The sequence below is a fragment of the Macaca fascicularis genome, chromosome 3 (assembly GCF_037993035.2).
Source record: "Macaca fascicularis isolate 582-1 chromosome 3, T2T-MFA8v1.1".
In the NCBI taxonomy this organism is placed as follows: domain Eukaryota; kingdom Metazoa; phylum Chordata; class Mammalia; order Primates; family Cercopithecidae; genus Macaca; species Macaca fascicularis.
In genome coordinates, this window is record NC_088377.1 from 2,200,984 (window position 1) to 2,336,981 (window position 135,998).

General features: G+C 50.1%; 3 protein-coding genes and 2 long non-coding RNA genes across 8 annotated transcripts; 4 read left to right on the plus strand and 1 right to left on the minus strand.

Moving 5' to 3' along the window:
- The first annotated feature begins 12,440 nt into the window (after window positions 1-12,440).
- LOC135969987 (uncharacterized) lies at window positions 12,441-20,610 on the plus strand. The gene is made up of 2 exons (XR_010585309.2): window positions 12,441-12,705; window positions 20,449-20,610. It is a non-coding gene; the product is annotated as an uncharacterized lncRNA (long non-coding RNA).
- On the plus strand, window positions 18,213-19,707 carry LOC123570386 (endogenous retrovirus group K member 5 Env polyprotein-like). Its single transcript, XM_074033914.1, is given in 2 exon segments — window positions 18,213-19,529; window positions 19,531-19,707. Coding segments are annotated over 2 exon segments (1,065 nt in total). The 5' UTR covers window positions 18,213-18,497; the 3' UTR covers window positions 19,564-19,707.
- Window positions 20,611-41,658: 21,048 nt separating the features above from the next.
- On the plus strand, window positions 41,659-53,842 carry SUMO3 (small ubiquitin like modifier 3). 2 transcript variants are annotated; one of them, XR_012431912.1, is made up of 4 exons: window positions 41,659-41,762; window positions 45,753-45,877; window positions 50,341-50,412; window positions 52,422-53,842. XR_012431912.1 is itself a non-coding variant. In XM_045389406.3 (4 exons), the coding sequence occupies exons 1-4, from the start codon at window positions 41,742-41,744 to the stop codon at window positions 52,509-52,511; spliced, it is 312 nt and encodes a 103-aa protein (XP_045245341.1). In that variant the 5' UTR covers window positions 41,659-41,741; the 3' UTR covers window positions 52,512-53,842. The 2 variants fall into 2 exon arrangements, 1 of the variants encoding a protein (XP_045245341.1); XM_045389406.3 differs by having other exon boundaries at window positions 45,753-45,881.
- A 1,887-nt stretch (window positions 53,843-55,729) lies between these two features.
- LOC135969989 (uncharacterized) lies at window positions 55,730-57,626 on the minus strand. 2 transcript variants are annotated; one of them, XR_012431914.1, is made up of 3 exons: window positions 57,395-57,626; window positions 56,930-57,014; window positions 55,730-55,866 (listed from the first exon to the last, which is right to left on the minus strand). It is a non-coding gene; the product is annotated as an uncharacterized lncRNA (long non-coding RNA). The 2 variants fall into 2 exon arrangements; XR_012431913.1 differs by lacking the exon at window positions 55,730-55,866 and adding an exon at window positions 56,653-56,773.
- Window positions 57,627-57,704: 78 nt separating this feature from the next.
- Window positions 57,705-91,445, plus strand: UBE2G2 (ubiquitin conjugating enzyme E2 G2). Of its 2 annotated transcripts, XM_065541288.2 has the most exons (7): window positions 57,705-57,801; window positions 74,368-74,403; window positions 74,498-74,543; window positions 81,299-81,370; window positions 83,093-83,211; window positions 87,129-87,269; window positions 89,307-91,445. In XM_065541288.2, exons 5-7 carry the CDS (start codon window positions 83,178-83,180, stop codon window positions 89,417-89,419), a joined length of 288 nt encoding a protein of 95 aa, XP_065397360.1. In that variant the 5' UTR covers window positions 57,705-57,801; window positions 74,368-74,403; window positions 74,498-74,543; window positions 81,299-81,370; window positions 83,093-83,177; the 3' UTR covers window positions 89,420-91,445. The 2 variants fall into 2 exon arrangements, with proteins under 2 accessions (XP_065397360.1, XP_005548585.1); XM_005548528.5 differs by lacking the exon at window positions 81,299-81,370.
- The last annotated feature ends 44,553 nt before the right edge of the window (window positions 91,446-135,998 follow it).

Here is a 135,998-nt window from a genome sequence, read left to right on the forward strand (position 1 = left end):
TGCATCGCTGGTGAACAGCCCCCACAAAACGGCCTTTGAATCAGAGCCGCCACGTCTGGAAGGATGGAAGCAGCCCGTGAGCCACATGGACTTCGGCGGCACGTCTGTCACCCGCAGGTGCTCACACACATGGACTCCGACGCGCACAGTGGCTCACATCCCAGAGCCAGACTCCAGGCCCTCATCTGTGGCTCTGCCTCCCCAGGGCTCTTGGAGCCCATCCCTCCAGCAGATGGGGAGAAGCCCCCAGTTGGAAGTGACTGTCCCCTCAACCCATTCCACTGGCAACAGCTGGTCACCCCCTGGGGCCTGGGCAGTCGCCTCCCACACGGGTGGGGGCACCTCTGGGGCTGTCTCTGCATGGAGATGCCTCTGGTCTAACAGGATCTCCACTTCCTCCTCAAAGCCGGTTTAACGAAGACGCAGTGGAACCTCTCAGTACAGGCAGAGCCCGACGCGTGCGCAGAATAAAAGCCCGTGTCACAGAGGAACATCAGAGCTGCCAGCTCAGCCGCTACTTACTGGGTCTGATGGTTTTCCCCTCTCCAGCTACAGAATGTCACTGAACCCACCATCAGGCTGCAGATGTTTTGTTCTTTTAAACCTCCAATACCAAAAAACGATTTCTAACTAGAGATAATCATAAAAGACAGCCAATAGTAGTATTCTTCAGTACTCTCTTCCACAAATCCTATTTCTCTGAGCTTCCATGTAGTGGCACTTAGTAAACAATGAGAAGAATTTTTTTGAGAGTGGTCTTTGCTGAGGAGGCTGCCTGCATGAGGCAGGGCTGGCCTGGCCGGAGGCATCTGGTTCATGGAATTTTCTCCAAGAGGGCGCCATTGAGCCGCTGCCCTCTCTGCAGAACAGACTGGTGCTCAGGGTCCCTGCCCACAGCTCCAGGGCCCGCAGTTTCTCTCTGGTTGGTGGCTGGAATTTTTTAACGGGAATTCTCCGTGTATTACTTTCGCGCCGTCTTAACTGCCTTCATCACTACACCTCTCTCCAGAGGCTTTATCTCGCATTTCCAGCATGTTTGTGTGGATTTGTTCCTCTTGTTTTACTTTGTATATGAACCACAATTGGCCAGATTACGCAGATGAACCTCTGACACTGTGGGCACTGGGCGTGTCTGTTCCTCAGGGCCCCCACCTGTGCCTGCCTCAGGACAGCACTGCCAATCCCTCTGCTCCAGCACCACGGGCCATCTCCAGTAACCCAGACGGCCTCAGACGCACTGGAGTTGGAGGGCGGTGGGGAACGGCTGCCCCTGTGGCCTCGAGGTCTGGCCTGAGTCCTGCAGGAAGCACCACCAGCGAGAGAACCTGGTAGAATCGCTAAATCAGCATAGAGAGGGGTTGGCCAGGTGTAAAGGGCTAACTCGGTGACCGAATGGCAGAACCCAGAGGCAGAGGCTGCCCTGCTCAACACCCAGAGCCGGGAGGAGCTCGGACTCCCGGGGCCCGGGGCCCCAGGGCTGTGGAGGGAGGAGGGTGGCGTGCAGTGGCTGTCTGGGCCCGTCTGAGAAGTGCTGCAGGGCCCATCTGAGAAGTGGCAGGCTGGGTGCAGCCGCTGCCATCAGTCCCTTCTCTCCCCTGCATCCCTTCCAGAATTCTCCTTCCCCCCTGTGGGCACTGCCTGGCAGGGAGCAGCTGGTCAAGCACACCTGGCTTTGCAGGGCAGGGTAGATGGACAGGCTTGGAGCTGGGCATCGGGAGAGCCAGGCAGCACAGCTCCAGGTGCTTGGCCCTCCGGCAATGAGATGGGACCAGCGTGTGGGGGACCCCAAGGGGGACGCAGTGTCCAGGTTCTCCAGACGGGTCCTGTGTGCCTGTCCGCAGCTGCCAGTCCCAGCATGAGGGTGGCCCGGACTTTGCTACGGAAGCGGCGGCTGCTGGGCCATTGTTTTGCAGATGAAGCCTTGTAGGTTGCATCCCTCAGAGAGAATAGATGGCAAATGTCTCTTTTCAGACCTTAAAGATGTCAGGCTCTCAGTTAATCTCTCCTAGGCCCGGAAAGTCCTAGAAGGGGCAGTCCTGGCTGCACTCATGGAGATTCTCTACAGGTGCTAATTTCCCTGAGAAAGGACGGCTCTGGGGGGCCATTTCAAAATATGTCAAAGAAATACATTTTGAGGCAAAATATTCTAATTTCCTTCAGAGTCTGGCGATGCTATACCAGAGTCAGGCTGGAATTTGGTGTCTTATTGCCACACAGAGTGTGTTCCGTCCATCCTAGGATCCCGATTTTAATATCAGGGCCGGCCAGCTGTGCCTCAACTCTGAAAGGGAAGGTTGTGGCTGTAAACGGCAAAGGTCCGGCTGTTTGCCGCTTAAAAAGAAGCCACGATGACAAAGGTGGGGTGTGACAGTAAGAGAGTGAGCTGCTGGGCGCAGTGGCTCACGCCTGTAATCCCAGCACTTTGGGAGGCCAAGGCGGGCGGATCACGAAGTCAGGCGATTGAGACCATCCTGACTAACAGGGTGAAACCCCGTCTGTACTAAAAATACAAAAATCTTAGCTGGGCCTGGTGGTGGGCGCCTGTAGTCCCAGCTACTCGGGAGGCTGAGGCAGGAGAATGGCGTGAATCCGGGAGGCGGAGCGTGCAGTGAGCCAAGATCCCGCCACTGCACTCCAGCCAGGGCGACAGAGTGAGACTCTGCCTCAAAAAACAAAACAAGGCCGGGCACGGTGGCTCAAGCCTGTAATCCCAGCACTTTGGGAGGCCGAGATGGGCGGATCACGAGGTCAGGAGATCGAGACCATCCTGGCTAACACGGTGAAACCCCGTCTCTAATAAAAAATACAAAAAAAAACCTAGCCGGGCAAGGTGGCGGGTGCCTGTAGTCCCAGCTACTCGGGAGGCTGAGGCAGGAGAATGGCGTGAACCCGGGAGGCGGAGCTTGCAGTGAGCCGAGATCTGGCCATTGCACTCCAGCCTGGGTGACACAGCAAGACTCCGTCTCAAAAAAACAAACAAACAAAAAAAAAAAAAAACAAAAAAAAGAGAGTGAGTTTTATTCTCCGTGCTAGCAAGGGGGAGATTGACCAGAATCCCTTCCAAAAATGGCCACTCTTCAATTTGTAGAGGGACACGTAGAGGGAGTCTGGAATGCAGGAGAGGCAGGGGCTAGGAGGTGCCAGGTGACCTGCTCTGATGGCTTCTCTTGCGTTATTGTTCCATCTGTTACACGAGGCAGCTGGTCAGACGTGAGCAGGGCAGGAGAGGGCCCTCCCAACCAGGAATGTCAGGCAACCATCAGGGTTGGTCGGGTGGCTGTTAACTGTCTCTCTAAAATAATAATCGGTCACAGCCAACGCCAGGGAAAGACAGTCTCCCAACAGACAGAAAAATCCTGAAACTGGTGATCAGCAGCTTCCCCATAAGACCAGCACTGGGTGAGTGGGCTCAAGCATGTGTATTAAAAGGCAAAACTGTGGAGTGTAACTGGTCTATGGCCTCCTAGGGACATTGACAGGTAAGGGAACAACGCCTCAGGTGAGCAGGTGCACAGCTCCAGTAAACACACAGCACATGCTCCTCCCGAGTGCTGGCAGCCGCCGCACGTGTGGACAGCCCAGCCCAAGGGAAGAATCAGGGGAGAAGGCATGTGAGACCCTGGACACGTGCCAACGTATACACCCAAGTCGAAGATCAAACCACACACTTGTCCTTCAAGTCACCTGCTCGGCCCCCTTCCAAGTGTCCTTTCCTTCCTTCCATTCCTGCTCTGAAGCTTTTTAATAAATGTCACTCCGGCTCTAAAACTTGCTCAGTCTCTCCTTCTGCTTTCTGCTCCTTGGTCGAATTCTTTCTTCTGAGGAAGCGAGAACTGCGGTTGCCGCAGACCTGTACGGATTTGCCACCGATCACATACTTTGGTGCTGTGTCACTTGGATAACTTCCACCACAAACACATCTGGGAAAGGGGCTGCGCCATCGCAGGTCGCCCCCAGATTACAAATCAATCGCAGTCAATCTTGCAGTGAATCTTTAGCCAGGAGTGAGTTCCAGCCTCGAAGTAACCGGCCTGCTGGGGAGGGAATTCCGGAGGTGCCTGTTTGGGATGGTGCAGAACACCATCCCAAAATCAAGCAATGTGGATTCCAAGTTTTGCCTTAGGCCACACGGGATGGGGTTGCCCCCGGCTGGCAGACAGGACCTTTATCCCCATTGCCACAAGAGGATTCCCCTCTGGGGCCTCCCCACCGGCTGTGCCCTAAAATGGGTGCCATGTGCACAGCCCAGCAGTGGAGTCCAGGAGAGACTCCAGCAGGCAGGGGGCTGCTGCCCCAGGAGCACATTTCAGCATCTGGAAACTCCTCCCACTGCAGCTGCAGGGGAAGCGCCTGGAAGAGAAGGAAAAGGAGGAAGAAGAGGAGGGTCGTGCCCACGCTCATGGCAAGTGCCACCCTGGAGCTTTCTGTCTCAGTCCAAGCACATCTACCCGCCCTTCCTCACTGCATTCTCCCAGGGGCCCCTGGCCGCACACAGGCGCTACCTGCATTTGCATAAAGGGACTGGGCCCTTGGTGGAGGGCCTGGCCTGCCCCATCTTGGGTCCTGGCCCAGTGCTGTGGCTGCCAACCTGCCCTCAGAGCTTCACGGGAACCGAGGGCCCAGGCTCTGAGCGGAGTCCGGGTGGGCCGGGGCAGCCCCTGCCAGACAGGCTCCTTCCTGACGCGGCCCCGCAGGAGGAGAAAGTGTCAGTTCCTCTTTCAGGCCCTGTAGACAGGTGTCCAGGTAGACAGGAAGTTCCGGGGGTGATTTTAGCTCTAAGTCTGTTGCTTTTCTCCCAGCAGGCTGGCTTTACTGTGGTTGTCCCTGTGGCCGTTGGCTGACGTTGCTGAAATTCCAGGCCTCCGGAATGTCCACACATCCACGGCGGGGAAAGCCTGTTGCAGACCAGCCACCACGCCCCTGCGGCTCAGGACCGTGCTCCTGAAGCCGGAAGTCCTGCCCTGGGGGCAGTCCTCAGCCAGGACTCACTCCTGAGAAGAATGAGAGGGGAAGCGCCTCCAAGCCAGGATGCCAGCTAGCAGTGCCCTCCAGTAACGTCCTGGAGGAAGCATCTCATTCGTGCCAAACTCACTAATTCTAATTCGTCATCATGATTCTTCACAATGAAGAAAAACTCCAAGCTATTGCCTTCCTGGGGCATGGCAGGCCTCCCTCTGGCCTGAGCGGGCAGCTGTGCCCAGACCTGGGCTCTTCCAAAGGCGCTGGACGGTCCTGCACACAGCCGGGTTTTGCTTGAGGCTTCATTTATGGTGGAGGCGGAGGGGTTCCTGGGGTTCCCCCATCATCGATCATTTCATCATGGATACTCTCATCATTGATAATTTCACCATTGATACCTTTTTTTTTTTTTTTTTTGAGATGGAGTCTCGCTCTGTCGCCCAGGCTAGAGTGCAGTGGCTCCATCTCAGCTCACTGCAACCTCCGCCTCCCAGCTTCAAGCGATTATCCTGCCTCAGTCTCCCAAGTAGCTGGGACTACAGGCGCCCACCACCACGCCTGGCTAATTTTTGTAATTTTGGTAGAGACAAGGTTTCACCATGTTGGCCAGGCTGGTCTTGAACTTCTGACCTCAGGTGATCCACCCGACTCAGCCTCCCAAAGTGCTGGGATTACAGGCATGAGCCACTGCGCCCGGCCTGCCTTTGGAATTTTAACTTTACACCTGAGTCTTTCGCCCCTGGGGTTTTCATCGGTGCTGGTGAATTACAGCTGCCGCTGTGCTCTGCAGGCGGCTCCCGGGCTCAGCGCCAGGGGCGGTGGAATTCAGACCCGCCGCTCTTGGGAAGGGTCGTCCGCCTCTCAGACGTGGCGCGAGGCCCCCGCCAGGCCCCGCGCTTGGTGTCCCGGGCAGAGGGGAGTGGGGCGTGTGTGCTGATGCCGGGTGTGGACACAGCCATCCTCGGGAGCCTGCCACCGTCTGCACACAGGAGACACGGCCGCTCCCCCCACCCCAGGACGCCCTCCCCTCCACCACAAGCCCGCTCAGACCACCAGGCCCTGCCGGGGCCCAGGAGGAAACTCCCCGGCTCTACTAAAAATACAAAAATTAGCCGGGCGTGGCGGGCGCCTGGAGTCCCAGCTACTCCGGAGGCTGAGGCAGGAGAATCGCTTGAACCCGGGAGGTGGCGTTCCAGGCTTCCGCAGGCAAGTCAGGCCAACCCGGGAGGGGAGCGAGGGCCGGGGGAGGCCCCGGGAGGGACCCTGCGTGTTCCCAGCTGAGGGCGGTGCTGCTCTCCCTCTGGCCGCGCGGAGGGCGCAGACCAGCCCAGGGCCCTGAGCGCGGCCGGGGTCGGGGCCGCAGGAGGAGACAGGTGTGGGGTCCAGGCAGGCCCGACGCGCAGATGCATCTTCAGGTGCTTGTGGCCAAGTCCACGTGCAGGAGCCGTGGCAGGCGCCGGGTGGACGCTCCGGGCTCCAGGGCCAGGCCACGCCCGCCTGCCCTCCTGCCAGCTTATCCGCCACCGCCGCCGCCTGCAGGCTGCCAGGGCCAGAGCACGGGGCACGGCTGTGGAGAACCCTGCAGTGCTGCCGGACGCAGAGAATCCCGGGGGCCCAGCCACGGCGCACCGGCCCAGGACACGCCCTTCCTTCCTGGCCACAGGGACTTTTGGAAGCCCGGCCCCGCCCCCGCTCCGTTTGCTGGGTGTGGAAGAGCAGGCGGACCCCGCGGAGTCTCTGCGGGGAGGAGTCTTGGGGTCCGTGGTCCCGCCCTCACCCGGGGCCTGGGTGGCGCCTAGCGGTTGTTTCCACTTTGCTTGTTGGAGGCACCGCAGGGGACCTCAGATGGGAAGCCTCAGCCCTATGAGGACCAGATGGGACCCTGAGCCCAGAGAGGCGTGGGGGGCCCCCTCCCCCGTCCACTTCCAGCCTCTCTCCTGAGCAGGCGGGAACAGCCCTCCTGCTTCCACAGAAGCCAGACAGAATGGGGATGAAATGCAGACTCTGGGGGAAAGGGGTTGGAGAGGTTGCACATTTGTGAAAAAATCTTGGCAGAATTTCATCCATGCATTCGACACATCTGTCCGAGGCGTTCGAACCAGAGCGACTCCGTCTTGAGTAGGGTCTGGGACTTGATGGGCTGCATTCTCAGAAAGTCCGGCATTCCTGGCTTCTAGATGTTTACGGTTAAGGGAACAGATTGGTAATGTTTACTAAACAGACTCAGACTTGGGAGTGTCCAGATGGCCCGATATCTGGAGAACAAAGGCATTCCTAATTTTGCTTTAAAGACAATAATATCGATTCTTTCAAAATATAGTAATTAACAAAAAAGGTTGGGTGCAGTGGCTCACGCCTGTAATCCCAGCACTTTGGGAGCCTGAGGTGGGTGGATCACCTGAGGTCAGGAGTTTGAGACCAACTTGGCCAACATGGTGAAACCCCGTATCTACTAAAAATACAAAAATTAGCTGGGCGTGGTGGCGGGCGCCTGTATTCCCGGCTACTCGGGAGGCTGAGACATGAGAAGCGCTTGAACCCGGGAGGCAGAGAAGTTGCAGTCAGCTGAGATCACAGCACTGTATTCCAGCCTAGGCGACAGAGCGAGACTCTGTCTCAAAAAAAAAAAAAAAAAGAAAGAAAGAAAGAAAGAAGAGAAGGGAGGGGAAGGGGAAGGGGGAAAAGAAACCCTTGCAGCCAGGCACACCTCCCCATATATACCAGCATTGTATCTATGGTGGGCGTGTTCCCCCTCTTACTTTCAGAACGCCCTGCTCTTCTATGGAGTAGCTATTCTTTCACTACTTTACTTTTGCAATAAACTTGCTATTGCTTTGCGCTGTGGACTTGCCCTGAATTCTTTCTTGCACAAGAGCCAAGAGCCCTCTCTTGAGGTCTGGAGCCAAACCTCATTCCTATAACATATTTCTAGCGACCGCAGAAGGGACTGTAGTGCAGAAACCCTGACTGCCTTTGGGTGTTAGGGTCCTGTAACACATCTGCAAAGGAGAAACCGTTGTGTATCAGGCTGGGCACGGGGTGGGCACAGAACTGAGCCGCCCAGAGTCGGGGGCTGCACGTCCCCCGCCCCAGGAATGAGTGTGACCCTGCTGACGTTTCCAGACAGTAAGTGCTCAGAGGGACTCCCGGCGTTTGGAGCCCAGGCCAGAGTAGGGTTTGACCTAGGCAGGGTGAGGCAGGGCTTGGTTCAGGGGCTGAGATTTCAGCCGAGGGGAATGGGAAGCGGAGAGGAGGTCAGGGGCTGCAGGGGAGAGGATCCTGGGTCAGACTCTGGGCCTGATTCGATGGCGGTGGTGGGACCTGTGCCCTGTGGGTGGTGAGGGGTTTTCCTTGTCTTTTTTTTTTTTTTTTATTTGAGACGGACTCGCTCTGTCTCTGTCGTCCAGGCTGGAGTGCAGTGACCGGATCTCAGCTCACTGCAAGCTCCGCCCCCCGGGTTCATGCCATTCTCCTGCCTCAGCCTCCCAAGTAGCTGGGACTACAGGCGCCTGCCACCTCGCCCGGCTAGTTTTTTGTATTTTTTTAGTAGAGACGGGGTTTCATCGTGTTAGCCAGGATGGTCTCAATCTCCTGACCTCGTGATCCGCCCGCCATGGCGAGGGGTCCCCCACAAGGCTGGTGGGGCTCTGTGGGGGCTGGCCTCTGTCTGAGAGGTGAGGGCTCTCATCTTTCTTTCACTCCCCCATCAGGAATTGGGAAGGGACCTGTTCAGATTGATGATGGAGAGCAGGCTGACCTATGGCACGTTCCCAGGACCATGCCTGCTTCCAGGGCACATGTCCTAGGACGAAGCCATCAATAAAATGTCCGGGAAATTGGCCGGGCGCGGTGGCTCAAGCCTGTAATCCCAGCACTTTGGGAGGCCGAGACGGGCGGATCACGAGGTCAGGAGATCGAGACCATCCTGGCTAATATGGTGAAACCCCGTCTCTACTAAAAATACAAAAAACTAGCCGGGCGAGGTGGTGGGCGCCTGTAGTCCCAGCTACTCGGGAGGCTGAGGCAGGAGAATGGCGTAAACCCGGGAGGCGGAGCTTGCAGTGAGCTGAGATCTGGCCACTGCACTCCAGCCTGGGCGGCAAAGCTAGACTCCGTCTCAAAAAAAAAAAAAAAAAAAAAAAAAAGTCCGGGAAACCCCAGAGCAGACCCCGAGAGCAAAGCCCCCCTTTGTGGGTACAGATTGCCCATGGAGGGCAAGGCGAGCAGAAAGGTAGAAGCAGGTGGGCCCCTGCCTGCCCAGCCCTGTTCTGGGTTTGTACGGAGATAGTAGAGTGTTTGCCTTTCAAGATAATGCTGGCACAACGGTTCCTGCCTGTAATCCTAGTGCCTTGGGAGGCCAAGGTGGGAGGATCACTTGAACCCAGGACTTCAAGACCAGCCTGGACAACATAGTGAGAGCTCGTCTGTCAAAAAAAAAAAAAAAAAAAAAAAGCGTCCAGTGGGCTCTGCCCCTAAAGGAGAGCCTCAGGAGGGGAAAAGGCACCCACATTTCTCAGGCCACCTGTGTCCGTGACGCCGGCACCTGCAGCTTGCTCTGGGAATCGACGTTGGCATTTCACCGCAGGCGTGACGGGGGTGAGGGGCTGTTGCTGGGCTGGGCAAGTTTGGTCACACAGGAAACGAGGTCTGGGGTCTGTTACACGTGATGTGCGGGGGAGACGGAGCTGTGCTGCACCCTGGGAAGCTGTGGGTGGTAAATGTTCCATGTTTCCCAAGGGATCTGAAAAGCGCATTAAATCCCACTGAAATCCTCAATTTGGGCTTTAGATTAATCACGTGGAAAAATGAATCGGAAAATAGTCTGTAATGATCTAGAAAGGTAAACAGTCATGCACCACATAAGATTTTAATGGACTGACCGCATGCACAATGGTGGTTCCATAAGGTTCTAATACCGTAGGTTTACGGTACCTTCTCTGTGTCCGGATGCACAAATCCTGGCTACTGCGTTCCAGTTACCTGCAGTTCCCACACAGTAACATGCTGTAAAATTTGCAGCCCAGAGTGATCGCCTCCATCAGGCACCCTGAGCACACAGGCTTTCCCACCTAGGTGTGTGTGCGTGCACTCTGTAACGTGTGCACTCTGTGATGTGTGCACAGGGACCAAACCACCCAGTGCTGCACTCCTCGATCCCCGTGCCAAAGCGACTCGTGACTGTGTTTAATGATGTAGAGCCTCTGCAAACTAAACGTTCAATCTGGGAACAGGAGAAAATTTGGTGGAGATTCCACAGTCTCCCCTCTTGCCCCTCACCCCAGCCCTTTACTTTTAAGGCTGGAATGCCATGCACAACCAAAGTGGCAGCAATCCCTTACTGCCTGCCTGCTGACGTCAGGGCCTCGTAACCTTGTTTAATCCCCAGGTGCTCCCGCAGACCAGCAGTACGGGAGGAATGCCACGCCCATTACACACGTGGAATCGGAGCTTGGCCGATTCAGGCGACAGCACCAAGAACAAGAACATCACTGATGCTGCTGACGCCGCCCTTGTGAGGGTCGCTGGGCGGAGGCTGGAGACTCGAGACTTGGACCCAGGTCTGCTTCCTGGGGTACTTGCTCCCTGCCATTGTCTCTTGCTCCATAATCTCAATGCTGGGGACAGGTGGAGATGTTACCAGCAAGGGGACACTGTCCCAGAGACACCTGAGCCATCCCACAGAACCATGCAGCTCTCAGAAGCCCTGCACGTGGCCAGCTGGGGAGATGCTATGAGCTGCCGCTTCCCGTTTCTCTATAGGTAACCGGATTCAGGGAGGCATCCACCTGGGAGAAGAGAATCTCGTTAACTGTGGCTGGATCAGCAGCAGAGGCAGCCACGGCTGTGCCCAGGCAAGGCCCCACAGCCGGGCCTAACTGTCCAGGGCTCTCTGCCTTGGGGCTCAGTCCTCACAGGAGGGGCCGCCCCAGCCTCTGGGCCTGGTTCCTCGAGGGTCCCAGCGGCAATAAGCCCCAGCCCCACCTGCAGCCCACAGCTCTGTGCTCACCCTTCCTGACGCTTCCTCCCGGCCTGACTCACACTCCCCACCCCTACACTCCTACCTCGATAGACCACCCCCTAAAGAATACTTCCAAGGCCTTGTCCCAGGCTCTGCTTTATGGAGACCCCCAGAAGTCATCACATGAGGCCTGTGCAGTGGAGCCCCCAGTGATGGTTAATTTTATATGTCAGTTGACTGGGCCGCAGGATGCCCGCTAGCTGGTTAAATGTGTTTCTGGCTGCATCTGTGAGGGTACTGATGGGTCAGCACTAGATTTGGTGGACCCAGGAAAGCCAACGCTGTCCCCAGCACGGGTGGGATCATCCAACCTATCGAGGGCCCAGACAGAGCCGAAAGGTGGAGTGGGGGCGTCAGCCTTCCCTCGGCCGGTCTGCTGAGCTGCAGCAGTGAAGGCACCAGAATGAACAACTATTTTAATACATGGGTAATTTTTCGTTTAAAGTTTTGTAGAGATGGGTTTTGTTATGGGTTTGCCAAGTGGATCTTAAACTTCTGGCCTCGAGTGATCCTCCCGCCTCTGCCTTCCGAGTAGCTGAGACTACGGGTGCGCGCCAGTGCACCCAGCTACTTCAGTGAATTTGATTTGCACGTTTTATGTAAGGGTTTTGCGTCCTATGGTCATGAGGCTGGCATCTGTTTTGTCTTTTTTGTGCTGTCCTTCTAGGTTTGGACATCAGGGTCGTGCTCAAGTCGTAGTTGAAAGTTTCCATGGTTTTCTATGTTGTAGAAGATCTCTAAGGAATCTAGAGGCGCTGTCTTTTTTAGGGGAGTTGAGTATTTTAATACTGCCTCAGTTTGTTTCATGGTTATTGGTCTATTCAGGTTGTCTAACCTTTTTTTTTTTTTTTTTTTTTTTTTTTTTTGAGACAGAGTCTCGCTCTGTCACCCAGACTGGAGTGCAGTGGTGTGATCTTGGCTCACTACAAGTTCTGCCTCCTGGTTTCACGCCATTCTCCTGCCTCAGCCTCCCGAGTAGCTGGGACTTCAGGCACCTGCCACCATGCCCTGTGGGGAAAAGAAAGAGATCAGCCTGTTACTGTGTCTGTATAGAAAGAAGTAGACATAAGAGACTCCATTTTGTTCTGTATTTGAGATGCTGTTGGTCTGTGACCCTACCCCCAACCTTGTCCTTGCAAGAGACATGTGCTGTGGTAACTCAAGGTTTAATGGATTTTGGGCGTGCAGGGTGTGACTTTGTTCCTAGATAAGCTAGGTATTGTCTAAGGTTTCTCCCCATGTGATAGACAAACTATGCTGCCTAAAGGTTTATGGAGATGTTTGCATATGCATCTCAAGGCACAGCCTTGTCCTTTGAATTTATTCATGTCACAGAGGTTTTTGTTCATATGTCTTACTGCCGATTTCCTCTTTTTTCTTTGTTTATATTGTCCTGCCACTCCCCTGTCTTTAAGATGGTAAAGATAATTATCAATAAATACTAAGGGAACTCAGAGACCGGGGCCGGCGTGGGTCCTCTGTAAGCTGAGCGCCGGTCCCCTGGGCCCCCGCTTTTCTTTCTCTATACTTTGTCTCTGTGTCTTATTTCTTTTCTCAAGTCTCTCGTTCCACCTTACGAGAAACACCCACAGGTGTGGAGGGGCAGGCCACCCCTTCATCTGGTGCCCAACGTGGAGGCTTTTCTCTAAGGTGAAGGTACGCTGGAGCGTGGTCATTGAGGACAAGTCGACGAGAGACTCCCGAGTACGTCTACAGTCAGCCTTGCGGTAAGCTTGTGCGCTCGGAAGAACCTAGGGTAACAATGGGGCAAACTAAGAGTAAATATGCCTCTTATCGCAGCTTTATTAAAATTCTCTTAAAAAGAGGGGGAGTTAAAGTCTCTACCAAAAATCTAATTACGCTGTTTCAAACAATAGAGCAGTTTTGTCCATGGTTTCCGGAACAGGGAACTTTAGATCTAAAAGATTGGGAAAAAATTGGCAAAGAATTAAAACAAGCAAGCAGGGAAGGTAAAATCATTCCGCTCACAGTATGGAATGATTGGGTCATTATTAAAGTAGCTTTAGAACCATTTCAAACAGAAGAAGATAGCGTTCCAATTTCTGATGTCCCTAAAAGCTGTGCAGTAGATTGTGAAAAAGAGGCAGGGATAGAATCCCGGAAAGGAAAGGAAAGTTCACACTGTGAATGTGTATCAGAGCCGGCTATGGCTCGGTCAACGCAAAATGTTGACAATAATCAATTACAGGAGGTAGTATATCCTGAAACGTTAAAATTAGAAGAAAAAAATCCAGAATTAGCAGAGCCATCAGAGTCTAAACCACGATGGCCAACTGCTCTTCCAGCAGCTCAGATGCCTGTAAATTTACAACCTCAAACGCAGGTTAAACAAGTACAAACTCCAAAAGAAGATCAAATAGAAAAAGATAGAGTCTCTGTCATGGCAATGCCATTCCAAATACAGTGTCCACAATATCAGCTGGTAGAAGATAAGACCCAGCCGCCAGTAGCCTATCAATACTGGCCGCCAGCTGAACTACAGTATCAGCAGCCCCCAGAAAATCCGTGTGGACAGCCAGGAACATTTCTAGCGCCACAGGGCAGGGCGCCATATCCTCAACCGCCCACCATGAGACTTAATCCTACAGCACCGCCTAGTACACAGGGTAGTGCGTTACATAAAATTATTGATGAGGCAAGAAAACAAGGAGATATTGAGGCGTGGCAATTCCCAGTAATATTAGAAGCAAGACCACCTGGAGAAGGGGCCCAAGAGGGAGAGCTTCCCGTAGCTGAAGCCAGATATAAGTCTTTTTCTATAAAAATGCTAAAAGAAATGAAAGAGGGAGTAAAACAGTATGGACCCAACTCTCCTTACATGAGAACATTATTAGATTCCATTGCTCATGGACATAGACTCATTCCTTATGATTGGGAGATTCTGGCAAAATCCTCACTCTCACCCTCTCAATTTTTACAATTTAAGACTTGGTGGATTGATGGGGCACAAGTACAGGTCCGAAAAAATAGGACTGCCAATCCTCCAATTGACATAGATGCAGATCAACTATTAGGAATAGGTCAAAATTGGAGCACTGTTGACCAACAAGTAATAATGCCAAATGAGGCCATTGAGCAAATTAGGGCTATCTGCCTTAGGGCCTGGGAGAAAATCCAAGACCCAGGAACCGCCTGCCCCTCCTTTAATACAATAAGACAAGGCTCTAAAGAGCCCTACCCTGATTTTGTAGCAAGACTTCAAGATGCTGCTCAAAAGTCAATTACCGATGAGAATGCCCGTAAGGTCATAGTGGAGTTGATGGCATATGAAAACGCCAATCCTGATTGTCAATCAGCCATTAAGCCATTAAAAGGAAGGGTTCCCGCAGGATCAGATGTAATCTCAGAGTACGTTAAGGCCTGCGATGGAATTGGAGGAGCTATGCATAAAGCTATGCTTATGGCTCAAGCAATCACAGGAGTTGCTTTAGGAGGACAGGTTAGAACATTTGGGGGAAGATGTTATAATTGTGGTCAAATTGGTAATCTAAAAAAGAATTGCCTAGTCTCAAATAAACAAAATGTATCTACTCAAGCTACTACAACAACAGATAAAAGGCCACCTGGCCTATGTCCAAGATGTAAAAAGGGAAAACATTGGGGTGATCAATGTCGTTCTAAATTTGATAAAAATGGGCAACTACTGTCGGGAAACGAGAGGAGGGGCCAGCCTCAGGCCCCGCAACAAACTGGGGCATTCCAAATTCAGCCCTTTGTTCCTCAGGGTTTTCAGGAACAACAACCCCCACTGCCACAAGTGTCTCAGGGAATAAGCCAGTTATCACAATACAGCAATTATCCCCCGCCACAAACGGCAGTGCAGCAGTAGATTTATGCACCATACAAGCAGTCTCTCTGCTTCCAGGGGAGCCTCCTCAAAAAATCCCCACAGGAGTATATGGCCCATTGCCTGAGGGGACTGTAGGACTAATCTTAGGAAGATCAAGTTTAAATCTAAAAGGAGTTCAAATTCATACTGGTGTGGTTGATTCAGACTATAAAGGTGAAATTCAATTGGTTATTAGTTCCTCAGTTCCTTGGAGTGCCAGTCCAGGAGACAGGATTGCTCAACTATTACTCCTACCTTATATTAAAGTTGGAAACAGTGAGATAAAAAGAACAGGAGGGTTCGGAAGCACTGATCCGGCAGGAAAGGCTGCATATTGGGCAAATCTGGTCTCTGAGAGCAGACCTGTGTGTAAGGCCACTATTCAAGGAAAACAGTTTGAAGGGTTAGTAGACACTGGAGCAGATGTCTCTGTCATTGCTTTAAATCAGTGGCCAAAAAATTGGCCTAAACAAAAGGCTGTTACAAGACTTGTCGGCGTAGGCACAGCTTCAGAAGTGTACGAAAGTACAATGATTTTACATTGTTTAGGACCAGATAATCAAGAAAGTACTGTTCAGCCAATGATTACTTCAATTCCTGTTAATCTATGGGGTCGAGATTTATTACAGCAATGGGGTGCGGAAATCATTATGCCCGCTCCATTATACAGCCCCACGAGTCAAAAAATCATGACTAAGATGGGATATATACCAGGAAAGGGGTTAGGAAAAAATGAAAATGGCATTAAAGTCCCAATTGAGACTAAGAAAAATCAAGAAAGAAAAGGAATAGGGTATCCTTTTTAGGGGCGGCCACTGTAGCGCCTCCTAAACCCATTCCATTAACTTGGAAAACAGAAAAACCGGTATGGGTAAATCAGTGGCCGCTACCGAAGCAAAAACTGGAGGCTTTACATTCATTAGCAAAGGAACAATTAAAAAAAGGACACATTGAGCCTTCATTCTCACCCTGGAATTCTCCTGTATTTGTAATTCAGAAAAAATCAGGCAAATGGCGTATGTTAATGGACTTAAGAGCTGTAAATGCTGTAATTCAACCCATGGGGCCTCTTCAATCCGGATTGCCCTCTCCGGCCATGATCCCAAAAGACTGGCCTTTAATTATAATTGATCTTAAGGATTGCTTTTTTACCATTCCTCTAGCAGAGCAAGATTGTGAAAAATTTGCCTTTACTATACCAGCCATAAATAATATAGAACCAGCCACCAGGTTCCAGTGGAAAGTACTACCTCAGGGAATGCTTAATAGTCCAACTATTTGTCAAACTTTCGTAGGTCAAGTCCTTCAACCAGTTAGAGACAAATTTTCAGATTGTTATATCATTCACTATATTGATGATATTTTATGTGCTGCAGAAACAAGAGAAAAATTAATTGACTGTTACACATTTCTGCAAGCAGAGGTTGCCAACGCAGGACTAACAATAGCATCGGATAAGATCCAAACCTCTACTCCTTTTCATTATTTAGGGATGCAAATAGAAAATAGAAAAATTAAGCCACAAAAAGTAGAAATAAGAAAAGATACTTTAAAAACATTAAATGACTTTCAAAAATTGTTAGGCGATATTAATTGGATTCGGCCAACTCTAGGCATTCCTACTTATGCCATGTCAAATTTGTTCTCTATCCTAAGAGGAGATCCAGACTTAAATAGTAAAAGAATATTAACCCCAGAGGCAACAAAAGAAATTAAATTAGTGGAAAAAAAAATTCAGTCAGCGCAAATAAATAGGATAGATCCTTTAGCCCCACTCCAACTTTTGATTTTTGCTACTACACATTCTCCAACAGGCATCATTATTCAAAACACTGATCTCGTGGAGTGGTCATTTCTTTCTCACAGTACAATTAAGACTTTTACATTGTACTTGGATCAAATAGCTACATTAATTGGTCAGGCAAGATTACGGATAATAAAATTGTGTGGTAATGACCCAGACAAAATAGTTGTTCCTTTAACCAAGGAACAAGTTAAGCAAGCCTTTATCAATTCTGGTGCATGGCAGATTGGCCTTGCTAATTTTGTGGGAGTTATTGATAATCATTACCCAAAAACAAAAATCTTCCAGTTTTTAAAATTGACTACTTGGATTTTACCTAAAATTACCAGACATGAGCCTTTAGAAAATGCTCTGACAGTATTTACTGATGGTTCCAGCAATGGAAAAGCGGCTTACACAGGACCAAAAGAGCGAGTAATCAAAACTCAGTATCAATCAGCTCAAAGAGCAGAGTTGGTTGCAGTCATTACAGTGTTACAAGATTTTAATCAACCTGTTAATATTATATCAGATTCTGCATATGTAGTACAGGCTACAAGGGATGTTGAGACAGCTCTAATTTTTTTTTTTTTTTTTTTTTTTTTTTTTTTTTTTTGAGACGGAGTCTTGCTCTGTCACCCAGGCTGGAGTGCGGTGGCCGGATCTCAGCTCACTGCAAGCTCCTCCTCTCGGGTTCACGCCATTCTCCTGCCTCAGCCTCCCGAGTAGCTGGGACTACAGGCACCCGCCACTTCGCCCGGCTAGTTTTTTGTATTTTTTAGTAGAGACGGGGTTTCACCGTATTAGCCAGGATGGTCTCGATCTCCTGACCTCATGATCCGCCCGTCTCGGCCTCCCAAAGTGCTGGGATTACAGGCTTGAGCCACCGCGCCCGGCCGAGACAGCTCTAATTAAATATAGCATGGATGATCAGTTAAACCAGTTGTTTAATTTATTACAACAAACTGTAAGAAAAAGGAATTTCCCATTTTATATTACTCATATTCGAGCACACACTAATTTGCCAGGACCTTTAACTATAGCAAATGAACAAGCTGACTTACTGGTATCCTCTGCATTCATAAAAGCACAAGAACTTCATGCTTTGACTCATGTAAATGCAGCAGGGTTAAAAAACAAATTTGATGTCACATGGAAACAGGCAAAAGATATTGTACAACATTGCACCCAGTGTCAAGTACTACACCTGCCCACTCAAGAGGCAGGAGTGAATCCCAGAGGTCTGTGTCCTAATGCATTATGGCAAATGGATGTTACCCATGTACCTTCATTTGGAAAATTATCATATGTTCATGTAACAGTTGATACTTATTCACATTTCATATGGGCAACATGCCAGACAGGAGAAAGTACTTCCCATGTTAAAAAACATTTATTATCTTGTTTTGCTGTAATGGGAGTTCCAGAAAAAATTAAAACTGACAATGGACCAGGTTATTGTAGTAAAGCTTTCCAAAAATTCTTAAATCAGTGGAATATTACACATACAACAGGAATTCCTTATAATTCCCAAGGACAGGCCATAGTTGAAAGAACTAATAGAACACTCAAAACTCAATTAATTAAACAAAAAAAAGGGGGAGACAGTAAGGAGTGTACCACTCCTCAGATGCAGCTTAATCTAGCACTCTATACTTTAAATTTTTTAAACATTTATAGAAATCAGACTACTACTTCTGCAGAACAACATCTTACTGGTAAAAAGAACAGTCCACATGAAGGAAAACTGATTTGGTGGAAAGACAACAAAAATAAGACATGGGAAATAGGGAAGGTGATAACCTGGGGAAGAGGTTTTGCTTGTGTTTCACCAGGAGAAAATCAGCTTCCTGTTTGGATACCCACTAGACATTTGAAGTTCTACAATGAACCCATCGGAGATGCAAAGAAAAGCGCCTCCACGGAGACAGAAACACCGCAATCGAGCACCATTGACTCGCATGATGAACCAAGTGATGATATCAAAAGAACAGATGAAGTCACCACGCACCGAGAAGGCGGAGCTGCCGACCTGGGCACAGTTAAAGAAGCTGACACCGTTAGCTGGAAAAAGCCTAGCTAGCACAAAGGTGACACTAACCCCAGAAAAAATGCTGCTTACAGCTTTAATGATTGTATCAACGGTGGTAAGTCTCCCCATGCCTGCAGGAGCAGCTGCAGCTAATTATACCTACTGGGCCTATGTGCCTTTCCCGCCCTTAATTCGGGCAGTTACATGGATGGATAATCCTATTGAAGTATATGTTAATAATAGTGTGTGGGTACCTGGTCCCACAGATGATCGTTGCCCTGCCAAACCGGAGGAAGAAGGAATGATGATAAATATTTCCATTGGGTATCGTTATCCTCCTATTTGCCTAGGGAGAGCACCAGGATGTTTAATGCCTGCTATTCAAAATTGGTTGGTAGAAGTACCTACTGTCAGTCCCACCAGTAGATTTACTTATCACATGGTAAGCGGAATGTCACTCAAACCACAGGTAAACTATTTACAAGACTTTTCTTATCAAAGATCATTAAAATTTAGGCCAAAAGGGAAACCTTGCCCCAAAGAGATTTCCAGAGAATCAAAAGATTTAGTTTGGGAAAAATGTGTGGCCAATAGTGCAGTGATATTACAAAACAATACATTCGGAACAGTTATAGATTGGGCACCTAGAGGTCAATTCTACCACGATTGCACAGGACAAACTCAATTCTGTCCCAGTGCACTAGTGAGTCCAACTGTTGATAGTGATTTAACGGAAAATTTAGATAAACATAAGCACAAAAAATTACAGTCTTTCTACCCTTGGATATGGGGAGAAAAGGGAATCTCTACTCCAAGACCAAAAATGATAAGTCCTGTTTTTGGTCCTGAACATCCAGAATTATGGAGACTTACTGTGGCTTCATACCGCCTTAGAATTTGGTCTGGAAATCAAACTATAGAAACTAGAGATTATAAGCCATTTTACTCTATCAACCTAAATTCCAGTCTTACAGTTCCTTTACAAAGTTGTGTAAAGCCCCCTTATATGTTAGTCATAGGAAATATAGTTATTAAACCAGACTCCCAAACTATAACTTGTGAAAATTGCAGATTGTTTACTTGCATTGATTCAACTTTTGATTGGCAGCACCGTATTCTACTGGTGAGAGCAAGAGAAGGCGTGTGGATCCCTGTGTCCATGGACCGACCATGGGAGGCCTCACCATCCATCCATATTTTGACTGAAGTATTAAAAGGCGTTTTAAGTAGATCCAAAAGATTCATTTTTACTTTAATTGCAGTGATTATGGGATTAATTGCAGTCACAGCTACAGCCGCTGTGGCAGGAGTTGCATTGCACTCTTCTGTTCAGACAGTAAGCTTTGTTGACAATTGGCAAAAGAATTCCACAAGGTTGTGGAATTCACAATCTGGTATCGATCAAAAATTGGCAAATCAAATTAATGATCTTAGACAAACCGTCATTTGGATGGGAGATAGACTCATGAGCTTGGAACATCGTTTCCAGTTACAGTGTGACTGGAATACGTCAGATTTTTGTATTACACCCCAAGTTTATAATGAGTCTAAACATCACTGGGACATGGTTAGACGCCATCTACAGGGAAGAGAAGATAATCTCACTTTAGACATTTCTAAATTAAAAGAACAAATTTTTGAAGCCTCTCAAAGTCACTTAAATATTGTGCCTGGAGCTGAGGCGTTGGATCAAGTGGCAAAAAATCTTTATGGATTAAACCCCACGACTTGGATTAAGTCTATTGGGAACTCTACTGCAGTAAATTTTGGAATTATGTGTCTCTGTTTAATCGGCTTGTTTTTAGTGTGCCGGACCAGTCGAAGAATCCTGCGTCAAAATCGAGAGAACGAACAAGCCTTCATCGCCATGGCACATTTATATAGAGGAAAAGGGAGGGAGAACGTTGCGGGAAGTCAGGGACCTTGAACGCAGGGACTGGCTGAAGCCACGGCAGAAAAACATAAAATGTGAAGATTTCATGGACATTTATTAGTTCTCCAAAATTAATACTTTTGTAATTTCTTATGTCTGTCTTTACTTTAATCTCTTAATTCTATCATCTTCTTTGTAAACTGAGGAGGATATATGTCACCTCGGGACCCTGTGATGATTGCCTTAACTGTACAAATTGTTTGTGGAGCATATGTGTTTGAACAATATGAAATCTGGGCATCTTGGAAAAAGAATAAGATAACAGCAATGTTCAGGGAACAAGGGAGGCAACCTTGAACTGGCCGCCGGTGAGCCGGACGGAACAGAGCCATATTTCTTCTCTTTTCATTATGCAAATAGGAGAAAATATCGCTGAATTCTTTTTCTCAGCAAGGAACATCCCTGAGAAAGAGAATGCGCTCTGAGGGTAGGCCTATAAACGACCCCCTTGGAGGCGTGCCGCCTTTTACGGTTGAAGCCGAAGGGATGAAATAAGCCCCGGCCTCCTGTAGCGCTCCCAGGCTTATTAGGACGAGGAAATTCCCACCTAATAAATTTTGGTCAGACAGGTTGTCTGCTCTCAAACCCTGTTTTCTGATAAAATGTTATCCATGACTATGCATGCCCAAAAAATTTTAATTTTAACACCATCCTGTGATCTCATCCTGCCTCCACTTGCTTTGTGATATTCTATTACTTTGTGTCATGATGACAATGGTGGTTTTGTTGGAAAGAAAAGGGGGAAATGTGGGGAAAAGAAAGAGATCAGCCTGTTACTGTGTCTGTATAGAAAGAAGTAGACATAAGAGACTCCATTTTGTTCTGTATTTGAGATGCTGTTGGTCTGTGACCCTACCCCCAACCTTGTCCTTGCAAGAGACATGTGCTGTGGTAACTCAAGGTTTAATGGATTTTGGGCGTGCAGGGTGTGACTTTGTTCCTAGATAAGCTAGGTATTGTCTAAGGTTTCTCCCCATGTGATAGACAAACTATGCTGCCTAAAGGTTTATGGAGATGTTTGCATATGCATCTCAAGGCACAGCCTTGTCCTTTGAATTTATTCATGTCACAGAGGTTTTTGTTCATATGTCTTACTGCCGATTTCCTCTTTTTTCTTTGTTTATATTGTCCTGCCACTCCCCTGTCTTTAAGATGGTAAAGATAATTATCAATAAATACTAAGGGAACTCAGAGACCGGGGCCGGCGTGGGTCCTCTGTAAGCTGAGCGCCGGTCCCCTGGGCCCCCGCTTTTCTTTCTCTATACTTTGTCTCTGTGTCTTATTTCTTTTCTCAAGTCTCTCGTTCCACCTTACGAGAAACACCCACAGGTGTGGAGGGGCAGGCCACCCCTTCAATGCCCAGCTAATTTTTTTGTGTTTTTACTAGAGTCGGGGTTTCACCATGTTAGCCAGGATGGTCTCGAACTCCTGATGACATGATCTGCCCACCTTTGCCTCCCAAAGTGCCGGGATTACAGGCGTGAGCCACTGCGCCTGGCTAACATCTTTTTTTTTTTCAGAGGCAGGGTCTTACTCTATCACCCAGGCTGAGTGTAGTGGCAGGATCATCGCTCACTCTGATCTTGAACTCCCAGGCTCAAGCAATCCTCCTGCTTTGGCCTCCTGAGTAGCAGGGTCTACAGGTGTGTACCACCATGCCCGGTTAATTTTTTTTTTTTTAGAGATAGGGCCTCACTCTGTTGCCCAGGCTGGTCTTGAACTCCTGGGCTCAAGTGATCCTCCTGCCTTGCTGGGATTACAGGTGCAGTGATCCTACTGCACCCAGTCTCACCTTTTACAATTCCTACTGCTTTTTCCATTTTTTCTTTTTCAGACTTGGAAACTTTTCTGTTTTATTCACTTTTCACAGGAGCAGAGTCGGATCTACTGACGGAGTCTCTTTTTTCTGTTTTATTTCTGTGGTAGGTGACTGTGTGATGGCTGTCAGGGAATCTCGTCTCCTGGTCCCCTCCCATGCTGGTTGGCTGGCTGTGTGGCTCACTTTGACCAACAGAATGTGGTGGAAGTGACTTTCCTGGGCTCCAAGAGGCCTTGTGTCTCTGCTCTCCCCTCTGGTAATGCTGCTGGGTGAAGCCCAGGCTCTCCTGCTGGAGATGGGGGCCCAGCCGCGGCCAGCACTACACACCAGACATGTGGCCGAGGTCATCTCGGACTGTCCAGATCTCGTTGGGCCAGCAGCTGACCGTGGCCATGTGGGTGAGCCCAGGCAAAGCCAGCAAAGGAACCACCTGTCTCAGTCCACAAAAAGCACGGGCAAATCTAATTGCAGAGCTCCTTGCAGACGTATGGGCACGGTTGAGCATGATAGACAGCAGCCTCTGATGGCACAATGGGAGCCTTCACCACCACAGGGCCTGAAGGGGCACGGAGAGGGGGCGGTCGCTGGCAGCCGCCACAACCCCACCAGTCGAAAGGAGCGGCCAGCTCACAGTGACCAGGCAGGAGGGCCGAGGACAGTGCCGTGCCAGGCCTGGGGAGAGAAGCCGGAGCAGGCTGGGGAAGGGGATGTCGGTGCAGAGCCCCCTTGAGTTACCATGGCCACCTTGTAGGTGGATCCACTGACAAGGGCGGATGGGGGGCCTGGGGACATCTAGGGGACAGGCCATCTTCCACTTGAGCAGGGGCCTTCTCTGCAGTGGGTGCCCCCAGTGGCCTCTGGTGGGGCAGGAAGCTTGTCACACTGATGGCTCTGAGAGGCCCAGCCACGAGGCCCAGCCATGCAGCCTCTCCAGGCCCCTGCTCAGCGACTCTGCAGCCCTACTCTGCGCATGCCCCTGGCCATAGGCTCCTGATAGCCACTGCCCAAGAGCCTGTTCAGACCCACGCCTCGGCTGTCTTCCTTCTGCGTGAGGGGGAAGCCCATGTTCAACCTGAAGTTCTGCCTCTGGGATCCCCTGCCCTGCTCCAGCTGCCTGGCCAGGCTTTGAGGCAGTAGCTGCCCAGCTCAGGGGGACCAGCAGCCCCAGGGGTGAGTCTGGGAGGGTTGGGCAGGGCCAGCAGCCCCAGGGGTGAGTCTGGGAGGGGTGGGCGGGGCATGTGCTGGCGCAGGTGCCCTGTGCACCTTCTGGGACCTGGTCCCTATTTACCATTCCCCTTTATGGTGGCACTGCAAGGCTCATGCCTGTGGGCCACGACATGTGTGGGGGCCTGGAACCTACAGCTCAGCCCCCAGAGCCACATGCACGGTGAGTACTTTCCAAACTGAGAACAGCTGGCATCAAAGGTGCACACAGCTTGGCCCCAAACACCCTGGAGGGTCTCACCCGGCACCTCCTCTAGGAAGGGCAGACACCTGCACCACAGGCAGGTTCCCAGGCCCCAGGGCCACTGGTGCCGCAGCCTGGCCCTATATCCCACCTGCTCCTGCTCCAAGCCCGGCTGCAACAGGAGAAGGCACGGCCCTGCCACTGGATCAGAGCCACACCCACATGAGGAATAGGCAGGCCCCAACCTCAGAGAGGCCCTCCAGCCCACAGCCACCCTGTGCGGTGGCCACAGGGACCTACAGAAGCCCTGTCCCCCCCTCTCTCTACACCCCACCCTCTCCTTCTCTACCTTTCTTTCTTCCCTTCTCCGCCCCTCTCTCCCTTTCTCCCTCTCCTCTCTCTCTTCCCCCACCCTCAGACATCCCAACATTTTCGGAGAGCATAGCAGGCCCCTGGGCTGGGCAGGGTCTGTCTGCCCCCCGGGACACACAGGCACCCAGGCCAGGCATCCGGGCTTCTCCAGCCTCCTGTCTACCAGGCTCATTCATGTGCTGCAAGTCACGTGATTGTCTCTGCAGTTGTAGGGCACGAACGAGGGCCCAGCCCTGAGGGGATGGTGCCCGTGCTCCGCTCCGCACCCCATGAGGACAGAGGCCCTGCGATCTTTGCTGCTAGGACTGGAAGCAACTGGCAAAGCAGAGGCTGGGCCAGGAGCTGCATCCTGGGTGCCAGGGGCTGCACGGCTCTGCCCCTGCAACCCGCTGCCTCGGAGCCTTGCATGACTGGCATCACCACCTGACTGTGTGACAATCCACTTCTTCTTCAAGCCCCACCTGGCTGTGGCGGCAGCTGTGAAGGGGGTTCGTGGACCGTGGGGTGTGTGTGCTGCAGCTGCCATGACAGACGCCACAGCTGGGCGGCTCACACAGACGCTGGCGACCTCTCAGCCCTGAAAAATGCAAGTCTGAGGTCCTGCCTCACACAGACGCTGGCGACCTCTCAGCCCTGAAAACGGCAAGTCTGAGGTCCTGGAGCAGCAGGGCCGGTTCCTCCTGAGGCCTCTCTTCTCGGTGTGCAGACGGCATCTCCTCCCCCGGTCCTCACATGGTCTGTGTCCTCATCTGCTCTTACAAGGACATCAGTCAGATGGGGCCAGGGACCAGCCTAGTGACCTACTTTAACTTAATCACCTCTGTAGAGAGCCTGTCTCCAAACACAGTCCCGCTGAGGTCCTAGGGCTTCAGATCTCAACACTGGAATTCAGGGAGACACGATTCTGCTCAGAACTCGGGCACTGCGTGTCGTACAAGCCTTGACTGGCACCTTGACCTCCACAGCTCTGGGGATGTGGTAGTCTCTCTAGTTCCCTCTTTCTGGGATGGGAGTGGGGACAGGGGTGGGGTGGGGGCTGCAGGGGTGGGGTGGGGTTCAGGGTGGGGTGAGGGCTGAAGGGGTGGGGTGAGGGCTGAAGGGGTGGGGTGAGGGCTTAAGGGGTGGGTTGGGGGCTGCAGGGTTGGGGTGGGGTCAGGGGTGGGGTGGGGACAGGGGTGGGGTGGGGTGGGGTCGGGGGTGGGGTGGGGACAGGGGTGGGGTGGGGGCTGTAGGGGTAGGGTGGAGTTGGGGTGGGGTGGGGGCTGCAGGGTTGGGGTGGGGTCGGGGTGGGGTGGGGTCAGGGGTGGGGTGGGGGCTGCAGGGGGATGGGGTTAGGGGTGGGGTGGGGTCAGGGGTGGGGTGGGGGCTTCAGGGGTGGGGTGGGGTCAGGGGTGAGATGGGGACAGGGGTGGGGTGGGGGCTGTAGGGGTAGGGTGGGGGCTGCAGGGGTGGGGTGGGGGCTGCAGGGGTGGGGTGGGGCCAGGGGTGGGGTGGGGGCTACAGGGGTTGGGTGGGGTTAGGGGTGGGGTGGGTCAGGGGTGGGGTGGGGGCTGCAGGGTTGAGGTGGGGTCAGGGGTGGGGTGGGGGCTTAAGGGTTGGGGTGGGGTCAGGGGTGGGGTGGGGGCTACAGCTGCACGGGGTCTCACTTGGTCCTTCTTGCAACGGCAGCTTCCATCTGAGGCCAGGGAAAGAGTGGAGACTCTGCCAGTTGCTAAATGTGTGTGTTCCTGCTGGGCCCACTGTACGGTCGACTCAGGGGAGGCCCCACTCCAACTAGGGACCTTGCTGGCTGGCCAGGCCCTGCAGAGCCAGCACCTAATAACCCTGGAGGGTGCTGCCCTTCCCTGGAACTCCATGACCCTTGAAAATGGCCATGGGGCCTTGGAAGGAGCAGGGGCTGATCTGGGGCCCACACCCATGGGAGGCTCCCCCTCACAGTCCCACGCACCTTGGGAAGAGGCTTAGGAGGCCCCACTGTGGTGATTCCATTAGGTTTTTGCCCAGCAGACCTAGAGTTTTCCTGCCTGTAGATGTCAGGCAATAGCTTGGTAGCTGTGCCTCTGTCTCCTTGTGATACATTTGCCGCCGCCACCACCATCGCTGTGGCTCAGGCAGCTCTGAGTTCCTCTCCCTCCATGGCTGGCAGCGATGCCCACTCCCACTGTCTCTCATGTTCAGTGCTGACACCTGGCATCCAGCATGCTGGGTTCCAGTCGTACCCCCTGAGATCTGGGAGACCGTCTCCCTTGCAACATCTTGGGGCTCAGAAGTCCCACTGGGGGGCTGTGTGCCTTCCCACGCCTTAATGACCTGGTGCAGGGAGTGTCCGGATGAGGCAGGGAGAGAGCAGGCAGGCTGCACACAAACCGCCCCAGCGCGTATCTCCGTGAGCCTTCCGCCTCACCCTCTGCGGCAGCGACTCCACCTTGGCTGCACGCTGGAATCACCGAGGAGTGTTTATACCTGCACCGCCAGACCCTGCACCAACGCACTGATTTCATGGGCCTGGGGCCTTGGTGGGCCTGGCACAAGTGTTTCTTGTTACTCTCCAGGTGACTCCAATGTCTAGCCAGGACTGACGACCCTGCTCCAGAGGCTCCTTGAAGGCACCCCCTCCAGCAGCAGGGCTGGCAGCACCTGGAGCACATAGTGTCCATCCCCACCCAGGACCTGCTGGGTCAGAAGCTGTGTGGCAGCAGGATTCCTAAAGAATTCACACATAATTCGCATCTTACACTCACAGCATGGGAACCCTTTGGAGGGCTCGCCAGGAAACAGGTCCCTGAGGCTCTGATTTGGCAAGCCTGGGAAGGGGTCCAAGAATCCACATTTGGAACCGGTCCCTGAGTAATGTAGGTGATGCTGGTACAGCGGCCACGCACGAGGATGCCAGGAAGGCCGTCGTGTCAAGCTCATTGGCCACAGTGCAGCCCAAGAGTCTATCAGCCAGACGAGGCACCCATTTCCAAGTGCCTGATGTAACACAGTAAAATCCCTGCGTCCCAGGCCAGTGCCTCCGGCCTGATCCAGCCTTACTTCACCTACCAGGCTTGGAATCTCGATAGATTTCTCCAACCCTGGCCTGAACACGTTGGTGAGGGCTTGCAATCCTGCAGCATTCCGTGTTGGGGTCTGACCTTGTTTGGGGTCAGGAAGCAGTGGGAGGTGGGGGCGCATCATGAGGAAAATGGGCCCTGCGTCATCAGGGACCAGCCCATCAAGGACTCATGCTGATGTCGGCGTGGAGGTCTCTCTATGCACCAAAAGGCGTCTTCTCCCCACTGATGTCGGCGTGGAGGTCTCTCTGTCTGCACCGAAAGGTGTCTTCTCCCCACTGATGTCGGCGTGGAGGTCTCTCTATGCACCAAAAGGCATCTTCTCCCCACTGATGTCGGCGTGGAGGTCTCTCTGTGCACGGAAAGGCGTCTTCTCTCCAGTGCATTGTCGCTGCACCTGTGTCAAAAATCAACAGGCCATTTGCATATATGTCCACCTCTGATCTGTCGGTGTGTTCAGCGATAGTGATCTGTGTGCCTGTCACTTTTCATTTGATGACTGTGGCTTTATATTAAGACTTCAAGTCAGGTGTGGTGAGTTCTCTGTTTCTGTTCTTTGCAAAACTGTTTGGCTATTCTAGTTCCTTTAATTTCCCTGAACTATTCTAGTTCCTTTGCCTTTCCCGAGAACTTTTAGAATCAGAGTGTTGATTTCTACAAACAGTCCTGCTGAGATTTTGGTTGGGGTTATGTTGAATCTATAGATGATGTCATAACCAATGACGATGTCATCACCATAACAATGCTGAGTTATGACTGACTTTTACAAATGCTGTAAACCCACTATGTGGCAACTGTCTGTTTTAGACCAAGGGTTGGCAAACTATGGCCCATGGATGAAGTGCAGTCTACCATGACCTAAGTATGGTTTTTACATTTAAAGCATTTTAAATGTAAAATGTCAAAAGGGGCTGGGCGCGGTGGCTCATGCCTGTAATCCCAGCACTTTGGGAGGCCGAGGTGGGTGGATTATGAGGTCAGGAGTTCAAGACCAGCCTGGCTAACATGGTGAAACCCCATCTCTACTAAAAATACAAAAATTAGCCAGGCATGGTGGCACATGCCTGTAGTCCCAGCTACTCAGGAGGCTGAGGCAGGAGAATCGCTTGAATCCAGGAGGCAGAGGTTACAGTGGGCTGCGATTGCGCCACTGCACTTCAGCCTGGGCAACAGAGCAATACTCCATCCCCCAAAATAAAATAAAATAAAATAAAATAAATAATATTAATTCTTTGTAGAGATGGGGGGTCTCACTATATTGCCCAGGTTGGTCTTGAATTCCTGGCCTCAAGTGGTCCTCCTGTCTCGGCCTCCCAAAGTGCTGGGATTACAGGTATGAGTCCCCGTGCTGGGCCATTTTTGTGATGACAGTTGTTTAAAGAGTTGAGGACTCTCCCAGCCTTTGGCTAGGAAAGCATAACATATTTACTATCTGTTCTTTTGCAGAAGAAGTTTGTTGGTTCCTGTTTCAAACAGTTAATTATCTTTTACATGATTAAAAATCTGGAACAAATGTTTTTTATATTTAGTTAATTTTAACCATTCTGGGGTTCTTCATTTCCTTGTCTGGTTATCATATACCCTTCTGCCTCAAGAACTTTCTTATCATTTCTTAAAACATAGTCTGCTGGCTCTACATTCTCTTTTTTTTCTTTCATCTGAGAATGTCTTTTTCACTGCTTTTCCTGAAGAGCGTTTTCACTAGATATTAAATTCTGAACTGAATTGCCTTCGGTGCTTTCACAAGGTCATTTCTGCCTCCTGGCCTGCGTGGTTTCTGATGAGGAGTGTGCGGTGGCTCGAACTGCTTCCCCTGAAGGTGAGGTACTGTTCTCCTCTGGCCGACTGCAAGACTTTTTTCTTTATCTTCGATTGTCATGTTCCTGATTGTGGTTTAGAGTTTATCTTCTTTGGGGTTTGCTGAACTTCTTGAATCTGTAAATTTTTCTCTTTTCATTAAATTTGTGGTTTTTTATTTTTTGAGTCTTATTTCTTCAAACATTTTTTCTTTACCAATGTTTCTGGGACTCCAAAATGACATGAAAATTAGATCTTTTGTTTTTCCCCTACAGGTGTCTGGGGCTCAGTTCAGTTTAGTTTTAATATTTTCTGTTCTTCACACTGGATCATTTCTACTGACTCCCCTTCAGGTTCCTCTGACAACTCCATTCTGCTTTTAAGGCCAGTCAGGGGATTAAAAAGTTCCTGATACTATTATTTTTAAATTCTAAGTTTCTTTAAAAAATATATTTTCTAATTCTCTGCTGAGAACCTTGATCTTTTAATGATTTCAAGAGAGTTTAACTTTTACTTAAATAAGCAATCAGCAGAGCTGGGCGTGGTGGCACACGCCTGTAGTCCCAGTGACTTGGAAGGCTGAGGTGGGAGAATCACTTTGAGGCCAGGAGTTCGAGGCTGCAGTGAGCTATGATTTTGCCACTGCACTCCAGCCAGGGCCACGGAACAAGACCTCATTGAGGCAGGAGAATAGGATCTGGAAGCAGGGAACCTAAGGCCGATTCATGCTGACTTCCTAGAACTTAATCAAAAGGAAAACCCCAACTTTCCGCACCTAAGTAACAAAAGAACTGGAGGCTCCCTTTGCAAATCTCCCCACCCCCACCCCCACCCCCACCTCCACCCCACCCACCCCACCCCCATCACCACACCCCAGCCCAGCCCACCCCCACCCCCACCCCCACCCCCACCCTCATCCCCATCCCCACCCCCACCCCCACTTCCATCCCCACCCCCACCCTACCCCACCCCCCCCACCACCCCTTTTCTGTGTGGCAGATGGAAAACTGAAGGTATCTCTGCTTGGTTGCTTCCTGCAACCAATCAGACGTTTGCATAGAAGTGTAACTTTGTAACTTCACTTCAGCCTCTGACTGGCAACCAATCAGACTGATCGCAGGCCAAGTCTTTGTGAGCATAGAAGTGTAACTTTGTAATTTCACTTTAGCCTCTGACTAGTTGCTTTCCACAACCAATCATACACTTGCATAGGATGTAACCTTTGTAACTTCACTTCAGCCTCTGATTGGTTGCTTTCTACAACCAATCAGACTGTTTGCAGGTCACTACTTCATTTACATAGGGTGGAACACCAAGTAACCAAGGGGAAATCTCTAGAGGGTATCAAAACCCCTGAGAATTCTGTAAGGGGTCTTGAGCCCCTGTGCTCTGGCGACTCCCACCCTTTCATTTGCAATCAATCTCTGCTTTTGTTGCTCCATTCTTTCCTTGCTTTGTGTGCTTCATCCAATTCATTGTTCAAAACGCCAAGAACCTGGACACCCTCCACTGGTAACACCATCTCTAAAAAAATTAAACAGCAACAAAAAGCAACCAGCAAAAGTTTTTGTCTGGTAATCTTAACACCCACGTCATTGTGGGTTGACATATGTTGGTGTCATTTCCCTTGAGAATTAATCACATTTTCCTTGTTCTTTATATACCAAGTAACTAAATCTTACACTGGCCACTTTGATATGCTGTGACACTCTGGGTCCTGTTAAAATCCTTTGGAGGATGATGATTGTTTTTTCTTTTTGTTTTATCAAGCATCCTGTCCTGTGAGTTTCAGAATGCAAGCTCTGTCCCACCTCCCAGGGGCCAAGATTTCACTCTCGGTTCTTTCTCAAAGCTGTTGGCTATGTTGCTTTGAATCACCCCACCATGCCCAGCTCAGGGTTGATTCATTCACAGAGTCAGGGGACCCCTGTCTCCAATTCTCTTCTTGCTGAGATTTCTACCACGTTCACCAACTCCCAAGAGCCCCCTTTACCAGTCCTCTGGTTACAAGGAAGGGATTTCTCTGGGAACTTTAACCGCCCACACTCCACCACAGTTTCAGGGGGGTTGCCCATGGACTAAGCAGCAAGAGGAAACAACAGGAACTTCCCCAATGCTCTTTGGTCATAAGGCTCCTTTCTTCTAGTGTCTGTGGCCAGAAGATGTGTATTTCTCTTCAGGTTTGGGGTCCGTTCTGCCACCCTGGTGCAGTGCTATGATGGGACGCTCTTGGGAGAGGGCTGGGAAAGATTTTAAAAGTGAAAAACCAAACCAAACAAAAAATCTGAATTCAATCCACATGCTTTGACTTGCAGGGTCTCTTTTCCTCTGGCCAGAAAAAAAGAACAGAATTTCTTTTGGATTTTTTTCTGTCCACACATATTGTGCAGTTCCACACAGAGGTCAGCCTGCAGTCGAAGCTGGGCGATGAAAGACGAAAAATGGAAAATCACTCACCAGCTTTTTCTTTGTGTTTCAGTCTCATTCCCTAATTTACTTCCTACTGTTAACTTTTCCCAGTCCTCAGATAGTTTTTTTTTGTGTTGTCCAGAGCTTTCCGTTGTCTTCAGTAAGAATGTAGGCTGGAGAGGACTTGCTCCATATTGTCCAGCATTGGAAGTCTCTTCTTCATTTTTGAAAGGTGTTTTACTGGGTATGGAAATCTGGGTTTATAGTCTTGAAAGATGTCACTTCATTGTCTTCTGGCTTGCATAGTTTCTACTAACAAGTGTGTTGTACTTCTTATCCTTGTTCCTCTAGGTATAATGTGTCTTTTTTTTTTTTTTTTTTTCTATTTGCCTTCAAGATGTTTTCTTTATCTTTGGTTTTAAGCAGCTGGATATGGTGTTTTATTTCTAAAAAAGATTTTTAATCCTGGCTATGGTTTTCTGAACTTGGATGTGTGATGTGGTGTCTTTCATTGTTCCTGAAAAAAATTTTGCCATTATTTTTTATTTATTCTCCCTCATTCTCTCTTCTTCTTCTGTTACTCCAATTACACATATGTTAGACCATTTGAAATTACTCCAGGGCTTTTGCTGGCTCTTTTACTTCTGATGTTTTCATTTGTTTGTTTTCCATGTTTTCCTTATGTTTTTTAGCTTGGATAATTTCTGTGGACTTATCCGGAAGTTCCCTGCTTCTTTTCTTGGCTATATTGAGTCTACTCATGAGCCTGTTGGAGGTAGCCTTCCTCTCTAGCATTTTCACTGGACTCTTTCTTAGCATTTCAATCTCTGTGCTTAAGCTCGTCACCTTTCCATTCATGTTGTTTACCTTTTCCACTAGGACCTTTTTTTTTTTTTTTTTTTTGAGACAGAGTCTCGCTGTGTCTCCCAGGCTGGAGTGCAGTGGCGCGATCTCGGCTCACTGCAAGCTCCGCCTCCCGGGTTCACGCCATTCTCCTGCCTCAGCCTCCGGAGTAGCTGGGACTACAGGCGCCCGCCACCACGCCCGGCTAATTTCTTTTTGTATTTTTAGTAGAGACGGGGTTTCACCGTGTTAGCCAGGATGGTCTCGATCTCCTGACCTCGTGATCCGCCCGCCTCGGCCTCCCAAAGTGCTGGGATTACAGGCTTGAGCCACCGCGCCCGGCCTCCACTAGGACCTTTAACATAAATTCCTATCTGACAGTCCCTGCATCTGAGTCATATCTGAATCTGGCTCTACTGATTTTTGTCTCCTGGTTGTGGTTTTTCTTTTCTTTTTTCTTTTTTTTTTTGTGTGTGTGCCTCATAATTGTTTACTGAAAGTCAGACATTGTATGAGACAACAGTACTTCTATCTGGAAATGGACATTCCCCATTAAGTTGTCATTATGGGGGTTTGAGTCAGTCAAGCTAGGAGTTGAGCTGGATTTGAGTTTTGCTGTTGCTGTGGTCACCTTGAGGGTAGCATGACCTTGAACTTAGGGTTGAGGATGGTTTGCTGCAGGACTTTTCTCAATGAGCCTGCTCTGCACCTTTACCTTAGGTCTTCTTTGCATGTCTGCCCTTGAGACAGGGCCTGTTGCTGCCCCTCACTTGGGAGGGCTGCTCTTGCTTGTTTCTCTCTGCCCTGGTCCAGCTCAGTCTCAGGCAGGACTCACATCCTTGAGTTTCAGAGTGGGATTTTTTTTTTTTTTTTTTTTTTTGAGACGGAGTCTCGCTCTGTAGCCCAGGCTGGAGTGCAGTGGCCGGATCTCAGCTCACTGCAAGCTCCGCCTCCCGGGTTCACGCCATTCTCCGGCCTCAGCCTCCCGAGTAGCTGGGACTACAGGCGCTGCCACCTCGCCCGGCTATTTTTTGTATTTCTTAGTAGAGACGGGGTTTCACCGTGTTAGCCAGGATGGTCTCGATCTCCTGACCTCGTGATCCGCCCATCTTGGCCTCCCAAAGTGCTGGGATTACAGGCTTGAGCCACCGCGCCCGGCCCAGAGTGGGATTTTTTTTCCGTAATCCTGTTCCTTCACTGGAGATGGAAGACCTCCGAAGGGCTGAGCCTACACATGTTTCAACCCCTCCCTTAGAGGTGGAATTATTGTCTTGTTGTTTTCCCCAGCCACAACAGGTCCCTAGGTGACAGGGTTTTCTGCTCCTCTCTCCCTGGCATCTTAAGGCATCTGTTCCATAGGGAAGAACTGTCTGGTGGGGTTTTTCCCCTTCGCCCCACCCACAGTGGTGGCTCCTCCCCTCCCAGGGCCTCTGCCATCACATATTGCTTCCTCTGGCCTCCCACTTGCTCCAGCCTTTCCTGTGAGTGCCCAGGGTGTGATGTGTGGAAGAGCCTCTAAGCAGGGGGTGAGCCTCCCTTGTGTCTCCAGTTCTTGGGGTTCTATATTTGCACAGAAGCCCACACTTGGTCTTCAGCAATTTTCTTTTTTTTTTTTGAGACGGAGTCTCGCTCTGTTGCCCAGGCTGGAGTGCAGTGGCCAGATCTCAGCTCACTGCAAGCTCCACCTCCTGGGTTTACGCCATTCTCCTGCCTCAGGCTCCCAAGTAGCTGGGACTACAGGCGCCCACCACCTCGCCCGGCTAGTTTTTTGTATTTTTTAGTAGAGACGGGGTTTCACCGTGTTAGCCAGGATGGTCTCGATCTTCTGACCTCGTGATTCGCCCGTCTCAGCCTCCCAAAGTGCTGGGATTACAGGCTTGAGCCACCGCGCCCGGCCCGGTCTTCAGCAATTTTCTAATAAGGTTGTCTGAATTCTTCTTGTCCACTTTTACAGCAGCTCCATCTTCCTCCTGTTCCTTGTAAAGGGTGAGCCAATCACCCTGTCTATCCTTGGATTTCAGGTTGGTTGATTACTCTGCAATTTCAGCTCCCTGATAGATTTAAGAACAGTGATGTTTTTTTTTTTTTTTTTTTTTTTTTTTGAGACGGAGTCTGGCTCTGTCACCCAGGCTGGAGTGCAGTGGCGTGATCTCGGCTCACTGCAAGCTCCGCCTCCCGGGTTTACGCCATTCTCCTGCCTCAGCCTCCCGAGTAGCTGGGACTATAGGCGCCCGCCACCTCGCCCGGCTAGTTTTTTGTATTTTTTAGTAGAGACGGGGTTTCACCGTGTTAGCCAGGATGGTCTCGATCTCCTGACCTCGTGATCCGCCCGTCTCGGCCTCCCAAAGTGCTGGGATTACAGGCTTGAGCCACTGCGCCCGGCCTAGAACAGTGATGATTTTGTAGGTCATTCGGTATTTCTGTTTTTAGGGTAGGGGCAATGCTCTTCTCAGATTTCTACATTCTAGGCAGAACCTTACCCTTGTATGACTTTGCCTCAGCTCCCACATCTGTAAAATGGCACAATAATAGTAGCTACCTCCTATCATTAATACATATAAAGGTATAGGGGAATGCATTTCACATAAGTGCTATGTATTATCTTCCATTATTATTTTTATTGTTTATATCTCTTTTAATGAATTTGTTACATTGGTTGATTTTTGCTGTATTGCTTTTCTCCCAGTGGTTTGAAAGCTACTTCTAATTTTCTTCAGATTATCCTAATTTTGTTGTTGTTGTTGTTGTTGTTGAGACAAAGTCTTGCTCTGGTGGCCCAGGCTGGAGTGCAGTGGCACAATCTAGGCTCACTGATACCTCCACCTCCTGGGTTCAAGCGATTCTCCTGCCTCACCCTCCTGAGTAGCTGGGATTACAGACGCCCGCCACCATGCCTGGCTAATTTTTGTATTTTTAGTAGACACAAGGTTTTACCATGTTGGCCAGGTGGTAAATTTTTTCTTTATAAACCACTTTTTCATTGAAATGAAACATACATGCAGAAAAGTGCATACATAACTTGAGCATTTTTATATGTGTTTAAACTCCCATTATTCTATCAACAAATATTAATATCTTTATCTATGTTTTTACCTTGAACCAGACAAGAACTGTAGTATGCTTGTACTTCCCTTCTTCCTGTCTCCCTCTCCTCCATCTACCCCTTCCATCTGTTGTGTTACAATCTGCTGGGATTTTAGTCCCAGATACTGTAATTTTTTTTTTTTTACAGTATGCAGCACAAAGTATTTAGTATTAAAAATGACTTTTGCTGGTTTCTTTGCTCACTTTTTTTTTTCCAGCCAGGAAACTCTGAGAGAACTCATCAATCACACTGTAGTTTAAAGACAGTGATGTTCCTGGAGTTAGGTTCCAGATGTTTCTGGAGTTGTGCAGTGCACAGTCCACCCAACAGCACACACTGATCCTGCTTGAATGTCTCTATCATCAGTTCCATTTGCATTTTGCTGCAGTGAATCCATGATGATTCTTTCAATGAGGATCCGTGGATGGAAAACCCAGTAAGTATTTGCATTTCTGAAAATATCTTAAACTTGTCTGTCCTCCCCTTTACCGCTTTTTAGACACAGCAAGAACCCTAGAACACTTTAATTCCTCCCGCCTTGTGCTATCATTATCACTTATTCTAATTCCACCTCTATTTAGAACTCCAGAAGACATTATTATTGTTGTTCTATGCAGTCAGTGTCCATTTAGATTTATCCAGATGTGCAGACTTTTTAAATTGTTCTTCATTCCTTCCTGTACTTCATACTTCCATCTGGGACCACTTTCCCTCTGCTGAATAAATCCTTTTAGTATTTATTTTAGTGTATGCTTTCTGGCAGTTAATTCTGCAAACCAAAAAGTGTCTGAGACAGGTCTCAATCAATTTAGAAGTTTATTTTGCCAAGGTTAAGAACAATTCCTGGGAGAAAAAAGCATGGAATCACAGAAACAGTCTGTGGTCTGTGCCTTTCTCCAAAGATGACTCTGAGGGCTTCAGTATTTAAAGAGGAAAAGTGGGCTAGAGGGGAAAGAGGAAGGATGTAGTCACATGACTGAATGTACTTGGTGCAAGAGAAAAGGAGTCAGTGGGGAGGAGTCAATTGTGTATTCATCTTACCCCCAGCAAATTGGCACTTTCCATAAGATAAGGTGAACTTAGAGCAGCTACTTGTGGAGATGTTTAACCTTTTATCTCTAGCTATCTGCTTAGGAACCAAAGGAAAGGCAGCTTCTTGCATGACTCAGTTTTCAGCTTGTTTTTTTCCTTTTGGCAGAGTGAATTGGGGTCCCAAGTTTTTATTTGCCTTTCACATTTCTCTATGATTTGCTTTTTCTGAAATATCTTTATTTCACTTCTGCCTTTATATCATGTTTTCATTCGGTATAAAATTCTATGTAGATAGCTGTTTTCTTTCAGCACTTTGAAGATGTTAATTCCATTGTCACTAGGCTTCCATGTTTCTGTTGCAAAGTCAGGTGTAAGTCCTTTAGTTTCTCCTTTATATGTCGAGCTTCTATTCTCTTTGTCTCTGGTTTTCAGCAGGTTTAGTATGTAACCACTTGTTTTTTTAATCTATTCTGATTGAGGCTGATAGTATATGTGTAATCTGTGTTTTGTACCTTTGATCTTTTTTTATTTTGAGACAGAGTCTTGCTCTGTTGGCCATGCTGAAGTAAAATGGCGTGATCTCAGCTCACTGCAACTTCCATCTCCTGGGTTCAAGCAATTACAGGTGCCCGCCACCACGCCTGGCTAATTTTTTGTATTTTTAGTAGAGATGGGGTTTCACCATGTTGGCCAGGCTGGTCTTGAACTCCTGACCTCAGGTGATCCACCCACCTCGGCCTCCCAAAATGCTGGGATTACACTGCATCCAGCCTGAATATTTTCTTCTGACTTGTCTTTCAGTTCATTAATCATCTCTTTCACTGTGTCTAATCTGTTTCAAACCCATCCATTGAATTTATAACTTCAGTTATTGTATTTTTAAAAATTTCCATTAAATGCTTTATACACCCCACTTCTCTGCTGAACATTTCCATCTCATAATCTATTTTCTTGAACATGTTAATCACATTACCTTAAAGTCTATGTATGATAATGTCAATATCCTGTTAACATAGTAATCCCATGGGATTATTCCTACTTTATTTATTTATTTATTTATTTATTTATTTATTTTTGAGACGGAGTCTAGCTCTGTTGCCCAGACTGGAGTGCAATGGCTGGATCTCAGCTCACTGCAAGCCCCGCCTCCCGGGTTCACGCCATTCTCCTGCCTCAGCCTCCCGAGTAGCTGGGAGTACAGGCGCCCGCCACCTCGCCCGGCTAATTTTTTTTTGTATTTTAGTAGAGACGGGGTTTCACCGTGTTAGCCAGGATGGTCTCGATCTCCTGAACTCGTGATCCGCCCGTCTCGGCCTCCCAAAGTGCTGGGATTACAGGCTTGAGCCACCGCGCCCGGCCCCTACTATATTTATATATATATTTTTTGGTTCTGGATTATTTGTCTCCTGCTTTTCTTTGTAAACTTTAAATCTGGATATTGTATATGGAAATATTTTAGTTAATTTGAGACCCTGGATGATGCTATTTTCCTCTGCATATTTCCTTTTGCTCAGGCTGGCTGTGGGAAAGAGGGCAGATCAGCTTAGTCTGGGATTGAGCCCTTTGGAAGCTTGGTTTCAGACTTTGAGAGGAAGGATCTACTCACCCCTCAGCCTTCCTCCCCTATTGCAGCCCTCAGTGCTCTCAGCTGAAGGTCTGGGTCACTCATCAGAGTCTCCCTATCTTGTGGGCTGTCACCAGTTATTGTCTCCCCAACCCTAGAAAATGCAAAAGCTATGCTCAATGTGTCAACTTCTTTCCACTGCATATGTGAGACTGAATTGTGTCCCCCCAGCATTCACATGTTGAAGCCCTGACCTCCAATGTGATTTCATTTGGAGACAGGACCTTTAAAGAGGTGATTAAGGTTAACTGAGGTGATAAGGGTGGGGCCCTAATCCCAGAGGACTGGTGTCCTTGTAAAAGGAGGAAGATACACCAGAGATCTCTCCCTCTCTGCACACACAGTGGAAAGGCCATTGTGAGAACATGCCAAGTTGGCGGCATACAAGCTGGGAGGAGAGGCTTCACGACACCAACCCTGATGGCTCACTGATTTTGGGCTTCCAGTCTCTAAAACTGTCTGGAGGCTGGGAAATAACTATCCATGATTTAAGCTGCCCAGTCTGTATTTATTTATTTATTTATTTATTTTTGAGATGGAGTTTCACTCTTGTTGCCCAGGCTGGAGTGCAATGGTGTGATCTCAGTTCACCACAACCTCCACCTCCCAAGTTCAAGTGATTCTCCTGCCTCAGCCTCCCAAGTAGCTGGGATTACAGGCATGCGCCACCATGCCCGGCTGATTTTGTAATTTTAGTAGAGATGGGGTTTCTCCACGTTGTTCAGGCTGGTCTCGAACTCCCAACCTCAGGTGATCTGCCTGGCTCAGCCTCTCAAACTGCTGGGATTACAGGAGTGAGCCACCGCATCTGGCCCCAAGTCTGTATTTTTTTAATGGAAGTCTAGGCTAATACAGGATACTAATCACTAAGTGCCTCAAAGGAAAAAAACACTTCCCTTTTTTTTGAGGTGGGGGAAGGTCTTTGCCCCTCACAGAAAGGCTTGTTTTGGTAGCTGATAGCCTTAAACAGATTTAAAAAATATTTTATACTGATTTTTGGGCTATTTTTGTTGGGTTTGTCTGAAGCAACCAGTCCTCCCTAACTGTAAGCAGAAATGTCTCTGAATGCCTGAGGGATTTCTCCTCACATACCATGCATCTGTTTCTGTCTTATTTCACTCAGTCATTTGATACTCAGGGGCCCTTTCCATTTATGGAGTCAAATATTTCTTTAGTTCAGATAAATTTCTTATTTTTATTTTTTCTTTGAGATAGGGTCTTCCCTGTCACCCAGGCTGGAGTGCAGTGGTACTACCTTGGCTCACTGCAGCTTCTGCCTCCTGAGTTCAAGCTGATTCTCCAGCCTCAGCCTCCCAAGGAGCTGGAATTATAGGCACGCACAACCACACCGGCTAATTTTTGTATTTTTAGTAGAGAGGGTTTTCACCATGTTGACCAGGCTAGTCTCGAACTCCTGACCTTGTGATCTGCCAGCCTCAGCCTCCCAAAGTCCTGGGATTACAGGCGTGAGCCACCGAGCCCAGCCCCGACCTTTCCTCTCTTAACTTCTCCGTCATGGGAGAGTCCTGTGACTTTGTCTCGCAGTTCTTTGCATCCTCAGCCAGGACCCCTCTCCTAGTCAGCATGTGGGTCAAGCTTTCATGTCAGCAATGCTGTTACTCATTTGCCAGTTCCCTGCCTTCTCATGAGTCTTCTTGTTGGGACCATTGCCAGGTGTGGTGACCCTCCAAAGGGGCTCTGGTTCCTCTGGTAGGCCCTGGTTTTTCTTGAGCTCTGGTTCCTCCATCCATTGGATCCTCTCTGGCTGTGTCCTTCAGATACCTCTTGGCACTCGGTCCACCATTGGTGTCCTTTGTGTCCCCACAGCTGCAACGGAGACTTTTTGCATCTTTGCTGTCACATGAAGGATTCGGGGCAGGTCAGAGTGTGGGAGACAGATACAGCATGAATTGAATTGAGACCACCATTGTCTTATAGCCTGGCTTTGTAAAACCTAATGTCATCTGAGCATCTTTTTCCGTTATCCATGACTGTAGTCGTGCATCACTTCGTGATACAGCACCTGGCTTAATTTCTAGTGGCAACACATTTGGGTTCTGTGTCTCATGATTTCTAAGCTGCGTGTTTCTCACTTCTACAACACTGAAGCGGGCTGCCCTCATCCACAGCCTGCAGTTTAGTGTGCCTGTGCAACCAACGGTCCTGCTGTTTTATGATTAACGGTGTCTTGGAGTTGATAACTCTCTGAACCCTGCCTGCCCTAGGGCACTTCCCCGCCAGCAATCTGAGGGCTCTGAGGCCCCGCGTTCCGGGGAAGGGGCTGGTTGCGGAGCCCCCTCCCAGGACAGTCTGAGCTGGCCACCCACCTCCACATCTTCTGCTGAGGCCCTGGGCTCCAGGTTCCGGAAGGAAGGGACCACACCATATGACCTGCCTGGAAGCCAGGCTGACTCTCTGACCCTCTCCCTGAGAGACTTCAGCAGCCTTCCCGCTCCTAAGTGGGGGCTCTAGCCAAGAAAGTGAATTTTTGAGTCGAAGACGATTTGTGAAGTTATGGTCCATGAAGACTTGTCTCCATGGCTTTGCGACGTTGCTCAGTTGGCTGGGCCTTACCCAGGCAGGAGAGAAACGGCTCAGACCCTTAGGTTCAAATCCAAGCCCTGCCATTTCCCAGCTGAGCCTGTTAGGTGCGGCCTCCCCCACCTTCTGCCGGGCTCAACTTCAGGTGAGACCCCCGCCACGCCCCGGCTGGCACCACCCTGGCACTCCTGACGGATGCAGGGGTGTCCGCCCTCATGTCTGTTCCATCCGAGGCCCTGGGATCACAGACAGGGAGGCCGAGGCTGGCCGGGCATCCCAGGAATGGCGCCCGCAAGTCCCAGGAGGCCGTCCGGCCGGCCCAGCGCTCCGGCGCGTTTCCCGCGTCCACGCGGTCCCCGTTCCGCCGGCACTGGCTGCGTCCAGCCTGGGTTTGCCCGCGCTCGGCGACGGGGCTGCCTGGCCCAGCTCGACGCCCCTCACCAGCGCTGACCTGGGGGTGGTGTCACCTCCCAGTGCCTCAGTTTCTTCACAGGAAAAACGGGTCTTCTTGAGGACGGGTGTGGAGGGCCCGGGGCAGCCCCGTAGGAGCGTTGGCCGAAGGAGCCCGGCCTGCGGCTGACAGGAACCCTCGGCTGCAGGGAAGCGCGTGGCGCCCCCAACCGTCTAGGTGCTGGCCGGATTCGCGCGGCCTCCGCTGACGGGACCCCGCGGGCCGCCTCCTCCGCTCTGTCCGCGGCTCCCGAGAGGGAACATCACCCCCAGAGGCTTCCCTCCTCCGCCCCAGGTCCCCGCGCCCCCGGCCTCACTTCCTGGCGCCCCAGGAACGCGGCCCCCAAGAAAGGACTCGGGGCCCGGGCCCGGGCGGGGAGGCGGGCAGGGGTCCCCAGGGCCCGGAGTCCCCGTACGCGCTCCTGGCCCGCCCACCACAGCGCCCCAGGGCGTCCGCACCCGCCAGGGTCGCGCGGGACCCGCCCCGTGACGCATCTCCAACAGCCCGGAGCCGCGGCCCGGCCAGCGCGCGCCCGACGCCCCGGGGAGCGCGCCTCGTGCACGCGCGCCGCCACGTGACCCCGTGCCGGCCAACGGGTGCGCCGGGATTTGGGGGATAAAGCGCGGCCCCGCGCACAGTTGCGGCGGGAGAGCGGCGGGGCCGAGAGCGTGACTCGCCTGCTCCGCGCTGCTTCCCCCGCGCCGCCTGCCCGCGCCGCCCGCGCAGCCATGTCCGAGGAGAAGCCCAAGGTAAGCGCGGCGCCCCCGCCCGCACACGCGGCCATCGCGGGCGTCCCGGGCGCCTCCGCCGCCGCGCGCCACTGTCGCGGCCATAGAAGACCGCAGCTTCCACGGGGACCCGCGCCCAGGCCTGCAGCGCCGCCCGCGCTCCCGCCCCTCCCCCGCTCCCGTCCGGCCGCGCCGCTCCCCTCCCCCGCCCGGCGGCGCTCGGCGGCGCGCCCCGCCTCCAGCCCGGCTCCGCCCCCAGTCCGACTCCACCCCCCAGTCTGACTCCGCCCCATCCCGACTCCGCCCCCAGCCCGACTCCGCCCCGTGCCCCTGCTCCGCCTCTCCTTGCCCCCTATAGCGCCCCGCCCCCCCGCCCCCTGTAGCGCCCTGCCCCTAAGTGGGTCCGCCCAAGACGGGCCCCTCCCCGAAGCGCGCTGTGCCGCGAGCTCCGTCCCCGCCGGGCCTGGCCACGCCCCAGCTCCACGCCCATCTCCTCCCTAGCTGGGAAGGCGCGCGCCTAGCGCCTCCCAGACCGCCGGGTGTCGGGCCCTGCGCTGCTCCTGCCGAGCGCAGCGCCCTCGGATCCCGCCCCGGCAGTGTCCCCGAGGCGTCTTTGCGTGATCCTCTCCTGAGTCATTGCTGGGCGGGGTCGCCTTCTCCCCCGGCATCGCCCTGGGTGCGGGGTCCTGTGTCAAGTGCACGGAGTCGGCTCAGGAATAAGCGTCTGGGGTTACCCCCGAGGGGCGCGCTCTGAGGGGCCTAGCCCCTGTGAGCAGCGCTGCCGTCCTTCCAGGGCGCCCATCGCGCCCCCGGTATTCACCCACTTCTCCACACCGCGTCCTGGCCGTCGCGTCCCCCAGTGTGCGCCCACCCCTCTCCTTCCTGTCTCCCCGGTCGTGACCCCAGTGTGCACCCACTGCCTCTCCATCGCGTCCCCCGGTGTGCGCCTACCCCTCCCCATCGCATATCCCGGTGTGCGCCTACCCCTCCCCATCGCGTCCCCGGGTATGCGCCTACCCCTCCCCATCGCGTACCCCGGTGTGCGCCCACCCCCCCCATCACGCCGCCCATGGTGTGTGCCCACTCATCCCCATCATGCCCCAAGGTGTGCGCCCTCGCCTCCCCATCAGTCTCCCGGTGTGCATCCACCCCTTCCCATCATGCCCCCCGGTGTGCGCCCACTCCTCCCCATCGCGTCCTTGGTGTGCGCCCACCCCTCCGTATTGCGTCGCCCTCCCCATCACACCCCCCGTGTGTGCCCACCCCTCCCCGTCGCGTCCCCCGGTGTGCGCCCACCCCTCTCCATCACACCTCCTATGGTGTGTGCCCACCTCTCCCCATCACGCCCCTTATGGTGTGTGCCCACCTCTCCCCATTGCGCCTCCCCTGCCATGCGCACCCACCCCTCCTTATCCAGCCTTGGGTGTGCTTTAGTTTCCCCCATTGCCACACTGGGGTGTGCATCCTTCCAGTCTCAGTCCTGGGGTATGCACCCTTCATTCAGGTGCACTGGCCACTCCTCCTTGGGAGGGTCCTTAGTCGCGGTCTCCAGTGTTCATAAAAAGAGAACCTTTCGGAAGCCCTTGGTGTGCACTCTTGGCCTCTATGTTACATCCTAGTGGAAGATGACTAGAGCTGAAGGCTCTGTAAGGATGCTGTCTCTGATACTGGCCTGGTCCTGGAGGTGACCACCCTCCCTTTACAGATGAGGGTGGAGGCTCAGTGCCAGACACTGGTGGAAACTGGGATGGAACCGTCCGGAACCATGGTTGCGGCCTCTGGAAGTCTGCACTCTGCTTGCTGTGGTCAGACTCCAAGGAAACCTCCCCTATCCAGATGGCATTTGGAGTGACCTTCGCTTTTTACATTTTGACTCCAGTGAAGTCAAAGTTCTCCCACTCAGGGGTTGTTTGAATATTTAAATACTTGTTAAAACTAGGCCAAATATAAATGTCCTTTCTTTATGTTTTCGTAGGTGGCTTCCTCTTAATGAAGAGTACATGTAATAAAATATGTATGATACTCATTTTCTCAGCAGTGTTTACACTTAGCTCTGCCATGTGGTCAACCTCAGGCTCCAATTCCGTTGAAAACACTTGTTGAATTCCAGAATGATTGAGTGGCTGCCACCTCACAGGCCCTGCTCCTGGTGGGTCCCCTCTGAGCCCATGTGGGAGCAGCTCTACCCTGTGGGGCTCTGAGGAAGGGGAAGAAGTGGACTCTGGGGCCCAGTGGTGCTGGAAAGAAGAGCTTTTGGGTCAGGCAGGAGAATGTTCTGACTTCCCTGGATAGCTGAGGCGGAGGATTGACTAGCAAACTGAGGCCCATGTTTTTAGGGCTTCATTTTTTAACTCACGAGTTCACTTGCTTATTAGGAATTTACCAGGGGTCTGGGACAGACCGACATTGCTGGTGTCTGTCTGTCTGGAGCAGAGGCACTGTGGCCGGCCCTGCCCTGCCCCAGCCTCTCCTGGGGCTGCAGCCATTACCCTGTGGGGACACGTGTGGGCCCTGCATCTGTGCCTTTGAACACACTCATATCTTCCTTCCCTAAAGAAGCCAGTGCATCCTCATGCTTGGGGAAGTGAAGGGGGCTCATGCAGGGGTCCTCACTTCCATCCCGCCTGGAACTGTTTGCATGCTCTTCCTTCCTAGGCCAGTTTTCCCTGCGCTGGAGGCCACATTTGGGATGGGGGGATGGGGGTGTGCCAGCTCACCACTCAGGCTGCTGCCAAGCCACCGGCGTCCCGGGAGTGGGCAAGGGTGTCTGACCCAAGACTGGAGTTGGGGAGTGAGTGCTGGCCCAGGACACGCACCTTCAGGTTCGCAGCTGGAGCCCCTCACTGCCAGGGCCCCTTGCCGGCCACTCTAGTTCCCTTGACAGAGCACCATACCTCCCCAGGGTCTCCAGGAACCAAGCATGGGGGCAGTCCCCGGGTTCACCCTCAGGCGAGCCTTCTACATCCCACTCCCTGTATTTAGGCATCGCTGGGACAGTTGTCCCTCTCCCAGCCAGGGAAGGTAAGGAGAAGTGGAGAGAAAAGGCATGTAACGTACAGTGCTCCTTGCAGGCAGCAGCTCAGCATGGGGGGAAAGGGTACCAGGATGCTCCAGACTTGACTTTCAGAGTGAGCTGGAGGGCCCTGCCTCATTGCTTCACTCACAAACGAATTTATCCCAGCAGTGCAGGCCGGCCACAACTCCAAATGCATTTTCAGGCAACAATTCACCCCAGTTGTGCCATTGTTGAGTAGCTTCAGGCATGGCATGAATTAAAAAATAAAAAGTCCCACCTACTGCCGCTCAGATGGGACAATTTGAAACTAGAAAGTACTCGGAAGTGGCTTCCCTCACATTTGCTGATGTCAGGGCAGCGAGAAGGAGGCTGGCTGCCTGCTGTGGGAAGTGGCCGTCCTCAGTTGGATTCCAGAAGTTACCACTTGAATGTCCCACAGGGTTTCTCTGAGTCACAAATGTTTTCTTCTGATTTTGGTTTCTTTCACTAATGCTATATAGCTGTGTGAGTTTTGGATATGTGTTTTTACTGATTTCATAAGAATTTTTTTAAAAAAGAGATGGGGTCTTGCTATGTTGCCCAGGCTGGTCTCAAACTCCTGGGCTCAAGCCATCCTTCCATGTCAGCTTCCCAAAGTGCTGGAATAACAGGTGTGAGCCACCGTGCCCAGCCTACAAGAATAACTTTAAAATAAAGATGGATTTTCTCTGATTTTTCCCTAGACTTACTAAACAAGGTTTTTTCTTTGAATTAACAATATCAGAGGACCGTAGACTTGCGTTGTTTTACACATGGATGCTTAACAAGTGGAAGTTAAAAATAAATTCTGTGTAAAAATAAAACCATCACGAGTGACTCTGAATTGCTGGAGAATTTTAAGAATTAGGTTGGTTTTAATGACTTTAGAAAGGCAACAATTACCTAAAGACTTGCCCTTTCAAGTCGTGGTAATTTTGAGATACAGTTTTGAGGCCAGTCTCCGGTGTCTTCTGCAGGAGGGCGTGAAGACAGAGAACGACCACATCAACCTGAAGGTGGCCGGGCAGGACGGCTCCGTGGTGCAGTTCAAGATCAAGAGGCACACGCCACTGAGCAAGCTGATGAAGGCCTACTGCGAGAGGCAGGTGCGGCGCCTCGCTCCCCCACGGGGCTTCCCTGTGTGTGCGCTGGTCCTGTGTGCGCCAGGCATCCCCAGAGCACGAGTGTCAGGGCTGGATCCAGATGTAGCCACTCGAGGTGCCCTCTTCGTGGATGGGCAGGCGGGGGCTTGTGCTGTAAACCTGGCCTAGGCTGGGCTTGCTGACTGTGTCCCCCATGGCCTTTTATGAGGTGGAGGGACCTAGAGGCTCAGAGAAATGTGGTGGGTTTTTCTTCCTGATAAGGCGGCTGCCCAGGGTGCTGTGTTCTCCATGGGGTACTAACATCTGTGAAGTCTGTGACGCTGAAGGCTCTGGGGGGCCCTGCTCAGATCTGGCCATTCTGGGGCTGCAGGTGGCATGTGCCCCATGCTGCTGTCACCCCGTCCTCACGTATGAGCTGGCGTGGCCCTGAAGAAACACTGCCCTCATCTGCAGTGTGGTTTTCCATTTTGTTAGGAAAGGCAAGAAAGCTCGTGATTCGTTCCCCTGCTTCCTCAGTTTCAGGATAGTGAGCTGCCTCACTGGCAGTGCCCAGCTGGGTGGACGCCTTCCGGCTGCTGTGTGTGACTTGGTGTGTGTGTGTGTGTCTGTTGTTCTTGGTAATGCTGTGGAGGACTCACCCTGGGCCAGGGGGTCCCTCTCTAGGCCACTGCTATGGGCTTTGCCCTCCAGCTGCTGTCTGGCTTGTCTGGGGCCCGGCCCTGCAGCCAGGTGCCTTTCCCCAGGGAGCCCTGCTTGCCTGAGTGGGACCTAGAGGCTGCTTTTCTTCATCTGCTCTGAAAATACAGCAACTCGTTGCCCTTTTATTTTACTCTTTTGCCTGTGGATTTTCAGTTAGATTTCCTCCTCTTTCCCTCTCACTTTGGATACCCTGCTCAGAGGGGCGTCACTGGTGACCACCTTGCACTCTTTATTGACAAGCAGACCCTCTGACTTCCTTTCTTCGTGTTTGCTGATGGCAGATCTTATTTTCACCTGCGAAAGGTGAGACTGAGCTTCCAGACACGCAGGCTCCGGTCTTCCCAGCAGAGTGAGTGGCCTGGCGCCATGCAGGCCCCATGATCCAGCCTCTGCCTGGTGCTGGACCCTGGCCCTTGTCGGAGTTTGTGCTGCCTGGGCTGGTGGCCACATTCTCCTCTGCACTGTGGGATGGCAGGCGTGTGGGGCCGTGTACATGTGGTGGGGGCTCTGCCCTTCCCCCTGCTCTTCCAGGGCTCCCCTCCTGCCCCACCTGCACTGCTGCTTGTGAGGCTGGCTGCTCAGCCGTGGTCCAGGGCCTCCTGTTCAAATCCTAGAGGTTCTCTCTTGGTGTTTCCTGGATTAGTCCTCCTCCCTTTTGTGTTTTGTGGTGGAGCACATCCTCCAGGGTCTTCTCGGAACAGGCACAGAAGGGTAGCGTCTTTGAGACACTGCATGGCTGAACGTGACTTTTGCTTTTATAAACTTTCACACTTCAGTATGTGGCTGCACGCAGTATTCTTGGTTAAAACTCTTTTTTTTTTTTCTTTCAGAGATCAGCCATGAGAATAGCTCCCAATGTTGAACGTGAAAAGTTTACCAGGCATGGTAGTTTATGCCTGTAATCCCAGCACTTTGGGAGGCTGATGTGGGAGGATCATCTGAGGTCAGGAGTTCAAGACCAGCCTGGGCAACACAGGGAGACCCTCTCTCTACGAAACATTAAAAAAATTAGCCAGGTGTGGTGGTGCAAGCCTGCAGTCCCAGCTACTCAGGAGGCTGAGGTGGGAGGATTGTTTGAGCCTCGGAGGTGGAGGCTGCAGGGAGCTGAGGTCGTATCACTGCTGCAGCCTGGGTGACAGAGCAAGACCCTGTCTCAAAGGAAAAAAAAAAAAAAGTGAGAAGTTCAGTGGATTCTGATTCTCTGTGCTTTGTTTGTAACTTGGTTTTTCTCTGGAAGTATCTGGGACCATATTCTGGCATTCCAGTGTTCCCTTATGTGCCTCAGAGGTGTGTGATTTTATCACTCATGCTGCTGGGTACTTTATGGGTCTGGACATTTACTTTTATTCAAGAAATATGCCCTATGTTAGTTCTTTGATAATTTGTGTCCTTCTCCACACTCTGGTCCCTCTTTTGGAGTTCCTGCTGCTAATTGTCCTAGTTTACATTTGATAATTTTTCTCCCATTTTGCTTTGGGCTTTATTATCGCTGTTGGTCTCCTTTCCGGGAGGTCATTTCAACTTTATCTTTCCACTTTCTGTGGACATTCTCATCTCTGTCATGATTTTTAATTTCCAAAAGTTCTTTTCTCTTTCTGTTCTTTGAGGGTTTTTTTTTTCTCAGTAGCAGTTGATTTATTTTTTTTGAGACACGGTCTCGCTCTGTTCCCCAAGCTGGAGCACAGTGGTGTGATCATGGTTCACTGCAGCCTTGACCTCTGGGGCTCAATTGATCCACCCACCTCAGCTTCCTGAGTAGGTGGGACTACAGGTACATGCCACCACACCTGGCTAATTTTTTTATTTTGTGGAGATGGGGTCTCCCTATGTGGTCCAGGTTGGTCTCGAATTCCTGGGCTCAAGCGACCCTCCTGCTTGTGTCTCCCAAAGTGTGGGATTACAGGTGTGAGCCACCATACCCCTCCTCAGTAGCAATTGATTGTTTTCTGAAGGTAGTATTATTTTTTACTTCCCATAGAACTTGAATTGTGAGTGTAGGTGTGTGTGGTGTGTATGTCCATGTCTTTGTGCATGTGTGTGTATGTGTGGGGGTGTGTGTGTGTGTGGGCCTGTGTTGGGAGCGTTCTCCTGCCTCCTTCCTGTCCGTTCTCTGTGCTCCTCCCCTCCTCTCCTCTCCGGGCTGCTGCACAGTGAGCCTTACCCTGACTGCTGTCATGCAGGCTGACTTCTGTGCAAGCATGGAGCACTGAGAAGCTGGTGAGAAGCCATGTACATGGATGGCTGTGCTGCCAGGGCTGTGTATCCCTGGAGTGACATGTCTGGATTGTGGGTTCTGGAGGCACCCAGATGCTAAGCTGAGAGTTGAGTCCTCCAGTCTCCGGCCAGCCTCCTGGGGGCACATCTGGAGGGGAGAGGGGACTTGGCGCGCAGCGCTGGGGGCACGCGCTTCCATGGGCCTGTTTTCGTCCTACGCCTGGAGCCCTGCACCCACCTCTTCAGAAAGCAGACCTCCTGTGTGCTGCCGTGGGAGGCACAGGGTTGTGGGGGTCCTGCTAAAGTCTGCATGTGAACTTCCAGGCAGCTGTTCAGAATAGGCTGCCTGCCACACAGGCTGGGGTGTGCCCAGTCCCTCCTTCCCAGGATCCTAATCCAGTGTCCATCAGACCACCAGTGTCCACGCCTCAGTAGCCTCTGGCGCAGCCCAGCATTGACATCTCTGCCCATCCCTGCCGCCATTTTCTTTGTCCTTGCTGTTTGTGCCCTTCTCATTTACGTCATTTCAGTGGGGTTTCAGGAGGGAGCAGAGATGCACGTTTTAACGCCGTCTGTCCTGTTTCAGTTGAATCAGAACTGCTTGTTGAGGAAATGTTTCTGCCCCGACCACGTTTCTCCATTCCCTCAGGACACAGAAAGGCTGCGTGCTCTCTTTCCGGCTGCCCTCCACAAGGCCAAAGTCATGGTGGTGACTGCTCCCTGGCCTCATGCAGCCTTCTTATCTGTCCCTCATTGGCACACAACCTGTTCCTTGCTGAGAACTTTGTAAAGGGGGAAGGTGGTGGTGCCAGCATTGTAGAATTTCTACTCGGCTTCTGGAAGGAAATGGGAAGGATGACCCAGGACAGGTCAGGGCACCAGGACAGAGAAGATTCAGTGTTTGAATTGACCATTCCACATAGCCACTGCACTGAGAAACTTTGATTGAAAAGCTAGCCGCTGGAAGATTAGTATTCACCCGGCCGCTCACTTGCCCTCCCCGGCACGTCACCAATGCTAGTCCAGCTTTTTTCCTGCTGAGGGATGCATCCTCTCTTCAGAGACCTCCTGGCTGACAGCTCTGAGCCAGCATCACTGTGACAGGTTACCCTTCCTCACCTGGGTTTCGTATGTAAAGAAAGTGGATTTTAGAGGCAGATGAGTTTGGATGTTAGTCTAGGACATCTCTTGTTTTCTCGTGTTTGAATGTTGTGTCTGCTTTCCTTCTGCCATGGACAACTTAGCTATCTGCTTTGAAACTGAACTGACACTGAGTTGGCTTTAAGAAGTTCCCAGTATATAGTGGTGTAACAAAACTCGGGTTGAAAATGAGCTGTTTTAGCCCATCAGAGAGAAGATGGTAGAAAAGTGGGTTCTGAAAGCAGTGGTGTCAGGCACTGCTTGAGATTGTAGGCCCACTGGTGAGTTTTTAATACTGAACTGGATCATAAATCTGCATATCAGAATGCTGATACTTGGATTAAAATATTTGATTTTTGAATTAAGCTGTATCTGGACATGTTTAATGGCGACTGCTTTTCCTTTTCAGGGTTTGTCAATGAGACAGATTAGATTCAGGTTTGACGGGCAGCCAATTAATGAAACCGACACTCCAGCACAGGTATGGAGCTGGTTTTGCGTGGTTCCAGGGCGACTTCCGATTTGCGTTGGGTAACTGCCATTTGGGATATGCTTATTTGAGAATCGTAGATGGGAGCTCATACAGAATGCCTTCCTTTTTTTCCTTAATGATATTGATTATTAGATTATTTATTTTTCAAATTTTAGATTTAAATTTTCAAATGAGAAAACTGCTTTGCAGACATCATTCTTGCTGTTTGGAGATGGAGTGAGTGCTGGGCCCGTCCTCACTGTAAGGGAAGCGGGGGTGTGAGGACCACTCAGTGGCCCCTTCCTGCCCATCCTCTGGACACTTGCAGTTGTAGCCCATGTGCAGCTAAGGGGCCGACTGGATTCTTGTGCCTTTTAAGTAACTTGCACAAGTGACGTGGGGGCAGAATGTGCCATCACACCTGATCATCCGTCTGCACAGGTTGTTTCTCTCACGTACCTGTCACATGCCGAAATGAATGAGATTTCATATATCACGTCGCAGGGCATCATATTGTCGTGGAAAGAGCTTTGGACTTGGAAACAGATTTTTTTTTTTTTTTTGAGATGGAGTCTCGCTCTGTCGCCCAGGCTGGAGTGCAGTGGCGTGAACTCGGCTCACTGCAGGCTCCGCCTCCCGGGTTCACGCCATTCTCCTGCCTCAGCCTCCTGAGTAGCTGGGACTACAGGCGCCCGCCACCGCGCCCGGCTAATTTTTTTGTACTTTTAATAGAGACGGGGTTTTACCATGTTAGCCAGGATGGTCTTGATCTTCTGATCTCACCCACCTCAGCCTCCCAAAGTGCTTGGATTACAGGCATGAGCCACTGCACCTGCCCGAAACAGACTTTTTAAAAAAAACTTGGTTCAAATTGCAGCTCTTATCATTTGTCAGCTGATGGCCCTGTGACCAAGAGTCACTTCATCCTGTGGAGGCTCAGTTTTGTCTGTCTGTAAATGGAGCTTTTTCTCCCTTTCAAAGTTGTGAGAATCCACTGGAATGTTTTATGTGGAAATACTTTTGCAAAACATTTAGTATTTTAAACATTTAATATTCAGTATTTATTAAATATTGAAAACATCTTTGCAATAAGTATCCATTTCTAGCTACTTTACGAAATCTACACACCGCTAAGAAGTGGCAGCTCTGGGAGTGTTCACCAGGGAGAGGCTGCTGAGAGCAGCTGAGCGGGGAGGGCCTTGTGGAGTCTCCAGGACTTGACTGGGAGTCAGGGGGCCGGCTGTGGACAGGTGGACCAAGAGGCAGAGGGAGCCCTGCCTGGGGGCTCTCCCTCCGGCCCGTAGTGTCGGTGGCAGGGTGAGGGTGGCCGACAGCCCTGATGGGACTTCTTTCCATTTGGGAGCATGACTGCTTCCAGCCTCGCTGAGTCTCTGTAGGAACTGGCAGAAGCTTCCCCTTGCTCAGAGGATGGAAGATGATCAGGGTGGGTGTTTTGCGCCCACTGTGTCGGGAGGAGAGAAGTGAGCGGGGGTGTTTCACCACCTTGCCTGGGCTTTGAACGGGGAGGGGCGGGAGAAGCCAGCAGTGGACCCTCACTTGATGGGCCCTTCTGTGAGCTGGGGGCTTTGGCTTTCATGGCATGGTCCCTCGCACTTGCTATAAAGCGCATGGCTCCCGCGGGTCCTAGGACTCAGTGCTGCTAATCAGATGTTCTTAAGTAGACTCTGATTTTGTGTAATTTTTCACTAAGAATTTTATACATTTCAGTTTATCTTCTAGACTCAGTTTTTCTGTCAGTTAACATTTTAGCTGTGAATCTGCTTTTGTGAGTTTTGTTAGGGGAAGCCTGCTGAACCGTAAGGGCTGTGGTGAGCACATAGCAATGCCTCTTCCATGTGTGCTGAGCTGCAGTGAGGGGACGGACAGGAGCCAAGGTGGGATCAGGTGATGTCGCTAGTGTCAGGGAACACTCATGCCAGGGAGGATCTTCCCGCTCTCTGATGAAAACTAACAAGCTCCCCTCTCTCTCTGTGTGCCTGCTGTGACAACCCTGACAGCTGGAGATGGAGGACGAGGACACCATCGACGTGTTCCAGCAGCAGACAGGAGGTGCGCCGGAGAGCAGCCTGGCAGGGCATGGTTTCTAGAGGGCCCGTCCCCAGCCTGGGCCGTCCGTCCTTGCATTGCTGTTGAATGGTGAGCACGTGACCATGCCGACCACAAAGGCATCTGCGGAAACTCGAGGACATTCACCACAATGATTTTCCTCTCTCTGATGTACTTCAAGTGCAACTCGAAACTATATCTGCAGGGATGAATCTGTAACTTAAATTGGGCCAATCAGAATTGTTATCTTTGTTCAGGTAAAATGAGTTGCAAGGTATTTTGGGTTTTTTTGTGTATTCATTTGTGTTTTTCCCCCCACCTAAAACATTTTTTAACCCCAGAATTATAGCCTGAATGTTCGCTTTTAGTCTGGCCAGGGACCTGACTCCTGAGTTGCTGCCTCTCCCCCGCTCACTCCAGTCACACAGAGAATTGGCGTTTCCCGCAGTGGGGGTGCGGCTCTTGGACAGGTAATGGGGGCAAGGTGGGTAGGGAGGATACACTGTCACTTGCTGTTATAGGCACAGGTGATTAAAATGCTAAATATTGCAAATATATGCTTTGTCAGTATATGGAAAAGTTGAAGGGAAAATACTGGAATGCTTCTTCAAAGGTTAAAAAATAACTGGGTCCTTTGGTAATTTGACCCCACGTGCTCTCTGGCCCTCAAGCATGTAATCTCGGGGTCTGAGGCCCAGGACCCACCCCCCTGCCATCCCTCCCACCCCACTCCCTGCTCAGTACCTGGCGTTGGTACACAGGCAAGGACTGGCACAACCAAAATTGGCTTTTCTCTTCCTCTTAATATTGAAGAAATTCCCACATTTCTCATTTGGTAATGGTGTTGTGGCCTCAGATTTCTTCCAGTATTTGCTTCTGATGAATAATTATGGTCTATACATAAAAAAGTAAGATTAAGTATTGCTGAATTTGCAGTTACGTTGTCGTGTAAAAGAGCTACTTCCAAGTGTGGTTACAAATGAACCCATGGAATGATGACTTCATGTTCTTCTCGTGGGTTTGTGCCGTGCTGCTTTCCAAATATGTATTGAATTTATGCATTAGTCTGGTGATTTCAGTTCTGTGAAATATTTTGGGATCTATACCAATTAAACATTTTCATAGTTCTGCCTACTGTCGTTCCCTGAGGCTCCATTGCTGCTTGGTGGCCATTCTCTGCCTTTTATAGTCACCTGAACTACCACCCATCATCTCTTGCTTGCTTGAAATCTTGCTGAAATGTTCTCATTTCCTGTTTGCTGTATGGGCTCGGGTGGGATGTTTGTTGGCTCTGTTGTGTTTATTCACCAATTTGTACATTATTTGTTGTCCTTTACTACTGTAAACAGTAAATATAGTTTGGTATTCTGTCTCTTGGCTTCTACTAAACACTGCATTTGAAGGTTGGGGCGTACCGGTACAGTTCAGTGTTTGAATTGACGATTCTGCGTGGCCACTGCACGGAGAAACTTTGATTGAAAAGCTAGCGGCTGAAGGTTAGCATTCACCTAGCGGCTCATTTCCCCTCCCCTGGCACATCAACAATGCTAGTCCAGCCTTTTTCCTGCTGAGGGATGTATCCTCTCCTCAGAGACCTCCTGGCTGACAGCTGTCTGAGCCAGCATCACTGTGACAGATTACCCTTCCTCTCCTGGGTTTCGTATGTAAAGAAAGGGTGGATTTTAGAGGCAGATGAGCTTGGGTGTTAGTCTAGGACATCTCTCGTTTTCTGGTGTTTGAATGTAAGTCGGCTTTCCTTCTGCCATGGACAACTTACCTATCTGCTTTGAAATGGAACTGACATTGATTTGGCTTTAAGAATTTCCCAGTATGCAATGGTGTAACAAAACCCAGGTTGAAAATGAGCTGTTTTAGCCCATCAGTTGAGTGAACCCAAGGTGAAGGAAGATGGGCATCTGTGGAGATGGAATACGTGATTCATTTGCACCAGGAAGAGTGCACGGATTAAGGCACAATACAGAGACGGGGACATCCGCCAGATTCCCTAGGCAGCCTGAGGCGAAGGGGCTGCCAAAATCCATGAGGAAAGGGATGTGTCTCAGGCAACATAGGTTAGATGAGAATAATGGCCAAGAGCATATGTGGATGTATTAGGACAGTGCTGCTTGAACTTCCATCCACAACACCTCACAGCAGAAGAACCAGCAGGATGTTTTAAAAAATTTTTAGAGATGGGGGTCTCACTATATTGCTGTATTAGTGCATCGTCACATTACTATGAAGAACTGCCTGAGACTGCGGTAATTTATAAAGAAAAGAGGTTTAATTGACTCATAGTTCTGTAGGCTGTACAGGAAGCGTGGCTAGGGAGGCCTCAGGAAACTCATGGCAGAAGAGGAAGGAGGCACGTCTTACATGGTTGGAGCAGGAGGGAGAGCAGAGGGAGATGCCACACGCTTTTAAACAAGCAGATCTTGTGAGAACTCACCGTGACAACAGCAAGGGGAAAATCTGCCCCCATGACCCAGTCACCTCCTGCCAGGCCCCTCCTCCAACACTGGGGATTACAATTCAACCATAAGGTTTGGGCATGGACACAAATCCAAACTATAAATCAGTTGCCCAAGCTGATCTCAGACTCCTGGCCTCAAGTGATCCTCCTGCCTCAGCCTCTCAAGTAGTTGGGATTACAGGCGTGAGCCACGGCGCCCAGCAAAGGCATGTTCTTGAGGTTGTCTTTTCTCTGAGATTTATGCAAATTGTGCATTTGGAAAAATAGATTTGTTGGGATTACTATTTTCAAGAACATTAATTATAAGAAACTGAATCTTTGGGTTAAATTGATGCTCCTGGAGGAGAGAGGACCTATTTATCCTGGTATCTATGCCTGGGGTTCCAACTGGAACTTCTCCAGCTTTTGCACCGAAAGGAACCCCCACTCCCAGGAAACTTGTCGTCTTAGCCATGCTGCAGGAGTGCCCAGCTGGAAACGCGTGATGTTCACCGGAAAGCCCCACCGTGTGACATGGGTTAAGCTGTGAGGTCCTTTTTGTATTTCAGAACTTCAGTTGCTAAAGATAGAAGGCATTAATTTTATTCTGTACAGTTGGCCTCTCCAGGGTGTGCTGCCATGCAGTATTACACACTGGCTGCTCAGAACCCCTGGGACTCCAGTGCCACTTAGATCAAGTGAGTTGAGAGTTGCACGAGTTAGCCGATTAAAATACAGGATGCCCAACTAAACTTGAATTTCACACAAGGAACTGAACGATGACCATGAAAAGAAATGTTGCAGAGAGCCTGGTTCTCTGAAGATAAGGTGGTGTAACAGCCCCGTTGAGGGGAGAGACTGCCATCTTATTTCAGCAACTCATATTTTGGACTTTTGTCACTTGAAGCCGAAGCTAATCCTGAGAGAAGCCGTAAACCACATTTCTGAAAAATAGTAATTGGAGAACATACAGTGTTCTACAGTAAGATGTCTGGAAAAGATTGATAAAATTATGAAAATATCCAGCATATGTTATAGTGAGCATCACGGCATTGACAGTAATGCTTTATTGCCCATATTTCCCATAACTGGAAAAGGGGAGCTGCTTTCCTTTAGTAGCACTGGACAGAAACGCCTTGGGGTGTGGGGTGCTGTCTGATTACAGAGAGAGCAGCTCTTGAATGGGGAAGGAAACACCTCCATTGTGACTTTTTGCACATTGCATTTGCACAAATTACTCTCTGAAACAGTCTCAAAGAACAATGTCATTTTTATAAAGCACTGTGGTCATTTGAAAAGATAGAGGTAGACTGAAATTCTGAATTTTAGGGAATTTTCCTACAATATGCATACTTGTGAAGTTTGCATTGTTAAATTTCATTTGATTTGACAAATCCGTATTAAGAGTATATGGTGTCCAGGTACAGAGGCTGCCCCAGAAACAAGACAGAAGTAGGCAGAAAACCTTGGCTCTCATGGAACACGGTTTTGGTTAGAAGCAACAGATAAGGGTAATAAATTTATAGCATGCTAGTAAGTTCTATAGTACGGTGTGTTGGGTAGGAGTTGCAGAAAGGTATGCGGTGAAGGCCGGGTGGTGATGGTCTAGGCCACACTGAAGAGGCAACATTTGAGCAAAGACTGAAAGAGAGTGGGAAGAGTTGGGGACCAGAGCCGCCAGAAGAAAGTGTTTCCGGGGTGGGAAAAGTCAGGGACTCTGAACGAAGCCAGGGCAGCTGGAGTGGAGTGAGAGGGATGTCGGGAGAGCCCAAGGCAGTGCTTTACTGAGTGAAATGGGCGGAGCAGCGTGTGAATGTGATCAGACTTCTTTTACAGAGATCATCTGCAATGCTGGAAGGGAAAAGACAAATGAAGAGGTTATTGCAACGAACAGCCAGGCAAGAGATGCAAACGTTTTTTGCAAAGGTGTGTGTGTATATACATCCTTGCACTGGACAGCCACGAAGCACTCACTGTGAAGTAAGGATGTGGTTTCAAATCGCTCACCTATTCACAGCGTGTCAATCGGGAAAGCACTCCCACTCAGTACAGCCATTACGGGAAAAGGGCTAGCTCCTTACAGGATCCTCAACTGTGGAGAGGCCGGGAGCCCACGCGGGGCGCTGGGGAGTCTCTCAGCACCCCAGGGGCTCGGGCAGGGACCCGAGCCGCGCCCTCCCTCCCGGGGGTGCCCTGGTGTCGAGGCTGCCCAGCGGAGCTGGCGGCTCTCTCCCTCGAAGTAGAAGGTGCTGGACCCGAACTCCAGCGGAGCCGCACAACACGTGGAGAAAAAGCGCCAGGACAGCCAACCTTCCCACCTTTTCAAACCTGAAACCCGGCCGGCCGGGGGCGGCTGGAACGTTCAGTGCGGACCCGTGCCTCAGGCGCCTTGTTCCCAGCCCCCGTCCGCCCCGCGACCTCCCATCTCGTCTCCGCCCTCCCTCCCCAACCTCCATCCTCCCCCCTACAAACCCCGTCCTCCCGCCCTTCGGCAGCGCGCGGCTGGCACGGAACAGGCAGCGCACACACTAGAACAGGCGCCACCGTTCAGGAAGTCTCTACAAGACCAGGACCCTGAGGCCTCTGTAAGTGCCGGGACCGGAACCAACCACGCAGAGCGACTAAGGACGGGGCAAGAGCCGAGAGAACCCGCTGCCGCCCGTTGAACTCCCACCGCCCCGACAGCGCGCTTCCGCGATTGCGCACGCGCGCTGCGCACCACGCTCCGGAAGAGTTCCTAGGCCCGTGACGGTGACCCGGAAGCAGCCCCCGGTGTCGGGGCAGGAGGGACGCGCGCGGCTGAGGCGAGGTCGCTCAGCGAAGCTGTTGCGGGGCCATGGCGGGGACGGCGCTGAAGAGGCTGATGGCCGAGTACAAACGTGAGTTCGGGGATCTGGGCGGTCAGCAGCGTCCCGCGTTCCTGCTCCCGGGCCCGCGTCGTCCGGTGGGGCTGGGGCAGAGAGCCTGGCGGGGGAGCCGGGCGCGGGGCCTCCACCGCGAGCCCCGCTGTGGGTCCCCCGGAGCGCCGCTCTCTGCGCCCGCTGCCCGCCCTCACGCGTGAAGTGAGGAGAAGCCTTCCCAGCGTCGGTAAAGGCAGCGCCGGCGCCGTGTTAGTTGAGAGCACACACAGTTGAGTCTTTGCGGGCTTTCTTTTTTCTCTTTTCTAGTAATTCTTTTCTTGGCAGCCTTGAGAACGTGCAGTGAGAGCTTGGGGAAGAAGGCCTGAGTTGCTGCTGAGGAATTAGGGGGGAAAAGTGTATGCGTTAAAAGGGGAAAAAGACTCGTTGGTGGAGCTTTAGGTGAAAGGTCAGATTTTGGCTTTCCCTCCAGTGAAGGAAAAGGGCTTTTGAACAGTGCCACCTGTCACTCCTCCTAGGTAGTGTTGAGAAAACCTCATGAGTGCTTTCCTACCCGGTACGTTAGATATTTCTAATGTCTGAGGAGAGCGAAGGGAGAAATGAGAACCTAGGAGCACTCGGCATTCCATCGTTTTACACCGAATTCCCGCTCGGAAGAACTGCTGCGAGAAGTCTTGGAATGCCATTGTGTTGAAAGCGCCAGAAACCTGACTCGCCGGCGGAGACAAGATAGTAGCCGGCTAAGAGCAGGGCCCGAGTTCAGACCCGGCCTCTCAGCTCCTTAGCTCTTTGACCTTGTTCCTCTCTCGCAGTCTCTGCAGTTTCTTTATCTTAAAAGGTTAAAGTTGATACTGCCGGTGAAGTGCTAAATACCTGATGTGTAAACTCTTAATAAAGTTAGCCGCTGCTTTTGTAATTAGATTGAGGGTAATTTTGGAAGAAGGTTAAAAATAGGCTGAACTAATGAATGTGATAAAACAGAAATAAGTGGTGAATATACATGTAGCTTGATTTCGTATAGCTGTATTGGTGACACTGCACAGTGAGAGTTGATGTTTGGCTTAAGCAGACCAAAACATTGCAAATACAGGTTCACTCAGGTATGGTCATTCATTCCTTGGTATCTGGAGGGGATTGGTTCCAGGCCCACCTGCAGATACGGATGCTCAAGTCTCTACTATAAAGTGGCGTGGTATTTGCATTTAATGTATGCATAGCCTCTCATAACTTTTAAATCATCTCAAGGTTCACTTATAGTACCTAATGCAGTGTAAGTGCTGCGCAAATAGTTATACTGATTTTTTTTACTTTTATTTTTAAATCGTTATTTTTTTCAAGTATTTTGTATTCCTAGTTGGTCGAATCCATGAATGTGCAGGAGCAGATACGCGGCCTGCTGTAAAAGTTCAAATAACGCTCGCCACCTAGTGTCTGCTAAAGCAGAACGTAGAGGCACACTTACTTTCCCGCACACTTTGCTTGATTGAGTTTCACTTCGCAGATATTGCATGTTTTACAAGTTTACAAGTTTTTTTACAAGCAACCCTGCATGGGAGCAAGTCTGTTGGCACCATTTTTGCTCACTTCGTGTCTCTGTGTCACATTTTAATCTATTACGGTGATCTATGATCAGTAATCTTTGATTTTTTTTTTTTTTTTTTTTTTTTTTTTTTTTGAGACAGAGTCTCGCTCTGTCACCCACCCAGGCTGGAGTGCAGTGGCCGGATCTCAGCTCACTGCAAGCTCTGCCTCCTGGGTTTATGCCATTCTCCTGCCTCAGCCTCCCGAGTAGCTGGGACTACAGGCGCCCGCCACCTCGCCCGGCTAGTTTTTTGTATTTTTTTAGTAGAGACGGGGTTTCATGGGGTTAGCCAGGATGGTCTCGATCTCCTGACCTCGTGATCCGCCCGTCTCGGCCTCCCAAAGTGCTGGGATTACAGGCTTGAGCCACCGCGCCCGGCCGATCAGTAATCTTTGATGTTACTGTTGTAATTATTTTGGGGCATCACGAACCATGCCCATAAAAGATGGTCGTCCTAATAAATGTTGTGTGTGCTTCACTGACTGGCTGTTTCCCCATCTCTCTCCCGGCCTCTCTCTTCCCTGAGACAAAACAATATTGAATAGGCCAGTAATAACCGTACAGTGGGCTGAAGTGTTCAAGTGAAGAGTTGCACTCCACCCAGTTCAAATCAAAAACTAGAAATGATTAGGTTTAGTGAGAAAAGAATGTTGAAAGTCAAGACAGGCTGAAAGCTGGGTCTCTTGCACCAGTTAGCCAAGTTGTGAATGCAAAGGAAAAGTTCTTGAAGGAAATTAAAAGTGTTGCTCTGTTGAACACAATGAATAATAAAGTGAAAAAGCCTTACTGCTTATGTGAAGAAAGTTTTAGTGGTTTGGATAGAAGATCAAACCACTCATAACATTCCCTTAAGCCAAAGCCTAATCCAGAGCAAGGCCCTAACTCTTCAGTTTTATGAAGGCTGAGAGCAGTGAGGAAGCTGCAGAAGAAAAATTGGAAGCTAGTAGAGGTTGGTTCATGAGATTGAAGTAAATAACCTGTCTCCATAACATAAAAGCACAAGGTGAAGCAGCAAGTTCTCCAGAAGATCTAGCTAAGATCAAGATGAAAGTGACTCCTAAATTAAGCAATAGATTTACAAGGTACGTAAAATAGCCTTATGCAGTATTGGGAGGAGGAGATGCCATATACAACTTAAACAGCTAGAGAGAAGTCAGTGACTGGCTTCAAAGGACAGGCTGACTCTTGTTAGGGGCTAATGTCAGTCACTTTAAGTTGACTTTGAGTTGAAGCCAGTGCTCATTTATCCTTCAGAAAATCTTAGGGCCCTTAAAAATTATGCTAAATCTACTCTGAGCTCTAGGGATGGTACAACAGCCTGGATGACAGCACATCTAAGTACAACATGGTTTACTGAATATAAGCCCACTGTTGAGACCTACTGCTCAGGAAAAAAAAGATTATTTTCAAAATATTATTGCTGACAGTGCACCTGGTCACTCGAGCTCTGATGGAGATGTATAAGGAGATAAATGTTTTTATGCCTGCTAACACAACACCCATTCTGCAGCCCATGGATCCAGGAACAATTTTCACTTTTATTTAAGAAATACATTTCATAAGGCCATAGCTGCCATGAAAGGTGATTTCTTTGATGGATCTGGGCAAAGAAAATCAAAAGCCTTCTGGAAAGGATTTATTATCCTAGATGGCATTAAGAACATCTGTGATTCATGGGAGGTCACCGTATCAACAACAGGCTTTTGAAAAAGTTGATTTCAATGCTCATGGATGACTTTAAGGGGAGGAGGCAACTGCAGATATGGTGGAAATAGCAAGGGAACTGCAGTTAGAGGTGGAGCATGAAGATGTCACTCAGTTGCTACAATCTCATGATCAAACTTGAACAGATGGGGAGTTGAGTCTTACAGATGAGCAAAGAAGTGATTCTTGAGATGGGATCTACTCCTGGTGAAAATGCTGTGAACATTGTTGAAATGACAACAAAAGATTGAGACTATTCCATAAACTTAGTTGATAAAGCAGCGGCAGGGTTTGAGGGTATTGACTCCAATATTGAGTGAAGTTCCAGTCTGGGTAAAATGCTGTCAGACAACATCACAGACTACAGAGCAATCTTTGGTGAAAGAGTCAGTCCCTGTGGCAAACTTAATTGTCTTATTTTCAGAAACTACCACAGCCACTCCTGCCTTCAGCAACTACCACCCTGATCAGTCAACAGCCATCAATATCCCGGCAAGACTGCACCGGCAAAAAGATTATGACCTGCTGAAGGCTCAAATGATTGTTAGCATTTTTTAGCAATAAAAATTAAGCATATTTTGGCAAATAATTTTTTTTTTTTTTTTTTTTTTTGAGACAGGGTCTTGCTCTGTCGCCCAGGCTGGAGTGCAGTGGCACAACCACAGCTCATTGCAAGCCTTGACATCCTAGGCTCAAGCTATCCTCTCACTTAATCCTCCTGAGTAGCTGAGACTACAGGCACGTGCCGCTACACCTGGCTGATTTTTCTGTCTTCATCTTGACCTCCATGTTGTCAGGGTTTGACAAAAGTGACTCCATTTTGATTCTGACAACGTTCATACTAGAACAGAGGATTGGATATGGGGAACTGTTACTTCTGTGTCCTCATGGGAAACCTGGCTGGTGGGTCAAATGTGTAAACACCTACCATTTCTTGGTGTCCTGGTTTGTGTTTGTGTCTCTGTTTTAGTTTTATTTTTGTCCCGTTTCTAGGGTGAGGCTAGACTGTGAGCAGCCATTTTCTCATTTTTATTGAGAAGAAAATCATTAAACCCCTGCATAGGAAATTAAGTTCAGGCTGCTGCTTCAGGCCAGTCTTTGCGTTGTTGAACTTGTATTTTCTAAGGATATTTGCATTAGCAAAGATATGTTCTCCCTTTTACTGTCCTGACAAAAGCTTCATCTGTTATTTCAATTGTCAATTAGTTTGCAGTAATAAACCTAAATAATGGTTAATTTCCAAAGGTTTGTCACAGAAGTGTATTGTGTGTTTTTACATGTTAACATGAAAGTTTGGGCTATGTGTGGAAGGTAGAACTCTAAACATACCTCCCTAAGATTCACATGCCCTAGTTATTCAAGCGCTTTCTAGTACTGCGGTGGAGGGCCTTTGGAGATGTAAGTAAGGTTACTAATCAGCTGATTTAAAGAGAGGGAGTTTATTCTGGATTACCCTGGAGGATCCAATAACATAAGGCTCAAAAGCAGGCAATGAAGGCAGGATGGGGGCGGTCAGAGAGATTCGACATATGACAGGATCTCTACCTTTTGTGGCTGGCTGTGAAGATGAAAGGAGCCATGAGCTGAGGAAGGTGGGCGGCCTCAAGAAGCTGAGAATGACCCCCGGCCAACAGCCCTGTGGAACTGAATTCTGTCAGCAACCTCAATGAACTTGGAGTGGCAGCCCTGGTGAGACTCTGAGCAGAGAACTAGCTGGCCCATGCTGTGTCCAGACTTCTGACACTTGGAAACTCTGAGATCATCAATGAGTATTGTTTTAAATCACTAAATTTGTGGTAGTTTGTGTTACAGCAGTGACAGAAGATGAATACAGTATGTTATTGAGGGGACTTTGTTTTTCCTGTATCTTAATAATGTGATAAAATTTAATGTTTATTTTTTGTGTATCATTTAGTGTTTATTTTTTGTGTATCTTAACATCTAGTTTGTCCTCATAACGTATTTTAAGGTAGCACATTCCAGTATAAAGGTGGACTTGACAGAATCAATCTCTACATAGAAGGGGTTTAGATAGATTTGGATAGATGTTCAGGCCCACTTTATTGTATTTGGGAATAGTCATAGAACTGCAGAAATTTAGAGGTGGTGGGACCTTGCCTATGATTCTGTTCAGGCCCCCTAATTTTACAGATTTTGTGGAATTGAGCAACAGACAAGATGATTTTGCCTAGGTTCACAAACAGGGGAAAAGGAGAGCCAGGAAAGAACTCAGTTGTTCTAAACTGCTGTCTTGTCTTGATGTCCTGTTTTTATTCATCATCCAGCCTTTCCTAGGAGTGTCAGAGATAGACCTAGGTAGAAGTGGGCTGCCATACAAAGTGCTACCCATAGAGAGCTTAGCACAACAGAAATTTATTCTTTCATAGTTCTGGAGGCCAGACATCTGAAAGGTGTTGATGGGGTCATTCTTCCTCTTGAGGGCTCGAGGGGAGAACCCTTACTTGCCTCTTCCAGCTAATGGTGGTTGGTGGTCTTCCTTGGCGTTTATTGGTGTTCTCTTGCTTGAGGTAGTGTAATTCCATCCTCTGCCTCCATCTTCACATGGCCATCTTCTCCCTGTGTGCACTGGTGCCCGTATTCTCTCTTACAAGAACACCAATAATTCGGTTTAGGGCCCACCTAATTGACATGACCTCATTTTAACTCAATTACATCTTTAAAGACCCAATCTGGTCCAAATAAGGTTACAGTCACAGAGCCTGGGTATACCTGAATTTTCAGGGGACACTAACCCAGTACAGTATCTAATTCCTATTAGATAAGATTTAATTTCTATTAGATAGGATTAGAACCCAAAACTTACGTGTATGAAACTGAGCTCTAAAACTGAGTTCCTGCGTTTTCCACTGAGTTCCTGCATTTTCCACTGTCATTGTTCATACAGCCTTCCCCCCTGCACTTACAGCAGCCTTGTTCTTCCAGTTGTTGGGCTAAAATCCTTAGAATTTCCTTAACACCTCACTTTCTTTTATAGCCATGTGTAATCTGGTATCCTTCCTTCAGACTTCATCTCAACCTTCGCTCACTGCTCCCTGCTGGTCCAAGCGCCTCTCACCTCTAGCCTAGATTCTTTCCTAGAATCCAGCTGGGTCCTCTACCTCCTGCTCTTGACACATTTTCTTCTGCCCTCAGTGTGGCAGAGAGTGATCACGCTGCCGTGCTCAGGACCCTTGTCGCAGTAGAACCAGAGTCCTCCCAGTGCCCTGTGCTCTCCTTTGGCTCCCTCTCCTCCAGCCCTCCTGGCCTAATTGCTGTCCCCTAACTCTCCGGGCTTGATGTGCTCCTCTCCTGGGCTGGGTGCAGTGACACTTTCCTTCCCTGGCTGGTTTCATCACTTGTGCCCTCCCTGCTACAGGGAGGAGCCCTCCCTGAACCACCAGACCCAGTCTGTCTCTTCCTATTACTGTCGTGTTTCCCCATGATGTCCCCTTTTTAGTTTTTAAAAACTTTATTTTTGTAGAGACAGGGTCTTGCCCAGTTTTAAAACTTTTGTTGTGAAGAATATTGTATATGTAGAAGTATAGAAAAGGTGTATGTTCAGATTAAATGATAAAATGAATGTCTGTGTCCATGGCACCAGTTTCAATGGAACAGTGGCAGCAACTTGGAAGTCTTTGTGCTCCTTCCTACCACCACCAAAACTTAACTGCCTTTCTGAATTTTGTATAAGTCTTTATTTTCTTTATATATAACACTTAACATATTGTTTACTTTTACCTGTTTTTGGACTTAGTAGAAATGGAATTATGCAATATGTGTTCTGTGAATCAAATCTTTTGCTCAGCCTTGTTTTTGAAATTCATGTATGTTGAAGCATTTACGATCGTGTCACTTAATGCCAGGGTAGTGAGAAACGTGTTGTTAGATGATTTCATCATTGTATAAACATCCTAGAGTGTACTTACACAAACCCAGATGGTACTGCCTACTACACACCTAGGCTATATGGTAGAGCCTGTTGCTCCTAGGCTACAAACCTGTGCAGCCTGTGACTGTACTGAATACTGCAGGCAAAATGTAACACACATCATTAGTGATCAGAATCTCTCAGCTCCATTAGAATCTTAGGGGACCCTCTTCGTATATGCAGCCTATCCTCTACTGAAACAGCATTAAGTCGTGCATAACTGTGGCCTTAGTTTATGTTCACTGTTGAGTAGTATTTCATTTTGTGAATAAGCCACAACTCATCCATTCAGTCGTTGGACATTTGAGTTATTTCCAATTTTTAATTTTTACAAATAATGCTGCTGTGAATGTTTTTGAATATGTGTATTGGTGAACACATTTGGGTCGTAACACAGGGTCACAGAACACTCATAATCAGCTTTCCTTGGTAATGCCAAACTGGTTTTCAGTGTGGTTGTCCAGTATGTATTGCTTTCAGCAGCAGCTGATCATTCCCAGCACTGATCATGGTTGCTAACACCTTGATGGTGTACTGTATTTCGTTTTTAGCGATCTGATGAGTATGATGTGGTATCATGAGGTTTTAATTTGTACATCTGTGATTCTGAATGAAGTTGAGCATCCTTTCGTGTAGATAGGCCATTCATGTTTTTTCCTTTGTGAAATGTCTGTTCATTGTTTTTTAAACCAATTTTAGATGAATTGTCTTTTTCTTATTGACTTGTAGGAGTTGTTTATATAGTCCCATCCCTTTTTGTACCCCTAATCTTGTGTTGGTTATATATGCTATAATTATTTTATCCCTGTTTGTGCTTCATCTTTTTAGCCTTTATGCTGTCATTTTTTCCCCAGCCACCTTTAAAAAAAAAGCTTTGAGGTACTATTGACGTATAGTAAACTGACATATTGAAGCATACAATTTGGTGAGTTGTGATATGTGTGTATTCCCATGAAACCATCACCACAGTCAAGGTGATGAATGTGTCTATTATCCCCAAAAGTTTCCTCCTGCCCCCTTTTTAATTCATCTCTCCCTTCCTCCCTTCTGCCCCAGTTCTTGGGTGGTGACCCATCTACTTTCACTTACCATGTAGGTTGTTTTGTACTTTCTTTTTATCAGACTTATTTCATTCAGCATTATTATATTGAGATTCATCTGTGTTGTTGCCTGTGTCAGTATTTTGTTCTTTTTTATTGCAGAGTAGTAGTCCATTGCATGGATAGACTACAGTTTGTTTATATATTTACCTGTTGGACATTTGGATTGTTTCCAGGTCTAGGCTATTAGAAATAAACCTGCTATGAACATTTGTGTACATGTCTTTCTGTGGATATATGCTTTTATTTCACCTGTGTAAATAACCAGAGTTATAATGATAAGTGTATGTTTAATTTTTAAAGAAATGGCCAAACTGTTTTCCTCCGATTCACATTTCACTAGCATCTGTATTAAGCGATCCCGTTGCCCCACCTCCTCGCTGACACTTGGCGTGACCAGATGTGTTGTGTTTTTTTTTGTTTTGTTTTTGAGACAGGTTCTCTGTCACTCAGGCTAGAGTACAGTGGTGCAGTCATGGCTCACTGCAGCCTTTGCCTCCCAGGCTCAAGCAATCCTGCCACCTCAGCCTCCCAAGAAGCTGGGATTACAGTTACATGCCACCTCGCTTAGCTAATTTTTGTATTTTTGGTAGAGATAGGGTTTCACCATGTTGCCCAGGCTTGTCTTGAACTTGTGGGCCCAAGCAATCTGCCCGTCTTGACCTCCCAAAGTGCTGGGATTACAACTGTGAGCCACTGTGCTCATCCAGTTTTAAAAATTTTAGCCATTCTATTGGGTGTATAGCAGTCTTACTGGGGTTTTATTTTATTTTATTTTTTTTTTGAGACTGTCTCGCTGTGTCATCCAGGCTGGAGTGCAGTGGCATGATCTCGGCTCACTACAACATCTGCCTCCTGGCTTCAAGTAATTCTCCTGCCTCAGCCTCCCAAGTAGCTGGGGCTACAGGTGCGTGCCACCACACCTGGCTAATTTTTGTGTTTTTAGTAGAAACAGGGTTTCACTGTGTTGGCTAGGCTGATCTCTAACTCCTGACCTCAGGAGTTCGCCTTGGCCTCCCAGTGCTGGGGTTACGGGCGTGAACCACTGTGAACCACCGCCCCTAGCCCTTACTGAGGTTTTGATTTGCATTTCCATAAGACTCATGATGTTGAGCATCATTTCATGTGTTTGTCATCCATGTGTCTTTTTTGATGAAGCGACTTGAGTCTTTGCTCCTTTTAAAATTGTATTGATTTTCTTAAGTTTTATGAGTTCTTTGGCTGGGCGCAGTAGCTCACGCCTGTAATCCCAGCACTTTGGGAGGCTGAGGTGGGCGGATCACGAGGTCAGGAGTTCAAGACCATCGTGGCTGACACAGTGAAACCCCCGTCTCTACTAAAAATACAAAAAATTAGCCTAGCGTGGTGGGAGGCACCTGTAGTCCCAGCTACTCAGGAGGCTGAGGCAGGAGAAAGACGTGAACCCAGGAGACGGAGCTTGCAGTGAACCGAGATCACGCCACTGCACTCCAGCTTGGGTGACAGAGCGAGACTCCGTCTCAAAAAAAAAAAGAGGGTTTTTATTATTTCAATGAAATTCAGTTATTGACTTTTAAAATATTTCTTGCTATTGTGTTATATTTAAGAAATAGCTGCTAAACATCAAGTGGCAGTAGGATTTTCACGTATGATTTTTTCTAGATGTTTTATAGTTTCAGCTCTTATATTTAGGTCTGGGATCCATATAATAAAGTTTTCCATATGGTGTGAGATAAAGGCCAAAGTTTATTTGTAAATTATTTGTAAATGGCAGTGCAGTTGTTTCAGCACTATGCTTGCTAGGGCTGCTCTACCACAAAGTGGGCATGGCTTAAACAACAGAAATGTATTTCCTCATAGTCCTGGAGGCTGGAAGTCCAAGATAAGGAATAGGGCAGGGCTGGTTTCTTCTGAGGCCCTGTTCTGTATGCCTGTGTCCTCATCTCTTCTTATAAGGACATTAGTCAGATTGGATTAAGGTTCACCCTAATGACCACATTAATTTTAATTACCTCATTAAAGGCCCTAGTCACACACTTTTGTCCACCTTGTTTTTTTTATGTAATATGTCCTGGAGTTTGTTCTGTATTTGCATGTAGAGGTATTTATACCTGCAAAGTATTCCACTGGTATATGTATCATAATTTGACTGGTCCTCTGTTGATAGACACTCGAGTCCTTTTTAATTTCTTTTTGTTTTTACAAATAGTCCTGAAATGAATGGCCTGTGTATACATCTTTTATCTTCACCAATGTTATCTGTGGGATGGATTCCTAGAAATGAAATTGCTGGGTCAAAGGTTAAATTTATATTTCACTGTGTGGTGGCTATTTGTTAAGCCACTATTTTAAGTGGCAAGGAATGGCCTCCGAAAATTGCCCTGATACTAAGATTCATATCTTTTTTTGAACTTGTTTCTTATCAGTTAACACAAAGCTGTATATTATTTTGTGTATGCGTGTATATGCTTTGGAAGCAAAAAAAAACAAAACGGAAAAAATCAAGTGTCCAGAACCATTCCCTCCAGCCTCTGAACTCTGCAATTCTTTATTGCTGCAATTCTTTATTGACCAGTAGAGGCCACTGTTGAATAACAAAGCTGGCGGGAAGGTCAGCGCACACCTGGGCAGGTCTCTGTGCAGAGCCTGCATCGCCAGGAGCAGGTCTGGAGCTGCAGTTTTTAGACCACGCTTTCCCCTCCCTAAGGGAGGGTGTCACACAGGGGAGTGCCAAAGGGGAACTCCAGATGAAGAATAAAGCCAGCTGTCTTTGGTACGAGCTCTTCTTCATAGTTCCACGAAAGTGATTTGTAAAACTTTTGTGTATTCTGCTGCCAGGCCTCTACTTAGTTGCCCACTGACATTGTGTTTCTCCCGCACCCCACCTGCTTAGCAGTTTACAGTCTGTCTGCCTTAATCTGTTATTTTTTTCTTATAATTAGGCGGTTTGGCTTGAGACACAAGAATGGGACTAGATTTTAGATGACTTGGTGTAGGAAGCCTGGCAAATTGGGTTCTGTGGTTATTTCTCCTGATCTATTCCACACGAAGAGGCACAAAGGGAGACCATCAGGGTGTGTCTTGTGAAATCCAAGGTCTTAGTCTGCTTGGTACTTGACCTCATTCACATTCAATTCCCACCCGCCCCTAAAATGTTTAATGCACTTGGCCCTTGGGGCCAGCACTTGCCTTTGACTTGCCTTGCTGGCCCCTCCTTACCACTCTGTCTCCTCTCACTGCTGGGTGTCGGCATACCCTTGTGACGGCGCTTGGGTCTCTTCAGGACCTCTGTTCCCTGGATCAGGGCTTCTCAGCAGATGTTAGTGGCATTTTGAGTGAAATAATTTTTCCTTGTGTAGGCCCTGTTCATGGCAGGATGTGGGTTCATTATACGGTTGATGGATATATTAGCCCATTCTTATACTGCTATAAAGATACTACCTGAGACTGGGTAATTATAAAGGAAAGAGGTTTAGTTGACTCACAGTTCTGCATAACTGGGGGGCCTCAGGAAATTTATAATTATGGCAGAAGGGGAAACAGACCTCTTCTCAAGGGGATAGGAGAGAGAAGAGCAGGAGAAGAGAAGAGCAAACCAAGGAAGAACTTTCCACACACTTACAGAACCATCAGTTCTCCTGAGAACTCGCTATCATGAGAACAGCATGAGGGAAACTGCCCCCATGGTCCAGTCACCTCCTACTAGGTTCCTCCCTCAACACTTTGGGGATTATAATTCAAGGTGAGATTTGGGTAGGGACACAAAGCCAAACCATATCATTTCTCCCCCGATCCCTCCCAAATCTCATGTTCGTTTCAAAACCATTCCATTCCATTTCAAAACAAATCTTGCCTTCCCAACAAGGCCTTCAAGTCTTAACTCATTTCATCATTAACTCAGAAGTCCAAGTCCAAAGTCTCATCTGCAACAAGGTAAGTCCTTTCCATCTAGCAGCCTGTAAAATCAAAAGCAAGTTAGTTACTTTCAAGATACAATGGAAATACAGGCATTGGATAAATACTCCCATTTCCAATGGAAGAAATTGGCCAAAACAAAGGACTGCAGACCCCCATGCAAGTCCGAAATCCAGTTGGGCAGTCATTAAATCTTAAAGCTCAAAATGATCTCCTTTGTGACCCCATGTCTCACATCCAGGGCACACTGATGCAAGGAGTGGCTTTCGTGACCTTGGGCAGCTCCGCCCCTGTGGCTTTGTAGGGGACAGCCCTCCCGCACCCACCCCCTTCGGCTACTTTGATGGTGGGCATTGAGTGTCTTCGGCTTTTCCAGGTGCACAGTGCAAAGCTCTTGGTGGATCTGCTGTTCTGGGGTCTGGAGGATGATTGTCCTCCAGTGGGGACTCTGGGAGTTCCAACCCCACATTTCCCTTCCTCAATGCCCTAGCAGAGGTTCTCCATGAGGGCCCTGCCGCTGCAGCAGATTTCTGTTCTGGACATCCAGGCGTTTCCATACATCCTCTGAAATGTAGGTGAAGGTTCTCAAATGTCAGTTATTGAATTCTTTGCACCCACAGGCCCAACACCACGTGGACGCTGCCAAGGCTTGGGGTTTGCACCCTATGAAGCAATAGCCTGAGCTGTACCTTGGCCCCTTTTAGCCATGGCTGGAGCTGGAAAAGCTGAGACACAGGGCACCAAGTACCAAGGCTGCACAGAGTAGTGGCGGGGCTGGGCCTGGCCCACAAAATCATTTTTCCCTCCTAGGCCTCCCTGCATGTGATGGGAGGGGCTGCTGCCAAGATCTCTGACATGCTCTGGAGACATTTTCCCAATTGTCTTGGCGATTAATATTTGGCTCCTTCTTATGTGCATTTCTGCAGCTGCCTTGAATTTCTCTCCAGAAATTGGGTGTTTCTTTTTTATTGCATCGTCATGCTGCAAAGTTTTCAAACTTTTACTCCCTGCTTTCCTTTTATTTTTTATTTTATTTTTTATTTTTATTTTTTTTTTGAGACGGAGTCTCGCTGTGTCGCCCAGGCTGGAGTGCAGTGGCCGGATCTCAGCTCACTGCAAGCTCCGCCTCCCGGGTTCATGCCATTCTCCTGCCTCAGCCTCCCGAGTAGCTGGGACTACAGGCGCCGCCACCACGCCTGGCTAATTTTTTGTATTTTTAGTAGAGACGGGGTTTCACCATGTTAGCCAGGATGGTCTCGATCTCCTGACCTCGGATCCGCCCGTCTTGGCCTCCCAAAGTGCTGGGATTACAGGCTTGAGCCACCGCGCCCGGCCCTGCTTTCCTTTTAAACACAAGTTCCAATTTCAGATCATCTCAAGTTCAGAGTTCCACAGATCTCCAGGGCAGGGGCAAAATCTCACCATTCTCTTTGTTAAAACATAGGAAGAGTGACTTTTGCTCCAGTTCCCAAGAAGTTCCTCATCTCTTTTTCAGACCACCTCAGCCTGGGCTTTGTTGTCCATGTCACTATTAGCATTTTGGTCAAAAGCATTCAGCAAGTCTCTAGGAAGTTCCAGACTTTCCCACATCTTCCTTCTTCTAAGCCCTCCAAACTGTTCCAGCCTCTGCCTGCTACCCAGTTCCGAAGTTGTTTCCACATTTTCAGGTTGTCTTTATAGCAGCACCCTGGTACCATTTTACTGTATTCGTCTGTTTTCACACTGCTGTAAGAACTTCCCTGAGACTGGGTAATTTATAAAGGAAAGAGGTTTAATTGACTCGCAGTTCCACGTGGCTAGGGAGTTCTCAGGAAACTTAAGAGTCATGACAGAAGCCGAAGGGGAAGCAAGCACCTTCTTCACAAGGTGGCAAGAGAGAGAGAAGAGTGAAGGAGGTACTTTCGAACACTTATAAAACCACTAGATATCATGAGAACAGCATGGAGGAAATTGCCCCCATGATCCAGTCAACTCCCACCAGGTTTCTCTCTCAGCACCTTGAGATTACAATTCAAGATGAGATTTGGGTGGGGACACAAAGCCAAACCATATCAATGGACTTTTGGGTTGTTCCCAGTTTGGGGCTATTACGAACATTCACACACAAGTCTATGGCAACATAAGACCCAGTAGAATTGCTGGGTCTTAGGGTCAATATATAGTTAATTTTAGTAGAAATGGTCAAACTTCTTTCCCAAAGGGTAACCAGACCATTTTGCATTCCCATCAGTGATGCACGAGAGATCTACTTGCTAAACTTGCCAGCAGTTAAAGTCTTTAATTTTGGTCATTCTGTTGTGAATAAAGGTATGGATAATGCTGAAGCTATTGAGCTGTATCTTATTGTGGTTTTAATTTGCATTACTCTTATGATTCACAATGTTGAGCATTTTCTCATATGCTTATTTGTCATCTGTTTTAGTCAGTTCAGGCTGCTGTAAAAAAAAACCAAAGACCCGGGAGCTTAAATGACAAACATTTATTGCTCCCAATTCTGGAGGCTGGCAAGTCTGGTAAGGGCTCTCTTCCTGGTTTGCAGATGACTGTCTTATCCTTGTGCCCTTACATGGCCAAGAGGCAAATCTCTCTTATTTCTTCTTATAAAGGCACTAACTCCATTCATGAGAGTTCTGCCCTCCTGACCTAATCTCCTCCCAAAGGCCCCACCTCCCAATACCACATACATTAGGATTCAGCATAGGAATTTTGGGGGGACAAAAGCGTTTGGACCACAGCACTATCCATGTTGACTCTGGCAGTGGCTCTGTTCAACTCTGCCTCCTTTTTTCTTCTTACCTATTTTGATTTTTATATGTGGTGTGAGATGGGGAAAGTTTGATTTTTTTTTGTCTTAGAGATGAGCATCATTCATGGAAAAGACTGCCCTTTGCCTCTGGGCCGTAGCTCTGTGTTCCCTCGAGTCAGGGTCTGGTTTGGCACAGGTATGCTTCTGGGCTCTCTCTTCTGCCCCATGGTTCAATTTAACTTCGAGCCAGTGCTGCATTGCCTGAATTTCCTTAGCTCTGTAAGGAAGGCTTGGTAACTCATAGACGAAGCTTTCTGTTTCTTCTTTTTAAAGATAGTGTCTTGGCTATTCTTTTTTTTTTTTTTTTTTGAGACGGAGTCTGGCTCTGTGGCCCAGGCTGGAGTGCAGTGGCCGGATCTCAGCTCACTGCAGGCTCCGCCTCCCGGGTTCACGCCATTCTCCTGCCTCAGCCTCCCGAGTAGCTGGGACTACAGGCGCCCGCCACCTCGCCCGGCTAGTTTTTTGTATTTTTTTAGTAGAGACGGGGTTTCACTGTGTTAGCCAGGATGGTCTCCATCTCCTGACCTCATGATCCGCCCATCTCGGCCTCCCAAAGTGCTGGGATTACAGGCGTGAGCCACCGCGCCCGGCGTGTCTTGGCTATTCTTGTTTGCATTTTTATATAGCTTTTAGACATATATACACACACACACACACACACACACACATATATATACCTCATATTCAGCAACTGTGCCAAACTCACTTTTACTAATTGTCTTTAGACTTTTTGGGGCTTTCCTGTGTATATGGACATAGCATCTGTGAATAATGAGTTTTATTTCTTTTTCAGTCCTTATACCTAATATTTATTTGGCAAGGATTTATAATTTTCTGTCTCTTCAGAGAACCACTTTTTGGTTTCATTGATTTTTTTTTTTTTCTGTATGTTTGCTTACTGTTTTATTAATTTCCCTGGTACTCTGCCCACTGCACTCCAGCCTGGGCAACCAGAGTGAGTCCCTGTCTCAAAACTAAACAACAAAGTAACCAGTGGAAACAGTTTGGAAAGACACTGTACCTCTTATGTTTGCTTTTGCATTAGTAAAAATAAAAAGAAAAATGAAAGTCTGTATTTTGTTGGTATAAAGAACTGTTTGGGCTGGTGCGCTGGCTCACGCCTGTAATCCCAGCACTTTGGGAGACCGAGTCCGGAGATCTAGACCATCCTGGCTAACATGGTGAAACCCTGTCTCTACTAAAAATACAAAAAATTAACTGGGTGTGGTGGCGGGTGCCTGTAGTCCCAGCTACTCAGGAGGCTGAGGCAGGAGAATGGTGTGAACCCAGGAGGCGGAGCTTGCAGTGAGCCGAGATCACGCCACTGCACTTCAGCCTGGGCGACAGAGTAAGTGAGACTTTGTCTCAAAAAAAAAAACAAACAAAAAAAACTGTTTGGTCTTTATCAGAACCGTTATTGTACTAGGTATTCACTTTGGGCAAACAGAATTTTCACTTGTTAATATGCATATTCTGTGGTTTATAGGCTTATATATTTTGTAAAGGTGTTTTGTTAAAATGACAATGTAACATTTATTCTGTTTGGTAATGGTTTTACTTATTAATTTTATAGAATTAACACTGAATCCTCCAGAAGGAATTGTAGCAGGTAAGGTACCAAAGTTAACTTCCTTATAATTTACTTTTAATTGCCAAAGTTCCTTCAAAGTTAAAATGTTGTGAAATTTTTTCTCACCCTACAGGCCCCATGAATGAAGAGAATTTTTTTGAATGGGAGGCATTGATCATGTAAGTTAATCTTATGTGTACTAGTTTTTAGGTCTTTGCTGGAAGTCAGATGTAAGAATCACATCAGCAGTGTGACTGTGCCCAAAAGCGTCACCTGGAAAAAAGACTGAGTTCTCCAGTAATGCCCAGCTCTTCTCTAGGCTGCTGGTCTGAAAGGAGAGAAGAACCTGAGCGTTGATCCAAAAGAAATGAGTGTTTCCTTAGAGCCAATCAAAGGTTTAGTTATAAGCATGTAATATATGTATTATATATTTGAGAATTTTAAGGTGGTAATTTTGGAATGTTGTATGATCGTGGTTAAATTAACCTCAAGTGGTGTAGGTGGCTTTGGCTTCCAGAAGTAGTCCCTACAGGTCTGAAATTTTGACGAGAAAAGGGTCCTCGAAGGTGTGTCTGATCACAACAGGCATGTTAGTGCAGCCTTGCCTGCCCTGCCTTTGGGCCAGGACTTCTTTTTCTTCTCCTTTCCTCCCAGTTTGTATCTTCCTGTGCTGCTTCTCCTTTTTTCTGTTGCCTCGTCTGGGTTTGTTGGCTTTGTATTCTGTCTGACCCAAGTAAGTGAGCAGCATGGTTCTGGGATTCATGGCATTTAACTTAGGGTGACGTTGCTTGGAAAGAGAAACACATGAACCCCTGATTTTAGAGTGTTCTATGGCCCTGACTCACTTTGCTTTTTCTTCTTTCTACCTTAGATGTGCAATTTTTGGCCATTCTTAGTATATTTTCAGCAAAGTGAGGTTAAGTAAAATTTAGGAAGCTGAAATTTGTAATCAGTCTCTGTTTTCTTTCTTTTCTTTTTCTTTTTTTTTTTTTTTTTGAGATGGAATTTCACTCTTGGTGCCCAGGCTGGAGTGCAGTGACGTGACCTCAGCTCACTGCAACCTCTGCCCCCTGGGTTAAAACGATTATCCTGCCTCAGCCTCCCTAGTAGCTGGGATTACAGGTATCCACCACCATGGCTGGCTAATTTTTGTATTTTTAGTAGAGACAGGGATTCCCCATATTGGCCAAGCTGATCTCGAACTCCTGACCTCAGGTGATCCCCCTGCCTTGGCCTCCCAGAGTGCTGGGATAACAGGTTTGAGCCACAGCACCAAGCCCAGTCTTTGTTTTCTCATTAGTGAGGTCTTTTAATTTGCAGAAAGGCCTCGGGTTAGATTTTGTTGCATTGAGAAGTGCTCTAGAGGGCAAGGACCAGAAAGTGAGGGCTGTGAAACAAGTGTGAGCTCTGGCTTGATGTGACCTTAAACTTCCTTATGCTTTTGGAATTTGCCAGTTGCTTGCATCACATTAATTCTTTTTTTTTTTTTTTTTTTTTTTGAGACGGAGTCTCGCTCTGTCGCCCAGGCTGGAGTGCAGTGGCGCGATCTCGGCTCACTGCAAGCTCCGCCTCCCGGGTTCACGCCATTCTCCTGCCTCAGCCTCCCCAGTAGCTGGGACTACAGGCGCCCACAACCGCGCCCGGCTAATTTTTTGTATTTTTAGTAGAGACGGGGTTTCACCGTGGTCTCGATCTCCTGACCTTGTGATCCGCCCGCCTCGGCCTCCCAAAGTGCTGGGATTACAGGCGTGAGCCACCGCGCCCGGCAGATCACATTAATTCTTAATGCTCTATAGGTTAGTCTGAGAAACAAATCACAGCTAAGTATTGTCTGTGGAGGTTAAATTGATATGAAAATTAGTTTTTTAGATAAACAAAATGTTTTAAAAAAATCATCAAACATTATTCAGATGGTACGGCAGGCCTGCCATTTCCTGATCATTTGTAACATCCTAATTGCTTGGGCCTATGGGCATGTGTTTTTTCTGTGTCTGAAGGTTTCTGGAATCTGTGTTTGTGTGTAATGTGGCCCCCAAGGCAGTTATGAGATGAATGGCGAGTCCCCCAGTCTGCACTGTCCTCATTAGTGAGCTGTGGGGCTGTATACTTGTTTCGGGGCAGCTCTTTATTTCTGTAGAAGCAGGAGGTCATATACATGAACTGATGTGTAACCTGCTTGTTTCATGTGTTAACGCAGGCGCATCTGCACTCAGGCCAGTGGGGCAGCATGCCTGCTGCAGGGGCACAGAGTAGCGGGAGGCCTGTCTTTGTGTAGAGGTTGAAGACGCCTGTCGGGTCTGCAGTATTTGGGGGATGTTGGCTCCTCAGTACGCCTATTTGGAAGCTCATTAAAGGAACAGTTGAGCCTTCCAGTGTGGTTTTAAAAAAATGTTCATTGTTAAAAATCTATTAGGGTAACTATTACCAATTTTAAATAAACAGTATAAAATTAAACCAATATTTTGAAAACCTGTCTTAAAAAGTAATTAGAACTATTTTTAGGTAGAGCACTTTTGTGTTTGAACAAGGCTTTTTGCATTAGTGTGGAATTCCCCTGCTTGAAGATCCTGGTGAGTTTGTGGGTTTTGGTCCTGTTCCAGACCCTTCACAAACAAGAGGCCGTTTACAAGTGCACTTAAAACGCCTATTAGGGAATTAACTGTCCTCCCATCGGTTTGTCTCACCCTGCTGTTTTGGCAGACATCTGGCTGAGTCTTTACTCCTTGGTGATAGGTTTCTTCTTTTTCTCTTTATTCTTTGATGGCTTCCAGGGCTGCCTTTCTACCCTAGTATTTCTGAAACCCGGGGTTGCCTCACGGAAGTCTCGTGGCTGTTGGTTTTTGCTGTTGTGCTTGCCTTAAGGGCCAGTGAAGAAAATGTCATTTTAGGTATCTAAGCAACATATACTAAGTGCCTGTTATATATTAGGGCCCTTGTCTGAGGATACAGACATGTCAAAGATGCACTGAAATCTTTACCTTGGAAGATCAGGGTTGAGGGATTAGGATAGAGAATAGAACAGATTAGTGAATGAGAGGACTAAATAATGAGAGTCCTCAGGCTGCGTCTTTAAACACCGGAAATAACTCTGCTGACCCTGCTGAGCTCATGGTGGGGTCTGAGCCTGCAGTCAAATCAAGTGTGGCTGGGACAGCGGCACACCAGGGGATGTGGCCACCATGGCTGTGGTTGCTAGCATGGCCTGCTGCTCTTGGCCCAGTCATTTTGCCTCTCTTTCACTTATTTGGATCAAAACAGAGAGGTTCATCAGCATCTTCTAGATAGATGGTTACAGGTCTTGCCCAGCTCTAGGGTCCGTGGCCTGTGACCCCATTGCCACTAAGCCATGGTGACGGGGGTGCAGCTGCAGAGAGGGTGGGTGCCCTCTTTCACTGATGCACTTCTGTAGGATGGAAGGAGCCCTAGACAGCTGTTCAACCCCAGTGGCCGGACAAGCCGTGGAGTCCCTTGGCCGTTGCTGTCTGCTGTGTCCTGCCCCAGCATTCCCAGATCAGCTGGCATAGTGACCTTCCTGATGGTTCGTGCCTGACTGCTGTCACCTCCCCAGACCAGTGGTTCTAGAGGCTGTGGTGCAATAAGGACCTTCCTTTACTGAATGGTGTGTTTGGGGCCCAGCTGGTGGATGGATGCTCCCAGGTTCTCCAACTGGCTCATGGCAGCCAGCTTGAGGGTTCCCAGGCTGCCACTTCTACCCGGAGCCCTTCTCACACTGGGGGCAAGTGTCGGGGGCACAGCAGCCTCCCTTTATGTCCAGATTTCTTGTTGACTGAAGACTGTCACAGAGCATCTCTTGGCAGTATTATGCCTTGCTAAAATAGACCCGAGATAATAAAATAGGTGTTTATAATTTGTATTGTATGTAATCTCACCATAGCAGTTTCTTCAACAAAAGTGTTACAAAGTTCCCTATATGAAGAAGTTATTGCCACATTCATTGCATTAATAAAAAAGGAAACATCACTCTTCCACATAATTTATGGAGCATCTATATAGAGTAATGCCATGTAGCTCTAAAACAGTTCAGGTGGAATTTTCATCCTGGCATGGAAAGATGTACACAATATAGATGATAAAGGCAGATTCTAGAATAATAGGTCTGGAACCGTCTGTCCATCCTTCCTTCCTCTCGTCTCCTCTCTCCCTTCCTTTCTCTCTTCCTTTCTCCCCTCCTTTTTCCCTCCCCACCTCTCCCTTTCTTATGGAGACATGGTCTAGCTCTGTCACCTACGCTGAAGTGCAGTGGCCTAATCACAACTCACTGCAGCCTCCAATTCCCAGGCTCAAACAATCCTCCCACCTCAGCCTCCCAAGTAGCTGGGACCACAGGCGCACACCACCACGCCCAGCTGGTTTTTAAAATGCTTTGGTCTTGCTCTCTTTTCCAGGCTGGTCTCGAACTCCTGTCTTCAAGCGATCCTTCTGCCTTAGCCTCCCAAAGTGCTGGGATTACAGGCAGGAGCCAAGGCACCCAGCCTGAACAGCTTTATTGAGATAATTTACATACTGTACGTTTTACCTGCATTAAGTATAGAAGTCAGTGGTTTTAGTAAATTTCTAGAGTTTTGCAGTCATCACCACAATCCAGTTTTAGAATATTTCCAAAAAGATCCTTAAGCCTATTTGCAGTCAGTTCCCATTCCAACCCGCAGGCAATCCCTGCTCTTTCCTCTGACTATAGATTTGCCTTTTCTGACTTTTCCTATACGTGGAATTCACTGTCTAATCATCTGTGCCTGGCTTCTTTTACTTGGCAGAACATGTTTGCGATTCATCCACGTTATACTGCATATCAGCAGCTCCTTCCTTTTCCATTCCCCAGTTGATGGACTTTTGGGCTTCCTATTTCTTGGCTCTTTTGAGCAAATGCTGCTGTAAATACTTGTCATGTCACACTGTCTGTGTGGACATGGGGTTCATTTCTCTAGACTAGATATAGAGGTCTGGAATTGCTGGGGTATGGAGTAAATTTGCATTTAATGTTTTAAGAAGCTATCAGACTGTCTTTCTAGAGTAGCTCACCATTTTGCATTCCCACTAGCAGTGTATGAGTGTTCTAGTTTCTCTACTTCCACACCAACACTGTTGTCTGATAATAGCTGTTCTGGTGGGTGTAAAGTGCGGTCTCCGTACAGATTTGACTTGGATTTCCTTGGCGACTAATGATGTTGAGCATCTCTTAATAGGCTTATTGGCCATTCATGTATCTTCTTTGGTGAACTTCAGAACTTTTCCCCATTTTTATATTGGGTTGTTTTCTTGTTGGTGGGACATAAGAGTTTTTAAAATATATTTTGATACAAGTCCTTCATTAGACATAGGATTTTAAAATATTTTCTTCCAATCTGCAGCTCTCCATTTTGTTTTCTTAATATGAGTCTTTTGAAACTAAAAAGTTGTTAATTTTGATGAAGTGCGATTTTGCATTTTTTTCTTACATGGAGCATGCTTTTGGTGTTGTATATAACCCAAGGTTACAAAGATTTTCTCTTGTTTTCTTGTAGAAGTTTTGTGTTTTGTCACTTTTACATTTAGGCCTTTGATCTATTTTGAGTTAGTTTCATGTGAGTTAGGTGGGAGTCTGTTTCATTCTTTTGTATGTGGTTATCCAGTTGTCTCAGCACCATTTTTGAAAAGACAGTTCTTTCCCCATTGATTAATTTCCCCATTGATTAATATATTTGCATCCTCCTTGTTCTTGTTGTTTCTTTTGAAGATTCCCAGGTGAGGCCATCTTTGGTGAAAGAGAAGTGAGGTTGTCTGGGAGTATGGCAATAAAAGTTGTCCAAAAACAGCACTGTGGCGTCTCCCACTCCTGGCTCAGGAGTTGCCTGGAAGGCATGTTCCATAGGGTCAGGCATGCTGCTGCACACCACTGCCCACCTGCCCTCCTGTCTGGGCGCCAGGCATTCTAGAAAAGAGAAAGAAACCCCAGTTTCAAACCAGCAGTGAACCGGAGCATTTGCAAATAACTTTGATATTTAAGATGTGGGCGCACTTCAGGAAATGTTTGGTCATGCTTCTGAGGCTAGGAACGACCTGGTAGATTAAAAAAATTTTTTTTGAAAGAAAGCCCTATTGTGAGAAACAAAGATCTGTTATCAAAGTATTGAGCAAATACCATTTGGCTCATTCCAAAAACACTACCCAGACATTTTTTCTTATTCTAGACTCAGAGGTGCCAGAAATATTGAGTGCTGGCAAGCGTTCCTGACATATGAACAGTGTTACTTTTAAAGATACTATCTTTATGTACCTGATTTCTGATTTCACAGTTTGAACTGTGTTCTCTTAACTCTAATACTAAATTGATCTAGGACCTTGACTAAGTCATTTCATCCTTGAATTTTCCAGCGTTGCTTGACAGTAAAATGAAAACCACAGTCCTTGGTGCTCTTTCATCAGAGTGCATGTGGAGAGTGAATGGGTGGCGGTTATCGTTTGCGCTGAGCTCTTGTACTGGACAGGAGGCTCGGGGTGGCCACGCGTCACTCTGATACATGGTGTGTGCCCACCCTGTGTTGAGAAGGTTGGGCTTCAGGAATGTGTTTGTTCAGGCCATTGCAGGGGGAGCAGAGTAACCCAGGCTTGAGGCATCCCCAAGCTACTGGGTGCTGGGGGCCAGTGCAGGGCCGGGGGTACTCATCCGGGCACTGCCCTCTCCAGCGTAGCTGTTGTACCAGTAGCAGGACCTTGTGCTCATGCCTCCCTCGGTGGTGTTCCCTGTGCTGGTCATGCGGAGGCTCTGGGGACTGTCACTCAGTAACCCGCTCCCCAAAACAAAGTGGCCATATTCACTCTCTTCCCAAAAGGTAGCAAAGACAGTTTTCAGAATCAAAATTTGTCTTTTAGATTGAAAAAATCTTGTCTCCACGAAGCAATCACTGCCTTGTTCTCTTCTGACTGTTGCCCGCAGATCAGCCCCGTCAGGGCCATGAGCCGTTCGGCATCTGCTGTTGCTGCCGACAGCCCTGAGTGCCGCCTCCAGGTGAAAGCTAAAGCTCTTTGTTCAGTTTCTTTTTGATTTTTGTCTTTTTCTTTTAATTGTAGAGATAAATATTTCCAAATCTGTTGTTATTAATTTCACTGAACCAAGATAATTTTAAGATTTTTAAAACAAAATTTTACTTTTAATAAATCTATTTTTTAACTAAAGATTTAAAATGTATTTTTGAAAAATTATTTTTTTCCTGTGCCATATCCTGGATTCTTTCTGAAGGCAGTAGGTCTTGTGTGGACTGTCCTCTGCTCATCCAGGCCTTGGCCCCCGCGCAGCTGTTCTTTCTGCCTTAGCCGTTACTGTTAGAGGAGCAGAGCTGTTTATGAAGGGACTTGTTCTTTCAGTTCATAGAAGTAAAACGGATTTACTGACTTGTTTATTGATCTGATGAGTCACACACAATGCAATTTCCACTGTTTCAGTGTCTGTCACTGTCATTCAGCAGTCCTGCTTTTTTATCAAAGAAAGATGGTGCAAGATCTTTTAGAACTCCTTGAATGTGTGTTTTATTAATGTGATTTGCCGGAGAGGAGGAGTTCATCCCTGGCGTAAAGGTACAGGCATGGTGGCTATCACTTTCCTCTCCTGTGGCCATCATGCCTTGAACTGTTGGTTAAGATAGTGTTAATTTATACTTGTTGGGTTTTAAACCTTAAGCAGGATTTCTGAAATGGTTTCATCTATTTCTTCCATTTACTTGTGAGGAAAGTATAGGTCCAGGGAGACTCACATGCCTGTGTCTGTGCCCATGACGGGGAGTTGTTCTAGTGTTGCATCAGTGGGATGAGGCATGACACGTGGTCCTGCAGTTGCGGCCTGGAGTGGTGGTACCTGTGTGCCTAGCCTTTCACCTAGCATGCAGCAGTGATCACATGTGCTCTTCATCTGCTTCTTGAAGGTTGCAAAGATGCCTTCTTGGGCACGTTTAAAAATTAAAAATCACCTTTAAAATACAACTCTTAGCCCCTCATCTGTTGAAATACAATGGAATCTTGCTATATCCTTTGCCGTAATTCATACCCTTATCCTAAAATGTGATTGTACCACATCTGCAGAAAAAGCTCCCAGATCTTAGAGCATTGACATGAGTTATTTTCTCCGATCCCCTAATTATCAAGAGGTTTTGCTGCTCAACTCTTAACCTTTATAAATGTGCAAACTGCCTGTAACTCAGTCTTTGTACTTGTACTTAAGATTTAGACCAGATTGAAATAGGAGAATGAGACATTGCTTTCAGTTGAGGAAAAAAGTACCAATTCATTGTCATTTAGATAATCTTTTCATGTTCATTTTTATTATTATTATTTATTTTTATTTTTGTTTATTTTTTGAGACAGAGTCTCGCTCTGTCACCCAGGCTTGAGTGCAGTGGTGCAGTCTTGGCTCACCACCTCCCAGGCTCAGACGATTCTCCTGCCTCAGCCTCCCTAGTAGCTGGGATTACAGGCATTCGCCACCACACCCAGCTAATTTTTGTATTTTTAGTAGAGACGGGTTTCACCATGTTGGCCAGGCTGGTCTCGAACTCCTGACCTCAGATGATCTGCCCGCCTCGGCCTCCCAAAGTGCTGGAATTACAGGCGTGAGGCACCGCGCCCGGCCTCATGTGCATTTTTAAAGTGGTAAAAATGTTCTTAACCTATTTCTCAGTTGTGGTCGATGTTGAAAAATGTACTTTGAAGTTCAGTCTACATATTTGATATCTTCTAGGGGCCCAGAAGACACCTGCTTTGAGTTTGGCGTTTTTCCTGCCATCCTGAGTTTCCCACTTGATTACCCGTTAAGTCCCCCAAAGATGAGATTTACCTGTGAGATGTTTCATCCCAACAGTAAGTGCTTTTGGAAGTAGTTTTTGTGGTACCAGGATAGGTGCAGAGATAATCTTATCAACCACTTGAAATGTGGTATATTCTATGTGTCTATGATGTAGATCTTTAGAAAACACTTCTTAGGTTTTGAAATTCAGCCAGGTAAGCATGGTGGTATTAAACACATGATTTCAATTTTGAAGGTCAGTTTAATGTAGATAAAAGAAAACTGGATGCCATTTGACCAGCCACCCTACTTCACTGGGGAGGAAGTTTTACTTGTGGGTGTGTGCTCAGAAGGGGTTATGCTAATCTTTGTCATAGTGTTATTTTTAATGGTGAAAATTTTGACTTAACCTGGGTTTTTAACACAAGAATAAATTAAGTTATATGTTGTATTAGTCTGTTCTCACGCTGTTAATAAAGACATATTCAAGACTGGGTAATTTATAAAGGAAAGAGATTTAATGGACTCAGAATTACACATGGCTGGGGAGACCTCACAATCATGGCAGAAGGCAAAGGAGAAGCAACGGCACATCTTAGTGGTGGCAGGCAAGAGAGTGTGTGCAGGGAAACTGCTTTTTATAAAACCATCAGATCTCGTGAGACTTATGCACTATCACGAGAACAGCACGGGAAAGGTGTGCCTCCATGATTTAGTACCTCCCTCTGGGTCACTCCCATGACATGTGGGAATTATGGGAGCTACAATTCAAGATGAGATTTGGGTGGGGACACAGCCAAACCATATCGTATATGTTAGAATGTGATGTAGATTTTTAAAAAGATCTAAAATAAGAATCAATAAAACAAAATAATATTTGTGTTATATTGACTGGGAAAAGCAGTAGGACTGTTGTAATTTCCTCTTGAAAAATAAATTTACATGTAAATGTATATATAATTGGAAAAGTAAGCACAAAAATGTTAAGTGATTCTTTTTTCAGATTGAAATTATTTTTTCCTTTTTATAAATCTTTTTTTGCCCTAAAATTAATATACATTACTTTTACAAGGAGGAAAAAAATAAGGTCATTTAAGTGAATTGTACTGTAGCTATTTGAAAATGTGTCCAGTAGTAGGAATTGGAATTCCTGAACAACTGTAGTTTTTATTTCTTCCTTTTACATTTGGGGATTATACGTAAGAGAATTAATAAGGAAATATGTTATATCTTCAATGATGTTATTTAGAATAATGTTTCTTATAAATGATTATTATTGCCGCTGATAATCACGATCTTAATAGCTATAGAGAAGAAAAGCAAATAAAGTATCCTATTTTGCAAAAATGAAATATTTATTTGAAACAAATTTCTTATTGTATGCATATCAAAGAGCATGAGAGAATTTATAGAATTTTCTGAGCCTCTGACTTCTTTCTGGGGTTAAAATGGAATCCATTTGGTATACTTTCCCCTTGTCTACGCCTGTCTAGGCAGAGCCCTACTCGAACTCCTCTTTGCCATAGGGGTTTTCAGGACTGTCCCCCGACACCCCCGCCACTTCCCTCGTGGAAATGCCCTCTGCTGTTAGACTTGCTGTCCTAACCCTCATTAAGGACTTCTCATTTACTGCAGATATTGGTACGCATAGGTAGTGGGTGGCCGTCTGAGAAAGACCATCTGGTACTTCTTTTCTTGTCTCAGAGCTACTTCAGTCTTGTGTGCACAGGAGATGCTCAGAAGCCTGCCTTTCTTTCAGGGAGACTGGCCATGAGCCTGAGTTAAATGGTAACATGGAGGTTCATCATACGCTGTCTACTCAAGTGTGTTTTTGGAATTCTCCATAATAAAAAGTTAAAAAATAAAATTGATAGGTAAGAGTAATTGAAGTAGTCAGTTTCAAGTTGGTTGGCTGTAAAATGCAACTGTGAAGAGGATTGTAGGTAATTAAGATACTAAAATTGTATTGAGGATAAATATATTATTCAGAACAATACCTGTGATGTGGCATTAGTGACAAATATGACCAATAAACTGATTACATTATGTGACTATGTACTGCAGGTGGTCTGATTATTATTTTTAGTGTTCTAGTAATTATTTTTAATGCTCAGATAATACAGTTTTAAATTTTTGCCTTACTGTAATTGGATTATTTTGATTTTGTAAAAATTATCTTTGAGAACTGTAGGTCTATCAATATCATAAAAATTAGACAGTCACTAAGTACTTTAAAAAAATCTAACACATTTACTACAAGTTGCTGGGATACAGTCATGAGCAAATAACAGACCTTCAGCAGTATATAGTCCAAGGACAGGGATGGACATTGATGGGAGAATCACACAAACAAATGCAAAGTCACATCAGGAAGGTCTGGGCAGCACCTTGCAGAGGTGGTGGTTGGATGGACCATCTGTAGGGAGTGAAGCAGGAGTTACCTAAGTGATTCGGGGAGGAGGGGTCCTTCACATGTGCAGAGGCCCAGAGCAGGAAGTGAGGGAAGAGGAAGGAAGGGGCCGAACTACCTCAGGCCTTTTGGTCATTACTGAAGGTTTTGATGTTTTCTTCTGGGAGTGGCAGAACTCCATTGAAAGGTTCCAAGGGAGTAGCATGACCAGAGCGATATCTGACGGCTCGCTCTGGGTACAGTGCACAGGACAGATAGGAGGAAGCCAGGCAGGCCCTCAGCTGTAGTGGTCTAGGGTGGAGACACCGGCAGCTTGGGAACCAAATGTGGGCACTAAAGATGAAGAGATGTGGGTGGATCCATGAGAGTTTTAGGATGTGGCACTGCTGGGACTTGGTGAAGGGGAAGGGCTGTGGCAGGGACACAGGTGCTTTTGGTGCTTCTGGGGGTGCACAGTGTCACCTGTGGGACCCCCACCTGGAGAAGGCGACGCAGAAGTGGGAAACTTCCAGATTTTGTGGATGTGGATCTTAGGTGGACAGCCTGATGTGCAGGGCAAGTATGCATCTAGTTTCTTCCACTGTCCTTGAATGAGAAGTTGTGGTTCAGTTCCTGGATAGTAGAGAGGATTTACCACTGAAACAATGGATGAGTGGAAGGAAACACATAGGACCAGGTATGAAAGACAAGACTGTTTGAAGGTAAATGATCACCATTAACATTCGCAAATTTTCATGAAATTCAGAACTCATGAATTTAGGTGAGTTAAATAAAAGTATTTAAAAATTGCTATTTCTATTATTATAACTTTAATGGCTTTATAATTTTACAGTTGAGTCTATCTAGATGGATTGCTGGATGTCTGAGTATATACGGAGCCATCTGAGAATTCCTCCCAATTATATGTAAAAGAGGACTGATTACATGCTGTGAATTAAAAATGTATTTGTCTTCATCAGACCTTGCGTATCTTTTTAATGATGATATTTGGTGGAAAGGGATTTGATTTAGACACATTGATCTCCATTCCAGGTAGTACTGATGATAATTTACTTATTATTAGAGTAAGCTACCAAGAGAAATCCTGGTGTCTTTCTTTTTGTAGATATTTAAATAATTCCAGTTGCCTTTATTGTAGCCATGTGAACATATATTTTACACAGACCAGGTCAGGGATTTAATGGTAGAATTAGAAATACCTAAGAAACTAGCTCTGAAAAGTGTTGTAAATAATCCTAATCACATTAGATATTTTGATAAAATATTTGCCAGATAACCTTTCATTTACTCTTTTTGTGTATAGTGCTTGAAAAAAGTTTATATGAAAGTGGATTAGATTATTACAGCTGATTAGAACTGGCCAGGTCAGCCTGGAGCCTGTCAGTGAGTGAGCTGGCCCCACCGGGATTCCTGCAGACATGAAGCGTGACACTCAGGGGCCCCAGGCTATGCCCCAGCTGTGCAAACAGCTTGGTTGCCGTGTCTGTAATCCTTGTTCTCATTATCTGTGGAGCCTGCCCCAGCGCGGTGACGCCTTGGGCACCATTCCTGGGTTCACCTGACTGCCTCTGACCCTTGCAGTCTACCCTGATGGGAGAGTCTGCATTTCCATCCTCCACGCGCCAGGCGACGACCCCATGGGCTACGAGAGCAGTGCGGAGCGGTGGAGTCCAGTGCAGAGCGTGGAGAAGATCCTGCTGTCGGTGGTGAGCATGCTGGCAGGTAAGGCCCGAGCCGCCTGGCAGGAGCTGCTGTGGAGACCCAGGCTGCAGGTGTTCTCCTGCCTTGGGTCATCTTGTCTTTATAATGAACTTTTACTCATTTGCAGTTAGTTTACACATGCTATTGCCGTTTAGTGTTATCTCCATATACTTGTCCAGTTGTAAGCATGCCTTCTAGTGCAGCCTGGTGTTGTATATTGTATTTTCGGTCATAATTAACTGGTCTCTGGTCCTTGAACCTCTTTTTCCCTCAGTAGGTGTTTATTAAGGACCGACTACATGCCACCCACTGGACTGGGGGTGTAAAGCTTTGTGTGACAAAGACCCCACCTCTGTGTTCCCATGGTTCTAGGGAACTGTCCAAGCCTACTAGCAGTTAGAGGCCAGCGGGATACACCCTGAGATCAGATACATGCAGGGACTCTCGGGCCACTTCCTGGTGGGGCTGTCTGGAGTATGTTTAGGACGTGTAGGTGTTGATGAGGTAGGAGGGAGGGAACGACATTTGGGGCAAAAGAAGCAGCCTGGGCTGAGGCCCAGAGGCAGGAGGCGGCTGACTTGGTGGGGGCACTGCCAGCTCATTTTGGCTGGAGCCAAGGCTGCTGGGAGAGGAGCCCCAGCAGACCCTGGGGATTGGAGTGGGGGGGTGACGTCCTGTGAGCTGTGCGTTCGAAGGGCCATCCTTGCAGCAGTTACTAATAGTGTGATGGAAGATAAACAGAGACTTCGTGGTGTTGCAGTAGCCTGGAGAGAAAAGAGAAGGGCTGAGTGGTCCCAGGGCTAAGAGGAAGGGGTGGTTTGGGAGACCTTAAAGGTACGGGCTCTGGGACTCCTGGTTCTTGGTGTGCCGGAAGTGCTGCTCTGGGTTCAGGAGACAGCAGGATTTGGGGAACTGTTTGAGGTGTGTAGGACAAGGGGCTCCATCCACAACAGGGGGTCAGACATGGGAGTGAAGATGTGGGGTCATTTCTGGATGAGGCGGTACAGGTGATGGAGTAGGACGGAGGGTGACAGCAGGGCAGGCAGGAGGAAGGGTGTGGGAAAGGAAGGTGGGAGTCCGAAAGGAAAGAGCAGACCCAGCAGAGGGCCGGGGGGTTGGTGGATGCCAGAGTGAGACCACTCAGCTGTTCTCTGCAGAGCGCTTGGGCGCCGTGGAGTGGGGTCCAGAGGGATGCGAGGTCAGGGCCTGTGATGCGAGTGTGTATCCTGAGAGGGCTGAGGCGGAACTCCCTTCATGTGCTGAGTGGAGGGAGCCAGGCCAGGAGATTGGAGGTGGGGAGGGAGGCAGTGGCTCAGGCTGTCTTCAGATGTCAGCTGTGGGTTTTATCCTCATCAGCTCTGCTCTGAACCGGTCCCCGTGTGCATTCTGAGCAGTACTGCCGCCACACTGCACAGCCGCTGCTTCAGCACATGTCATCCGTTTCTGGTGGTCTCTCTCCTTTCTGCCTTCCGGCAGGCCCTGGCTGTTCCCTCGGTGCCTCCTGACTGCAGTTCTGGAGTGACTGCCAGAGCCGCTGTCTGGTGGGTGGGTCAAGTGTCCTGGGGTCAGGTGTCTGCCTTAGGCTGCACATTTGCTTGGGATTGTCTTGGTGGGAGCTGTGAGGGGCAGTTTTGCTGAGAGGGTGCTCTGTGAGAGAGAAACCACACTGCAGGGTGTCTTGAGACAGGTGAAATAAGCAGCAGGTGGGTCCCATGTAGCTTGTCCGGGTGCCGGAAGTGCAGTGGCCCAGGAGGCTGCTGTGGGAGGCCGTGTGGGCCTGTGCTTAGGTGGGTGTCACGTGTTCACAGCAAGACAGATGGCAGCTTGTCCTGGCGTCTTCAGACACTCAGAACACAGGAGTCATGAGTGGCTCTTTGAGACCCGCGTGGCCAGCCCTCTAGAGGTGGGGCCGACCCCATACAGTTCTCAGGTTCTTGTTTGTTTCTGAGACACAGCTCTTGAAAGCCTCCTCCAGTGTTTTAAGTAAATGGGAGGCCTTGCCAGGCTGCTTACATGTAGGACTCCCTTTTACATGGAGGGCGTTCCCTTTTCTTTCAGAGCCCAATGACGAAAGTGGAGCTAACGTGGATGCGTCCAAAATGTGGCGCGATGACCGGGAGCAGTTCTATAAGATTGCCAAGCAGATCGTCCAGAAGTCTCTGGGACTCTGAGACCTCGCCTCGCACAGGCGCACACACCGCCAAGCAGCTCAGCATTCTCCGGAGCACTTAATGACAGTGCTACTCTGTTCTGGCACCAAACAAGCAGACTTGCAAGAACCACAGTATCTTTTTTTTTTTTTTTTTTTAAACCTTTCCAACTTCAAACAGGCTTCTCTTCTGAAGTGATGACTCAATGTCGAATATTGACAGCTTACTGCAGTTTTACAGTATTCCTCACAAAGGGCTTCAGGTAGATTATCAGAGCTGTCAGCACTACCTCTCCCCGCTGAAACCAGCAGTTCATGGCTTCCTGTGGATTCCCTCCCTCCCTGGAGTGTTGAGGGGGTCGCACCTGCCAGACTTCCAGGGGACGATGGAATACCCAGAACGCTCCTTCTGAAGAAATGGGGCCCTGGAGCTACAGCACAGGGGAAGGGCCCGGCACCCTTTCTGGGTCCCTTCTGGTTCCCTGTGGGCTCCATGAAGAGTCCATTACTTCCTTTCTTCCTTCACATTCTACAGGCAGATGCTTTTCTTATAATCTAATTACATCTTTTTCATTTGTTATGTATTACAAACCATCACACTTAGAAATACTTCCAGGAAATGCTTTAAGTGTGAATTAATAAGAAATGGGGTAGATAGAAAAGAAATTTATCGTTGATTGGCTGGGCGCGGTGGTTCGTGCCTGTAATCCCAGCACTTTGGGAGGCCAAGGCAGGTGGATCATGAGGTCAGGAGATTGAGACCATCCTGGCTGACACAGTGAAACCCCATGTCTACTAAAATTACAAAAAATTAGCTGGGTGTAGTGGCGTGCGCCTGTAGTCTCAGCTACTCAGGAGGCTGAGGCAGGAGAATTGCTTAACCCGGGAGGCAGAGGTAGCAGTGAGCCGAGGTCGCGCCACTGCACTCCAGTCTGGCCAAAAGAGTGAGACTCAGTCTCAAAAAAAAAAAAAAAAAAAAAAGAAATTTATTGCTGATCACAAGGACAGACAGTTTTTTCCCGATCATACTCATCAAAGATTTACAGTTGTGTATTAGTAACTAGTGCATTACTAGAGCAGGTGCAAGTGAGGTCTTTAAAGTTTCAATGGAAGTTTTTTTCTGGATCTACAGAAATTTTTTTTTTTCCCATCTATAAACTGGAAATTCTAGGGTTTTTGTACATTTTGGATGCACTGGGAATTTATTAGCACAAAATCATTCTTTGCAACTCAAAAGTCAGAAGGGACTCTACCATATTTTAGCCCAGAGCACAGAGGAGTGCCTTATCCCCACACTTGACTGGGCTGTGGAGGTGGGCATGTGGGCCCCCGGGTCCAGGTTGGGGACAGAGCCCTTGTTTTGTGACTTAGGATTTTGATGTGGTTCCCATGTTCTCTCACAGGGCCCGCTGAACAGCACAGGCCAGGAGGCCACAGTGTAAGCAATAACAGATCTGCCACATGCAGAAGCAAATACCAGGCCTGTTGCACACAGGCGGCATTTAAATAGGAATTTCTATTTTTGAAATAAGGGATGGTCTATGAGGCATACAGTAGATTTGATGTGATCACTTTTCTCCCTCCCTTCCATAATAGATCGTGGTCTGTGTGACTGAACCCACACAGAGTGTCATGGGTGAGTTTCTGGTTGAAGTAGCTTCACGTTGGGCTTTTGTGGACAGCAGATTCTTTCCTTTTCTTAAGGGACTCATTTAAAATTTGGAACGCAGGGCAAGAACTTGTATTTGCAAGGAGATGGGGGAAAGGAGCGGTATTGTACCTAAGTAGTATTTGCAGGCAAATGAGAGGGAGCCCTCTCTGTAAAGGAGAGTCGTTTGTGTAAGTAGACGGGGGCTGTGGGTGCGGGCCCCTGAGGGGCACACAATTGGCCTGGAGGCTTCTGTGAAATGGGGAGAGGGAGGAGAGGCAGTCTCTTAACAAAGTATTTTTATTCATTTGTATTTATTAAATGAAAAAATCCCATGGTGTCCCTGTTGTGTGGTGGAACCTAATCACTCTGTTGAAATAAAGTTCTGTGTTTTCCCCGCCCTGCAGTGTGTGTCCCTTTGTCGTGTTGTCACCTGGCCACAGAAGAACCTGTGGCCACTGCCCCCAGGGAGCACACCAGATCATCCCAGCTGGGATACCTCACGGTGGGGCCTTTTCTGCAGATTTGGGTTAGCTCTGGCACGTTTTCTTCTCTGTTTCTGATCTCCCTTCCGTCATTCTGTGGTCTTTCTCTGGAGTTCTCAGGTTAGTTGGGGTCTGTGAGACGGATGTGTTCACTAACCTGTAAATGACATTTTGTAGCTTTTTCAGCAGATGCCATCATGTTAGTGGCACATTTGACCACTAGAAGCCAGCAGGCTGTTCCCACCGCCCTTCCCTCCAGCAGTTGCGTCGAAGCACAGCTCCCTGTCATCACTCCTCTGTGGTCCTCTGTGGTCACGGTCGGTCGCGATCAGACCTGCCTCTGCATCTTGTTACTTAGCATGTCAATAAAGAGGCAGATTCCTGTGTCAGTGATTTGCTGTTTCTGTTCTGGTAGTTTGCAGTTGGCTTTTCTTTGTAATCCTGTGAGACAGGGTCCCCAGGCTCCCCCAGGTGCTGGCACCTCGTTCCCAGGGCCGGTTCGCAGGCTGCTCCTGGTGGGGAGTACTGGGTGAGTGCCTCAGCACAGGCCCCCAGGCATGTCTGTTCTGCCCTCTGTCCGGTGTTCTCACTAACCATACTTTTAATGACTAAGAACTCTAATGTGATACTGAGTTGGGGTCCCTAAGACCACCCAGGGCAGTGATTCTCTAGGAGGACACAGGCCACGCAGGTCGTGATACTCACGGCTGTGATCTTCTACAGAGAGGACAACGAGCAAAATCAGCCAAGGGAAGGGTTCCTGGGGCCAAGCCCAGGGGCACCAGGCTCAGTCAGCTTTGGAGGCCTCTCCTGGGGCAGGGGTCACGCAGGATGTGCCTCACCCCCACTGCAAGCAGCTGGGACGCCCTGCCTGGTGATGTACCCGGGACGGGTCACGTGAGCAGCTTCTGCCTGGGCTGCGCCAGAATTCCAGGCTCTCAGCGGGGATGTGGGTGTTCTGCCTAAACCACCTTGTACAAACAGCACAGGCCCAGCGAGGTGGGGCGGGGGGAGCCCCTCGGAAATCCCAGTTCCCACACGCCAGCCAAGGGCCAGCCCGGCCAGCCGGCCTCAGGACGGCCATCCCCGCCCACTCTGTGGACCCTTTCTGCACAGATAGCCTTGGGCGTTGATGGTGATTTTTACCATTTCATTTGCTCTGTTTCTGGGTTTCGTCTGCTGGCTCTGGTTTGCCTGTCTGGCTGAGTGCTGTCCTTGATTTTCCCGTGCGCCCATCTGCCTCCTGGCATGGGGGGAGCTGCTGGGTGGGGAGGGCTGCTGGGGTGGGGGGGCTGCCGGGGTCGGGGGGCTGCCGGGGTAGGGGGGGCTGCTGCAGTGGCCGGGGAAGCTCTAGGGTCTCATTTTCTGGGTGTTGGGCTTCTCACCCGTCCTGGGGGTTAGCAGCCCCATTTCACTGCTTGGGCCACAGCAAAGGTGGCGTCCATAGCTCTGACTTACTTCTGGGATTGCTGCACCTGCTGGGGCTTCTCCAATCCGGTCTCTGTGTAGATGAGGTTGCTAATTTTTCAGAGAGGAGTGCTGTTCAGTATCAGTTTCTTCACTGGATATGGAACTGCTCCAGCTGCACAGAAAGGCATCCCAGGGCAGCCTAGCTTCCCTCCCCTGGGCGTGCCCTGCACCGTGGCCTCCTGAGCTGACGAGGTTTCTGCAGGTTGGAGTTTGTGCTGGAGGCGAGGGCCCTGGGGATGCCACCTGGACACAAGGAGGGAACAGGGAACAGGTCCAAAGATTTGGGGCTGCCAAGGGGCAGCGAACACACCAAGGACAGGTGGATTCTGGAAACCCTGCCCTGAAGGGGACCGTGGGGCCGGTTGGGGTGTGGGGAGGGGTTGGAGAGGGGCTGTGGACAAGGCCAGCCCCCTGGGCTGTGGGGGGCATCCTGGGAGGAGGTCTTGTCGTGCTGATGGGGGATGGTGGCCCCATCTGGGAGGGAATGCTGTTGCGCCCAGGTCTTGGCTGAGCCCTGTGGAAGCTGGAGGTGTTCAGCTCCTCAGATCTGTCCAGGTTGTGCCCCGTTGTCACCAGAGCCTGACTTTGTTGAGGGGACAAAGCAATGTGAACCCCCCTGCAGAGACAGGAGACGCTAGCTTCCTCCCCCAAACCCCGGCTCCACTCAGCCAGCCATAGCCTGCACCCCTCCCCATCCCGGACACACCTTCCAGGCCTCAACACCCAGCGAACCCACCCACTGGGCAGTGCCAACTGGTGCCCCCGAGGCAGCTGGCCCATGCCCTTCGTCATCCCCTGGTGAACAGCCATAACCCCTGCCCTTGGCCTCACCCTGGTGAGTGTCCTGGCCCTGCCCTCCACTGGGTGGGTGCACTGGTTTGGGGATTCTGTAGGAGCGTCAGGGAGACGGGGCTCTCCACCTTTGTGCCCCTCCTGTGCCCCTGTTCCCATGCCTGGACTGTGAGCGCTGCTGGCTGTGGTGGAACCTGACACCTGATCTCCAGGACCCGAGCTCTGACACCAGAAGTTGCCAAGTCCTCACACGTCCAGGCGTCTTCCCCTCTGAAGGCTTCCCTATGAACCCGGCCATGAGATGTCCGAGGACATGTTCTGAGGAGTTGAGGTGGGGGAGGCGAGGTCACTTGCCAAAGCCCTAGCCAAGAAATGGTCCTCGCCATGCCCTGATGCAGCACTGCATCTGCAAAGTCCCCCACCCTCCAGGACTGCGGCCCCTCTGCCTCCATGGGGTGCGGTGGGCTCTGCACTGGCTGCCAGCAGCCCTGTCTGCTTTGCTGGCATGAGGCCCACTGCACCCTCCTATGCAGTGTCCACCTAGACCCAGAGGCCTGCTGGGCAGCCTCCACTGCTCCACCTGCCCCCACTTCAGCTGCTGGCCTTTGCAACACAGCCACCTCACGCCCCTTCTCGCACCCTGGTCTGGCCCTGTAGGTCCCCCCACCATCAGGCTCATTAGCCCATGTGCTGTACTTGGCAGAGCCTCACCTTCCACTCGGGGCCAGGAGACACCAGGCCCTCAGCACCCTCCCTTACATGCCTGTAAGTTCCTCTGTCCACCAGCTCAGCAGGGAAGTGCTCTGGACGCCCCACCCACTTTCCTTCTGCTCCAGACTCCAGATTTTCCTCCCCTTGCGGTGGCCACGCATGTTGTCCGCCTCCCACAAGTGTGGCCCTGCAGCTGCCTGCGGCCGTGCCCCCAGCTGAGTGGTGCACTGGTCAGGTGACTCACTGCCCTACATCCTTATGAGAACCCCCTGGGGGCCTGGGGTGACCATCGGCCAGCGTGGTAGCCGGCAGCGCTGTTGCTCTAAGTTGCTTGTCGTAGGGATAACAAAAATGCACACTGTAGCTTTCTTTTGCTATCGCTTTCTGTTTTGAGTACAATTTCATGAGAGGCTAGGATGGCAAAGTGATAGGAACTGGTTTTTCAGGTGTGTAAAGCACAGAGCGTTCAGCTCCATCTCTGTGGTCGGGAGATGATGCAGGGCCCTATCCCTGGTTTAGACTTTGCAGTGGCACCCTGTCGTGTGACTGTGAGTAGGGCTGGGCTGGGGGCCACAGACCTGAAAGCTGCTCATGATATTGCCAGGACTGTTGTCTGGGGTTTGCCGAATGGGCATGGGCAGAGTTGGTGTGGGGTGGTGGACAGGGTATGTTCTGTGGTCCTGCCCTATGTATGGGTAGAGGCTGACATGGGGCAGCCCCACTGCTGCCTGGTCAGTGGCTGTAGGTGAGCTGTGGGTCTGGCAGTTGAAGGTGGCTCCGGTCAGCCTGCTGGGGCTTGGCCTGCCTCAGACCCCAGCAGCTGTATGACCTGGGCGAGCTAGGGAACCTGTCTAGGTGTTTGTTTTCTGGTCTGGGAATGGATTTGATGGTAGTCACGCCCCAGCCCTGAGTGGTGGTGAGGACTAAAGACCATGTGTGCAAAGCTCAGAGAACAGGGAGTAGCTCCGGAGACAGCAGCTCTCTCTGTGGTGGGTGTGTCCAGGAGGCTGCCCCTGCCCACCTCTCGGGGCAGGATCTCCTGTCTCTGTCCCTCCCAGCCCAGCGCACGTCTGAGCTGTGGTCAGGACATCTTGTCCTCAGCTGTGCCCCCTTGCCCGGTCAGTTCTTCAGGTGGCCGTGGGCACATGTGTGCCAGGAGGGAAGGGGGCATCCTCACAAGGGTGACGTGGGGCCACCTCCAGAGCACAGCCACGGGGCCACCTGAGACTTGGCAGCAGTCAGCAACATGGCTCCTGGATGCCTTCCCGCCCAGGCCTGTCCAAAGGAGAGCTCCTCCAACGTGGGGTGGATGGAGCCCCACCCTGGGTGGCGTCCCTCCAGGAGGTTACCCACTGAGAGGCCTGGGGCCAGCTGCTCACCCTTCCGCTGCAGGGCCAGGTCCCTACCAGGCGGCCACCATCTCAGACCCTCAACATTCCAGTCTGAGTCTGAAGAGAACTTTCAGATCAGAGCACAAGTTCCATGGGCCTGGGGCGGCGTGTGCTGGGTGTGCTGGGTGCCTGGGTGTATGGGTGTCCCGGGTATGCCCCAAGTGTGCCGGTTGTGCTGGATGCCCAGGTGTGCGGGGTGCCCGGGTGTGCTGGATGCCCAGGTGTGCGGGGTGCCCGGGTGTGCTGGGTGTCCCGGGTGTGCTGGGTGCCCAGGTGTGTGGGGTGCCCGGGTGTGCTGGGTGCGCTGGGTGTGCTGGTTGTGGTGGGTGCCCCGGGTGTGCTGGGTACCCCGGGTGTGCTGGGTGCCCAAGTGTGCTGGATGCCCAGGTGTGTGGGGTGCCCGGGTGTGCTGGGTGCCTGGGTGTGCTGGCTGTCCCGGGTGTGCTGGGTGCCCAAGTGTGCTGGATGCCCGGGTGTGCTGGGTGCCCCGGGTGTGCTGGGTGCCCGGGTGTGCTGGGTGCGCCGGGTGTACTGGTTGTGGTGGGTGTCGTGTGCTGAGTGTCCTGGGTGCCCTGAGTGTGCCGGGTGTGCTGGGTACCCCAGGTGTGCTGGGTGCCTGCCTCTTGGACGTCCCATGGCAGGCACATCCCTGCTGGGCAGGGAGCACGTTGGACACCTGCCATGGCCCCAGCCTGTGTGCGCGGCACTCCTGTTTGCTCAGGGCTGGTGGAGGAGCAGCGGGAAACCAGACGAGTACTCAGATTGCGTGCCTGTGTGGGGCTTTCTGGCAGAGGACCATCTCACGTTGGAACCAATTCAGATGGAAACGAGACGTGGAAGGTTGTCCTTTGCTAATGGGTCTTTGAAATCCTGGATAATATACTGAATGAGTTGGAACCACATGAAACATTTACAGCTTCAGGGCAGAAGAGACTTGGGGATTCTCATGGGTCTCTCCTCCTGGACCGGTTCCCACCTGAAGGAGCTCCTAAAGCAGAGGACGGGGCCACAGCACAATCCCAAATGTCCCAGGGGGGGCCGATCCCACCCAGACCTCGGGTTCCACGTCACCGAGCATGTGTGTTTGTGCACACATGTATGAGAGTGTGTGTGCCTGTGGGGGCGTCTTTGGAGCAGTTCCAGCAAAGCATTTGGCCTGCTCCAGGGGTGTACATGAGAGAGAGAGGGCCAGAGCAGCCCAGAGTGGGCACCTGGGAAGGCTACTCATCCCAGCCCCAGAGCAGCCCTGCTGGCAGCCAGCATTGGAGCACACCCCTCTCTCCTCCTATAGGGGCTGCTGAGAGGTGGATGTGGCAAGAACCTGACCCCTGGAACTGATGGGGACGTGGGCAAGACAAACACGTGCCCTTAGCTGGCCAATCCTGGGCCTGCCAGCAAAGACCTCAGGGCTGGGTGGAGCCATCTGGGCCTGAGAGCTGCGTCCCTGGATGGAAGACAGGTTGGCTCCTCAACCTGCCGCCACCAGCCATGTGACCCTCCTTGATGACGTGGGGTCATGAGAGTCTGTGTCTGGTGGCTCTGACGAGACTGAGTAGCTACCTAGCAAGGGTACCTAGCAGGCCTGGCTGTGGCAGCCCTTCCTGGTTAAAGTTGGCAGTTGTGGCATGGTCAAGGTCAACTCTCAGCACACTGGGAGCTGGATAGAGAGCTGCAGGCCCCGGCTTTCTGGCCAGAGGTCCTGGAATTGGCTTGCCAACACCTGTCCATTCCGGCTGCTTCTAGCAAGAAACACGAAAATGTAACCTCCAGTTGAGTGTGATCTCCAACCCAGTCCCCTTCTGTGTTTGCCACAGGGGTTCCTAACCAGGGGCTGCCTGGCCTCCTGGGCACACTGGGTTCCATCTGCAGACCTTTCTGGTTGTCACAGTGAGGGGCGGTGTGCTCTTGGCCTCCAGCGGGCAGAGGCTGGGGTGCTGGCCAATGGGCCCCCCCAACAGCGACCCAAACCCAGAACTCAGTTGGACCGAGTCAGCCTAACCTTCCATTGGGCTGTTCCTGTTTGGGAACCCAGGGCCAGGGTTTGCCGTGGACAACGATGTGGGTGGTGACAGGGAAGCAGAGGAGGGTAGAGCCCTTGACATGCTGAACACCATGTGCTGGAGGACAGTGAGGTGGGAAGTGGACCAGGGAGCTACCTGGCCATGCCCCTGCACCACCATCACGTGCCAGACCCCCACACCTGCGCACCCACACAGTGCCACGCCCACACATGCCCGGACACACAGCCACTCACACGACACACTCACACCCTTTGCTCTCTGTTCTTCAGAATGTGTGGGGAAAAGAAAGAGAGATCAGCCTGTTACTGTGTCTATATAGAAAGAAGTAGACATAAGAGACTCCATTTTTTTCTGTATTTGAGATGCTGTTAATCTGTGACCCTACCCCCAACCTTGTCCTTGCAAGAGACATGTGTGCTGTGGTGACTCAAGGTTTAATGGATTTTGAGCTGTACAGGATGTGCTTTGTTAAACAAGTGCCTGAAGGCAGCTTGCTGGTTAAAGGTCATCACCATTCTCTTAATCTCAAGTACCCAGGGACACATACACGGCCAAAGGTCGCAGGGACCTCTGCCTAGGAAAGCTAGGTATTGTCAAAGGTTTCTCCCCATGTGATAGTCTGAAATAGGGCCTCGTGGGAAGGGAAGAACCTGATCATCCCCCAGCCCGACACCCGTGAAGGGTCTGTGCTGAGGAGGACTAGTACAAGAGAAAAGAAGGCCTTTTGGCGGATGTTGGCAGTTGAGATAGAGAAAAGCATCTGTCTCCTGCCTGTCCCTGGGCAATGGAACATCTCGGTGTGAGACCCGATTGTATGCTCTGTTTACTGAGATAGGAGAAAACCTAGGAGAAAACCGCCTTACGGCAAAAGGTGGGACTTGCTAAAAGGTTAATGGAGATGTTTGCATATGCGTATCAAGGCACAGCATTTTCCTTTAAACTTATTCATGTCACAGAGATCTTTATCCATATGTCTTACTGCTGACTTTCTCCCTATAATGATCCTATTGTCCTGCCACTCCCTTATCTTTAAGATGGTAAAGATAATTATCAATAAATACTAAGGGAACTCAGAGACCGGTGCCGGCGTGCGTCCTCTGTATGCTGAGCGCCGGTCCCCTGGGCCCACTTTTTCTTTCTCTGTACTTTGTCTCTGTGTCTCATTTCTTAAGTCTCTCGTTCCACCTAACGAGAAACGCCCACAGGTGTGGAGGGGTAGGCCACCCCTTCAAGAATGCGCCATTTCTATTCATCCATCTTCAGGGTCACTGACTCTTCCGCCATCTCCATTCTGCTATGCGCCCATGGGGTAAAATTTGTATTTCGTATGTTGTATTTTTCAGTTCTACAGTCTTTGGGTAGGTTTGTTTCCTGCTCTCCGTTTCTCTGTTGAGAACGCCTGCCTTCTCACGCAGCCCAGGTGTGCCTACCTTCGCCTCCGGAGGATGCTACCGGAACTGCCTCAGAGCCTCGTCTGAAGGTTGCAGCCTCGGCCGGGTCTTGGGGTTGGCATCTGTTGATCATCTTTTTCTTGGGAATTGTAATTTTTAAATTCACTGTATGTTGAGTGATTTTATGTGAGTATTTTGAATGGTATGTTTCCAGACTCTCTGGTGGTGGCGGCAGAGCTCTTGGGAGCTTTTCTGTGGGGCGTGGGCCTTTTCTCTGTGTGTGCAGCTTTGGGGAGCCGAGAACTTTCCTTGGTCCATGCCTGAGTGAGAGGCCCTGCCCAGCCCTCTTCCCAGGAACTCCAGGGCCCCTTCCCCACCATCTCCAGCTGGAATCTGGAATGTTCTGAGAAGGTCTCCCCTGCTCCGTGCAGCTCAGCACAGCTGGAGTCACCTCAGAACAAGGCAGTGATGAGCATGGAGAGAAAAGCGATGTAACCGTTCCTAGAAGACGCCCTGGACTCTCCCCTTCTCCAGAAGAGAACTGTTGTTCTTGGTCCTCTTGGCTCTGGAGAACTGGTGGGTCCACCTGAATTGGTCTGAGTTTGGTTTTATGCTTTGTTGGGTGGGGTCTGAGAAATGTCACAGGGGCCTCCCAAGTCTCTGAACCTGAGCGGGTCTCCACGTCCAGCCTCCGTCTTTCCTGTGGCTCCTGCCAGGGCTCGCCTTTAGGCGTGGCCAGGGTCTAGGTAGACCGTACTTGAGGGCATCCTCCTCACTTCTTGGTTGTGGCCTTTCTAGTTTCTCGGCTAGATGCCCAGGGGATCTCAGAGGGACTTGGGGGCTCTTTCCATGCTGGCCCGGCCAGAGCCCCATGTCCCCAGCACCCTCCACTTCTTGTCTGCTCCCCCCTCAGCCCAAGGCAGCTTTTCTGTCGGTTGCCATGTGCTCCCTCTGGGCAAATATAGCAGCACCCAGCTGAGGCCTTGGGGCCCCATGGATTTTAGGCCCTGCCTCTGTGCACTCCTGCTCCTGTCTCCAGCTCCTAGGCTCAGTGGCCCTGCCAGGCTCTGCCTGGAGTCTAGCCTCTGTGCCTTGGAAGAAATTGCCCTGGGAAGGGAGCTGTGGCACCTGCAGCGTGCCCTTCCACCCGGATCACAGCCTTCACCCACCCGCGCCCGTCGACAGGTGCCTGTGCGTTCTGTCCAGTGTTTGACTGTTTAGGACAGACGTGCTCGTCCAGGACTAGCCCCCATCCTAGTCAGTGGCAGAACCTTGAGGGAATTCACACCTTTATTTTGTATTGATTCCCTTGTTAGAGCCAATATGTGTCACTTTTTAAATTTGAAAATCATGAAGTAGTGATGGGAATGTTGGTAAAATCTGTGGTCTGCTGGCCGGGCACGGTGGCTCACGCCTGTAATCCCAGCACTTTGGGAGGCCGAGGCGGGCGGATCACAAGGTCAGGAGATCGAGACCACGGTGAAACCCCGTCTCTACTAAAAATAGAAGAAATTAGCCGGGTGTGGTGGCGGGCGCCTGTAGTCCCAGCTACTCAGGAGGCTGAGGCAGGAGAATGGCGTGAACCCGGGAGGCGGAGCTTGCAGTGAGCCGAGATCGCGCCACTGCACTCCAGCTTGGGGGACAGAGCGAGACTCCGTCTCAAAAAAAAAAAAAAATCTGTGGTCTGCCTTTTGCAGGCACAACTCTGCCCGACTGCTCAGGCCGACTGTTCTCGCTGGGGGCACTCTGGGGGCAGGAGTGGGCGCAGCCAAATCTTCTGCGTTTTCTCCTGAAGTCTGCTGCAGGGAGAGAGTGAGGGCTGCGCACCTCCAGGGAGGGGACGCAAACATAAATTCAGTTTTGTTCGACGCCTGCTCGCCACCCTTTAAAGAGCATTTAGAGCTTACATGATGTTCATTTTGGCTTTGGTCATCGGGCGTCAAAGCCCATACTTGGTGTTTGGAGGCCGGGTTTGGAGATTCCGACAGACCTTGGCTAAGGCCCATCCAAACAAGCAGGAAAGGCCAGAAGCCCCATCTCGGAGAGGCCGCTGCCCATCAGTGTCGGTGCCCTGAGCTGGCCATTGGGGGATGTCAGTGGGCTCTGTGCAAGGACAGCATCCACTGTCATGAGGGCAAGTCCCCCTGGGCTGGCCACTGGGGGATGTCAGTGGGCTCTGTGCAAGGACACCATCCGCTACCATGAGGGCAAGTTCCCATGAGGGCAAGTCCCCCTGGGCAGGGCATGGTCATCTGGCAACACCGCTGGCCTGGTGTCCACAGGGGAGAAGAGGGGCCACAGGGCAGCAGGGGCTGCTCAGCTCCAGGCTCTTTCTGGGTTGCGGATCACAGAGTGCCAGCAGGAGGGCATAGCAGGGTTTGCTATGTGCCCGACCGGAGCCCTCTGTAGGGGTGGATCAGTCCCTCGCTTCCATGGCTGTGGGAGCTGGAGAAGCCTACCAACCACTGTCAGCCAAAGTGGCCGGCTGATTGGAGGGGGTGGCCCCGAGGCGGGACTTCAACCTCAGTGGGCTCAGGGAAGGCCGAAGCCTCAGCAGAGGGAGCCAGGTCAGGGTGGGGAGGGCTCAGGGCAGTAGCTCGTTCTAGAATTAGGGTGGAGCTTTGGAGCTTAGGGAGAGGCAGGGGCTCCTGAGCTGGCCTGGTGGGACTGGGCCTGGGGATGGGATGTGAGGGAGGTGTGGCACGGCTCTGGTGGGCCCTGCAGCCTGGGATCCAGACTGACCTTCGGGAACGTTCACTTGTGCTGTTGTGTGGGAAAGGATGGAGTCCAGGAAGGAGGAGGCTGCAGAGGAAGCCCAGGGGCCAGCTGGTGACAGTGAGGAGGGGCCGCCCCAGGTATCACAGTGGGCCCCACATTTATGAGGGACCACAAAGGCACACAGCTCCAGGGGAGGAGGAGGGGCTGCAGGACCTGAGGGCAGACAGGCTCTGCATGCACACATGTGTGCACCACGAATGCCCAGGGCACCAGCGTGCAAGCCCCGGACAGGTGACGCCTGATGTTCCTCAGCCTGGGCTCGTCCCACGCCTGGGGCACCTGCCGCGGGGCAGATACCTCCAGCCTGTGTTGCCCCGGGTGACTGGCGGCAGGCCCATGAGACAGCGCGCACTTGCCTGCACTCAGTGTGTGTGGACCGCCTCTGGTATTACCATGTACCCTCCAGACAATGATTACAAAGTAATTAACCTACATTTAGCTTGTTTGTCATAAATAAATTAGCCACTTGAATCATCTGATTTGCCCGCCTTGGCTTCCAGGTGAGTGTCCCTGCAGGGGGAGCTGGGGTCCCTGCAGCCCCCACATCAGGCTGCTGCTGGTGTATCCACCTGCAGGTGATAGAGGAGGTCGCTGGTGGGTGCCGGCTCACACCCCAGGTGGGCCTTGGTGGCTGAGGGTGTCACTTGTGCCTGGAGCTCCGCACTGGCAGAGAGTGCAGCCTGAGGGCTTTGCCTTGGACACTGGCTGGCCTCTTCCACCAACCCCTGAGGGCTGAGTGGGTGGCATTGGGGGGAGCCCCCGCAGGCCAGGGAGGTGGTACCCTCTGGCTGCAGGACCATCTGGGCCTCAGGAACTGGCCCTGGGGGTTTGTGGACCACATGGGGCTGCTCTGGCCACTCATGTGGCAAATAACCTGTGGCCTGCGTATGGTTTTGTGGGGTCCCGGATGGGGACGTGTTTCTGTTAGTCAGAGTGGGCCTGGCTTATGCTGCAGAAGCAAATGGTCCCCAAACCTTAGGGCTTGAGGTAAGTTTGCTTCTCACACTCATTACCAACCAGTCTAGTGAGTTCTTTTCCACCCAGCCTTGTGCTGGTTTTCAGCATTCAGGGACTTTGGGGTTCCGCCTCCACATCTCTCGTGACCCTCCATCCCCATCCCCCAGCTCTCTACTGTGCAGTCTCGCCCTTGGGAGCCCCTCCTCAGTGGCCTCTTCCACCTGGGCCCTGTGGGATTCCACCTGGGCCTCTGCTTTCCAGCACTCGCCTCCCTCCACAGTCTCCTCATGGTTTCCTCGAAAACGTCAGTGCACGCCCTCTCTACCATCCCTGTCCCAAACCGTCTGAGTGGTCCGGTCATTGTGGCTGGAGCTCCAGTCACCACCCCCAGCTGCCCCTTCAGGTCCCGGGGTCCCCATGTCTTCCCTGTCAGGCCCTGCCTGAACACATGGCCTCGTGTCCTGGTAATTCTCAAAACTACCCCACCTGCATTCTAGGTTGTTCTCTGTCACCTGGACTGTAGCAGTGGCCTCTCCTTAAATAGACAAAACACTGAAAAAAACCTTTTAATTTTCAATGAAAAATCAATTTATGATCATTTTGGAAAAATCAGAAAAGGAAGGTTAGCAAAAAGCTGGAACTAAAATATATCCATAGTCTGGATCAGCACTGATGATAATTGCTTCTTGGTGCCCTGGTCTTGTGCCCTGTCTTTGGACACATGTTCTATTTTAATACCCGGCACAGTGCTCTGTACCAGGATGCTGGGAGTGGCAGAGGTGGCGGCGGGAGGTAGGGGCCTGGTCAGAAGCAGGTGGGCGCCTTTTCATCCTGCCTGCCTGTGGTGTCCTGGGGCCGAGATGGGGCCCAGATGGACAATAGTGACCGGCTACAGGGCACAGGCGGCATTCAGCCTTGCATGTCTCCTGAGCCCAGACTCACAGCCTTTCTCAGCCTCTACACACATTCCCTCCTGTTGGCATTCAGGTTTCTGAGTGGCCCCCTGCTTCAGAGCCACCTCAGAGGCCCCATCAGTCTTCCCTGTGGCAGTCAGGTCTTTGCTACCATGAAAACCATTGCAGACACTGTCATTGTTCATATTCTTGGCTGTGTCCTTCAGATGGCTGGACAGCTGTTAAGGGGAGCAGGGAAGCAGAGGCCCCATCGCATGCTAAGGCTAGACAAGTGTTGCAGGCCGAAAGCATGAGGGTCGTGATCAACTCAGTATACCAGTGAGGCTGTGTGAGTAAACAGCAAACTGTTCTCATAAATGGAGAATGTTGGCAAACTGACAACCTGCGTCTGTGGCCCGAAGGAATGCTGAGGGCAGTCACGCCTCAAGCCCAGTGTTTGTTGTGATGAGGCACATCTGAAGCCTGTGAGCAATAATGTGAACCTGTGATTAATCGAGCAGCCGGCCAGTTGTTACCCCCTCCTCCCTGCCCTTTCTACCTAATGCACACGAAGGGCTGTAGAAGCTCAGGGCGGCGGCCCTTGCTCACTAGAAGCAAGGAACCCTCTTCTTCTTCCTCGGAACCCTTCTTTAAAACAGTTTCTTTTAAGTTTTCATTTCTGCATTTGTCCTCCTTCGTTCAGTCCCGTGGTAACTGTAATAACTGTGGCAAACTGCGGCAGGTGACTCTCAGGAGAAATGTTTGTCCACAGGGTTCGATGTGGGGTCTGGCGGCCCTGCAAAGCAGATCTGGGGCTCTCTGGGTCATGCCTGGTGTCCATACCTCCCTGCTCCTCCAGCATGCTTTGGTGCTCTAGCCATTGGCCTTCTAGAACCTTCCCACATTCCTGAACTTCAGTAGGAGTACCCTCCCTCTTCTCCATCACTCCAGTTCTGTTCATTCTTTTTTTTTTTTTTTTTTTTTTTTTGAGATGGAGTCTGGCTCTGTCGCCCGGGCTGGAGTGCAGTGGCCGGATCTCAGCTCACTGCAAGCTCCGCCCCCCGGGTTTATGCCATTCTCCTGCCTCAGCCTCCCGAGTAGCTGGGACTACAGGCGCCCGCCGCCTCGCCCGGCTAGTTTTTTGTATTTTTTTAGTAGAGACGGGGTTTCACCGTGTTCGCCAGGATGGTCTCGATCTCCTGACCTCGTGATCCGCCCGTCTCGGCCTCCCAAAGTGCTGGGATTACAGGCTTGAGCCACCGCGCCCGGCCCTGTTCATTCTTAAATTGTGTGTGTGTGCGCGTGTGTGTGTGAGAGACAAGTTCTCACTCTCTTGTCCAGGCTGGAGTGTGATGGCATAATCATGACTCACCTCAGCCTCAGTCTCCCAGGCTCAGGCAGTCCTCCCTTCTCAGCCTCCCAAATAGCTGGGACTACAGGCATGCACCACCACACCTGGCCAATTTTTCTATTTTTTGTAGAGATGGGGTCTTGCTATGTTGCCCAGGCTGGTCTCAAGCTCTTGGGCTGAAGCAGTCCTCCTGCACCAGCCTCCCAAAGTGCTGGGATGACAGGCGTGAGCCATTGTGCCCAGTCCTTAAATAAATTTTGCAAATTAACACATAATTTGAATTTTTACTGGGGGGTGGTCTCAAAGGGTCTCAAATTATTACAAAGAGGGTCAAGATGGTATTTTTTTTTTTTTTTTTTTTTGAGACAGAGCCTTGCTCTGTCACCCAGAGGACATTTAACCCATTACACAGAACAGTCCCCCTATAAATGTTTGGAGAATGAGTGGTGCCCCCAGGTGGCAGGATACTGAAGTTTGTATTTTACCAACCCAGCTGCCGTACAAAGAATGGAGGTCGCATCTGCATGGTGGGGGATTGTAGGTTGGGAGAGGACCGGAAATGCCACCTCACTGTCTCCCGGCTTCCACGGCCACTGTGCGGCTTCCTGTGGCTCCTCGGAAGGAAATCTGCAGTTTTCTTCAGCTGCTTTAATGCTTTGACTTTAGTGTTCTGTAGTTTCACGATGATGAGACTAGCTGTGTGTTTCTTTGTATCTATCCAGCTTGGATTTCTCTTGGTCTCTCACATCTGCAGATTGATGCATTTTATCAGTTTTGGAAAACTGCCAGCTAGTATCTGTTCAAATGTTCCTTTCTCCCCATTTTCTCTCCCCTTTCCTTCTGGGATTGGAGTTAAAAATATGTTGGAATAGTCCAGGGAGACTCATTTTGATCTTCTGACCTCCAGAACTGTATGAGAATAAATTATGTTATTTTAAGCCTCTAAGTTTGTGGCAGTTTGTCGTGTTTCAAACATGCAGATTCCACTTTTCGTAATTTCTAGTTTCCTGCCAGAATTTCCAAGCTTGCCCAGATGTTTCCATCTGTATCCAGGCTGGAGTCTTTGAGGGTCTATTTTCTGTTGTTTTGGCTTTTGTTCACGTGGTTGTGTATCCTTGTACGTTTGGTCATCTTTATATTCTGGGCATTTTATCTGAAAACTTACTCATAAAAAATAGTTTGAGGCCTGGGATAGTGTTATTTTCTTCCAGATAGGATTTTAAAAATTGCTTCTGCTAGGTGCCTGGCATCACTATTTGGAGATTGCCTTAACATCACTTCTGGGCTTGATGTTTTCCTGGCCTGAATGCGTAGAAGCCAGGCTGCAGGCTGTGCAAGGGCTGACTTGTATTCCGCTCACCCTGGTCCTAGAGTGCAACCCTTCTGGGTCCTAGCATGAGGCAGAGGTGCTTCCCAGGGCACCCACCTTATTTTTTTGAGACGGAGTCTCGCTCTGTCACCCAGGCTGGAGTCCACTGGCGTAATCTCAGCTCACTGCAAGCTCCGCCTCCTTGGTTCACACCATTCTCAGGCCTCAGCCTCCCGAGTAGCTGGTACTACAGGAACCCGCTACCACGCCCGGCTAATTTTTTGTATATTTAGTAGAGACGGGGTTTCACCATGTTAGCCAGGATGGTCTCGATCTCCTGACCTCGTGATCTGCCCCCCTCGGCCTCCCAAAGTGCTGGGATTATAGGCGTGAGCCACCGTGCCCAGCCTGGGACACCCACTTTTGTTGGGCAGACCCCAGTTCCTGTTCTCCAGGTCATGGGCAACTCAGCTCAGCTGCTTAGCTGCCTCCTGCAGGTGTCAAATGCCTCCAGAGCAAAGCGGTTCCAAACCCTGGGCCCATCTCTTAGCTTTCTGTCCTCTCTTGGGTCTTGGCCCAGGAGTGCTCACTGGCTTGTTACCTCTTTGATGGTATTCACGAGATTTTAGAAATGTTTCTTGAGCTCTGGAAAGGTCTTCAGCATGAGGAGGGCACCGACGGCCTGGGTGCTGCTGCACACTCAGGTGGGTCTCTTCACTTCACCTCTCTGGTTTATGGGCTACTGCACTAAGTCCAGAGCTTAGTTTCTCATATCAGAGCCGTATGTAGACACTCTTTCCATGGTTCCCTCCTGTGTGGAGGGTTCTCCAGGAAGCTGTTCTGCTCGTTGTGAACTGACTCCTCTGAGAAGCTGCAATGATGAGAAATCAAGGATTGACTGAAACTGATCCTGAGCCCGTGCATCCTGCAGCCAGAGCCACGGCCCCCTTTTCACTGAGGGCCTTGCACAGTGGCCTGGGGCTGGCGGAGAGCTGGGGCTCTGGCATCAGACCGTCCTGGAGCTGTGGCATGAGCTCTGCCATGTGGGAGCAGCTGCTGTGCTTGTGGACACAGCCTGGCAGGTGGCAGGTGCCCTGCAAACAGCCCTGTGTTGTCCTCTTCATCAGCACCATCTCTCCCATGCTGCTGGACCGAACCGGCCCTCCCCTAGGAGCCCCTGAGGGTAGGTGCTTTGACAGTGGATTCTACTACGAACACACGGCCCAGCCACAGACGCGCAGAACAGGTAGCTGGGGCTCTGAGCAGCATGGACGGCGAAGATGTGTGATTTCTCTCAGGGTGCCGCACTTTCATCTTTTACAGGCACAGACGCACGTCGAGACCAGTTGCGGGCTGCCTCATTAGCAGTGGCACCCGACTGACATCTCCTCATGTTTTACACTTGAAAACCTGGAGTCACACTCGGACTGAGTCCAGCTTCCTCCCCTTCAGCCACCTGGAGATGCAATCATTTCCTTTATCTGGCTAGATTCTATCTGCCTTATTCAAAGCCATGGGCCTTTCCCCAGTTTTAATTACCTGTGGCAGGAGGTGACTCACACAGCCTTGGAATCGAATGAGGCTATTGCTCTTGCTGGTTAGACAGCTACACTCACACACATGCACATACACTCACATGCACGTACACGTGCACACAGCGCACATGCACACGCTCACACGCGTTCATGGACATACACACATGCACTCTTGTGTGCACACACAGCTTGTCGGCCCCGGGCAGCGAGGCCATGTGCAATGGCAGAGGCTCAGCAGGTGAAGAAGCGCTGAGCATTTCCTGGCTCCTGTTGCCAAAATCACATCTTTATGCAATAAGTTGTCAACAAATTGTTAAATGTTAGAAGTTTAAAAATTCCCGTTTCCTTCCCCGCTCCTTCCCTTCGTCCCTCCCTCCCTTCCTTCCTCTCTCCCTCCCTCTCTTCCTCCTTCCTCTGTTTCTCCCTCCCTCTCTTCCTCCTTCCTCTGTTTCTCCCTCCCTCTCTTCCTCCTTCCTCTGTCTCTCCCTTTCTCCTCTGTTTCTCTACACTTATTTACTACCCATCAGGTGCCCGGCATTGTGCTTGGTGCTGGGATAACAATGGAGAAAACACTCGGCAACTGTGGGCCTCGTGGATTTGGGGAGACGGACGACACACAAGTGAAAATGGACGAAGGGAACGTCCAGTGCTCGAGGCGGTGAGGAGCGGCTCCGGGCGCACACCGTGAACCCAAAAAGCCCTGGGCGGGTGGGAGGGGGCTTCCTATCGGCAGTGGCTGTAAAGGGTCGCTCTGGGAGCTTCACAGGCAAAGGCTGGGCTGAGCAGAGGGCGAGGGGTCCAGGAGCCAGCGGGTCGGGGCCTCCTGCAGAGGCCTCCCGGGCGGAGCTGCTGGGGAGAGATCTGGTGCCCTGGCCTCCGTCGGGCAGCCTGGGGGTTTGGAGCTTATCCCTCCTGCAAGGAGAGGCTGGAGGAGGTTGAGGAGCCACACGCTGGGACCTGGGTCCTCAAAGGGTCCCTCTCGCTGGTGAGTCAGGTTGAGGGGGGGAGGTGGCTGGGAGGCCAGAGGCTGAAGTGGGGCAGGGGCGCCAGGGGGCGCTATGGAGATGGAGACAGCAGGTGCACTCAAGACGGATTCGGAGTGGAGTCCACAGGATGTGCTGATTAATCTGAGATGGATTCGGAGTGGAATCCACAGGATGGGCCAATGGCTGGGAGGGGACAGAGGGAGAAAGGGAGGACTATGGCTTGCCAGTGGGACACTGGGCAGGGGGTGGCTGGAGCCACGGGGAGGACCGAGGGGCCGGGAACAGGTTTGGAGCAATGGATGTGGGGCCCTGTTCTGGATGTGGGGCCTGTGAGATGCTGCGGGGACACGCTTGTGTATTCAGCCACAGCACCCATTCTCCCTGATTTGGGTGGCGCCCCCTCCCCCATTTCCTTTTGGGAATCACCTCTTTCCATAGCAGTTGCCTGGGACGTGGGGAGCGTGCGGCCGTTGCCACAGTCACTGGGGTCCCACCTCCTGGCCTGTGAGCTGAGGGTCCCAGGGACAGAGCACGCCCAGAAGCCTGTGCTCCTCCTGGGAGGTACCGTGGGTGTGAAGAGGCTGTGCCCCTGAGACACCGTTCTGCAGAGCCCGGCCTGGTGTTTTAGCCATGCTGAGACCCCAGAGCTGGTGGAGGGGATTCATCCGCCAAGGGCGGGTTTCGTTCTCGGCAGCACAGGGAGCCCGGCACCGGGCCTTTGAAGGTTCACCCTGCGGGGTGCAGGAGCAGGCACGGGAGCTCCAGCGGCCGCAGGGAAGAGGTGCAAGCCCCAGCCAGCAGAGCCTCTGGAAGGGGTTAGGTCGCTGCGGGCGAGGGCCTGGGCATAAATGCGGCATTCTCCGTTTTGATGCTCCCCTGTAACTGGCATCTGAAGTTTCCAGTGGATTCCAAGGGAGGCCTCCTGCCAGGCTTTGCTCCCTTGGGGAATGTTCTGTGTAAAAGCCGAGCCCATCACGGTCTCTGCCTGCCTCTGACAATTGTCACTCACTGACCTGTGCCTTGTGAGCTTGGTTCAGTTATCTGACACACACCTGGCATTTAATTCTACCTTTTACAAAACTCCACCCAACCACAGTGGATCAAGGAATTAAATTTGCTTTTAAAAAATACCAGTGTTATTGGAACAAGAAACCAGCTAGTGATGTGTGTGCGACTCTGTAAGCAACAGTGTCTGGGTGACCGTCATCACCTGGGCAGATGGAGTGCAGCCTGTGGAGGAAGCATGACTTTAGGGCACAGCACATTCACGGGAGGAAGCGGGAATGGAGAGGCAGGGGGCCAGCATGGAGGGGTCAGGTGTTGTTGACCTCTGCCAACACACAGAGGTGCAGGGACACAGCCAGGCTGCTGCGAGGCCTCGTGGGGTTGCAGGGAGCCCCACATCCATAGCAAGCAGGCCGTCCGCCCCGGCACTCACACGGCACACACACAGCACACACAGCAGGGACGTTTGTTGGTTGGTTGGCTCAGCGCACGGGCATCCGCTTAGCCTGCCAGGGCAGGGAGTAGCCGGGACTTGTCCAAGGGCTTCCGACCCCTGGGCAGAGACTGGGCTGTGTGCCCCATCCCTAGACACCACCACCGAGGACACAGCGCCCAGCCTGAGGATGGTTTCATTCCTGGGGCAAGTGGACTCTGGGTGACTGGCGTTGTGGGGTGCTGGCACCAGTACGGGGAGGCCAGCGCATGGGGTGGGTGACTGGCGTTGCAGGGTTCTGGCACCAGTACGGGGAGGCCAGCCGCGTGGGGTGGGTGACTGGTGTTGTGGGGTGCTGGCATCGGTGCAGGGAGGCCAGCCACGTGGGGTGGGTGACTGGCGTGGTGGGGTGCTGGCACCAGTACGGGGAGGCCAGCCACATAGGGTGGGTGACTGGCGTTGCAGGGTGCTGGCACCAATACAGGGAGGCCAGCCGTGTAGGGTGGGTGACTGGCGTTGCGGGGTGCTGGCACCGGTGCGGGGAGGCCAGCCACATAGGGTGGGTGACTGGCGTTGCGGGGTGCTGGCACCGGTGCGGGGAGGCCAGCCGCGTAGGATGGGTGACTGGCGTTGCGGGGTGCTGGCACCGGTGCGGGAGGCCAGCCGCGTAGGATGGGTGACTGGCGTTGCGGGGTGCTGGCACCGGTGCGGGGAGGCCAGCTGCGTAGGATGGGTGACTGGTGTTGTGGGGTGCTGGCACCGGTGCGGGGAGGCCAGCCGCGTAGGGTGGGTGACTGGCGTTGTGGGATGCTGGCATCGGTGCGGGGAGGCCAGCGCATGGGGTGGGTGACTGGTGCTGTGGGGTGCTGGCACCGGTGCGGGGAGGCCAGCCGCGTAGGATGGGTGACTGGCATTGCGGGGTGCTGGCACCGGTGCGGGAGGCCAGCCACATAGGGTGGGTGACTGGCGTTGCAGGGTGCTGGCACCAATACAGGGAGGCCAGCCGCGTAGGGTGGGTGACTGGCGTGGCGGGGTGCTGGCACCGGTGCGGGGAGGCCAGCCACGTAGGATGGGTGACTGGCATTGTGGGGTGCTGGCACCGGTGCGGGGAGGCCAGCCGCGTAGGGTGGGTGACTGGCGTTGTGGGGTGCTGGCATCAGTGCAGGGAGGCCAGCGCATGGGGTGGGTGACTGGCGCTGCAGGGTGCTGGCATCGGTGCGGGGAGGCCAGCGCATGGGGTGGGTGACTGGCGCTGTGGGGTGCTGGCATCGGTGCAGAGGAGCCAGCTGTGTGGGTGCTGCCCTTGGGTGGCTGTGTTTCTCCTGGAAGCTCCTCACCAGTGGCAGATGGGCACAGTGCATGCTGCTGGAGGGGCCACAGGTCCTGCCCCAAGCTGAGGTCTCCTGGACCAGCCCAGGAGGAGTGACATTTGAGTAACTGCAAGGAAAGGCCAAGAATTCCTCAGTCAGTTCACAGCCTTGGAAGTGGCCTACAGGAAGGAAGGTGGAGACCTTGCAGGCTTCAGAGGGTATCAGGGACCAGGACCCTGGAATCGAAGGTTAGCAGTAAGGAAACAGCACCACTCCTCACACCCCACCTGGAGGCCTCGGTCGGCACGGAGCTGGTGAACAGACATACTCTCTGGGGCCCCTTCATCAAAGCCCGTGTCCATTGTCTGGAGACCCCCAGTGATGCTCTGCCCGGCGAAGGAATTCAGGGCCACCCCCGTGAGGGGATCCGGCCTTCTCCTTGGGCTCCCTTGCCCCAGTTCTGGCCTTTCTCTCAACCTGCAGCTCACAGCCAGGTGAGGGCACAGAAATACTGCGAGGTCTGGAAAGAAGCCGAGTCCAGGTCTCCCGTGGCCTGCCTGGGCAACCGTAGTGCTTGCAGCGGAAGCTCCCGAAAGGATTTCTGTTCACCTGCTCTGTGCCGGCGCCCTGGGCCCACTGAGGCCTCCAGGTGGGGTGTGAGCGGTCACGCTGCTTCCTTGCTCCCAACCTTTGCTTCCAGGGTCCTGGTCTCTGACCCCATGTGAAGCCTGAGAGGTCTCCCCCTCACTGCCTGTGGGCCACGTCTAAGGCCGTGAACTGACGGGATTCTTGGCCTTTCCTTGCAGTTACTCAAATTTCACTCTTTCTCGTCAACCCGGGCTTCATTCCCCTGCCTGCCACTGCCCCTCCTCATCCACTGCCCCCACTTCCCAAATGCGTTACGGTGCTAGTCTCAGCGTGGCTGAGTTTCTCCCTGAAGCCCCAGCACTGGTTCCCAGTCCATAGAGAGAATCAGAGCCACTCCGAGGCTTGTTAAGACAAGGCTGGCCCCAGCCCTGCCTGCTGACTCTGAAGGGCTGGGCGGGGCCTGAGAATTTGCATTTCGAATGCATTCCCAGGTGATAGCCCTGGGGCTGGTCTGGGAAAGCCTTTGAGAGGCTCTGCCCTGGAGCAGTGCTTCCCAGCCTTGGCGCCCGCCTGGTGAACGCAGCTGGTGGCCTCTGAGAGGCTGACTCAGGCCTGGGCTGGGGCCCCCTGAGAGCTGCTGATGCCCTGCGGGGTCTAACAGAGGTGGCAGCACAGGGCTCAGTGGACTCAGACACTGCTAAGCCTGACTTCCGCAAGGGCCAGGGAGAGTAAAAGGACCAAAGGCCGGAGAATACCGTGGAACGTGATCTGGTTTTCCAAAGACACAGAGGGTCCGCTTCCTCACCGTCGTAAAAGAGGTGTTTCTATTCCAGAAAGTCTTTTGTTGCTCATCACACTTCCCTGCAACAAAAAATAGATGTGTTAATTGAAATTAGAGTTTAAAAATTCTATGAACATAAGGATCTAAGTGCTAAATTATTATTTTTTAATTTTTTTCTCTGGATTTTCCCTTAATACAAAAATGTGTAGAACTGCCCTGTAAACTAAAAAGAATATTGGAAGCCCCCCACCAACTGAACGGACCTCCTCTTGGCCAAGGGGATCCAAGAAAAACCTGAAAAACATATTTCTCTCCTGGCACAAAAAGCCCTTGAGCCCAGGAGTTCCAGGATGCAGCGAGCCATAATCGCGCCACTGCACCGCAGCCTGGGTGACAGAGCAAGACCCTGTCTCAAAACAGTCCCCCAAAACTGACAAAGTATAAACAGGACCTAAGCTCATGCCAGACAAGGGTGAAGCCACACACCTCGTAGGTCACACTGACCCAGTATATTGGTTCAAAGACTTCCTGATGTTAAACATTCTTTTCTGCCTGCTCCAAAGTTTTATACAAAGCTTTATTCCTTTAACCGATTGCAAATGAAATAATCTCTGAATCTACCTACAGCCTCTAAGCCCCCCATTCACAATATTCTGCCTGTGACCCCAAATATCTGAGACAGGTCTCAGTCATTTTAGAAAGTTTATTTTGCCAAGGTTAAGGACACCTGCGCGTAACACAGCCTCAGGGTCCTGACATGTGTCCAAGGTGGTTGGAGCACAGCTTGATTTTAAACATTTCAGGGAGACATGAGACATCAAACAATATGTGTAAGATGAACATTGGTTTGGTCCAGAAAGGCAGGACAACTTGAAGCAAAGGTGGGGAGGGGGCTTACAGGTTATAGGTAGACAAATGGTTACATTCTTTTGAGTTTCTGGTGAGCCTTTCCAAAGGAAGCAATCAGATACGCGTCTCTCTCCGTGAACAGAGGGATGACTTTGAATAGTGTTGGGAATAGGCCCCCAAATTCTGGCCATAAACTCGCCCTAAAACTGGCAATAAACAAAATCTCTGCAACACTGTGACATGTTCGTGATGGCCATGACGCCCACACCAGAAGGTTGTGGGTTTACCGGAATGAGGGTAAGGAACACCTGGCCCACCCAGGGCGGAAAACCGCTTAAAGGCGTTCTTAAACCACAAACAATAGCATGAGCGATCTGTGCCTTAAGGACATGCTCCTGCTGCAGATAACTAGCCCAGCCCATCCCTTTATTTCAGCCCATCCCTTTATTTCCCATAAGGAATACTTTTAATCTATAATCTATAGAAACAATGCCAATCACTGGCTTGCTGTTAATAAATACATGAGTAAATCTCATCTCTGTTCGAGGTTCTTAGCTCTGAAGGCTGTGAGACCCTTGATTTCCCACTTCACACCTCTGTATTAATGTGTGTGTGTCTTTAATTCTTCTAGCGCCACTGGGTTAGGGTCTCCCAGACTGAGCTGGTCTCGGCAGAATAGAATGGGAGGCAGCTTTAACCTAAGCAGTTCCCGGCTTGAATTTTCCCTTTAACTTGGGTTTTGGGGCCCCAAGATTTATTTTCCTTTCACATTCATTTTTGGGCTGAACCAATGTATACCTTCCATGTATTGATTTATGTCTTTGCCTATAATGCTTGACCCCCTGAAACGTATAAAACCGAACCATAGGCTAGGGACGGTGGTTCGGGCCTGTAATCCCAGCAGTTTGGGACGCCAAGGTGAACAGATCACCTGAGGTCAGGAGTTCGAGACCAGCCTGACCAACATGGTGAAACCCCATCTCTACTAAAAATACAAAAATTAGCTGGGTGTGGTGGTGCATGCCTGTAATCCCAGCTACTCGGGAGGCTGAGGCAGGGGAATTGCTGGAACCTGGGAGGCAGAGGTTGCAGTGAGCTGAGATCATGTGATTGCACTCCAGCCTAGGCGACAGAGAGAGACTCCATCTCAAAGAAAACACACACAAAAAACCCATAACCCAACACGTCAGGCACACTTTCTCAGGCCTCATGAGACTGTGTTTCCGTGGGCCATCATCAGCCATGTTGGTTCAGAATATCTCTTTAAAATTTAATTTTAGAGAGTTTGGTTTTTCTGCTAACAGCACAAACATAATTACAATATTTAATAAAATACTGAAAAGTGAAGTAGGTAATGGTTTGGAAAGTGCATCTCCTGCTTAGGTGGGATTTTTCCATTGTTCACATGTCTACACTCCATGTAGTATTCACGCAGTCCATGTGTCATTGATACAGGATTTCTCCTCCTTAGCTCAGCGAAAACCTGGGAGTCTTGTCCCACAACCAGGAAAAAGTTAGGCACGTGAACATGTTGAAAGGTGAGGAAAGCAGAATTAACTAAAAAAAAGCTCTCAGCAAAAAAAGAGGTCCTGCCAACAGGCTCCTACCACACAGACTGAATTCCAGTTCACCACATGTGAACTAGAGATGAGGCTCCTCTCCCTGCATAAGGCTCTAACTTCCCATGGCTCAACCACATCCTCCCAGTACGCAGGTGGGCCCCCACTCTGTTGTGGGCATGCGCAGACAAAGCCCTGGACAACTTCCCTCATCTGTCTTCTGCATCTGTCATTCCCCCTCTAAAGAAGTACATCTAATTGGCATTAGAATAAAGATAAGAATAAGGACGAAGTCTTTTTTTTTTTTTTTTTTTTTTTTTTTTTTTTTTGAGACGGAGTCTCGCTCTGTCGCCCAGGCTGGAGTGCAGTGGCTGGATCTCAGCTCATGCAAGCTCTGCCTCCCAGGTTTACGCCATTCTCCTGCCTCAGCCTCCCGAGTAGCTGGGACTACAGGCGCCCACTACCTCGCCTGGCTAGTTTTTTGTACTTTTTAGTAGAGACGGGGTTTCACCGTGTTCGCCAGGATGGTCTCGATCTCCTGACCTCGTGATCTGCCCGTCTCGGCCTCCCAAAGTGCTGGGATTACAGGCTTGAGCCACCGCGCCCGGCCTTGGACGAAGTCTTAATTGCTTCCTATTGACAGGGGCACTGTTTTGGGGAAACGGCAGTCAGAACTCCCTCAGAGGCCTATTTAAGGGTTCCCAGCAGAAGGGGCTATCGTCTGAGGCTGCCGTTGCATGACCAATTGGAGTTTGATGGCCTGAAGGCGAGAGGAGACAAACTAGGTTATTAGAAAACATGTATCAAAATGAAATCATGGGTGGTTAAGGACAATTCAAAAATCCTGAGGCCTTTTGCCAGTTTGTAGAAGGAGAGGGAGGCCAAAAACCCAACGGGTAAAAAAAAAAAAAAACCTTGACCCTTTTGCCAGCATGTTGCGCTTCTGGGATTCCTTCCCCTGAGTTCAATCCTAAGCCAACCAGTTTAAGGTTTGGGAAATTAACTTTTCCCAGTTTGGAGGATACATCTGAGGGGAGTGTCCTATTGTACAGAGACACAATTACTTATCTATGAAGACAGGACAGGAGGAGAGAGGAAAAAAAGAAGGCTTTTTTATTTTTCAAAGGAGTTCTGGGGGTCAGGATGCATTTGAAAGGGGTACAGTTGAAGATGGATGGCTACCCATCTAGAAACAGGGAGTTGAGGCATCCCAGGTTCCCTTCTCTTCCTAGAAAATACCTGGGGCATGTGAGTGAGAGAAAGTGAGGCAACCTTCTTTCTTCCCTCCTCATATCCCTGGGTCCCAGTGACCACAACAGGGTGCCACCCATGGGTGTCAAATCAACTTTCACCCATGTTACCAGGGGGGCCTAGAGGGGGGAGTATCTGCTCTCACCCATGTACGTCCTATTTCTCCTGCTATCAGTAGCCTCCGAATTGCCTAGAACTCGCTTATGCCATGGATACTAGCATGACCTCTATCCATGAAACGGGAGGCTTGGCTTAACCTGCAGGAATCACTCACCTGTGCTGTGCCTTTTAACTTCCATTGTCGTCTGCCTCTGGGTCCCTCAGATCCAATTTTCTTTCCTAGGGCTTTGACCTGAAGCTTGGAATTGAGTTTGGGACAAAAATGTGTCTCGAGGAGGTTGCATGGACTCCTTGTCATAGGCCAAATGGTAAGATGAAGCTGTGGAATTGAGTCCTCCTCCAACAAGGGAGAGAAAAGGATGTCCTGTGACATGCCCTGATAACTGGTGGATATAGTTAAGATTGCTAAGATTTGGGTGCATGGGGCTTGGCCTTGGTTAGCTCCCTTGGTCTTACTTTCACAAAAAGGAAACCTCCAGGTGATGGGATATTTATTCCCATCACCTGGCAGGATTTGCAGGATAATTGCTCAGAATTAATTATTGATTCAGATTTTTACATTACCCAGCCCCTTTTGTTCCTTCTGAGCCACAGTTGGAGATCGCTGGTTGGTTCACAGGAATAAGCAGGGTTAGTCTAAAATGTAGGCAAAAACTTAAAAACAACAAATGAGTCCAGAATTTAATGACAAATGTATGATAAGTTTTGAAAGATAATGTCTCTCTCTCCAGTCCTCATTTTTGTTAAATCATGATGGGATTGAGTTGTTTGCAAAATAGACTTTAGTCTTATACTTGGCCTGATTATTATTATTATTATTATTATTTTTTGAGACGGAATCTCGCTCTGTCGCCCAGGCTGGAGTGCAGTGGCTGGATCTCGGCTCACTGCAAGCTCCGCCTCCCAGGTTCATGCCATTCTCCTGCCTCAGCCTCCCGAGTAGCTGGGACTACAGGCACCCGCCACCTCGCCCGGCTAGTTTTTTGTATTTTTTAGTAGAGACGGGGTTTCACCGTGTTAGCCAGGATGGTCTCGATCTCCTGGCCTCAAGTGATCCACCGGCCTCGGCCTCCCAAAGTGCTAGGATTACAGGCTTGAGCCACCGCGCCCGGCCATACTTGGCCTGATTATTTGCATAAAGAGCAGCAAGCATAATTATTTTTACATGGGCCTTTTAGATTGGCTTTGATGGAACTCTGTTTCATAAGGAATCTCAGATAGGACTTTCTAAAGCTGAGCCCCGGCATGGGTTTTTACCCTCAAATACCTGTGAGCTGGGTAAACTCCTATCTTCTTGAGGTCCCAATAGCATGGGGTTCCTGTGCCAGTTAGAAAGTGACATTCTTTACTCACTGCAGGTTAGAAATCCTTTATGGGGACTGTGTAGACCAGGTATGAGGCCAGTTTTCCCAAGGGACTTTTACTGGCTCTGCAAATTGAGCTTGACTCCTTAAAGGGAAGCATACCCTTCAGTCAAAGCCTTGGTAAAACAACCAGTTTCTCCAATTGTGTATTGTTGCAAAAGAAAATGGATTCTTACTGCACTGCTGCAAACAGCTATATTGCCATAAGTTAAGAATACTTACAACTAGTTTTCAAATCCCAGAGAAGCCAGGCAGAGAGAGAGACAAATATGCTCCAAATGTTGTTCACAGGAGTATACCTTACTCAGTTATTAAAGGCCATAAATAGCCCAAAATGTTTCCTTGACTCTGAAAACAAGGATCAGCAATTTTCCAAGCAAAAGTAAAAAAGATTACTTCAGTTTTCTATTAGTTCCGTCCTTTCAGTTAACTCTTGTTTTACTTGATATTTGTGAACAGTTCAGCTCTTCATGAGTCCTGTATGTTTTTCCTTTATTCTAATGTCACAATCTCCAAAGTTATCAGAAACCTGCATTTGAGAGCACCTGGCAAAGTTCTGCAGCTGATTATAAACCATCCTTTGAAGAGGATCAAGACAAGACAACAATCGTCTATGAGTAATGAAATGTCCAGGGTAGTTACGGTCAGAAACACGACTGACAGATACACTTGGTTATCTCTGTAGTTTATAATGACTTAACAACCTTAACTGTGATTGATAGCACATACTCAGACATTAGAATTTTAGAAATCCCATACAATTTTGGAACATATATTAATATTATTCCCTAAAATATAACCCGAAGAAGATTAAAGATCATTTTGGCAATCCCATGTATCTAACCATGTCAGGTAATCCTGTTTACCTCTCTTCTGGGTGCTCCAGGGGCCCTCTGTAGCATCCAAAGGCCAGGGATCAGGAAAGACAATTTTTGAAACAGAAGTTTGATTTTAGGAAGCCTGTCAAATATGTTAGAGGTTTAAAAGAGTTGATGTTGTGAAATAGAATTACAGATTTCCATAAGTTATTTATTTCTCCAAAATGATGACTCAGACATTTTTTAAGAAGCAAAACTTTTTTATAATCCTTTACAAATTTTGCTAGATAGCAAAATTTGCTAGATAGATAGGGCTTTTATTTCAATGCTCAATTTATGGAAAAGCCATAAATTAAAGTCACATGAGCTAAAAGATGAGCCACAACTTTTATCTTCCCTTTTAAAAATATTTGATCCAAGTGCTTATTCTTCCTTAAGTCAATTAATTAGAGCTCTTTTTTTGATAGATGTCACACACACAACACATATATAACTATACAGACAGGCAGAAGAAGATTCAGTAGCTATAATGTTTTTCATTTGCCAATCTCCTAATTGGATTATTGGCCTCTGGGTGGAGCCCTTTAAGAGCAAGACTAGGAAAACATGCAGTTTCCAGGGTCTCATAAACAAGCATAGCTGGAAGACAAAAATAGATTTTGAGAGGGATCCATCTGCGTCTAATTCCTGGGGCTCCATAAGGAAATTAGAGGTCTCTCCTCTCTCATGTGTGCATTAAGAGTGGCAAGGCAAAATGGAGAAAAATAATTCAGTTGACTGAGAAAAACCTCTTTCCAGCAAAAACAAGATCCAAGAAGAGAAAAACAAAGGCCTTTTAAATATACCTATAACTTGGATATCCACTTTTAATTAAGCTGAGTGCTCTTAATAAAATCCTTTTTAATCTCATTACCCAACTTTAGCCATGCCAAGTGGCCAATATTTCTGGCTTTCAAACTTTTCTAAAGGCTCAGAGAAAGGAAAATCCAAGGCAGTTTGTGGAGGGCAAAGGAATCAACAAATGACAAAGGTCATGCAGATATCAAACCAGAAAGAACTCATTCCCTAAGCCAGGATTACCCGGGCCACCATTGTAAAATGGTGGAGGCTAAACCAAAGCACTGCCATGAGGTTACAGGTCATGCTCCCAAGGAGGTAAAACAAGATGAAGCCTACAGCAAAGTTTGCTACTGACCATACAGAAAGACATGCAGAGCACACCAGATTGGCTGTAGCTTAAGACCAACTCACAAATCTATCTTCTTTCCTTCCTTCCTTCCTTCCTTCCTTCCTTCCTTCCTTCCTTCCTTCCTTCCTTCCTTCCTTCCTTCCTTCCTTTTTCCTTCCTTCCTTCCTTTTCTTTCTTTCTCTCCTTTCTTTCTTTCTTTCTTTCTTTCTTTCTTTCTTTCTTTCTTTCTTTCTTTCTTTCTTTCTTTCTTTCTTTCTTTCTTTCTGTCTGTCTGTCTCTCTCTCTCTCTCTCTTTCTTCCCTCCCTCCCTCCCTCCTTTCCTTCCTCCCTCCCTCCCTCCCTCTCTCTCTCTTTCTCTTTCTTTTTTTCCTTTTTGTTTTTGATGGAGTTTTTTACTCTTGTTGCCCAGGCTGGAGTGCAGTGGTGCAATCTCGGCTCACTGCAACCTCTCCCTTCTGGGTTCAAGTGATTTTCCTGCCTCAGCCTGCTGAGTAGCTGGGATTACAGGTGCACGCCACCATGCCCAGCTAATTTTTTATATTTTTAGTAGAGGCAGGGTTTCATCGTATTGGCCAGGCTGGTCTTGAACTCCTGACCTCAGGTGATCCATCCACCTCAGCCTCCCAAAGTGCAGGGATTACAAGCATGAGTCACCGCACCTGGCCCACAAATCCTTTTTCATAATTAAAATTTTACAGGGAATATAAACAGTGATAGCTAGGGTCCTGGCTTAGTAAAACACTTTCTAAAAGTGGGGGAAAAAACCCTCTCACTTAAAAGTTAACTCTTGACCTGGTGGAGAAAAGAAAAAACACTTAAAGTGCAGGGTTGGAAAGATGCCTTGGGAAAGAATCTCTTATTCTTATGCAAATAGTTTCCTCCAACAGGGAGGGAAACTTACTGCTGTTTCTTCCCTCGGGTTTGAACGGAGCTGGACTCCTCAGCCGTGAGAGGGGGAGACACCATGGACTCTGGTAGGGAATGCTGGCCAGGTTGCCACAGGCAGCCTTGGAGCCGTGCACCCCAGCCCCAGCTGGGAGGGGAGACGGGTGGGGAGATGCCGCTCACCCATCTGTCCCAAACAATGAAGGAAAATGCCGTAGAAATTCTGGGTTGGACGAGGCTGACATTCTTGACCCCTGGGAATGGCAAGGGTGGGGGCCTGATTCCTTTACCTTCAGAAGAAGTCTGAGGACAAATAGGTTGAAAAACAAAAGGGAAAAATATGTTTTGGTCTGCATTTGCTCACCTTTCCTCGTGGCCCTGTATGGGCCACCAAAATTATGCAGGATTTTTACTCCTTAGCTCAGCTAAAACCTGGGTTCTTGTCCCATTACCAGGAAAAATTTAGGCAAGTGGACATGTTGAAAGGTGAGGAGATTTATTAAAAGAAAGCTCTTGGCAAAAATAAAACAAGGTCCTGCCAACAGGGTCGCGCCTCACAGACTGAATTCCAGGTCATCACATGCGAGCTGAAGAGGCCAGGCTCCTCCCCACTGCACAAGGCATGCATTTCCCGTGCCTCCACCCCATTCTCCCAGTGCACAGGGGGGCCCCCAACCCATTGAGAGCATGCGCAGATAAGACCCTGGGCAGGTTCTCTCATCTGCACAAAAGCATCTGATATAAACACTTGTAGGGTGGGCTGAAGATTCTCTGGGGACCCTCTCTTATCTGCCTCCTGCATATATCATCATTTTGTGATAGAATGAAACTGAGCCCTGCAGAAATTAAAAGCAAAGAGATAATAATGTCTTGGCCATTCATAAGCCTGGAGCTTAGGATGAGTATTTTGAAGACTGTGCTAAATGTCTTATTTGAGCTAGAATTGGCATTGTGTTGCTGTTCATGTGGGTCTAAGTCAAGTCAGGACTGAGGACTGAACGGACAAGTACAAACATAGCAGCTGGGCAACAAGAAGAAAGACTTGTGCCCAAATGCAAAGTGACTCTGGATTTATAGTATGTACTGTAGTCTACTGCTGTGTGACAAACTGTCCCAAAACAGTAGCTTAAAACAGCCAAATGTATTATGGCAGTTTCTAGGGGGTCAGGGACTCAAGAGCAGCTTAGTTGGTGGTTCTTGTTCAGAACATCTTATGAGGTTGCTGTTAGATGTTGGCTGGGGCTGCATCATCTGAAGGATTTAAAAGGAGGGTCACTTTTAAGAAAGTTTCCTCACAGGGCTGGCAGTCAATTTGTGCTTTAGTTCTGTACCACATGGCCTGTCCAGCAGGAGAGCCTGGATTCTTTTACATGGCAGCTGGGCTCTGAGGGATGAGGGAGAGGAAGAAAGAGAGGGAGAGGGTGTTCTGATGTGTGTCCTTTTCCTTAAAGATTTATTACTGGTCCATCCGAAGGAAATGTGAAACTTCCCACCTCCTCCTCCTTGAGGTGCTACAAATATACAACTGACCCTGGGGCTGAGGTGCAGGGGCAGAAGTGGAGCCCTCTCTCATGGCCCAGAACAGAGAGGATGCAGAGCGGCGTTTCACAGCATGCTGTTTGAGTAACATGATACCCTAGGTCTAAGAGCAATAGATGCATAAATGGATGGCTGGGCAGGTGGATGGACAGAGGGAGGGACACTGAAGCTTGTCCCAGGTGTCTCCTACATGGACTTGGGATCTACACTGCCATCTTTGCTTTCTTCCTACATTGTCATTGCTTGAACACGACTGTCTCAGGAGAAATGTGTTTTTTGGCAAGTGCAGGGGCTAGAAAAGGAGCAGTTAAGGATAACTGCCACTGTGCCCACTCTACCTTCAGAGCACCCCATTGTGGCCTCAACATCCCTTTTTTAATGCCAACTTTTCACTTTACATTTCAAGAAAATAATATATCTCTTAAAGCTCTTGGGCCTGGATCCTCAGATGACTGCATGCCCTTGAGAGAGTGGGGCTAGCCCATGGTTGAAGACCTTTTTTTCTAAGGTTGCTATTGATTCACTCCCTTTGCATCTCTTAAGTCTGTGTGTAGTTGTCCCTCCTTTTCTCTTGCTCCTCTCTCACTGGGATTATTGCCACTGCCTCTGTGGGGATGTATACGGCTTTGGCCTGTCTGGCACCCACTCATCTTTCCCTTGCTAATAGCTGCCTGGCTGGCCCTGGGGCCTATGCCATTCAGGGGACTTGGGGCTTCTGGATCCAGGACAGGAGAAAGCTTGGAAACAGGATGTACTCCTCTTGATTTCCTGTGTGCTGAGTTGAAAGGTAAGGCTTCTCAGGGTTTCCCAGGTCAGAGGCTGACCCCTGTGGAGGACACCTGGCAGCTGCTGCTCAGAGGTCTCTGCAGGAAGGACAGAGAGCCCACTTAGCTAGTGCTTGCCAGACCAAGGCCTTGACTTAGATTGAGTATTTTGAGTAGCAATGCAGGAACATGATTTAGAGTTGCATAGAGTGATGATGACTTCCTCTAACCCATTTCTGCCAGCTGCTGGATTCATACCTCCTTGGAGAGATGGTTGTTTACCATCTTTGCTTCTCTTAATGATCTATGTGGGGTCTTGTGTCATGGAAAATGTCCAGATGTACCATCTTCATTTGAGTGGCTGCATAGTGTCCCTTGAATTCACATCCCAACCTTTACTCAGTCCCTTCTGTATTGACAGCCAATTTGTTTCCATCTTCTGTTCTTAAACAGCACTGCCATAATATTTTGGTCCTCATGTTGTTATATGTATGTGGAGGTAAAACTGTGTATGTAAAAAACATCCCAAACAGGAATCACTGGGTCAGAGGTATTGCTATTTTATTTTATTTTTTCAGGATGGAGTCTCGCTCTGTCGCCCAGGCTGGAGTGCAGTGGTGCGATCTCTGCTCACTGCAAGCTCCGCCTCCTGAGTTCACGTCATTCTCCTGCCTCAGCCTCCTGAGTAGCTGGGACTACAGGCGCCCACCACCACACCTGGCTAATTTTTTGTATTTTAGTAGAAACGGGGTTTCACTGTGTCAGCCAGGATGGTCTCGATCTCCTGACCTCATGATCCACCCGCCTCGGCCTCCCGAAGTGCTGGGACTACAGGTGTGAGCCACCACACCCGGCCTGGCCATTTTAAATACTGAGAGATTGCCCCCAAATAAACATGACTTGTACATTCCACCAGGTGCATAAGAGCAATGTTGCCTTTCATAAACAAAGAAAACATTTGGTTCTGGTTCTGTCTTCATGATAGTTTGTGGTGAGCTCTTAAGGCCTCTAATGAGCTTTCTGGTGAATGTAGGCTCATTTGTGAGCATATCTTGAGTGAGACTCTCCCGCACTCTCCTTTTTGGATGCTCCGGCATCCACCAGCATGTTCTCTGCCTGAAACTGCTGTCCCCTTGTTTTTCCACCCAAAAACCCCTTCTTCAAAGCCTGTCTTATGCACCCTCTCTTTCAGGAAGCCCTCCTTACCATGCCCAGGCTGAGTCCCTTGTCTTCCATGCTCTGAGGTTCTTCCTCCATCTTTGGGTTCAAACTCCACTGTTCAAGTGGGCTGTTCAGCAGAAGCAGGCTGCCTCTGTTTCATGGATGAGGGCTGGGCTGAGAGGGGACAGTTTGGGGGAAATCATTTATTTCCCGTATCCATTTGGAAGAAACTTCCTTTATTACTCAAAATGCTTTAGAATATGACACCTTTTAAATTCATTTTCCCCCACATCACTCTTCATGCTGCATTTTTGACCAATGGGAGAAAAACCAGAGTCCATGCAGTGGCAGGCTATCCCTATCCTTTATTCTGCCTGCAGTCTGGCCAAGCAGTGGTGTGTGAGGGAAGAGGGCTCCCCATGCCTGCTTTCCTCCCTTGCATCCACATCTCCTCTTCCTTCAGCTCTGTCTGTCCAGCCTTTAAAATGTGTTAGTTTTATCCAAGCATCATCTCTCCAGGACATCCTAGATCCTCCCAACAGTCTCTTGCTCCCACCTCTGCCCCCAAGTCTCTTCCCTAGTGCTCAGATCATGCACCCCACCCTGCTCAATCCCTTTCTGGCTCCTTGTTACACCAGAGTAAGATACAGACACCCTTCCCTGCCCACAAAACAGATGAAGTCTGCCCCCACTTGCCTGCCCTACCCCTGCTTACCTGCCCCACCCCCACCTGTCCTTCCCCCTCCCCCTGCCTTCCACCCCACCCCTCCCCTGGCTGTTCTCTGGAAACCTCAGCCTTGTCCCCTGCAGAGGGCCTCTGCATCAAGTCCCTTCTCAGAGAGGCTTGACTGGTTGCTTGCTGGATCCCAGCTGCCCCGTCTCTCTCTGCTGTCCTCTCTGTGGGACGTTTGTTTCCATGATCCACCATGACATGGCCTCTGTGGCCCCACAGTAGATGGGGGACGCCCAGAAGGGCTCTCAGGAGGGAGCTGTGATTTATCTCGGGGCACAGGGCCCTGCATGTCCTCGCTAAGCACTGGTGTCTGCCCCTCCCATGGATACCTGGCCCAGTCAGGGCAGCTGTGTCACTCACTGTGTTGGCCTGGTTCCTACACTCTGCCAGTTCACCTGTACTGTGGTGTCCTGCCGTGTTTGCTAACTTGTTCCCACCAGGCTATTGCCTTGGCTTCTGGACATGCAGCCTACTGTAAATGATCATCTCAGTGAACCTTGTGCTGCCTTGCCACAGGGACCCTGAGGAAGATGCCTGCTTTCCTGTCTACTCTCGCGTGGGTGAACTGGCAGATTGTGAGGAGGGGGGGTCACTCAGGGAGGGCTGGTGCCCTGGAAGCATGTGAGCCTGCAGCGGCCCAGCTGCTGCTGGCTAGGACAGAGGTGGGAAGTCAGGTGGACCTGGGGTACCCAGGGATGTGGCAACAGGACAGGGATGTTGCAACAGCCTCAAGGCGAGGCTTCTGGAGAGCCCCAGAGGATCCAGCCAGGAGTGGGCCCAGCTGCTCTCCAGCTTGCCGTGCCTCAAAGAAGCCTCTGGATCTCTGCCTCAGTTTCCCTAGCTCACCACTGACAGGCTGGACTTCAGGCCCTCTGCGGTGGCCTGCAGAAACACCCATGATTCTGCACGGTCACCCCAAAAAAGATACTGAAGTCCTGTTCCTGTGAGTATGCCCTTATTTGGAAAAAGGGTCTTTGCAGGTGTAATCAAGTGCAGGTGAGGTCATTGGGGTGGCCCTAACCCAAGAGGCATATGTCCTTATGTGAAGGTCATGTGGAGACAGAGACTCAGCAGGTGGCCGCATGACAATGGAGACAGAGGTTGCAGTGATCCGGGAAACACTGCAGCCACCAGGAACTGGAGGAGGCAGGAAGGATCCTCCCCGGGAGCCTCCAGAGACAGTGTGGCCCAGCGACACTTTGATCTGGGACCTCTGGCTCCAGGCCTGAGACAAGACTTTTCTGTTGCTTTAAGCTGCCTGGTTTGTGGCTGTCTGTCACAGCAGCCCCAGGACACCAGCACTCCTGACATCTCAGGTCTTGCCCTGCTTCCTTGGCCACCACCATGAGAGGAACAAGGTCTTCTCCCCTGAAGTCTACCTTTCTCCAGCCTAGACCACAAGGAAGGATACAGTCTCGCACCCTGCAGGGAGCACCTGTGACCCCGTCGGGGGATGGAGACCCTGTGTATTGTGGGAGGACGTGACACATCCCTGGAGGGAGGACCATCTGCTTCCTCTCTCCTCACGGTGCATGGGCCTGACCTGGAATTCAGAGCTTTGGATTACCTGTCTGCCTGCATGGAGGCTCCTCAAGTGGGACACCCTCTATGTGTTCTGTGTTGTCTGTCTTAGGTCAGAGCCAAAGCACACAGCACACTTTTTGTGTCTTTCAGAGTTAATTTGTCAGAAGGCAGGGCCTGCTGGGTAAACACTGGGAGCTGGGGACCCCAGCCTGGCTGCGAGGGCTGGAGAAGGTGGTGCCTGGAGCCCCACAGAGCCTGGGAGCTCCACACCAGTGCCACTCTTCTGCCTGCTCTGATTGTCTCTGGGTAGCTGCTGAGCCCCCCGTTGTCACCAGTTTTTCAGGTGGCCTCAGCGCCCTGCCAGTCGGGCCTCAGGGCTCATGCAGCCCATGAAGAATTTCTGGGTCCTCATTTTCCTGAACGTTTATCTTCCATCCTGGAACATTTACGCTTCCTCACTGAGAAGACAGAGAACGCACCCCAGCCCTGGCCCCTGCAGGAGGCGGGGAAGCCATGCAGGGACAGTGAGGCCCTGCTCGTGACTTGCTGCCAGGTAGCCCTGGCCGTTCCCAGAGGAGCTCTGGCCTCATTTCCAGGGATGGGGCCTCTCCTGTGCTGCCCCCTCCTATTGGCACCCTCCAGGTAGCCGGGGCCTGGGGTTGGGAGAGGGAGGCTCTGACAGTAGGGAATGACTCAGCATTGGTCACAGTGAGGAGGCAGAGGTCTGTGGGACGGGCACGGAGGGCAGGGCTGGAAATGGGAATTGGGAGAGGACAGGGCCAGGGGCGGGCGGAATGGCAGCAAGAGCTGGCCAGAATCCCCAGGGTACAAAGCTACTGTTCTAGCTCCAGCCCCTTTTCTCCCAAACCTCCAAGTTTTGGGAAGCTCAGGAATTAAACAAATGTGTCCTAAAGACCTGTGTCATGCCCTGAATCCCCTGTGTGGGTGAGAAGCCATCCAGGCAGACAGCAGATCCATATGGAGTGTGCCCTGAGCATGTGTAACCCTGGCATGGTGGGGGGGTGGGCCCTGCTGTGTGGAATGACTGAGGGGCTGCTCCCCACTTCGGGGACCCTTTGGATGGAAGGCTGAGTTTCCAGGGGCCGAGTGGCATTTGGGAGTGGTCACTGCTGTAGTTATGCTAACAGCATTATCTCCTGGCCCAGTGGAGGGGGCTGAGCCCAGACCCAGGCCACCTGTTTTGTAGGAACTTGGGGAGGCAGGACACTGGCCACCAGCAGGGTTCTCATTTTATGGGTCAGGAGATGGAAGCCCAGCGAAGTGAAGAGATTTGCTCTTCCCTCTCACCCAGGGGTGGTTTAACCCCGCCTGCACCCCACCCCAGGCCGGGCCCCATCTCGAGCAGTGACATTTGGAGGGGACATACAGCCACAGCACATGTGGGGAAGCGGACTTCAGGGCATGTGGCACTTTCTCATGGATGACATGTCCTGACCCCACAAGGGTTTTGCCTCTCGGGGGTTGTGCTCCAAGGCCGGGCACCCTACAATCCGAGGCCAAGAGCTAAAGCAGCTGAGTCAGTCACGAGACGCAGGCCCAGATGTGCTGTTCAGCTCACATGAGGTGCAGCCCACATCCCCATGGCTTAAAACAGCCAAAATCTATTTTTGCATGTGCGCAAGTCCAAGGAGGTTGAAGTTACTCAGAGCTCAAGGGGAGGAAGTACCCCATGCCCTGAGTCTCTGCTTCTCATGGCCCAAGGCCCAGGAAGTGAGCAGTCATAGGCAAGAACCAACAATCGCCCCCACCCAGAAGACCCACCGGCAGGCCCAGCTCCAGGGGCAGGGAAGGCAGGCACTGCCGTCAGAGACAGCCAAAAACCTGCCCAAGAGTCAGGGCACACTCCGTATGGATCTGCTGTTCCACAAACACAGCCGTGCAGTAGCCTGGACGCAGCCTCTGCCCCAGGACTAGAAGGCCCCGTGACATAATCAGAAATACAGATTTGGGGTCCCTGCCCCGGTTCCTGGCACAGAGCTTCTAAAGCGCTTGTAACTTCCTGAGCGATGGGGTGAGAGGAGCTTTGCGTGTTACAATATTTTGTCCTAGCTCCTAAGACCCTTGGATTCTCAGGAGAGATGAATGTTTTCTGTTTGTTGATGAGATGACTGGAGGCGAGGCCCTAGGCAGCTTCAGGATGGGGTGCTGGTGTCCCCAAAGACTAAGGCAGATGAGTGGAGCCTGGGCCCCAGGCAGCTTCAGGATGGGGTGCTGGTGTCCTGAAAGACCAAGGCAGATGAGTGGAGCCTGGGCCCTAGGCAGCTTCAGGATGGGGTGCTAGTGGCAGAAAGACCAAAGCAGGATTTGAGGCTGGGACTTGCTGGAACCTGTGACCTCTGTGCAGAGGTTGGGGACTGAGTCAGTCACCAGGAGTCACTAACTTCACCAGTTGTGCATCACAGAGGCTCCTTCAAACCCCCACACAGCGGATGCAGAGAGCTACTGGGCTGGGAACACATCCTGAGCTGGGAGGGTGGGGCAGCCCAGGCTCCAGGGACACCAGCTCCTGCACTCAGGGTCCCTCTGGGCCTTGCCCTGTGCACCCCTCACCCGCTGCTCATCTGTGTCCTTCAGTACACCCTTTATTAGGACAGTAACCCAGCAAACGGAAGAGATGTTTCCCTGAGTTTTGTGAGTCATTATAGCAAATTATTGAACCCAAGGAAGGGGTCATGGGAACTCCCAATTTATAGCTGAGGTACTGGGGACAGGTGACACCCTGGACCTGTGATTGGCACTTGGAGTGGGGACAGTCTCCTGGGCCCACCCCTCGGCCTGAGGGGTCTGTGCTGACCCTGGGCAGTTAGTGTCAGAACTGAATTATATTGCGGGGTACCCCATTGGCACTGATGCAGAATTGGAGAATTGGTATGGAAACCCACACGTTTGGTGTCAGAAGTGTGGTAAAAACATAGTTTATTTTCATTTACCCCCATCTTGCTTCTGTCTTTTAATGCTGTTTTATCCTGTTCCTAAAACTGAGCTGAAGAACAAAACCTGTGCTGAGGGAAGCCGAGCCCTGCAGGGCGTGCCTGGTCTGGGCCCCGGCTGTGGCTTCGCTTCTTTGGCTCCAGGCGTCTCCCAAGCCTGTGGCCGCTTCCTGAGCTCCCACGCCCAGGCCGCAGGTGCCAGGCCACAGGGGCCTCCTCACTGTTTCAGGGGCAGAAGTCCCTCTACTGCTGTGTATTTGGCTCCGAGTCTCACACCCAGCCGTTCCCAGTGTTCCTTTCCCCTCACCTGCATCTCCTCTGTGGAGTCTGCCTTTCCTGCCCGTCCCTCTCCTTCCCTTGCCATCCTCTTGTCACCAGGCTGTCAGCATCTTGCAGATAGGACTTGTGTTGGATGGGGCTGTGACTAGCTTTCCATGTGACATAAAACCTGAGCATCTTGATGCGAGGAGTCTTGCCATGCTGTTTGGATTTCATTGAATTAAAATCTGGGTTTTGTGGTCATTGTTGTGGACTGAATGTGTCTCGCCTAAATATATCTGTTGAAACCATAACTGCCAAGGTGAGGGCGTTGGGAGATGGGTCCTTTGGGGGCTGATGAGGTCATAAGAGTGGAGCCCTTGTGAATGGGATTTGTGTGCATACAAAAGAGGCCCCAGAGAGCTGCCTTGTCCCTTCCACTGTGTGAGGACACAGTGCAAAGATGGCCGTCTGCAAGCTGGGAGAGCTTTTAACAGAACCCAACTGTGCCAGCACCCTGGTCTCAAATTCCCAGCCCCCAGCACTGTGAGGAAATAAATGCCTGTTGTCTGAACACCACCCAGTCTACAGTGCACTGTTGTGGCACCCAAGCCAGGACAGAAGATCAGTGCAAGGTGTGAGAGTTGCTGCAACCAATGCCTGCGAATGTGGATGTGGCCTTGGAACTGATGAATGGGAGCAGCTGGAATCATTCAGAGCCACGTGCTAGAAAAAGCCTAGATGGCTACGAATAGCTTTTTAAAGGTGATTCTGGTGAGGGCTCAGAAGAGGAGCACTGCAGAGAGAGCCTCTGTCTTCTCAGAGGACGTCTAGGGGATTGTGGGCAGAACCTTGGTAGAAGTGGATGGGAAGGCTGTCTGGGGAGGCTCAGATGGAAACCAGGAACATGCTAGTGTCAACTGGAGGAAAGGCCACCTTGTTAAAAAGCGGCAAAGAACTCGGCTGAACTGTGTTCATGTCCTGGTATTGTGTGGAAAGTAGAACTTGTGAGTGATGAAACAGGATACTTGGCTGAGGAGGTTTATAAGCAAAGTGTTGAAGGGATGGCTTAGTTCCTCCTGGCTGCTTAGGGTAAAATGTAAGAAGCTAGAAATGATTTCAAGACCGAGCTGTTAAACAAAAATAAACCAGAACTTAAAGATTTGGAAAATCCTCAGCCTATGCATAATGTAAAAAAATGAGAACGTGTGTTTGGAAGAGAACATTAAGGGCATGGCCAGGTGACCTTCTGATAAGGGGATTTGCTGGGTGTGAACCACAGTCATAACCAGATGTCCCCGCAGGAACACTCATCTTGAACCAAAGGTGGGAGAGAGGAGAAGGAAGTGAGTTTGGCTGTCCAACTTGGGTTGTACCGAGCAGGACCAGGGAGCTATTTGGCTGTGAACATGCACTATTTTTCAAGACAAGGGAAGAAGGACCCAGAAGGTGATTTAGAGTCCATCAGGGCTGCCACATGGGCATCAACAGACCAGATGCCCCCTGCCCAAAGCCTTGGGGGCAGGGCTGCCCAGAGCCTTGCAGGCATGACCCCTGCCCCCACAGAGCTGCAGGGGTAGGACAATTGCTGCAGTGGGTCTGGAGGGCAGGGGCTCAAGCCAAAGATGATTCTTGAGCCTGAAGATTTAACATGGTTTGCCCTGTTGGGGTCCAGGCTCCATGGGACCTGTTGCCCCTTTCTTCCTTCCCATTTCTCCCTTTGGAATGGGAGAGTCTGTCCTATGCCTCTCCCACCATTGTATTTTAGACGCACGTAACTTGTTCCATTTTACAGGTTCACAGCTAGGAAGGAACTAAACTATCTGATTTAGATGGTGTTTAGATGATACTTTGGACTTTAGACTTTAGAGTTGATGCTGGAACAAGCCACCACTTTGGGGTTTGAAGGATGAAATGAATGTATTTTGCATGTGAGAAGGACATAAAATTTCGGGGTCAGGAATAGAATGTTATGGACCGATTGCATCTCCCCGGAGTTCCTGTATAGAAATTCTAACGCTGGTGTGGAGGCACCAGGAGGTGGGGCGTTTGGGAGGTGGTTAGGTTGTAGCCCTCATGATGGGGTCCTTTTATGAAGGAGACCCCAGAGAGCATGCTGTCACTTTTGCTGTCTCTGCCACATGAGGGTGCAAGAAGAAGACGGCTGCAAGCAAATCAGGAAGAATGTCCTTGCCAGAGCCTGACCCTGCTGCCACCTTGGCCTCCAAATTCCAGCCCCTAGACTGTGAGGAACACAGCCTGTTGTTCAAGACACCCAGTTGGTGGTATTTTGTTACAGCGGCCAAAACCCACTAACAGTCATCAAGAAGCTGATGTGTGGTTAGGAACCACCTCTTGCCTAATGTTCAGGGAATTGGTTGGACCCTGACAGGGCTGCCTCGGTCAGGAGTTCCGGCTGCAGGGACATCCACAGAACCCAGAAGTTATGGAGAAGCCACTGGGGCACATGCAGCCTGGCTCACTAGGACGCAGAAGACACCAGGCTCTCCACCCCCGTCCCCGCTGCAGGCCGCTTTGCTGTGCCTCTTGCTATGGTCAGGGGTGCTGTGCTCCCCTGGCCGCCCTGTGCGCTGCCTCAAGTCTTTGGCCTGCTGGCGGCTTGGGCTTACTGCAGTGCTGTTTTGTGAGGGGCACAGATGCACACCATCAGCGCTCAAGAGGCAGGTTCAAGATCAGGTGATCCTGGGCCAGCAGGCCAGTGTGCAGCACCTTCCACTTCCCGGCCCTCACTGATGGTCGGTCACCTGTCCTGAGCCTGTGGTCCAGCGGGGCCCTGTCCCTCTCATCTCTGCGTATTCACAGGGGCGGGGTGCTGGTGCAGAACTCAAGGGGGCCCAGGGCTGGAACCAGCCGGTGCTCCTGGTGAGCTCACTCTGACCAGCTGCACAGCTCTGCACAGGCCATGTGGAGGAGGGACCATCTCCAGGTACCCCACGGGCCCTCCTATCCCCCACCTCTTCAGGAGAGGGATGACAGCCACTCCCAGCAGTGACTCAATGCCTGTGCCACCCACATCATCAGCTGTGCTGGCGGCTCACAGATGACGGGACAGTCCACGTCTTATGGCCATGTGTCTTTTATCTACCATGGATATCTACATACATTCTTGCTGCACTGTGCCGAGATGCTCAGTGTCTATCTCTGACAGTGAAATTGTGATCAATTTTCATTTCCTACTTTTTGTCATCAGTGTGTGATGAGGTTTCAACAAGCAACCTATTATTTCTTGTGTCATAGGAAAAATAAAGTGATTTTTAAAAGCAAATGTATGTCTAAGTGATGTAATCTATTTGCTGGGTGTAATATACTAGAACCCTCGCAGAAGCTTCTCACCTGACGGCTCCCCTCAAATCTGTCAGCGGGGAATAAAACTGTAAGGGCGCGACGGCCTTTGGGTTGTTAGTTTAGCAAACTGCACGAGTAAGACACAAGCGCATTCTCATCCACCAACCCAGAAGTGGGTCATCATGGTAGGGGCAGGACCAGTGCTATGTAACGCGCTGTAATTTTTGAATTCTACCCGAGAAAAATGCGGTTATTCAAGGGACACTTTGACCACATATTTCTTGCATTTTACTTGGACCAACATTATCAGTGCTGGGGGTCTATGGTCTCCACTCTCCCACCATAGACACCACTGGTGGTGATGCTTACTGAGTTGCCATTTTGCCAATTTGACTTCTGATGCTGAGAATGGCTCTAATGCTGGGATACACTTTTTTTTTTTTTTTTTCCACTTGTTATTTATTTTTTTTGAAACGGAGTTTTTCTCTTACTGCCCAGGCTGGAGTGCAATGGCATGATCTTGGCTCAATGCAACCTCCGCCTCCCGGGTTCAAGCAATTCTCCTGTCTCAGCCTCCTGAGTAGCTGAGATTACAGGCATGCGCCATCACGCCTGGCTAATTTTGTATTTTTAGTAGAGATGGGGTTTCTCCATGTTGGTCAGGCTGGTCTCGTCTTGAACTCCCAACCTCAGGTGATCGGCCTGCCTCAGCCTCCCAAAGGATATGCTTTTATCTACCTACTTTTGTTCTAAATAATGACCTCATGTGTCTTCTCTGAGGATGGTTTTTCCTGAGCCCTGGCTGCTAGGGCCTCTCCCAGGGCTGCAGGTGGCTCTGGGCCTCCCATCCTCTGGGTCTCTCCCTGCTGCCCGGACTCCATCCCCCTTCCTGTCCCTTCCACGTGGGCTCCGCTGTTCCCAGGCCCCTCAGCTCTTCCTGCTGCAGGCTTGTTCACTCTGCTCCCGTGACCTGGAAGCCCGTGGGCCGCTTCTTGCTACTTGCCTGAAGGACAATGACCCCTCAGAGAAGCTCAGCAGCCCAGGACTGCCCCCATCTCCTACGCGCACAGCGCCTCTAGGGTCGCCGTGCTGCCCTGCTGTGCCACCCGGCTCACGTGCCCCTCCCATACCACTGTCACCAGCACCAGGCTCTGGGAGCCCAGGGGTCTCTGGAGCAAGCACTCCCTCAGGGTTCGTGAGGCGAATGAATGACGTGTGAGCTCTAACACTGTCAGCCGTTCTGATGGAAAGTGCTGGCACTGTGGTCCCTGGAAGTCCCTTAGGATGGTGGTGACAGGCTGTCCTCGTGAGACATCCCTTCCTTTGGGGAAGCCTGGGGTCTTCTGACGAGAGGCCTCAGCTGTCTTCTGAGCTCTGTGGGCTGAGAATTGAAGCTGGGCCCATTTGAACATCACCTGGATGTGGGTGCTGAGCTGGACCTGGGATTGTCCAGGGACCAAGGCTTAGGAGCAGCCAAGGAGTTCCCAGGAGGCCAGAGAAGCTGCGGTGAAGGGGAGGCCACAGCGGAGGGGAGGCCACGGCAGAGGGGAGGCCGTGGTGGAGGGGAGGCTATGGCAGAGGGGAGGCTGCGGTGAAGGGGAGGCCGCGGTGAAGGGGAGGCCGCAGTAGAGGGGAGGCCACGGCGGAGGGGAGGGGGAGTTCAGGGCAGCTGTGCTGGGCGCAGCAAGGAGGCCTAGATCCTGAGTAGGAGCAAGTGAAGGGCACGTGTCCCTCCAAGATGGAGAAGGACCCTGGAGGGACCAGCACCTCTGCTGGGGATGGAGCTGTGGTGTTTCTCAAAGTGGGGTCAGGGCACTCCCAGCCCATGCTGACCTCACAAGTTGGAACCCCCAGGGGTTCGTGTGCACTGGACTTTGAGAACCCTGTCCAGGAGGGGTCCCTTAGAGGAACAGGCAGCAGGGCTGAGTAGGGAGGTGTGCCCTCAGGAATGAGGACTGTGGAGGGGAGTTGGTGTGGACAACCCAGATGGCTGTGCTGGCCCTTGGTGGAGAAAGGGACAGGCTGGGGTGGGAGACACTCAGAACTTGGCAGCCTGTGGTCCTGGGGAGGAGGAGCGGGCGTGGCAGGCTGTTCAGCTGCAGGAGCAGGATCGGGCACCAGGAGCCTCTCAAGCATCTGTGATCTGTAGGGCAGCTGGGGTGGGCTCACGGTGCCCAGCAAGTGGGTCATGAGGGTGGGCGGGCTCACGGTGCCCAGCAGGTGGGTCATGAGGGCTGCCAGTGAGTCCCGGAATCAGCCCACCATGGGGATGGTGATTGCAATCCCAATGAGATGCCTGGGCACTTGAGAGCTCCTTATGGGGTAAAGACCCCCCCCATCCCCACAGCCCCCACCACCACTGAGGCGGGCTCCACCTCCCTCCAGCAGGCAAAGGCACTCACCCAAGCCCACACAGGAAAGAAGATCTTGCCAAAGGAAAGCTTGATTCATGACAAAGTCCACAAACTGCCACAAATTCTATTTCTGGTGAAGCT

Coding starts and splice junctions, on each gene's coding strand:
- SUMO3 (XM_045389406.3), top strand. CDS start 41,742: ATGTCCGAGGAGAAGCCCAAG. Junction 45,882..50,340: donor AGGCCTACTGCGAGAGGCAG/GTGCGGCGCCTC, acceptor TTTCCTTTTCAG/GGTTTGTCAATGAGACAGAT. Junction 50,413..52,421: donor AAACCGACACTCCAGCACAG/GTATGGAGCTGG, acceptor CAACCCTGACAG/CTGGAGATGGAGGACGAGGA.
- UBE2G2 (XM_005548528.5), top strand. CDS start 57,759: ATGGCGGGGACGGCGCTGAAGAGGCTGATGGCCGAGTACAAAC. Junction 83,212..87,128: donor TGAGATGTTTCATCCCAACA/GTAAGTGCTTTT, acceptor TGACCCTTGCAG/TCTACCCTGATGGGAGAGTC. Junction 87,270..89,306: donor GGTGGTGAGCATGCTGGCAG/GTAAGGCCCGAG, acceptor CTTTTCTTTCAG/AGCCCAATGACGAAAGTGGA.